Here is a 108,911-nt window from a genome sequence, read left to right as displayed (position 1 = left end):
AGGATGAGAATGTGGTTTTTTTTTTTTTTTTTTTTTTGCTTTTTAATGGACATGGTGAAGGGAAGGTCGTTAACAAAAGATATACATAAATTTCTGCACTACTAGCTAGTAAGACCCGTTTCATCATTTAGCAAAATGACAATGTGAAAACAATGTAACAATGAGGTGAAAATGCAGCTTGTAGTGATGAGCTTAGCGAGAGTTAGTAGAGACCAAAAACAAAGCAAAAAGAGACTAAATATTGTACTTGCATTCAGCAGGTTGCCAAAAAAAAAAAAAACTATATAAAATAACATAATGTTGCCCTGTGAGGCCAGTATTAAGAACTGATTACACTTGCATGCTATTTTTGGTTATTGATTATTGGTTATAAACAGTGCACCATTTAAAGAATATTTTCATTATGAATTTCAAACATACATCCCTTTCTATCCCATTATGTATTTCTCAAGGAAATATGGACAGGAGGAATGTTTACAACTTAAACTATTCCACTTCTTCAGAGCTCTGAAGAAGACTGCAGTTGCAGTTAAAACATGTCAGCTAAGGTAAAACCATCTTTTCTTTGATTTGTCGGTGTAAAAAAATAACTTTATCCTGTGATAGTTAACGACAAAATGAACATCATCCAAATACTCTAATACAGGTTTGCTAATCAGTTCATCATTTTTTGCAAGCCTTTGTTTTGATAAGGTTAAAATAACCGTTCTCTTTATGCTTTTATTTTGAAGGCACATTTTATTTTAATGTTGCATGATTTTATTTTGGCACCATTCCAGCGGCACAGGAAGGTGCTTCTCTAAGAAGAGGTTACTTGACATAAGGGAGATGCTGCTGAATAGTAGAAAAGTAACCTAAAGATGGAAGAAAAACTTTTCCACGCAGTTGTTGTTCAACACAAAGCATATGTAAAGGCTTATAAGCACCCAGCTGGAATGGGAACAGCCCTTACTGTGTTTTTTGAAGTAAGAGTGACGGACAGAAAAGGTGAATTTTATGTTCAAAATAATGTTGATGACTGTACGTCAATAAACCCTTTAAGAAACATTAGTACGCTTCACCATTGTTTGGCTGGGGTTTGCTACAGTAAGGGCTCGAACCACACCAATCTGAAGACTTGTTGCTTCCAATGAAGGCCATGTGAACTGTTAGCCTGGTGCTGCTACTTCATCACCACATCCTGTCAGTATGGATTAATGGAGCAGCACTAGTTTCAGAAAATCAGTGCATGATCCACCAAGGCAACCTGAGCAGCAGTCTCATGAACTCGGTGCAGTGATTAAGTACAGTTACACTCACTGATATTCACACAGAACTATGGAAACTGAGTCAATAATGTCAAAGTCAGGTCACACTAGGGAAACAGAGGAGCAGATGGACAGTTCCCAGAATGAAGTTAAAGATCTTCAGAGTGAACACCATGCAGCGGCAGCTTCATCTGAGAGACCATATCTGAAAGAAACAACAGAAACAAGACAAGAAAGTCAGACTGATCACCAAAGTAAACCTGATGAACCACCTACATGTCCTCGATGCTGTGAATGTGCACGGAACCCTACAGAGAAGATGTGTTTACTACAAATGGACGAAGCCGAGAAAAGGGGGGAAAGGCTGCTCTCCATGTATGAGCAAAGTAAGATCAGTGTACGCAAAGCAAGAAATCAACTTAAGTTATACATAGCAGAAAATGACTTCTGGCCTCTCATTGAGGATCTTAAGAAGGCTAAGGATGATATAATGAACATGTATTTTGAAATCAGAGATCTCACCACACCCTCCACTGATGTGAGAAGATGAGTTGATACTTGTGAATCAGTCACCAGAGAAATCATTACCATTGCTCACAGTAGAGCAATAGATGATGAAGGTGAGTTCAGTGAGGACCATGCACTTGGGATACAATGGGATGTGGATTCTGACCATTTCCAGTTTTGTGCCAGCCTCAAGGATCAGCCTGCAACACGTCGTGACATTCTATCTACAGTTGCCTCCTTGTTTGATCCCCTTGGGTTTGTGGTGCCAGCTCTGCTCAAGGCAAAGACTATTCTTCAGGAGATATGTAATCAAGGCACAGGCTGGGATGATCCACTCCGTGAAGACCTTCGACCAAACTGGGAACAGTGGAGAAGTAATCTAGCCTAATTAAATAATATCACCATACCCCGCACATACTCACCTGTTGGATTCAGCAAGGTCTTGAAGACAGAGCTGCATCATTTTTCAGATGCTAGCTTGAAGGGCTATGGTCAGTGTGAGGCTTCAAAATGAAAATGGAAATGTTCATTGTGCCCTAGTTTTGGAAAATCACACGTCTCTCCATCAAAGGTCACAACTGTCCCAAGGTTGGAGTTGGCAGCTGCAGTTGTTTCTGTCAAGATGAGCAACATGCTCAAGGAGGAACTTGGAGCTGTTGTAACTGATGAGTTTTTCTGGACCGACTCTAAGGTGGTCTTTGGGTACATTAAAAATGAAGCATGGTGATTCCACACCTTTGTGGCCAACCATGTTCAGAAGATTCACCTCAGCTCAGCCCCTCAACAATGGAGACACATTTCAACCCATGAAAATCCTGCTGACCATGCTTCCAGGGGCTTGAGTCCAAATGAGCTCCTGTCATCCACCTGGCTCACTGGACCCAAGTTCTTGTGGAACAAGGAAATTAAGCTGGAGCAGATGAAATCCCAGAGTTGACAATTGGAGATCCAGAGGTCAGAAGTGCTCTAGCCCTCAGCACAAGAACTACAGAACGAGTGAGTCTGGTTGTCTAAGTTCTCATCCTGGTCACTGGTTACTCGAGCAGTTGCACACATTTTAAGGTGCATCAGCAACAACAAATCAAAATACCTCAACACTGTAACAGAATGAGAAGATGCAGAATGCTGCAAAATCAAAGACCTTTAGAAAAATGTGTATCAAGAAGAGTTGAAACTGTTGAGCAAAGGGAACACCTTACCATCTCACAATCCACTACACTCTCATGATGCCTTTCTCGATAAAGATGGTATCCTCAGGGTGGGAGGAAGACTGTGTAACTCCTCTCTTCCCAACTCTATCAAGCACCCTGCAATCATTCCTAAAAATCATCACATTACACAAATGATCATAGCTCATCATCACCACGGGATAAAACATCAAGGAAAAGGTCTCGCCATTAATGAAATCAAGTCCCATGGGTACTGGATTCCAGGAATCAACCGGGCAGTAGCATCATGTATTCATCAATGCGTCATCTGCAGACGGCACCGAAAACCAACGGAAGAGCAAAGGATGGCAGATCTACCACCTGAACGCGTAGAACCATCACCCCCCTTCACCTTCTATGGAATGGACTGCTTTGGCCCATTCCTCAAGAAGCATGGAAGAAAGGAGAACAAGAGGTATGGTCTTCTCTTCACTTGCCTTAGTTCCCGTGCTGTTCATATTGAGATGCTAGACGATATGTCTACTGATGCCCTCATCAATGGCCTTCGATGTTTCATTGCCATACAAGGTGCTGTTGGCCAGATCAAGTCTGATCAAGGAACTAACATCGTTGGAGCCAAAAACGAGCTCAAGGAAGCTCTTAAAGAAGTCAGTACAGACTGGCTGGCTACATTTCTTTCTGATAAACAGTGTGACTTTTGCATGAACGCACCCCATTCAAGCCATGCTGGAGGGGTTCTGGAAAGACAAATTAGGACAATGAGAAGCGCCTTAACGTCCATGCTTGCTCTTTCCACTGGCAGGCTAAATGATGCTTCGCTGCGGGCCTTCCTCTATGAAGCTATGGCAATTGTCAACAGCCGACCACTGACTGTTAACAACCTCAGTGACCCCCATAGCCTGGAGCCACTCCCCCCTAATCATCTTTTGACTATGAAAACTGTCAAGGCCTTACCTCCCCCTGGTGAGCTCGTCAGAGAGGACATTTATGGCAAGAGGAGGTGGCAACATGTTCAATACCTGGCCGAACTGTTTTGGAGTTGATGGCGAAAAGAATACCTTGCCAACATTGCACTCAGACAGCGTTGGCATACACCAAGGAGGAATATGCAAGTTGGAGATGTTGTCATGATGAAAGGAGGATGCATACAGGAATGAGTGGAGATTGGGCAGAGTATCAGAAGCCACTACTGACAAAGACGGACTAGAAAAGAGAGTTAAGGTCTGCCTTGGTGACAGGGACCTTGGCAAGAAAAGGGAGTGTCTCCACAAGATGTCTGAAGTCAAGCACCCAGTTCAGAAGCTAGTCTTGCTATTAGAGACTGATTAAACTTGCTTATCCCTCTATATTTCAGAATACTCTCTTCTCATAACTTGTAAGCTTGCAAGGTTTATAATGGTTATTTGTTCTTTGCATAGGTTGTTCCAGCTCTTATAAAGGGAATGCTATTTTCAGTTAGAAATCATTCGTGCTTAATGTAAACTGTAAGCCATTTCATTAATTACTCATGATTTGGTGGGAGTGTAAATTACTTAGTTACAGACATATTTCATGTTAAGAACATACTGTAAATTACTCTAATACAGGTTTGTTAATCAGTTCATCATTTTTTGCAAGCCTTTGTTTTGATAAGGTTAAAATAACCGTTCTTTTTATGCTTTTATTTTGAAGGCACATTTTATTTTAATGTTGCATGCTTTTATTTTGGCACCATTCCAGCGGCACAGGAAGTGCTTCTCTAAGAAGAGGTTGCTTGACATGAGGGAGATGCTGCCGAATAGTAGAAAAGTAACCTAAGGACGGAACAAAAATAACGTTGATGACTTACGTCAATAAACCCTTTAAGAAACATCAGTACCCTTCACCATTGTCTGGCTGGGGGTTTGCTACACTGAGAGTTGACAGGATTGGCTCTTAACTTTGCTACAAATGAAACCCTGGAAATCTGAATCTGTGTTAATGAGATTGTCATCAGTATACTGCAGTTCCAAGGTAGAAATGCTTAGCCATGTAACGTACTACCAAGGCAAAAAAAAAAAACCTTAATTCTGTCTGAATTTTAATCTGCATAGTAACTGTAGTGCAATATCTACGTGTGAAATGTGGTGCAATACAAGTATAACGTGACAAGGAAACATTTAAATAAGGTACCTCAATACTGTACTTAAAGACAGTACTTGAGTAAACGTACTTTGCTACTTTCTACCACCCCTGCAACACAGCAGTGCCTCCTAATGAATACTACAGGTCAGACCGAAGGAAGAAATACAGGAGCTCAGGAACAACCTATCAAATTGGAACTCATGAGAAGTTTCTAGACTCTAATCTCAGTTTTATAGGATTATGGTCCCCATGAGAGATAAGGTTTCCTGTTGGAGTTTTTTCACATTCATTTCTTGTGTAAAGAATAAAGTACTGTCAGTAACATTCATTTCTGACATGTCTGTGAGGTAACTCTGATTTCACTACTTCATGTTACCAGGACAGACAAGCACTCTTGCCTGTGTGTGCTCTTGATTAAATTACCTGGGTCTGGCTTCAGTTTCAGAGGAAGCTTGACCAATCTGCAGTCAATTTCACACGCAACGCTCCATGTGCTGTAGGGTAAAAGACAGACTTGATACCATAAGCTTCTCCCACAGGTTATATAGGCTACAGATTTCTTCTGCTGGATGGTTACATGAGGGGCATCTAATCGTCTAATCCTAACTGTTCTCTGTGTCTCATCCTCCCACTTAACCTCTTATAGATTCAGAATTGTAGCTATTCACAACTGCACATCTTCAGATATGCAGGCCCACTCCATTAGGTTTTAAAAAACTACCTTTAATAGCTTATCTCAAGTCTTCCATGCTCTGCAAGCTCAAACAATATGAGGAGAGACAGGAGGAATTATCATAGACACAATCAAATGAGCAAGCTTCAGTTGATTTATTGTTAAGAGTCTTTAGGAACAAACAGTGTTGCTGTTATTTGTTTTTCTGAAAACTTAGGGCTTCCTGACACACTAACTGTTGGAAATCATCTGTCTTCGACATTCAGTAAAATTCATCACTTATTTTGTGTCGTGCTGTAATTTACTTTTCAAGTGCAGTTATTTTCCTTATTGGTCTACCTTCAGTAGAGTTATTTACTGTCAGAAGCCCATTTGACAACATAGATGGATGAACGGGAATTGTTGCTTTCAGTGAAAGATTAGTCCATGATAATATTGTTAAAGGTTTCAGCATGATTAGGATTTTGGAAGTACCACATTATGGAATTTATTGTGGTGCTCTTCTGGAATTTCAAATCCTTCTCCTCACATACAAAGACCAAGCCTCACTGTATCTTAAAGACTTACTTGTGGATCCTTGACTTTCCAGAAGCTGATGAAGGTAGATCCTTCAGCTCTAAGATTTGGCTTAAAACTTTCCTTTTGATAAAGCTAGTTTTTACATGCCCAGCTGACCCTGAACTCTCCAGTAATTATGCTGCTGCAGACTCAGGTTGCTTGGGACTTCCCATGATGCACTGAGTGCCTCTTTTGGACTGTGCTCTCCTTTCTCTCTCTCTCTCGCTCCCCCCCCCCCCCTCTCTCTCTCTCTCTCTCTCTCTATATATATATATATATATATATATATATATATATATATAGAGAGAGAGAGAGAGAGAGAGAGATAGATAGATAGATAGATAGATAGATAGATAGATAGATAGATAGATAGATAGATAGATAGATAGATAGATAGATAGATAGATAGATAGATAGATAGATAGATAGACTGATCGATCAATGCACCAAGTCATGTTTTTAACTTTGTGTCTCCACCTCTCCTGTAGTTTTTGTCTTCTCTGTATGTATCTGTGAATTCCCACTTTTACCAAAGAGCTGCTCAATGAGAATCTTTTAGATTCTCTCACCTTACTATGTCAAGAGACCCACTTCCAATGCAAAAAAACTACGGCACATGCTCCAAAAGGACGTGTTATATCAAGGGAAAGCACCTTCCAGTGTATAACGCTTTATAGAACTACTTAGACAACATAGAGAGAAGGTTGGGGTGGGTGGATGGGTTGGTTAAACACTGTGCATGGGAGGCTTCTGCTTGTTTCCTGTTTCAAACTGAAAATGAAAGTTATTTCTTTTCTTTATTGTAACAATGATGACTAAGGCTCTCTAACCTTAACAAATTAGTTATTTTAAACCAAACCATGATCTTGAACTAAGCTGCTGTTGTGCCTAAACCTTACCAGACCTTAACAATAGCGTTGTCACATAAAATTATCTTTCCAGGCGTGATTTTAACAGTTAATCTGTGTCATGAATTGAACACCGATCAGGCATAATATTTTGACCACCTGCCTAATATTGTGCTGGTTCCCCTTTTGCTTGCAAAACAGCCCTGACCCATTGAACCATGGACTCCACTAGACCTCTGAAGGTGTGCTGTGGTATCTGGCACCAAGATGTTAGCAGCAGATCCTTTAAGTCCTGTAAGTTGCGAGGTGGGGCCTCCATAGATCAGACTTGTTTGTCCAGCACATCCCACAGATGCTCGATTGGATTGAGATCTGGGGAAATTTGGAGGCCAAGTCAACACCTCAAACTCATTTTTGTGCTCCTCAAACCATTCCTGAACCATTTCTACTTTGTGGCATGGCACATCATCCTGCTGAAAGAGGCCACAGCTATCAGGGAATACCGTTTCTATAAAAGGGTGTACATTGTCTACAACAATGCTTAGGTAGGTGGTGCATGTCAAAGTAACATCCACATGAATGGCAGGACCCGAGGTTTCCCAGCAGAACATTATATAAAGCATCACACTGCCTCTACCGACTTGCGGTCTTCCCATAGTGTATCCTGGTGTCATGTGTTCCCCAGGTAAGCGACCCACCCGGCCATCCTCGTGATGTAAAAGAAGACGGAAGAAGGTGGCCTGGTCTGATGACCAGGCCACCGTCTTCCATTGCTCTGTGGTCCAGTTCACAATAATGAAGAGATAATCAGTGTTATTCACTTCACCTGTCAGTGGTTATAATGTTATGCCTGACTGGTGTATTAGAGAGAATAGGAGAGTCAGCTTACATTGTCATCTGGACTGGAGGTTGTATTGTTCTTAAATGCTCTATAGTATGGTTCATAGTCCATGAGGAAGGCAGTCAACTTCAAACTGTTTTAAGTCTTGAATTTGCAGAAACACAATTTTATATGCAAAATATAAATAAGAGAATAAAGAAATCTGCTCTAATATGCTTTGGGCTTCTACAACTTCAGGGTTGATGAATGGCTTCCCATTTAACAATCATTAAGCACACTGTGTGAATGACTTAGAAGTGAGAGTTTAGTCCTCTCTAGAGAAATCATTTAAGAATTGAACTGGAAAGCTCATTTCCACAAAGACATCTACTTTTTAAAATATGTTTAACAAGAGCTATAAAATGTTGAAGTTTGTAGGTTCCAAACAAAGAAGCCGACAGCTTGACACTCTGAACATACCTCTCTCCACATACCACGTTCCACAAAAAATCCACTGGACCACTCATAAAAGTTGCCCTGTTTACTGAAATCTTCAAACAACAAAAATACAGTGTACAAAATAATTTTTCCATTTCTTAAATCCAGAAAATATTTCAAGGCAATCCAAAAAATAAGAAAAACAGAGGTCAATACAGAGGTCAAAAAACTGTGAGTGTCAGGCTGGCTGCTGCCAGGCTGAGATAGTGCCCTCTCTCTCTTCCTCCGCCCTTTTTTCCTTTTTGGATTCAGCAGTGCAGTGGCTGCAGCAGGAGATCCTCATCATTAATCATCATCAGCCTGGAGCATGAGCAGGTAGTCTCTACCAATCAAGTCCCTCTCTCAACACAATATAGTCTGACGCCATCCACCTCGCTGTACATACCCTCATACCCAAGATCTTAGTTTACATTCTCAAATTGCTTTTAGTAATTCTGGTTGTCCTCCTCCGTTTTAGTTCTGGTTCCACCTGTTCCTGCTGGTTCCCACGGGCTCTGTAGTCAGCTCCAGTTCTGGTGCCACTCAGCATCCTGGAATTCACTCACCTGTGTTGTTTCCACCGCCTGGTGTCCCTCCACACCGTCCTGCTGCAGCATCTCGACAACCACCACCTGGACACCGGCCTGCCAGCCCAGAACAACGTACCTCCACAGTTAGTTACCTAGTCCGAGCATCTCATGGTAGTTTTTGTGAGTTAAATTCAAGTTTCGCAGTTTCGCATACTCGTTAGTTTCCTGGCTTAGTTCCTAGTTCTTGTAACCGAGTGAATTTGAGTTATCTTTCTTGCCTGGGTGTTACCCAACGTGGGTTAGAATATTGTAGTGAATCCTCCTCGCCAATAGTAGTCGCCATAGGTTGGCAATCTGTTTTCGTTGACGTACTTCCTGTTTTAGTTCTCCGTTACGATTTGTAATACCTCTAAGTTTTTGTAAATAAACCCTTTATTGCATTCAGAACTTGTCTGTTCATTTCCTGCACTTGAGCCATTCAGAACCTGTAACAGTGAGGCTCTCCTCTCTGTGTCTGACAGCTGACTACATAGCCACACCCACTTTTCCCATAATTGAAATTACCTCATTTTAACTGTTACACATTAACTTAAATGCATTTATGCTCCTAAAAAGTTCTTCTTCTCTGTAGAGAAATTTAAAAGAAGTAAAAACAGAGATTGACCAAGAATTATCACTTCAAAAATTCTATTTGTTTGGTGGTCTGTGTTGATTTGTAAGCTGACACCACTATTTCCCAGTTACCTTGTTATGGAGCAAAAGCCTGAAGTTCAATTGTGACGAGGTTGCTGTGTTAGTGCAAGACAACACCATGTGGCCACCAGTATGCACAGTAGTGCAAAACAGTAGTGATAAAAGTCTCACAGTGGTGGAAGGCTCTCAACAGGATCACTTTATCCAAATCAGAGAAAACAATATTTTCACCAACTTAACTTTTCTGGTACCCAGTAGATCTAAACAAGGTCTATTCTGTCCCTTCTGATTATCTTCAATAATCTGAGAAAGTTATCCAAGTGCACCGTCTAGTGGTCCTCTACTAGCATATTTATGTTCCCTGGTCCTTATGATTATTATAAACATTAGCCATCAGACATTGTGGCTCCCTGTGGAAGGCCAGCAGTGTTAATTTGTCTGAACATCCTTTTTTTATTGAATAAAGCTATCATACAGGATGTAGAGTAACATTCACATTATGAATATTAGTATACAGCCAACCTGCCTGAGACCTGTGGTGACAGTGTTGTCAGCATGGAGATAAAAGGAGTGGAACATGAACAGAACACACAGATGTGCAGTAATGAGAATGCAGACAGAAATAGCACCTAAGTGCAAGGATCTGAGAATAGCAATGTCATTCTCACTGACTTTCAATTCAATTGCCATGAAATTTTGTACTCCAGACATGTATGGTTCCCAAAACATGAGGCCTGTTGGCTTCTGTGATCACCTGGTTGTTCCACTAGTGCCACCCACTGATCAACACTTACACTCATCCCAGGTAATATATCCCAATGACATTTTCTGTGGCTACTATACCTGCTGCACCTCCCTTCCTCTTCCATGTGTCTCTGCTTTTTTTCCCCTCCTGCTTTATGTCTCTGGTTTCTCCCCTTTTCATCTGCTTCCTATTTTTGTGTGGGTGTTTGTCTGGGTTTGGCAATCTGATCCTCTGCGGCTGCAAACTACCCTGCACCTTAGATTCATCCACCAATCAACATATGGTATACCCCAGCTTTACATGCCATTCTTTGCCAGTTCCTTCAGTCTGCTCACAGTTCCACTGATTTTGTGACCTCTGCCATCCCGCAGTGAAAATCTATTATTTTCGTTTGTAGTACTAATAAAGAAATACAAAACTGGGAGTACTAACAGCAAAATTACAATTATGTTCATCAGAATTTGTTATTCGAGGGTAGTAACGACACATTACATATATTTGTGATAGTATCTTGTTGAATGTGTGCAGGAACAGGGAGCTTACTTTGACCAGGGAGTGCAGGTATTGCCTCACCCCAGAGGTGTCAGATTTGTGCTTGTTGTATAGCAATATTTAACACATTTATTGTAACAAAGTCAGGTGTACCAGGCCAGATTAACCCCCTGGCCAAAGTATACCCAGGTATACTCTGGCCTAGACCAGTTTATACCCCTCTAGGCCAAAATATAACCGGGTATACTTTGGCCTAGGCCAGTTTATACCTGTTGACACATAAAGATTAAGATTTTTAACAAAGAGGTATGCTCAGCAAGCAAATCATTATGAAAGAACATAACTAGAATATCCACGAGCTAATCAGATTTTAAAAAAAGTTCAAATCAAAGGAAAAACTTTGCATACTAAGATTAAATTATACTGTAAGCAAAACATTATCAAAGAAGATCAACATTGGCTGTTGTTAATTTCAATTGTTACTGTATAACTGATTTCAGTACAATATCTATTTATATTACCATTGTATTGTGCTTAAATTAAGATTGGCTTGACTTGTGCTCCATAAATAAGCTATTACATCAGCATAGTATCGCATAGTATAGTTTGCCTAAAATCCATCCAATATATACACACCTCTTAATTTTCATTAGGGTCACCAGTCTATCACAGGGCTACATATAGAGACAAACAAACACACTCACATCCACACCTATAGACAATTTAGAGTTACCAATTAACCTCAGCATGTCTATGGACTGTGAGAGGAAGCTGGAGAACACCAATGGTATGCACAGGGAGTACATGCAAACTCCATGTAGAAGGATCCCAGGCCCAGGCCAGGATGCGAACCGGGGATCTTCTAGCTGCAAGGCAACAGTGCTAACCACCAAGCCACTGTGCAGCCCTATTTTGCCTAAAATGTTTGATTTAATTTCATTGATTTGTGCTTAAATTAAGACAAAATTCATTTGATTGATGTAATCTCATATTACATGGGATGTATTTTAGCCTGGAAGGGTAAGTTCTGGGATAGGCTATCTCAGTCCCCAGGGTATAAATTGGACTAAGCCAAAGTCTACTTTGGCCAGGGGTTTAATCTGGCCTGTTACACACAGATGAAGTCAGTCTTAGTTTAAGCACAAACCAAAGACAATACAAAGAGATATTATACTGAAATCTTTTGTACAAAAAGAATTGAAAGCAACACCAGCCAATGTGGATGTTCTTTCACAATGTTTTGCTTAAATTTTTCTTGGTTTTCAATTCAGTTTTTCCTTTGATTTGAACTTTTTAAATTGTAAATAGCTCAAGGACATTCTAGTTATGTTCTTTCATAATGTTTTACTTGTTTGAGCATAGCCCTTTGTAAAAAAAACAAAAACAAAAACTAAATAACTTCACAATTAAGAGTTTAACATGCCTAATGTTTATGTGTCAACGGGTATAAACTGAAAGAGTATACCCCAGGGTATATTTTGTCCTAGGCCAGTTTACACCCGGATATACTTTGGCCAGGGGGTTAATCTGGCCTGTTACACTTATGTCAAAGATCTAGAACTGAATGAAATGAAAGCACAGGGGTTTAATAACAAGAAACAAACATAGTGGAGTGAAAGGTTTTTGCCTTTCTATATGCTGTTGATATTTTAACTGAGAAAAAATAACTTTAATCTTTACAAAACTGACTTAAAAGGCATGTAAACTATCTTTTTTGCTCTCTAACCAGTCCTTTAAATCCAATTCACTTGCAGTATCTTTGCATGTGTTGGATCTGGTAACTTCCTATACTTTATCACTTTTTCCACAAAGCTATATATATTGACGTGCTGGTACAGTATGTTGAGAGATTTTCTATCAGCGGCTGGTGTTAACCATATTCTGAAACCATGTCCTGCCTGGAGCTCTATGCTGAGTCCTAGTTTGTCAAATATTGACCCAATCATGAGAAAGAGAGAGAGAGAGAGAGAGAGAGAGAGAGAGAGGGAGAGGGAGAGAGAGAGAGAGAGAGAGAGAGATTCACACAGACAGAGACAAATAGGAAGGAGCTCCCCTCGTTGCAGAGTTTGTACCATTCAGTAGTTTGTTAGAGCTCCACTGGCATGTTTTTATTTCATGAGCAGCGAAGGCCTTTTCTCTTTTCTCTCATTCAAACCAACAACTGATTCAGGTAGGCTGTCTTCTTCTCTTGTCTTTCTGTCTGATCTGCTGATTGCTACTAGCTCTAAGATGAGCCATTTCATCTTCTCACCTTGCTGAGTCAGAGATGACATTAAGTTTTTTAGTGTTTCTCTTCTTTAGCTTCAGCCTGGTATGTGTAACCTAAAGCAGCACAGTGGATGATTTGAGACCTTTGGAAGAGTATGGCTTCTCGACTGATCTCTAGTCCAGTATGTTCAGTAACAGCAGCACTGAACAGCATGTATGCCTATTAAGTCCTTATGTTACAGAGGAATTTGATAGTCTGGAGTTTGTGAGGCAAGTTTAAGGCAGTAACCTTGTTCAGGGGTTTTGTTCCTCAGTTTATAAAAAATCATACAGGAGCATGTGATCATTGTATCTGTCTTCCTTTATTTCTGCAAAACATATATTTTCACAGACATCGCATCCTGAGGGGATATAAAGTTTTTTATATCAGACTTTGAAAAACTTTTTGAGAAGCTGATGAGATGTGAAGTAATTCCTTTAAACTTACTGAGGCACTAATGAGCCTCACTTATCCTGACAACTCTACTTGTACTTTATCTTCACGCATGCACAAATGCACTTAAACCATCTGCATATGTATCAGAAAGAACACTTTAAGTTTTAATTAGCTGTGCAAGACCTCAAACATCTAAGGGGTTAATGTGTACGTTTATGTGTGTGAGTGTGGGTGTGTGTGTGTGTGTGTCTGACTTCAGCATGACTGTGTGTGATTTTGGGGGGGCGGGGGACAAGAATCAAAAACAAAAAAAACATCCATGTGTAAATAACTGTCATACACCTCTGTTCAAAAGTCTGGGGTCACTTACTAATGTCCTTATTTTTGACAGAAAAGCAATTTCTTCAATGAAGATGACATTAAATGAATGATAAATCCAGTCTAGATGTTGTTAATGTAGTGACTATTCTAGCTGGAAACAGCTGATTTTTAATGGAATATCTACATAGGGGTACAGAGGAACACTTCCAACAACCATTACTCCTGTGTTCTAATGCTACATTGTGTTAGCTAATGGTGTTCAAAGGCTAATTGATGATTAGAAAACCCTTGTGTGATTATGTTAGCACATGAATAAAAGTGTGAGTTTTCATGGAAAATATGAAATTATCTGGGTGACCCCAAACTTTTGAACTATAGTGAGTCGGAATTGAATTGCAATGCCTACTTCCTTAAAAGAAAATAAACATTTATCATTGTAAGAGTGTTTAATAACCCTTTAGGCGCCACAGTTTTTTCAATAAAATATTCAGTTTTGATATCACTTTTTCAAAAGGTTGTAACTTGAAAAGTGATAAAGGCAAACTGTAAATGAGAAAAAATCATCAGTATGATCCAAAGCCAGGCAGCAGACATATGGATTACATAACTTTTACAGATGTTTATCGATCAAGATAGTATTGCTTGGCTCAGAATTTGTCAGATCCCTGTCTCCGCGATACGCAACAGGCTCATCAGAATGTCTGATCCACTTGTGGTACTGTTCCTCATCTCTCAAGCAAACCCAGCCATCATGATAGTCATTCACAGCGGGGCCGTGAATGCCACTGCGGCCTCCGCCGCAATTATCAGTGCATTTTCTCCCGCGGTTTCTACCGTGTCTGCTGCTATTTCCACACTTTTGTGCATCCCCATTACCCACTCACTCTCCATTAGCGGTGTTTTGACCACCCCTACTACACCCACCATGTCCCCTCCTGCCACCCCAGACACGTGAAGCAAAGCATCGGCTCCAGTATGTGCTGCTTGTGGACTGTCATGGCGCATGGACTCGCTGCCTTACGCACAGACGCAGCGTCACTTTCTGTCTCACTGGAAAACTGAACATCTTCATCAGAAGGTGAATACCCCTCTTCAGAATCTGAGTCAGCCATTACTTGACGAAGTACTTTGTCAACGGTGAACAGACCTCTTGGCATGGTAAGTTTTCTCTCGCTTTCTCGCGCTGTCTTGCGCTCTGTTACGCTTCAACTGCAACCCTTGTCTCCTCGACCGGGGGGCGGTTTTCAAACTCTATAAACTCCAAAACTTTGAATGAAAACACGCCCACAAATGTTGCTCAGATTGAAGTCCCAGATGTCCGCCATCTCCTGGTGTAAAGTAGTAATTACATGAGGCACCATATTTGCAGCTATGGCTTGTTATGTTCAGCAATGTTGCTTGTCGTAATATTGCAACTTTGGCGCTTAAAGGGTTAAGGCAAACTGAGCCTCATATGTTGGTAAATTTCAACATGAAAGCAACAAAGCATGTAAATTTGCATAAATAATTACACATCACCATTTTGGCACTTTGAAAAAACTAAAATTGGTAACCTTGTCTTGCCTCATGTCAATCTCTACTGATGTGTATATATGGATATGGACTTTTTTCCATATTCTAGGGTCACTATCTAAAAATTATTTGTTTGCTGGAGCCATTCAATCATTTGAATCTGCTCAGAGGTGTCAAACATATGGCCCGTTTGCCAATACTGGCCCATTAGAGGGTCCAGCCCAGCCCACGGAATGTCAGGGCCCCCACCCCAGTCCCTGCATCAGCCCCCACCTGACCTCCCTTATTCTCCCTCTCTCCCTCCTTTCTGTTTTATTCCCTCTGTTTTCCTCTCTTTGGTTCCTCTCTCTCTGTCCCCTCAGCCGATTCTCGCCGCGCTGCTCTCCACAGCAGCTGCACATCATAACTAATCAGTCTCAGCAGTCTCAAGCCAGTCTCACGCTCCACACCCTGCCATATAGTAACTTCTGCTATTGCATTCCGCTGGCCCCGCATCCCAGTTCTGCCACCCTGCCAACTCGGTCCAACCTCTGGATTCCCTACCAAAACCTCTGGATTCCCACCAACCTCTGGATTCCCGGTCTGCCTCTGAATTTCCTGCCAATCGTGTCACCCTCACCTCGGAAACTCCTGCCTGCCTCTCTGGAGCAAGACACTCCGGTCCTCTCTCCGCTGCTGTCCCACGCTACAGGGAGCACCTCCCGGGCCGCCGGTTCCCAGAACGGACACCCCTCTACCCACCCATTAGTGAGTTCTAGTTTCATTAATTTCCCCAACTGTTATTAATTTAGTTACGTAGTTATCAGCCTGCCTCCTTTAGTTGGTCTTGTAGTTTCGTTCAATAAATCAGCTCTTTTCTTCATTCCAACCACTCGTGTCTGTGTACTCTCTGCTCAGGTTCACCCCCTCGCCATAACAGTACTATCTGGCCACAATGAACCCGGAGAGTACACAGCGCAGTCCCGAACCTTCCCTGCCCCTCAACTGCTCCAGGCTGCAACCAGCCAGGGGGCACTTCTCGGGCAACATAGTCAAGCTCTGAAGGGCTTAGCGGAGTCTAACCAAGATATGTTCACACAGATGGGCTCATTATCAGGTGGCTGAGATGGCCGCACTGATTGCACAACTATTCTCCACTACCCCTCCTATTGCTGCCCCCCAACCTGCCTCAGCTTCAGACCCCATAGGGGGTAATCTGGCCCCACCAGATGCTCGAGAACCATATGTACCCACACCGGAACATTATGGAGGGGACTCGGGAACCTGCCAAGCCTTTCTAATGCAAACATCTTTAGTTTTTGAGTTACAGCCACTCACCTACAGTACAGATAGAGCCCGCATAATGTATATCCTTAGACTGCTCATGGGGGTGGCTCGTGACTGGGGATTGGTGGTCTGGGCTACGCAGACCCCCATCTGTCACTCCTATCCAGCGTTCGTCCACAAGATGACAAACGTATTTGACCACCCCGTCCGGGGGCAAAACGCTGGAAGACGAATATACTCCCTCTGCCAAGGAGCCCGTAACACGGCGGAGTATGCGGTCGGATTAAGGACTCCCGCAGCGGAGAGCGGCTGGAATGACGCGGCTCTCCAAGAGGTGTTCCAAGAGGTCTTAGCGAGGCAGTTAAGGATGAACTGGCGATGCGAGATGATTCCTCCTGTCTGGATGACCTCATCGATCTTTCTATCCGCCTCGATAACCGCATTCAGGAGCGCTGCCGGGAGAGAGGCAAGCAGATCCTACAGTCCTCCCAGTCACGCCCCTATTCCCAGCCACGTCCCTGCCAGCATGGCCCCAGTCCCTGTCCCAGTCCCAATCCCAAGCCCTGCTCATCTCGGAGGAGGAACCTATGCAGCTTGGTCGAGCCCGTCTGACTGAGGAGGAGAAGCTGCAGCACCACAGGAGAAATGGTTGCCTGTACTGCAGAGAGGTGGAACATTATGCGGCCGGATGCCTGGCCAAGCAGGTAAAAGACCTGGCTCGCCAGTGACTGGGAGAATCCTGGTGAGCCAGACATCAGTTTCCTCCCCCCTTCAGCAGTTCCGAGTCCTTTCCACCTTAACCTGATGAGGCCAAGACCTCACCATCTCCTCCCTTGTGAACTCTGGTGCGGAAGGGATCTGGTGCGGAATTTCATAGACGAGTCCCTAGTCTTCGAACTCGGGGTCCCCACCGAGCCGTTCCCAACCCCGTTGTATGCTCGAGCCCTGAATGGATGGCGCTTGGCCCAGGTCCGACTCAGGACCGTTCCAGTCACCATCCTCCTGTTTGGGAACCATCAGGAGCAGCTGTCCTTCTGCGTCTTCCAGACTCTACGTACCCCTTTAGTCCTTGGCTTCCCCTGGCTCAAACTCCACAACCCCCATATTGACTGGGTCCAGGGGAAAATTTTGATGTGGGGCACTGAATGTCATGCCACCTGCCTGCACTCCGCTCCAGCTCCCGCTAACCCGGCTCCTGCAGCCCCACCTAAGCCTGTGTACCTGTCGAGAGTTCCCCCCAAGTACCGTGATTTAGCACAGGTCATTGACAAGGACCAGGCCCTGTCCCTCCCCCCGCACTGTCCCTACGACTGCACCATTGAGCTGCTGCACGGAGTCTCCCTACCCAGTGGACGACTGTATAATCTGTCAAAACCGGAGCACGCAGCAATGGAAGCGTATATTTGTGACTCACTGGCGGTGTCCGTCTTCTTCCCCTGTCGGAGCTGGATGTTTTTTCGTGAGGAAGAAAGACAAGACCCTTCGCCCTTGCATTGACTACTGGGGACTCAACAACATCACTGTTAAGACAAGTACCCGTTACCCCTGATCAACTCGGCCTTCGCCCCTCTTCACAGAGTCACAATTTTCACCAAACTCAATCTACTGAACACTTACCACCTGGTCCGCATCAGAGAGGGGGGATGAGTGGAAGACGGCGTTTAACACACCCCTAGGTACTCATAATGCCCTTTGGCCTCACTAATGCCCCCGCCATCTTCTAGCATCTAGTGAATGATGTTCTCCAAGACTTCCTAAATTGGACTGTATTTGTCTGCATGGACAACATCCTGGTCTTCTCCCGCAACCTAAAGGAACACTGTCAGCATGTCCGGCAGGTTCTGGAGTGCCTACTACAGAATCACCTATTCGTCAAGGCCAAGAAGTGTGAATTCCACGTCCTGACAGTCTCCTTCCTGGGCTACATCATCTCAGCGGGAGAGATCAGGATGGACCCTGCTAAGGTAGTGGTGGTGGAGGAGTGGCTGCGACCTGAGGACCGTAAACAGCTGCAGCGGTTCCTCGGATTCGCCAACTTTCACCGCTGCTTTATCAAAGACTACAGCCGCATTGCTGCCCCCCTCACTGCACTCACCTCCACAACTCGAAAGTTGTGGAGGTGAAGTTGCCCCCTTCCAATGGACCATTTTTCCAAAGTGGTGTACTTCCTGCTCCTGCCCAAGCTTCCCACTGCCAGAGAAACAGCCGACCTCCTAGTGACCCATGTTTTTCATGCCTATGGCATCCCTGTACACATTGCGTCGGATCGTGGACCCCAGTTTACCTCCAAAGTTTGGAGGGCCTTCTGCTCAGCACTCGGGGCCTCGGTCAGCCACATATCAGGTTTCCACCCCCAGAGCAACAGAAAGGTCTGGTGGCTAAACCAGGAGATGGAGGCAGTCCTCCAATGCATTTCATCTGAGAACCCTAGTTCCTAGAGCTCCCAACTCCCCTGGGTGGAATGCGGGCACAATACAATCCCCAATGCCTCCACAGGGTTGTCTCCTTTCCACTGTGTGCTTGGGTATCAGCCCCCCCTGTTCCCAGAACTCGAAGAAGAGATAGCAGTACCCACTGTAGACACCCATCTCTGCCAATGCCCAAGTCCGACTTGGCGCCAAGCCCATGCCGCCCTGCTCCGGTCTTCTAGGAGAACCCAGGACCAGGCCAACCACCATCACTCCACCGCTCCAGTATACACCCCTTCAATACTTAGTGGACTGGGAGGGCTACGGACCTGAGAAAAGAACCTGGATCCCCCGGCGGCAGATATTGGACCCCAGCCTGATCAAGGACTTCCACCGTGAACACCCAGGATGCCTCCTACATGCGCCAGGAGGCGCATGTAGGAGCCATTCTATCATTTGAATCTGCTCTAACCCAGAGGTGTCAAACATATGGCCCATGGGCCAAAACTGGCCCACTAGAGGGTCCAGCCCAGCCCACGGAATGTCAGGACCCCCACCCCGGTCCCTGCATCAGCCCCCACCTGACCTCCCTTATTCTCCCTCTCTCCTGCCTTTCTGTTTAGTCCCTCTGTTTTCCTCTCTTAGGTTCCTCTCTCTCTCTCTCTGTCCCCTCAGCTGATTCTCGCCGCAGTGCTCTCCACAGCAGCTGCACATCATAACTAATCAGTCTCAGCATTCTCATCTGCAGAACTCCGTGCAGCTGTGGTACAGCACACCTGTCATTCATCAACTGCCACAAAAGCCAGTCTCCCGCTCCACACCCTGACCCTGCCAGATAGTAACTTCTGCTACTGCATTCCGCTGGCCCTGCTGCCCAGTTCTGCCACCCTGCCAACCTGGTCCAACCTCTGGATTACCTACCAAAACCTCTGGATTCCCAGTCTGCCTCTGGATTCCCGCCAACCTGGCTTACTTGTTGTTCTTAGAATCTCTAAAAGTAGAATGGGAGGCAGAGCCTTCAGTTATCAGGCACCTCTCCTGTGGAACCAGCTCCCAGTTTGGGTTTGGGAGGCGGACACCCTCTCTATTTTTAAGACCAGGCTTAAAACCTTCCTTTTTGACAAAGCTTATAGTTAGGGCTCCATGGGGGACCCTGAGGGGGTCAGCTGGTCTCTTTATTTGCACAACTGACTTCCCCTCTCAACGTCCTTTAGTTTGCCCCTAGTTATGCTGCTATAGGCCTAGGCTGCTGGGGAACCTCTCTTGATGCACTGAGCCCTTCTCTAACTACTTATTACTATATATACCATTATTGCATTACACTCACTCTGTTTCTCCCTGTGTCCTTTCTCCGAGTGTCCCTGGTCCCAGAGCTGGATGCGTCAGATCTTTGGTTGTTCTCCCACCAACTGGCCTAGTCTCCATCATGTCCACTGTGGGATGCTGCTGCTGACCTTCCTCCAGCCCACTGCTTCCAGCTGCCCATTTCCACCAATCTACTCTGCATTGCCCTTACTATACTTGATTTGCTCATCTACATATTTTTGAATTTACCACCAGCTATTTATGTATTTTATTTAGTGCCAGAGCCGTACACCATAGCAGTAAACTATAATCAGTTTCCATGTTAGTTGTACTTTGCATGTATCATCTATCTTATCATGCATGTATCAAATTGTGTGTTTTATGGTCCTTGTTCGCCCCCCACCCTCTACCTCCACCTCTACCTCTAACCCTCTACCTCTAACCCTCTACCTCTACCTCTCTACCTCTTCTGTCCCTCTCAACCCGCCCGGCAAGCAGGCAGATGGTTCCCCCCACATAAAGAGCTGGGTTCTGCTTGAGGTTTTTTTCCCTGTTAAAAGGGTGTTTTCCTTGCCACTGTTGCCTTTTGACTTGCTCTGGGGGTCAGGCATATGGGTTCTGTAAAGCGTCTTGAGACAATTTGACTGTAATTGGCACTATATAAATAAAATTGAATTGAATTGAATTCAGCCGTGCCACCCTCACCTCGGGAACTCCTGCCTGCCACTCTGGAGCGAGACTCTCCGGTACTATCTCCGCTGCCATCCCACGCTACGGGGAGCGCCTCCCAGGCCGCCGGTTCCCGGAACAGACACCCCCCTACCCACCCCGTTAGTGAGTTCTAGTTTCGTTAATTTCCCCGACTGTTATTAATTTAGTTACGTAGTTAGTTACCAGCCTGCCTCCTTTAGTTGGTCTTGTAGTTTCGTTCAATAAATCAGCTCTTTTCTTTATTCCAACCACTCATGTCTGTGTACTCTCTGCTTGGGTTCACTCCCTTGCCATAACATGGGATGACTTTGCAAAGTGTAAAAATTACAGAGATGACAGTAAATGCAATTTTTCACCGAAAGTGATTTTTTATATATATAAGTTCAATGTATTTACAAGGCATCGAGAGAACTTAACTTTCTTTCGTTATAGTTCCTACTTTAATTTCCATGGTGTGGTGATCAGGATTACTACACAGATGTGTAAATGAATGTAAACTTAAAATAATTTCTAGATCTTGACAAATTCTTTGATCCTAAAATAAAAAAACGAGATTGTTCAGTTCCAGAAACCTGTGACTAAATGTTTTGTGCCTTTTGTAGACACACTGTGATCAGTAAGTTGTAATGTATAAATGGTGAACTGAGGCATAATATTGTTGAAATTGAGTTTATTTTTCTTAAGAAATTTCAGTGTTCATAATGTTTTGCAAAAAAGATAGTCCATTAACTGTGAACATTTTCAGAATGTACTTTTTTGAGCAAAACAAAGGCAAGTATTTGAAAGGTCATCATTTATAGGCTATTATACCATGATTTTACTGGTCTGGCCCATTTGAGATGAAATTGGGCTATATTTGGCCCCTGAACTAAAATTAGTTTGACATCCCTGCTGTAGCCAGTTTTGTCTGCATCCTCATCAAATTTCTTGGCTATATTTCTGAAGATATTTAATCCTTAAAATGGCCAGGTGCGAGGTTGGCTGAGTGTGAAAATGAAAAATTCCCAGGTCTGAAAACATATGAAATTCTCACACTTTAGCCAAAATATTTAACAGACATTACTTTTAGTTCACAAATACATAACTATGTGCATCAACATTTCTCCTGAATTCTGTTTGAACTGATGCAGACTGACCCTTATGGATTTTTAACGCAATTTCATTTATGTTAAATGAGGCTGAAACTTCTACCAGCATGTTGAATCATCTCAGCACAGTAGCAAATGTTTTCAGCGTTACTTAGGTAACCAGTGACAATGGCCTGTTTTGTTTTTTGATCAGAGAACCACATCCACTTTGGGGGAGTTGTGTATATTTACATGCTGGCCAGAGCACATGAGCACAGCACCCTCAATGCATGTTTCTGTGTGAGTGTGTTTTATGACTCTATCAGGCAGGGTTGGCTGTTTGGAGTCAGGGCGAGCCCATCGATCGGCACATGAGGGGGGCCCGCCTAGAGCTCTCGCTCCAGCTGCCCACCGGGTGTGAAGGACACTGATGTGACAGCACTAATTACAGAGGCAGGAAGCCAGCACTACAAACATTCACAGCAGCAGCTCCAGCAGTCTCTCCTGGGCTAAACCCACCTTCCACCCCTACTTTACACCTCTCATCCCTGGGGGGTGGATTGTATTTCCTATCATCCCAAATTGAGGTTATATGCACAAAAAGTCAAGTCAACAGAGGCTCTGTGAGGAACATCAAATAAATAACACATGAACTTTATTCTGTTAAAAACATTGCAAATGAGCTGTCTTGGAATTTTGAACAGATGAAACAACAGTGGAAAGAAACAGACAACTGATCTAATTTCTAACACTGGACACATTTTTTTAGTATTAAGGTCCAGCCTTAAATCCAAATCCAGTGGTTCATTTTACAAGACTAAGATTATGTTTTATCTTAATTGCAAGCAATAGAAAAAGGCATTTTATGCGAATATGTGAAGATGGTTATGTGCCGTAAGTATTGTCTAGTTCAGTAACAGACCAAGATTGACCATTTCATTTCTTTCTTCATTGCTCTTTTAAAGCTTGGCACAGATTTCTGTAAGAGCAAACTAACAACTTCATAGCTTTCTTTTACAATAAAGTCATAGCTAATTGTTTGATTGATTCTTCTTATTTAAAGCTGTATTCATAGTTATTCATGTCCAACTAGATGCAAGGCAACAAACCGTGAACAAAACACTGATATATTGTCATCTTATAGACCAATATGTTGTTTCCTAGCAAACATGGGAATATTTACACACTGAAGTGTTTTTGGGCCACCTGACACTTCTTTTAGCTCTATGTTGGTCTCTCCAACTAAATGTCTCTTGTCTTTACAAGCTAGTGTCTTATAAACTAGTGCAAACTGGGTTTATTCAAGCTTTGATGATAACAGCAGCTGCCTCTGGTTCCTTTGGTTTGATTCAATGAAACTGAACCAGATCAGTACAAAGTTGTGGGTTGCAAACACAGAACAATGAACTGAGAGAGGCTCAAAAGCTACATCATGGTGGAGGAAGTCACAGAGTTTATGACCACACTTTTCATATTAAATTCAGATTATATCATGTTATTATAAGAATTTTATCCTTTGTTAAGATCAAAATAATTTTAAGTGCTACTTTACCCTGAAACCTAACCAGTTGGGGCAGATGTCTGCCCTCCCTGAGAATGGTTCTGCTGGAAGTCTCTTCTCTCACTAAACTGGAGTTTTTTTCCTCCACTGTTGTCAGTATGCTTGCTCATATGAAATCTTTGGATTTGTTGGGTTTTCTATGTTGAGTTTAGTGTAATTTGAATTTTAAAAATAGTCAATTAAATTTTTTAGAGCATGTAATATTGTAGGTAATTAACCCTAACATTTAAGGTTGTCAGGTTAATCTCCAGGGTAAATAACACTGTAGAGTACTTAACCTTAATATTCAGATCTGTAAAGTAAATTTAACACTCATCTTATTCGCTACTAGGAAGTACTTCAGTTCATCTGTTGTTGTTTTAAATGTCATATATGAATAATAGTGATTTGATTTGAGCAAAGTTTGTGAATATATACTCCTTCAGCGTATTTACTGTCTACCTTTACTGTCTACCTTGCTATTGTGTCTCGTTCTTTTACTGTTTGTTTGCATTCATGGCTTTCAATTTGCATTTATTGTTGTATGTTCTTATCTGTCATTCTGTATGGAGCACCTACTAAATTTGTTTCAAAAACTGCTCTATAAATGTAGGCTAACCCATATTCTATGAATATTTCAGTAAATGCCATCAAAGTGAAAGGGGTTTGGATTTACAGCTGCATGTTTGGTTCCATCTCATCGCTCTCACCCTTCCCATTGCCAGCAGCAGGTAAAGAGACAAAGCTATGAGGCACAAAGAGAAGAAAGTTGAAAATATAAGTGGAATATTTAAATTTCAAACTGTTAATAGTGAATGTATATACACTCTCTCTAATCAAAAACCAGCAGGAACAGGGTGGCCTTAAACTCTGCTGGTGGCATTCAGTGTGTGGATCGGTGCCACGTGAGATGAGTTATCCTCACTGGTTTAATTTTGCACATTCCTATTGACTTGACCATCATTTTAATTATTTTCTCATCGATCTGCACTGTGACCCAACATGCAGATCAGTGAACAAGAGCTGCTGCTGGAGATTTACATCCTAGATATAGAGCAATGTCACATATACAAATACACACACACGCTCATACCTCACACCACAACACATGTGCACAAAACCGGTGACGACACTAATACACATGTACAATTACATAAAAACAGACACACTAGAGGTATGCAACCATTCAAAAGTTGGGGTCATCCAGACAATTTCATGATTTCCATGAAAACTCACACTTTTATTCATGTGCTAACATTATTGCACAAAGGTTTTAGAATTATCAGTTAGCCTTTCAACACCATTAGCTAACACAATGTAGCATTAGAACACAGGAGTGATGGTTGCTGGAAATGTTCCTCTGTACCCCTATGTAGATATTCCATTAAAAATCAGTTGTTTCCAGCTAAAATAGTCATTTACCACATTAACAATGTCTAGACTGGATTTATCATTCACTTAATGTTATCTTCATGGGAAAAAAAATGCTTTTCATGTTCCTATGTGACCCCAGACTTTTGAACGGAGATGTAAATATACACGCATGTATAGATGGATGGATGGATGGATGGATGGATATTTAAATTGTGGGGTATACAGCATACACACATGGAAGTAACCACAACATGACCATACCACGACACACACAGTCTACAGGGAGTACCTTATCACTTTGACATCTGACATCTGTTCTTCTTTACCAGGATGGACCATGGAGACCGACGGATGGGCGTTTCTCACCTTCGCTATGAGGATGAGGAGGGTGAGTGTGTGTCATTCATGTCGATGGTAGATCTATTACTGACTGGCCTACTGTTGATGGAAATACGAAATTAAGTCATTACACCTACTCTGTCTTTATTATTTCCATGAGACTGACCGATTGCACTAACATAATTTCTAGATCTTTTCATTGTTTCTCATTTCTTCTAAAAGTTTATGTGGGTGACTGTTAATAGGCTGCAGACAGGTAGTGAAGATGAGTGTCGGGGTTTATTTGGGGGTATTGGGAAGTTGTATATGGATGTTTGCTTGCCTTCATGTTGAGCATCAGGTTGTGTTCTTTCTCTAAACATTCAATATTGCGTTGCATCTCCCTGCTGTCTAGTTAATCAATCTGGTCTGTGTAAAGAGTTTTACAGCAATATCTTAGTTGCCAGCAGATGATCAAACTCACATCATCTATCTTTGGCAAAATAATGTTTATTTGAGCTGAGCAATGGGACTGAATTACTCTGAATAAACTTGATTTGCTTTTATTTCTGACTGTGCCAACAGAGAATGCTGCTGTTGTTAATAAACAGACATAAGCTCCATCCATCCATCCATCCATCCATCTATCTATCCTCTACCGCTGGTCCGAGTCGGGCATCAGCTTTAGGAGGGAAGCCCAGACCTCCCTCTCCCCAGCCACATCATCTAGCTCCTCCCGGGGGACCCCAAGGCGTTCCCAGGCCAGCTGAGAGACATAGTCTCTCCAGCGTGTCCTGGGTCTTCCCCGGGGTCTCCTCCCGGTGGGACATGCCCTAAACACCTCACCGGGGAGGCGTCCGGGGGGCATCCTAATTAGATGCCTGAGCCACCTCATCTGGCTCCTCTCTACGTGGAGGAGCAGCGGCTCTACTCTGAGATCCTCCCAGATGGCCGAGCTTCTCACCCTATCTCTAAGGGAGAGCCCAGCCACCCTGCGGAGGAAACTCATTTCAGCCGCTTGTACCCACAATCTTGTTCTTTCGGTCACTACCCAAAGCTCGTGACCATAGGTGAGGGCAGGAACGTAGATCGACCGGTAAATTGAGAGCTTCGCCTTTCGGCTCAGCTCCCTCTTTACCACGATGGACCTGTACAGCGCCCGCATTACGGCGGACGCCGCAGCAATCCGCCGGTCGATCTCTCACTCCATCCTTCCCTCACTCGTGAACAAGACCTCGAGGTACTTAAACTCCTCCACTTGGGGCAGGACCTCATCCCTGACCCGGAGAGTGCACTCCACCCTTTTCTGGCTGAGGACCATGGACTTGGATTTGGAGGTGCTGATCCTCATCCCAACCGCTTCACTCTCGGCTGCGAACCAATCCAGTGAGAGTTGGAGGTCCTGGCATGATGAAGCCAACAGGACCACATCATCCGCGAAAAGCAGTCCGGACTCCCTAAACACCCTGGCTGCGCCTAGATATTCTGTCCATAAAAATTATGAACAGAATCGGTGACAAAGGGCAGCCCTGGCGGCGTCCAACTCTCACTGGAAACAAGTTCGACTTATTGCCGGACATGCGGACCAAGCTCTGGCACCGGTCATACAGGGAACGGACAGCCTGTATTAGGTGGTCCGTTACCCCATACTCCCGAAGCACTCCCCAGAGGATTCCCCGAGGGACACGGTCGAAAGCCTTCTCCAGATCCACAAAACACATGTGGACTGGTTGGGCAAACTCCCATGCACCCTCAAGGACCCTACTGAGGGTGTAGAGCTGGTCCACAGTTCCACAGCCGGGATGAAAACCACATTGCTCCTCCTGAATCCGAGGTTCGACTATCCGGCGGACCCTCCTCTCCAGTACCCCTGAATAGACCTTCCCGGGGAGGCTGAGGAGGGTGATCCCCCTATAGTTGGAACACACCCTCCGGTCCCCCTTTTTGAAAAGAGGGACCACCACCCCGGACTGCCAATCCAGAGGCACTGCCCCCGATGTCCACGCGATGTTGCAGAGACGTGTCAACCAGGACAGCCCCAAAACATCCAGGGCCTTGAGGAACTCCGGGCGGATCTCATCCACCCCCAGGGCCCTGCCACCGAGGAGCTTTTTGACTACCTCGGCGACTTCGACCCCAGAGATGGGAGAATCTACGCCCGAGACCCCAGGCCCTGCTTCTGAATCAGAAGACGTGTCGGTGGGATTGAGGAGGTCTTCGAAGTATTCCTTCCACCAATTCACAACGTCCCGAGTTGAGGTCAGCAGTGCACCATCCCCACTATACACAGTGTTGACACTGCACCGCTTTCCCCCCCGAGACGCCGGATGGTGGACCAGAATCTCTTCGAAGCCGTCCGGAAGTCATTTTCCATGGCCTCGCCAAACTCCTCCCATTCCCGAGTTTTTGCTTCGGTGACAGCCGCAGCCGCAGCCCGCTTGGCCAGCCGATACCTGTCAGCTGCCTCCGGAGTCCCACAGGCCAAAAAGGCCCGGTAGGACTCCTTCTTCAGCTTGACGGCATCCCTTACCACCGGTGTCCACCAACGGGTTCGGGGATTGCCGCCGCGACAGGCACCGACCACCTTATGGCCACAGCAACAATCAGCCGCCTCAGCAATGGAGGCACGGAACATGGTCCACTCGGACTCAATGTCCCCCACCTCCCTCGGGACATGGTTGAAGTTTGACCGGAGGTGGGAGTTGAAACTCCTTCTGACAGGGGACTCCGCCAGACGTTCCCAGTACACCCTCACGATCTGTTTGGGTCTGCCAGGTCTGACTGGCATCCTCCCCCACCATCGGAGACAACTCACCACCAGGTGGTGATCGGTTGACAGCTCTGCCCCTCTCTTCACCTGAGGGTCCAGGACATGCAGCCACAAGTCCGACGATATGACAACAAAGTCGATCATTGAACTGCGGCCTAGGGTGTCCTGGTGCCAAGTGCACATATGGACACCCTTATGCCTGAACATGGTGTTCGTTATGGACAATCTGTGACGAGCACAGAAGTCCAATAACAGAACACCGCTCGGGTTCGATCAGGGGGGCCGTTCCTCCCAATCACGCCTCTCCAGGTCTCACTGTCATTGCCAACGTGAGCGTTGAAGTCCCCCAGCAGAACTATGGAATCCCCAGAAGGGGCGCTCTCCAGCACCCCCTCCAAGGATTCCAGAAAGGGCGGATACTCCAAACTGCTGTTCGGCCCGTAGGCGCAAACAACAGTAAGGAACCGTCCCCCCACCCGAAGGCGAAGGGAGGCCACCCTCTCGTCCACCGGGGTAAACTTCAACACACAGTCACCGAGCCGAGGCGCAATAAGTATTGACACCCCTGCTCAGCGCCTCTCACCATTGGCAACTCCAGAGTGGAAGAGAGTCCAACCCCTCTCGAGAGGACTGGTTCCAGAGCCCCTGCTGTGTGTCGAGGTGAGGCTGACTATATCAAGTCAGAACTTCTCAACCTCGCACACCAGCTCAGGCTCCTTCCCCGCCAGAGAGGTGACATTCCACGTCCCTAGAGCCAGCTTGTGTAGCCGGGGGTCGGTACGCCAGGCTCCCCGCCCCTGGCCGCCGCCCAACACACATAGCACCGGACCCCTATGGCCCCTCCTGTGGGTGGTGAGCCTGCTGGAGGGGGGTCCCACGTCTCTTTTTCGGGCTGTGCCCGGCCGGGCCCCGTGGGAAAAAGCCCGGCCACCAGACGCTCGCCATCGAGCCCCACCCCCGGGCCTGGCTCCAGGGGGGGACCCCGGTGACCCACGTCCGGGCAAGGGACTCGTGGTTACAAAGTTGTTGCTCATCATTGGGGTCTTCTGGGCTGCTGTTTGTCTGGTCCCTCACCCAGGACCTGTTTGTCTTGGGAGACCCTACCAGGGGCATAAAGCCCCCGACAACATAGCTCCTGGGATCATTGGGGCACGCAAACCCCTCCACCACGATAAGGTCGCAGCCCAGGGAGGGGTTAGGTGCAGACATAAGCTGTGAAACAGAATTTAGTGGTTTAACATTCATGAAAACACTCCTCCGAGTTTAGGGGATTAATGGAAGATCTGATCTCATAATCTGCCTGTTACTGACTATCAATCAGCTATTTTGGGTTTATGAAATATTAATTTAAGTCACTTGTTTTAGAAAAAAAATGTGGTGTTACAAAAGATTGCTCTTAAAGTAAATTTCCACAACGATCTTCAACAAAAATCTACATAAGCACATCAGTTTTGCACATCAGTGCAACCATTTGTGCAGTGTGATATCCATAAGGTATGTTCATGTGACCATGACGGAACTGTACATATTTGTCCACAGACCATCAATCTATCTACATTGGAGTCCCAGTACCTCGAGGATATCGACGTAAACGCAGGCGAAGGCGCTCCAGTCGAGAGGCTGCTGACATGGACAGGGACAGATGTTACAGCCACCAAAGACACCATGAGCATGACCGCTACAGAGACACAGACATTGAGGAAGGACTCATGGATTCAGCTGAACAGAGTCTCCAAGACATCAGCCACACAAGTAAGTCAATGATCTGAAACCTTCTCAAACCTGTTGCTTTGATCAGCTGTACTGTCTGTGGGTCACCAACCTCTGCCAGACTGCTTCTGGTCCCTAATTTCTCCACTAATTTTACATGTCAAGGTGCTTTAGTTTCCCTGGTTACACATATCAGCCTATGGAGACAGCTATCTAATATCTACTGTATTTCTGATATTTTCATGGAGGAATGTAAACATAAAACCTGAGGCATGTGGAGTTTAAAGGTGTGAAGGAGCCACTACTCAGTTGCATTATGGGAAATTAAATGTGTACTCTGTGTCCTCCAAGTCCAACACTTTGGTCACAACAGTATACTCTTATCTGTCTCAGCTGCACATTTTGTCCTGTGTGATTTTGTGTATTTGTTCTGAAATAGCCTCACTAAAGTCTGGTGTATATAACACATTTTCTACACAGAGCTTCCAAGGTGGTGTTTACTTCAAATGTTTAAAATGGAAAAAAAAGCTTTTTGTTATGCTTTTGATTGGATTTTGCTTTCTTCCAGCAGTTTCAACAGTAAACAGCAGGAGTGTGAGACACAGCCTGAGAGTATGCAGCTTATGTTACAGGTTAAGTAATGAGCAGCCTGGCAGAATGCTGCTGCTTTGACTTTCAAAGGCTTCAGCTGGGAAGGTTGACCACGTTGCTAAATTAGTGTAGTGCAATCTGCGACAAGGCAGCAGAGGTGTCTGCCCTGCTTGGACCGTATTCACATATTGATACAGTCTGTATAAGTGTGTGGCCTGCAGTATATAGGGCCATATGGTGCCAACAGGAGGATACAGCAGGGACAAAGGTGTACAAGACGACATCAAGAGAAAATGATGCCCAGTGATGGTAAATAACTTTTAGAAGGAACTGATGAATAGCAACTGAACTCAATATCAAGCAACAAATATTAGATTTCAGTGACCAAAAATAGTTTTTTCTGTAAAATCATATTTGCATCCATTCAGGAAGAAAAAAAAAACAAGTGCATCACATGAGAGTGAAACTGTTAGCAGCCATCAGTAAAGGATTCAATATTATCAATCACTGGTGGGTTAAAAGAACCCCCTCATGTACATTAATTACAGTCCATAGATTAACGGCACTATGGCCAGTTGGCAGCTCATTGCAATGCAATGTCACTCCTGAACATGGGATCCATTTCAATCTATATACAAATAGCATACGAATGAAATGGATAGTAAGTGCAGTAGGGTAATGACTGAATAATAATAATTAAGTACTTACTGTGTGATCAGGATGTAGGCTTCAATTATTACGGCTGGTACAGCACAGGAAGTACACAGAGTGAAGCAGTATACAGCAGCCAATAGCTGGTTTATCACGGAAACATCATGTCACTTAAAATATTGATAGAGAACAATTAGATAACACTTTATAATTATAATAAGCTTGTGTTTACAGAATAATTTCATTGTGTGAATGAGGTACAAGAAAAATATATGAATACTGATGCAGTTGATGTCTATATAGAACAAGCCATAGCTGTTGGGACAAAGATACTAGGTACTGTACTAGAAGATAAAGCTGAAATTGGTGAAAAGGTCACACAATAGCCATGATCCTCCTGTATAATTCAAGCATAAAAATACAAGAAACATACAAGACTTGATATCTCAGCAGATACACCTTAATATTCAGTGGCTTTTTAAAATCTTCTTTCCTCTAAAATGGCCCATTGTCACTCCCTTGTACAGCATAGTTCCATTTTCTTACACTGTGCCTGCATTTGAGTACCAGAAGAAGCCAGTATTTCATTTCATTGTTACCTGATTCCTGTGAGTAGCTTACACTGTAAATTGCAAGTTGTTGAATAAATGTCACCTAAAATTTAATGTCCACATTGAGGATCACTTTCAACCTTCATAGATGCTGCTGTATGTTTGTGTGAAAGGTCATTTTATGGTGTATAGTAAAAGGGACAAGCTGACTGTGTGGCAGATAAACACCATGCAAATAACAAATCTGTTATGTTTTATGTAACTTCTACAATTGTTGGCCACTTTGAAGGATGTTGAAACAGTATTTTAAAATGGTATTACAAATCCTAAAAATGTCATTCTGTCAAGTGTCTCCAGCAGCAGAGCGGCTACGTTACATCCTGAGTGAAGATGATGACATGCCCACTCCGACGCTCTTCACTGAGATGGACACTTTACAGCGAGAAGGAGACGAGCTGGAGTGGAAGGAGTCCGCCAGGTAGACTCAAACACATGCACAATTCAGGCATAGTCATGTTTTCTCCACTCAGAACTCCAACTGCTCTGGAACTATGTTGCTTTACTTTAGTTTCAAGAATGAAATCTTGAAAGGATCCACTTGACAAATGATAAAGACTGCTCATATAATCATACAGTCCAGTATCTACTGTTCAGATTATAATGTGACTCAACACAGCCTTAAAGGATTTTTTGGAGTTGGAGTTTGGGATTTTCATTTCCTCAAGCATAATAGACATTTTTGTTTATCAAATGGTCAGAAATACCACAAAAATGCATAGATTTCTGTCAAATGATGTAATGATTCATTGCCTTTACTGTAAGTGAATGGATCATACTTGCTGTTGCACCTAGTCACCCTGCAAAGGCCCATTCTGTACCAGAATGCATTGTAGTAAGGATGATTCATAGACATTTTCATGGGCAACATTGTGACTTGAACACAGCTGCTTAACATTTCCCAATATTGTGTTGGTTAAGTGGGAAAAATTAGTCTCTGGGGCAAATAAATGCATTGGGGCCATCAATGTTTGTTGGAGTCCAAATGTCTGCTGTGAAAAAGGTCAATTCCATAAAATGAGACACAATTTCCCAGCTGCACAGCTAATATCTCTCATCCCAAATGTATTCAGAAAGGTCCAGTTTTTGAACTGAAAACATGACATCTCCGCTGAATGCATGCTGTTTCATCCTAACAGTATTCGGAGATGTCATGTTTTCAGTTCAAAAACTGGAGGTTAAAACCAAGTACAACTGAAAAAAACACTTTGTTCAATTAGATTCAATTGTTCAATTGACAAACTGTCAGTCTGAAATCAGGCTCAAGACAATTCACCTTCAGATCATGAAGCAATTTGTGAAATGCTCTTGTCAAACCCTAAATTGCTAGAGCGGATCGAACTGAGTTCAAAATGGAAGGGTGGCAAAAAAAAAAACAAAAAACAACACAACACGACACAAGCACCCTGCCAGGTGTTATTGGTTTCACTGACATCTCCTGAGCAGCGTGCACCACCAACAGGGTTGAAAAGGTCAAACAAATGTCATCTGTTGGGTATTCCTCACCTGTTCTTCCTCTGTGTGTTTTTCTGCCTTCAGGTGGGTGAAGTTCGAGGAGAAGGTGGAGGAGGGAGGAGAGAGGTGGAGTAAACCCCACGTGTCCACGCTGTCCCTGCATAGTCTGTTCGAGCTCAGAACGTGTCTCCAGACGGGGACGGTTCTGCTGGATCTGGAAGGCTACTCACTGCCACAAATAGTTGGTGAGATGCTCAGAACTTTTCTGGACACTACACTTCATTTTAGTCTGTGTATTCTACAATTCTACAATTTCACTGATGTGAGAGTAGATACAACACAAGCAAGGATCTAGTCAGGAGAAAACAACCTGGATAAGATCCATTAAACAAGTTCAAGTGTGAACTGTGTCTGTGTATAATGACAATAAAGCTTTCTTATCTTATCTTATCTTATCTTATCTTATCTTATCTTATCTTATCTTATCTTATCTTATCTTATCTTATCTTATCCTATCTTATCTTATCTTATCTTATCTTATATCCTTACAGTGTGAGTCAACCAATCAGCATTCAGGTGTCACTGGTAAAGCATTTTATATGTAGCTACTGATACTATGTCAGCTTGTAAAGTACATTCACTATTATCTTGTGGCAAGCAATGTTTTAACATTTAAAGGCTGAGATTGTCTGTCCAGCATTTGACAAGTCAAAATGACAGATCCATTTTATTTAGTTTGGACCAGTCAAAGCAATAGTTGCAGATGCCTCAAACGTCATTATGACTAGTCCAGACTGTTGTGCATGACGCTGCTCATACAAGGCTTCTCAGTGGACACTGGTCCAGTAAAAGTATTTGAACAGTGTTGGTAGAAACAGTGACGGATAACAAATACAATAATAAGGATGCAGTTAAACAAAAAGAGCTTATCAGCAAGGAGTTTGTGGAGAGCAAGGGTTTTGCTCATTAGAGCCTTGTGGTTGAAATTTATTAGAGGACTGCTCTGACATGAAAAACAGCTTGTCATTGGTGGTTGCAGCACTGTAGTTGAAAGACAAGCCACCGCTGTCTCTTTCTCCTGCCTGCTATAGCTTCTGAAGTGACTACAGGTCTCTGCAAGGTCATTTTGCACAGACTAAACTCTAATTTCAGATATCCGAAATTATGTATTGACAAGGCAGAACTCCATTTTGCGGTATATACAATGTTCTTCTGCCCAGTTCAAACCTTAGTCAAGCAAGATCTCTGAAAAACACAATGCAGATATCATGAACTGACGGGAATTAAAGATATCTTGAACTAGAATTAGGATATGAAATATGATATACAATTAAAGTATAGATATAACACCGGAGTTACAACTGTTTATCTGAAAATATTCACCGTTCACACTGTAGTTATCTGTAATGGCAAATGTAATACACAGGAATGGTATAAGTGACGTCATTTGTCCTGAAAGAACGAAGATGCGAATATCTGAAATGTTCTTCTTTACATAGAAGAATGAAATCACGGATATCTGATCTATATATCTAGCTAAATGTTGAAGTTACACATGGGCTGTATCCAAAATCACCCACTCGTTTCCTGCTCCGTAATCATCAGTTAACCTTTTAACACCATTAGCTAACACAATGTAGCATTAGAACACAGGAGTGATGGTTGCTGGAAATGTCCCTCTGTACCCCTATGTAGATATTCCATTAAAAATCATTTTTTTTCCAGCTAGAATAGTCATTTACCACATTAATAATGTCTAGACTGGATTTATCATTCATTTAATGTTATCTTCATAAAAAAAATTCTTTTCTTTCAAAAATGAGGACATTTCTAAGTGACCCCAAACTTTTGAGTGGTAGAGTGTAGATGAGATGTATTCTATAGATAATACATCTTAGCACTGTAAAATACGTCTTAATCTGTAAAATAGCATCAGAATTCTATGCCACCGGTCCTTAGTTGGCTCTCTGTCCATTTTCCCGCATGTCTTCCTTTCTAGTTTGACAATGCATGGTTCATATTTCTTGGTTAGTGACTATGGCTGTACACTACATTTCACAGTGCATTGTGGGATACTTTGAGTGCAATATAGGGTGTAACAGTTACAACTTAACTTCCAAACAACACTACAAAATGGCGAACCTACTGTGTAGGGTGTAGTAACTGATTTTGGACACAGCCAAGGAGTCTGCTGTTTTCTAGGTTGTCCTAAAGCCAAATTATTGGTACTTGATATTCAGTGTGAACCTGCCAGACTGGAAGTGACACCAGCAAATTTCACATCATTTTCGCTGAGCTGTGACAAACCTGTGGCTCCTAAAGTGAATTAGTTTGATTTGACCTGAGTTCACTGACTGACAGATAATTATTTACTAGCTGCAGCTGTCTTTGTGTGAGATGCGAGTGCAAACCTGGGAAATGAAAAAACAACTTTGTTAAAAATGTAAGTGTTGTCAAAACTTCACGTTAAAGAAGTTCTTATTTCTCATGAAATTTAAGAGGCTAGCATGAACATAACTAGCTAGCTAGTTAGCTCCCCAGCTAAGCTATATTGAATAAGGCATTGTAGCTACTGTGCCACAGTAAATTAACCTACATTTTTAAACTACTGTATCATTTTACTACTTTGTGAATGCATCTATACATAACAACCTTTTTCAAGGTCCCTTATTGCTGCATATTGACATTTATCACTTTCCCCATACTACTCACACTAAAGTCGAGCTGCATATGCATTAGAAAAGAGGGGTCAATAAATCAGACAACGGTCAGTGGTAAAGAAAAAATCCAATAATACAATTACAGTGCTTTCCAGTTTGCAGGAAAAATAAGCAATTGCTGGTAACTGAAGCTCCATAAGTTATACTGCAGTTTTTATAATGACGTAATAAAGAGAGGGATAAACATATACAGTGGGAATCGAAAGTTTGGGCACCCCAGGTAAAAACTTGTATTAATGTGCATAAAGAAGCCAAGGAAAGATGGAAAAATCTCCAAAAGGCATCAAATTATAGATGAGACATTCTTATAACATGTCAAAAAAAGTTAGATTTTATTTCCATCATTTACACTTTCAAAATAACAGAAAACACAATAATGGCGTCTGCAAAAGTTTGGGCACCCTGCAGAGTTAATACCTTGTACTGCCCCCTTTGGCAAGTATCACAGCTTGTAAACGCTTTTTGTAGCCAGCTAAGAGTCTTTCAATTCTTGTTTGAGGTATCTTCGCCCATTCTTCCTTACAAAAGTCTTCTAGTTCTTTGAGATTTCTGGGCTGTCTGTCACGCACTGCTCTTTTAAGGTCTATCCATAGATTTTCGATGATGTTGAGGTCAGGAGATTGTGAAGGCCATGGCAAAACCTTCAGTTTACGCCTCTTGATGTAATCCACCGTGGATTTTGAAGTGTGTTTAGGATCATTATCCATTTGTAGAACCTCTCTTTAACTTCAGCTTTTTCACAGATGGCATCAAGTTAGCGTCCAAAATTTTCTGAAATTTTATTGAATCCATTTTTCCTTCTACTCGTGAAATGTTCCCTGTGCCACTGGCTGCAATACAACCCCAAAGCATGATTGATCCACCCCCATGCCTAACAGTTGGACAGAGGTTCTTTTCATTAAATTCTGTGCCCTTTCTTCTCCAAACGTACCTTTGCTCATTGCGGCCAAAAAGTTCTATTTTAACCTCATCGGTCCACAGAACTTGTTTCCAAAGTGCATCAGGCTTGTCTATATGTTCATTTGCAAACTTCAAACGCTGATTTTTGTGGTGAGGATGCAGAAGAGGTTTTCTTCTGATGACTCTTCCATGAAGACCATATTTGTACAAGCATCTTTTTATAGTGGAATAGTGTACCACAACTCCAGTGTCTGCCAGATCTTTCTGGAGGGATCGTGCAGTCAAACGTGGGTTTTGACTTGCTTTTCTCACAATCCTCCGAGCTGTTCTGTCTGATATTTTTCTTGGTCTTCCAGATCTTGCTTTAACTTCCACTGTTCCTGATGACTGCCATTTCTTAATTACATTCCGAACAGAGGATATTGGCATCTGAAAATGCTTTGCTATCTTCTTATAGCCTTCTCCTGCTTTGTGAGTGTCAACTATTTTCAGTTTCAGTGTTCTAGACAACTGCTTAGAAGAACCCATGGTGCTGATTGTTGGGGTAAGGTCAGATGAATCTGGGCATTTAAAACCTTTGAGATTGACATCACCTGGTCTTTCCAGACGATGATTGTGAACAATCCATGACACTGTCAGGTCTCAGCTTTCCAAAGGAGGCAGTGCATGCTATAAACTCTGCAGGGTGCCCAAACTTTTGCACGCCATGATTGTGTTTTCCGTTATTTTGAAAGTGTAAATGATGGAAATAAAATCTAACTTTTTTTGACATGTTATAAGAATGTCTCATCTGTAATTTGATGCCTTTTGGAGATGTTTCCATCTTTCCTTGGCTTCTTTATGCACATTAATACAAATTTATACCTGGGGTGCCCAAACTTTCAATCCCCACTGTATACAAATCTAGCAAGTAATATAAGAATAAAAATAAAAAAGAGAGAAATAAGACAAAAAAAACACAGGTTAGTAAAATATTAGTGCAAATATGTCATACATAGTGCAAATACGAATGAAAAGTAGGTGCAATATGGCAATGAGGTAGATACAAGAATATATTACGGTAGATATAAATTGCAGAGTGCAAAATGGCAGAGTTCACAGAGGTCCATGTTAAAGTCCGTGTGTGGTGGTGGTGGTGGTTGGGGGGGTTATGGTTCATGAGTTGAGGAGTTGGACTGCCCTGGGTACAAAGGTAGCCCTTCTCCTCTGTGTCCTGCATGCACGGCAGCTAACCGTGACCAGAAGGAAGCCACTCAAATGCAGAGAAGAGAACATGTGAGGGGTCACGAATGATCCGGTTTGCCAGTCTACATCTTAAATGTAGACAGACAGAGTTCTGCAGACAGAGTTCTGAGAGGCAGTCCTATGATTTTTGAGCAGACAGTGATAGTCCTCTACAGGTGGTTTCTGTTCTGGAGGCTGGTGTAGTAGAACCAGCAGGTGATGGAGAAGGTGATGGTGCTCTCTATGAAGGAGTAATAGAATGTCTGGAGAATGTTCTTATTTACTCCAAAAGAGTTGAGCTTCCTTAGGAGATACTGCCTCTGGTGACATTTTCTGATAATCTCCTCTGTGTTAGAGGAGAATTTCAGCTGGCTGTCAAAGATGGTACTCAGATATTTGTACTCCTCCACAAGCTCAACAGGCATCCCATGGATGGTGGTGATGACAGCTGTAGCCAGTGCCATCTGCTTGTTGGAAAAGGTTACCACCATCTCCTTGGTTTTTTTTTTAACATTCAGCTCCAGACAAGAGTCATCACACCAGTCCACAAACTCCTGGAGGACTGAGCTGTGGGACTGAGAAGGTCCTGACAGCAGAGACAGGAGGACTGTGTCGTCTGCATATTTGACCAGATGAGAATTGGGCTGTGTGGATCTGCAGTCATCCGTGTAGAGGATGACGAGTAGTGGAGAGAGGACACAGCCCTGAGGAGAACCAAAAGAGGAGAACTAAAAGTTCAGTTTCATTTGTAGCCCCTGGGAAGAGACTACTAAAGATGCACAAATTCTAAAGGTAAAAGATTATTAGCTGTAGTAAATCAAAATCTTAAGCTGACAATAAGACAACATATGGAAAACTAAGAGGCACAACCAAAGAAAAGCAACATCCTCAAGATGAACAACAGAAAAAATAAATTCTAGTTCCTAACTAGAGAGCACATCAACAACCCCAACACTATTACAAACAGTACAAGTATTTCCAACCAGACAACCAGCACCACTGGTGGCCACATTCAGTGTCTCTTAGTTCAGTGTCTGCAGACCTGAGTATCCTTCAGCCATGTGTTCAAATTAAATTTAATATATTTAGAGTTACTGCACCAAGGATCTTCAGTGATAAAGAAATCCACATCCCAAGAGCTTTACCTGAAGATCAGTTTTACCCAAATGTTCTAGACCACAAAGCCCCCCCTTTGTAGAAAATCGTGTTTTTTTGTTAGTTGTTTTAGTTCTTTTTTAGTTTACTTGTTAACCTGTTCTTATTGTGTTTTTTTATATGCTGGAAGATTTATCACAAACACAATAAACAGTCAATAGTATGGCTGAGCATTTCCTCCTTGAAACTGCAGTGTACCAAGGACAGTTTCAAAAACAGGGTCTGAGACCTCTGGGGTTTCACATGCAACATTTCTAAGGAACCAATGCTGACACCATGCAGGGTGGAGCTTTCTGTATCATTATTCTTCTTCAGAATCATATTCCATGTTTGGCTGAATTACTCTAACTCTAAGGTTACAAGGACAACTCCCTCGGGAGGATAGTAAAAGTAGCTTCTAAAATAGCTGGGGTGTGTTTTAACAGTCTTACACACAAGTTAAAAGAAAAGCAGAGTCTAATCTTATGGATGCTACTCAGCCTCTTAACCAGGAGTATAAGTTGCTCCCCTCTGGCCATCGTCTGGCAGTACTCCAGGCCACAAAAAACAGGTACAAGTTCTCCTTCATGCTTACCTCCATCCAAGTTATAAATGCTGAGAAGAGGAGGTAATAAACTGTGGTTTTTTGCTGCAGTACTTCATCATGTACTGCGATGCACTTTATCCTGTTTTTACTTGACTTTATTCTGTCTTGCTGCTGCCGACTGTTGGCACTGAATTATATTTGACTACATGAATGACCAAGATTGGTGCTAGTTTTCCATGTCAATTTTATGTTTCGTGTGATATTATCGAGGTCATTTTAAAGCAAGAAGTGTTATTTCAGGGGAAAAAAAACTTCTAAATACAGTGCCGTGAAAAAGTATTTGCCCCCTTAGCTATCAATCTACCAAATGATGAAATTCATTTGACAATTGGGTTCAATTTCAGTTGAGTTCATCTACACTCATATATGGCTACTGCCAGGCTCATTGACTCTAACCATTACTAAATAGAACCAGTCTGGAAGCGTCGTGGCCAGTCAGCTTTCTCTTCAGGGGATAACGCACGGATCATGCCACCGAAGGTCCGATTGAATTGCTCCACACTCCCATTTCCCATTGGATGGTAGGGGGTTGTGTGTGATTTTCTGACACCTGAGCCCCAAAGGAGCTCACTTATCAGCTGACTCTCGAACTTAATGCCTTGATCACTATGAATCCTTTCCGGAAATCCAACTACACAGAAATACCAGTCCCAGAGAACCCTCGCCACCTGCTTAGCTGTCTGGTCTTTACATGGAAACGCTTGAGCCATTCTTGTGAAATGGTCTGTTATCACCAAGACATCAACAGACCTTTTTGTGGAGTCTTCAGCAGACCAAAAGTCAATACACACCAGTTCTAACGGTCTAGCTGATATTATGGACTCCAAGGGAGCCCTTCCCAAAGGCTTGATGGTCTTGCTGACGATGCATCACTGACAATGCCAAACATAGTCTCTCACATCCCTGTCAAGGTGTAGCCAGAAAAACCTCTGTCTTGCCAAGCTGAGGCTCCTGAACTGAGCTTGATGTCCTGCTCCATCGTGCACACCATGCAGAACCCCAGTCTTCAGTGAATCAGGGACAACATATTGGAAGCACTTTGCTTTAGTTTTCTGGTCCCTTGAAGTTCTGTAGAGCACACCGTTGCACACAGTTAGCCTGTCCCAATGTTTCAAATACTTTGTCACAGAGACAGACTCCTTAAACCTTTCTCTCCTGGAGGGCCTCCGACGTCTCTCAACATAGTGCAAAACACAAGAAAGAGTTCTGCCCTCCGCCTGCTTGTCATGGAGGTCCTTTTCAGTGTAGGCAGGCAAGGTGTCCTGTCCGGGTGGACTCAATTGAGGTAGATGCTGCAACACTTCAATAGCATGGGCTCTCGGACCAGCATCCCACTCAATGTGTGACAGTAATACAGCAGACACATCTTCCCTTGCAACAGACTGAGTGTGCATTCGTAGTGAGCTGCATGCCTGCACATTGACACTCACTGAAGAGGGTTTCTTGTGACCACTAGATGACCAGAAGGCATTTTGGACAGATGAGTTTGATATGTCTCTGACCTCAGTGAGAAGACCTGCATAGGGTTCAGCAAGCAGCCTGTGGCCAACACTCTCCTTAACAAATGGCACAGGGTCAGGGCATCAGCTACAGTATTTTGCTGACCAGGGACATACTTGATATCAAAATCGCAACTCGCCAACCTGGCTACCCAGTATTGCCCACAACAGTGTAGTTTTGGTTTAGTCAGGATATGAGTCAATGGGTCGTTATCAGTCCAGACTGTGAATTTGTGGCCTTTCAACCAGTGACTGAACTTGTCATAAATGGACCATTTCAAGGCCAGAAACTCTAACCGGTGAGCTGGGTAATTCTTTTGGGACTGACACAGAGACTTGCTGGCAAAGGCAAAAGGTCTGGCTTGAGTCTCACCCTCTTGAACCTGAGAGAGAACAGCACCTATGCCATCCAGGGATGCATCAGTTGACAACATGAAGGGAAGGGTGAAATTCGGATGAGCTAGGACGATGCTGTGAATCAGTGAAGACTTAGGTGTTCAAAAGCCTGTCCCTGCTCCAGTGTCCAGTCAGAGGCATGCAATTTCCTGCCTGGCAGTTTATTCTTATGGTGTTTGCCCTTCCTTCTTTCACCCTTCAGCAGATCAAAGAGTGGTTTAGCGATCGCAGAACACCTGGGCATGAAATGCTGATAGTAATTTACCATCCCCAAAAAGGAAGAAACACTTTTGGGGGCCAGCTTCAAGTTATGGCCACGCAGTCTCCCAAACACCATCTCCAGATGCTGCAAAGCAGTCTCCTCATCAGGTGCAAACACCAACAGATCATCCAAATAGCACAGCAGTCTCAGATAGTTCTGGTTTATGCTGGTCATCATGTGCATGAAGCTCCCGGGACTGTTGCAGAGACTTTGCGGCAGACGGTTGTACTCATACAGGCCCATGGGAGTGGTGAAGGCCGAGTACTTCCTGTCATCCTCATGGAGGGGCATATTGTAGAACCCGGACGTCAAATCCATTGTACTGAACAGACAGTTCCCCCCCAGTGCTGCCAAACAGTCTGCCTGGTGAGGAAGTGGATGGGCATCCTTCAGGGTTCTCTTGTTCAACCAGCAAAAGTCTGTACAGATATGGAGATCTCCATTTTTTTTCCACAATAGCACCAAAGGTGATACATATTCACTCGTCGATTTTCTGATGCTCTCCCTTTCCTCCATTTCACTCAGCACTTGGCGCAGCTTCTGGTACTGGCTGGGGGGCAGTTGCCTGTACGGGAGCCTGAATGATCTGTTGTCTGACAGGTGCATGCAGTGTAAAAATCCCTTCGCCTCTCCACAGTCAAGATGATGCCATGAAAAGACATCCTCATACTCCAAAACAAGGTTAGCCATTCTCCTCCTGCAGACCTCAGACACCTCACAAGACTCACTATCGACACCACTTAGCCCGACTGACCTGAGCTTGTCGATGGCTGAACTGCCGTCTGCAGCAGGTGACATGGCTGATTGAGTGCAGTTCACAAGGGGAACCTCTGAGTGCTCTGCACCATCTCTGTCCTCAAGTGCTACGGAGTATACATCAGCCAGATTTGCATTGCGCCTCAATAATACAGGCTTATGTGACGTATTGATGAGTTTTAGTGGGACCAATCTATCTCCCCACAATGTAGTCATGATCTTTGCAACCAAAACACCTCTGGGAGCTGAGCGGGATGACATGGGTTCTGTCATGATTGTGCTACCTGGAGAAACAGCAACATTTTTGGGCAGTTTCCCCCACATGAGATATCCGCGCCCAGGTTCGAGGTAGGCAACAGAGTTACACCGTACAGTACCAACCTTGTCGGGAACATCTTCGCCTTTCCATGGGTTCAGACCAGACAGCATGGACAGAAAATGTTCAGTTTCTGGGTCCCCAGATGGGCAGGGGCTGGACACTGTCTTCCAGTAGGACTCACATAGCTTGGACTGATGCAGGATGCATTGTATGAAATTGGTTCCCAGTATCGTAACAACAAGCGTGGGAACTAACATTTTGCAGCAGTATACTTCCATCTCCACATCATAAGTACATTTAGGCTTAATACGAAGCTGGCCACATCCAACAAGAATCACATTCAGATCAATCAGTTTTTGGTGTGTTATCACTCCAGCCTCTGTCAGTCTCATTTCGGCTGTCTCACTGATGCTGCAGGCCATTGAACCACTGTCTAACACCCCACCCACTTTCACTGTCCCACCCATGTCCACAGATGTGTAGAAGAGGGCGTCACTGCTATCGACTCTGTGAACACTCACTACATGAGTCTGATGTGTAAACATTCTCAGCATCTGACATGTGATCAGTTTGGGAGTTTGTGGTATGACCTGTACTGCCTCCCTCCAAATACAGGTTGGCTAGTTTCCCCCTGACTGGGGCTAGGAAGATTTATTTGCAGGGCAATTCAGTCTGGTGTAGACAGGTGCAATGGAGGCAAAACACTGTCTCTCAGACATGCAGTGTGAAGTACACACGTGGACAAAATAGTTGGTACCCCTCAGTTAATGAAAGAAAAACCCACAATGGTCACAGAAATAATTTGAATCTGACAAAAGTAATAATAAATTAAAAAAAAATTAGCCATTGAAAATCAGACATTGCTTTTGAACCGTGGTTCAACAGAATTATTTTAAAAAATAAACTCATGAAACAGGCCTGAACAAAAATGATGGTACCCCTAGAAAAGACTGAAAATAATGTGACCATAGGGACATGTTCAATCAAGGTGTGTACTCTAATTAGCATCACAGGTGTCTACAAACTTGTAATCAGTCAGTCGGCCTATTTATAGGGTTACAAGTAGTCACTGTGCTGTTTGGTGACATGGTATAAACCACACTAAACATGGACCAGAGGAAGCGAAGGAGAGAATTGTCTCAGGAGAGTAGAAAGAAAATGATAGACAAGCATGTTAAAGGTAAAGGCTATAAGACCATCTCCAAGCAGCTTGATGTTCCTGTGACTACAGTTGCACATATTATTCAGAAATTTAAGATCCATGGGACTGTAGCCAACCTCCCTGGACGTGGCCGCAGGAGGAAAATTGATGACAAATGGAAGAGACGGATAGTACGAATGGTAACAAAAGAGCCCAGAACAACCTGTAAAGACATTAAAGGTGAACTCCAAGGTCAAGGTACATCAATGTCAGATCGCACCATCCGTCGTTGTTTGAGCCAAAGTGGACTTCATGGGAGATGACCAGGGTGTCTTGAATCTGTGCAGGTACAATGAAATCTCATGACTATCAAGGTATTCTAGAGAGAAATGTGCTGCCCAGTGTCATAAAGCTTGGTCTCAGTCGCAGGTCATGGGTCTTGCAACAGGATAATGACCCAAAACACACACAGCTAAAAACAGCCAAGAATGGCTAAGAGGAAAACATTGGACTATTCTGAAGTGGCCTTCTATGAGCCCTGATCTAAATCGTATTGTACATCTGTGGAAGGAGCTGAAACATGCCATCCGGAAAAGGCACCCTTCAAACCTGAGACAACTGGAGCAGTCTGTTCATGAGGAGTGGACCAGAATACCTGCTGAGAGGTGCAGAAGTCTCATTGACAGTTACAGAATTGGTTTGATTGCAGTGATTGCCTGAAAAGGTTGTGCAACAAAATATTAAGTTAAGGGTACCATCATTTTTGTCCAGGCCTGTTTTATGAGTTTATTTTTCTAAATAATTCTGTTGAACCAAGGTTCGAAAGCAATGTCTGATTTTCATTGGTTATTTTCATAGAATTTTTATTTATTATTATTTTTTTCAGATTCAAATTATTTCTGTGACCGTTGTGGGGTTTTCTTTCATTAACTGAGGGGTATCAACAATTTTGTCCTTGTGTGTAGTAGTGTGGCTTGAGTCATTGCAGACTTTACAACCTGCCTCTCTGGTATGTCGTTCACGAGGAGCACGCTGGAACCTCCCACCCCGACTTGGATGAGAAGTGTTATGCTGCTGCATTTTCTCCATCATCTCCTGTCAAGATGATGTCGACCATACGAGCGAGAAGCCTTGCCTCTGACTGTTAGAGATTTTGTGCCACAACTGGTACAGAGGCTCGGCTTTGAGCATGCTGGGGACCACCCTGAAATGACACAGATGGTGGAGCAGGGCATGGTGGGTGATGCACATGATGTTGAGCTTGGAGAGAGGAGGGTGAGAGTAATAGACTTGGAGTGTGACACTGCTCATGTGCTGCCAGGCTGGACGACGTTGGGCTGGGCTGCTCAGAGGTGATGGTGGTGACTTGGCTCTTCAGTTGCAGAGCACCTGTGGTTCTGCCAGTTGCCATCAACTCACTCTGATAATCATCAATCCTCAGCTGAACATCACGTGAAGTCCATTCGTGAATCGGCTTACACTTTAAGGTACAAGGATAATTCTGGGGCAGGGCAGTGCTTCACAAACATGAGAGCCACTTCATCATTCATGTTCTCTGTCTGTTTCCCTCGTCTATGCAGGCCCTCAAGAGCTAGGTCTGGTGCCTTATTCAGTCTTATCCAGTAGTCAACAGGGTTTTCTCCGTGTTTGGGCAGAGTAGCATAAAAATCAACAAGAGGGAGACATGAGGGAGCTTCACTGAAGTAGTGAAGAAGAATATCATATTTCAGTTCAGGTTTCTTTGTAACATCAAGTGTAGGATCACTACACAAGGCAATCTTAACAACATCTCTGGCCTTGCCCATTTCACCTCATGATCTCTTCTGCTTTTTCACATGAAGGTATGTCTTGTTTTCTAAGGTGAGTTTTAGTCATGTCAATCCAGTCCTGGACTATATATTCGTCAGTGTTGTCACCTCTGGAGTACCTTATCAGGTTTAACATGGACTGTCACGTGTGGGACATCATGTCTGATCATGTCACATTGTGAGTTCTGGCTGGCAGAGGTAGTCTGGTTGTCACTATTCATGTTAACACCAGCTGACATTAGCTTAGAAACAATGGACTCACCTATTTCAGCACCTAACTGCCCTACCATGTCTGTAAAGTGATGAATAGCATCAACATCCCTGCGGAGTGTGGAAGTAAGAGGACTCTCCCTCATTAACTCACCAACAGGAGTACAACCTGGGCTCTGACCCAACCCTGTATCTGCACAACCATCAGGTGTGAGCTTTGAATGTCCTACAGCCCTACTGTCAGCAAGATCACTAAACCAAACACCCCTGATTGGTTATTCAAGCAGCTGCTTGAATAACCAATCAAATGTACTTGCATTGTGTGCTAAATTAGAAAAAAAAATGAAGTAGAAAAACAAGTTAAATGGGAGCACAATAGTCACATATATCAATAAACAAAAGTTGTTAGCTCACTGAGGGCTAAACCTGAGCCTAAACCGTAGTCTCTCATAAACATGACCACTCAAGGATCTAGAAATGTAGATCAGGAAGGCTGCGCAGCATCCACGGCGACAAGTATTAAGCTGATCTGCAGATCCTAAGGGTCACGGCACCAGTGTAACAGACGTATAGATGTGCGGTCAGGATGTCAAACAAGACAGCCCAATTGAATTTTTCCTCAGCCTTTACTCTGCAGAAGCAATGAACACATGTAAATTGTCTTCTTCTGCTGAATTTTCTCTCTGGACTCTGCTCCCACAGTAAGTAAACTATTACTGTGTAGGGTATATGGGAGAATCTACGGAAGCCCAGGAGGAGCTACAGAAGCCCAGCAGGCACAAACATAGCAGAGAGCAAAAAGGCAATCTCTAAAATCAATAAAATGATGGCGAATAAGAACTGAGAATTGAGATTGAGATAAAATTCAAAAATACTCAACATAAGAACATAACATCAAACATAAATTGAAAATAATTAATAAAATACATTTTTAACTTCATTACAATATGTTGTTTTTAAGTAAGTGACGGGCTAATCCTTGGTTATTTACAGTTCCTGGACAATGCCTCTACTGTGGTGGCTTCTGCAGCAAATCAAAATAATGATGATGCACTGTCACTCTTTTCATACATATGAGTGGTACAAACACGATCTAGTGCTTTTCAGCAGCATTAGCCACTCTCAACACCTTCAGTGCTACTTGAACTTATAAGTTTTGCCTTTAACATTGTTCTTTGACAACTGTCATGTCTAAAGTACCAACAAACTAGAGTATTACAATAAAGGAATGCTTCTGACAAGGAATACCAGATTCACATTGCAAAATTCCTCATCTGTTTTTCCAGATGACATCATTGAGAGACAGATAGAGGAAGGCATGACATCTCCTGACCTGCGAGAGAAGATCAGCTTTGTCCTGTTGAGAAGACATCGACACCAGACCAAGAAGCCAATCCACCGCTCGTTAGCTGACATCGGCAAGTCCAGCTCCTCTACCAGTGAGTATCCCTGCCTGTGCTGTGTACGGTCATCTAGATCTAGATGGACCAGGACCAGTGTTCCCTCTAGGATGATAGATAAATGACCGATAGATTTCACAAAATAATAACTGTCATGTCAGTTATCAGACACTGCTTTGTTTCTTTCCTTTGTTCTAAATTAGTTCCATGTTTAAATTACTACACACATTGGTGCACAGCATGCATTATATGCCATCACATCAAATATCACTGTGCGTCCCTGAGATGTAGCCATTTCTTTTCTTCGTCAATGATTGGTCTGCTCTGTTCCAACATATATTTTGATGTCTGAGAAATTTACTATGCATATATTTAACTCTTGGTAAATGAATGAACGGTCTCCTGCAGTCAACGAGGCTCATATCCTCCACAGGGGATGTATTAATGTTTGATGAGTTAATTACCACTGTAACATTTCCACATCTCATCAGGGCAGGGCACATACTGCTCAATAAATCATAAAGCATCACCTCCAACCACTCTGTTGCTGTTTGTATTTGTTTCTGCTTCAATTTCCTTGCCAGATCGGAATGCAGGGACCCGAGGTGGACCGGGGTCAGGGCCGGGGCCAGGACCAGGGCCAGGGCCAGGGTCAGGGTCAGGGTCAGGGCCAGGTATGGGGCCGGTGACCAACTTTAACCGATCCACAGAGGACCTCAGAATGAAACAGCAGCCAACAAACTATGGCCGTCTGCGTGAGTTATAGGTTTAGATTCATGCGGAACCGTGTTTGTTTTGTTTTGTTTTCTAGGCAGTTCATGATTTTTGTGGTCACATATTCAATATGAAAATCATGAAGATGGATTTGACAAGCTGCCAGAAACCAGCCACTCTCTTGTCAGAGTTAGATGGCATTTACATCTATATTTATTTGCTCAAAATCCAGTATCAGGCAGATTGATTTGTTAAAGCCATCTGTCATTAGAATGCTGAACACTGAATCCAGCACATAAAAGAGGTTTTTCTTACTGCTCACAGCTTGTAAGAATTATGGCTGCTGAAGTCTTCAGAATTTAAATACTGGTAGAAGGTAAAATTCATGAAAACGCTCTCACTTAAGCAAGATTTCAATCTCGACAAATTAGCATGACAGAACCATTATCTTTTTCTCTCGGTTCTCCTATCTTCAACCAGCATCTTAAAACCAACCATACGATTTGGGCAGCAAGAAGATAAAGTTTACCATTTTCGCTTTTGTCCTTGATTTTTCCTTCTGAAAGCATTACTCCCTAACTACTAAGTCGACTCATGTATTACACTCAGTGTGGTCAAAATTAAAAGGGGGACAAAAAAGGACTTTACGTTTTGTATTTTTTGCTTTACCACACTCACAGTGTCATTGTACTTGTATCTCTTCAAATCATATCTTTATTTGAAATGGTAAATATTATCTTATTTTATTGTTACATTACACTCTGACCACATTTTTAGGTACATAACTCAATACAACAGCTTTACTACAATGTCTAAAACATGAGCTCAGGTTGTTGTTTACACTGCTAGAAATACATACACTGGAGGGTTTATTATTAAGGTCACATGTTTTAATGGACACATACTTTCATAATAATATACATAAAATACAGGCAAAATGATGGAAACACCTCTATGTATAATATAGCTCAGTACAACAGCATCACTAACTATGACCTCAATGTTAAAGTCTGATTCAAAGGATTTTCTAATTTTCAAAAGCCTGACCAATGCAGCCATCATAAAAGTACATGTAAATTTTATTACATTACATTTTGCAGATAAGCCAAATAAAGTGGCCACAGAATGTAGATGACAATGTTAGAGCTTAAATGATGTAAAGTATGTAGATGTAAGGTGTTATAACTGCTTTACTTTCCAGGTCACGCTCAGAGCAGGAGTATGAATGATATTGCAGATACTCCCAGCACAGACCAGGTGAGTTATTTCTGTGACTTAACAGACTAGCCATTCATTCTTTACATCAAGTGTTTTACAGCTTTTCATGTTTTATACAAAAATATGCTTTATAGTTGTATTGCTTTCGGTTTATCCTGTCAAGTGCCTATGATGATCTAATTACTTTTTATGTATTTTACAAACGGCACATTTTCTATTTACATGCATGATGGCCATCTCTGGAGTGTATATTCATGTTCCACTTTATTGCTTTCCATTATTGGAGAGATGACCTATCTCATGTCTCAGTAAGGTGTTGGGCTGTGTTGAATTGACGATTCTGTGGTTTTGTGAGAGCCTCTGTCACAAGTGTCATCAATCTTTCATTGCGGTTGCTGGAGAAGGTGACAGCAAGTGTTAGAGGAAATGTGCAAACACATAACTCACTCATTAGTGAAACCTATGCCATAATATGGTTTAAACCCGGCGATACATGCTTGGCCCACTGCAAGGGCGTGTTGTTATTGCTCGGATTAGGTTACTGGGGTTTGAAATAGACAGGTCAGGATTAAGTGTAATTCACTGGGCACACAGATGTACAAAAATGAATAAATGAGAATTTGTTTGAGAGTCTATGATGTGGACAATGAACTTTATTTATTTGTAACTGTGAGAACGAGTTGTCCAGCTTCTGGAACTCCAGTGATGAGTGGATAGCTGCATGTTCAGACTGTATTTACAGACCTTCAGTAGGTCACATGTGACAAGGGACAAGTGATAGTTTGTTACTGTGTGTATTTGTGCTTGTATCTGTGTCAGTATTGAGCTGGCACTGGGGAAAACATGGATCTCATTGTCCTGTCCACGTGCTTTGTGCTCACATGTAGCCACATATTCAGGCTAGGGGTTATTGACAAGGCTCTCCATTGAGTGTTGTTGTGTTTCTGTTCAATTTCCTGCCACACCTTAACATGCAATTAGACAGGTCAGGTTGGTTTGCCATGATTATTCTTTCAGTCACAGCTGTGTCAGCGGATATCTGTTTTTAGGTTTCATGCTTGGGAAACAGCAGGCTTGTTGCCTTGCAAACATCTGCTGATTTAACAATGCCCTCCCAGACTGATCTTCCAGGTTTAGAGAAGCTGTTAGCAACAGATGATGAGGGATTAAAACTTTAATGATCCCTGTAGGGAGCTCTGGTCAGGGCACATATTGATAGAACAAACACATCCAGGGTTGTCAGTAACAGTCATTTCTTTCGTACAATATCAAATAATGTGGAAAAACTACTCCCAAGAGCCTAAGGTGATATATTTAAAGAACTGACTTTGTTTTACTGCTGCAGCATTTTCACGTTATTATCACGACAGCAACAAATCCTCAAATTTTCCTAAAATGACAGATGATTACCCATTTAGTCTCTGTGCAATTGTTTCAGCTTTAAAAACATGTAAATTATATACATGATTCCAAGTAATAAATATGAGATGAAAGAAAACCACAAAAAGAAAAAAGCAAAAAACATGAAATATGGCAACACCAAAAGGTTTGAATTATCCCATAGGAATGGTACATTCTCTACTCCAGCAACAAGATGAAATTCTCACCATGTCCCTGACTTTATTCCTCCATTTTCTGTAGCTGAAAAACAAATTCATGAAGAAGATCCCTAGAGATGCAGAGGCATCCAATGTCTTAGTCGGTGAAGTAGATTTCCTCAACAAACCTTTTGTAGCTTTTGTCCGACTGGCCCAAGCTACAACACTAGGAGGTCTGACAGAGGTCCCTGTTCCCACCAGGTGAGATGATCTGAAATATCTTACCCCTCTTCACTGTTTCTTTGCAACAGACATCTGCCATCCCAACACATATTTCTAATGTGTTTCTGCTCTGTACAGATTCCTGTTCATTCTCTTGGGACCCCAAGGAAGGGCCAAATCATACAATGAGATTGGCCGAGCCATAGCGACCCTAATGGTGGATGATGTAAGTGTCATTGTGCATTAAAATGCGTCCACAACATCCCCCCCTTATTGATATGCACATGCTAATATTTATGTGATACATGTCATTTCCTGCAAAGGCTATGATTAGCAGTTGAAACTGAAATGTAAATGGTGTGCTGCATGTGCTTAATCCTTTCAGTCCAGTGGGAAATGTGGTGTAGTGTTTTATTTACATCTGGGTGGGATCCACATTGTTAAGCATGGTTTAAGAGCAGGGTTTCTATTGGGATAATTAGCAGCCAATGAGAGTATTATTCTCTCTCTTGAATGCAGCTTAGATGTTGTTTCTAATACCATTAGGCTCTGAACTAAATGTGCTACTTTATTAGCAGACACAAGCAGTAAAGAAATAATAGAATGCTACTGTAAATGGAACTTGTTTAAGTTCAGGCACAAAAATGGCATATTCATCAACCACAGTCAAACAGTGACTGGAAGGTTGTGGTTGGTAATTTAACCTTCATTATAATTCAACTGAAAAGGAATTGCAGTGAATGTTCCACAGCAATAACTGGCCCGGGATACTGTAGGTCAGATTCAAGAGCGGAACATTTTGACAATTTGATGCAATTTGTATTGTTTAAGTCACATTTTTTGTCTTGTTAACATACATCCATCATCTATACATGCTTAATCCTCACTAGGATCGGAATGGGGCTGGAGTCTATCCCAGCTGACTTAGGGTGAAGGCAGGGGACACCTGGACAGGTCACCAGTTTATCACAGTTCTACATTGCACATAGAGACAAACAAGCACTCTCACATTCACACCTACGGACAATTTAGAATCACCAATTACCCTCAGCATGTTTTTGGACTGTGGGAGGAAGCTGGAGTACCCATAGCATTTTTATTTTGAAACTGCAGTGTACTGATTACAGTTCCGCTAATATGGATCTAGACAGCCAGGGTTTCATACCTAACAAACCTAGAGGAAGCAATCCTTTAACTTTAGCTTGCAGGGTGGAACTTTCTGTATTATTGTTCCTCTTCAGAATTGGTTTTCAGTTTCAACATATATGGTCGAATTATTCCAGTATTGCCATTGTGTAGTGTGGAGTAGTTTTACAGTGTTTAAGCAAAGTTGCATGTGAACTGGTGTGCCTAGCTGCAGTGATTGGAGAAAGAGTTGGAGACTTCATAGACCTGAACATTATAGAGGAAGCAACAGTGTTACATCTAAGCCATTGCAACTTACATTCAACCATGTCGGTAACTATAGATGACTACAAATTGAATTTTGCAGTAATACTGATTTTGCCACAATAGTGCCATGGTTCTATGGATGGCTGTGTCAATTAGAGCATTTGTTTGGGTTTCAGTAAACGGTCTCCACTATTACCATCAAATATATCACCATCTCCTTCAATATTAATTTAGATAGCTTTGGTCAGTCCTTAACTTTACATATGTCAATATCATCAGGTCAAATTTGCAACTTATCAAAAACATTGGTTTATAATCAAATGTCTACAAAAATAATGACACAGCCATGACCCCCAACCATACTTTGTGCTAAATGCTACCGCTAACATTCTGAACTACAATGCTGAGTGTAGTAAACAACTAAATTTAGGTACGTTAGCATTGCCACTGTGATCATGGCAACACATTAACTTAAATGGACCCTCATTGAGTCGCTGGCACACCTAGAGACTCTTTGTTCTGTTTTTTGCCAGGACTTTATGCTGATGTTTCCAATTCAATCAATGGCAAAATGGTCACTCTGTTTTTTCTTGTGTTCACTGTATCTGAATATACCCTTAAAAAACTGTCTGGCTTCAATTATAAAACATGTGTCTTAATCAGTAATTCAATTTAAGTGTGAATCATTTCTATATTTTATTCAGCAACATAAAATGGGCTCAGGTATGCAATGAAATCCATCATGCAGCTGGATTAAAGACAATCTAGAAATTGGGCAGCATGGTGGAAAAATCTCTAATACATTCAGTGACTGTTCTACAGACCACTGGCTGTTTGTAGTATGGTGGGAGCGAGAAAATCAAAAAAGGTGCCGCATACCACTCATAAGAAAGTATATGTGTCATCCCCAGGCTTCAGATGCCTGCTGCTTTGAATTTTGAAAAGTTTCACTTGGTCCATACTTGTTTTTAGTTTACCGCCCTAATGACCTTTGCAGTGTGTTTGTCTTTGCAGTGGGCAGCGACCATTTATAAAACTACAATTTAACAAGCAACTAGTCATTGCCAACTAGAATGAGCCCTTTGACTTTTTTTCTATCATGGTTCTGTGCACTTGGCTTATTGTCTTTCTAGGACATGATTAGCTGCTGAATGGCATTTGTTTTTGAATGTAATCCAACAGTCAGATGTCAATATGGCTTCAGCAGTTTATGTTCAGTGTATCTCTAGAGGTCATCGAAGAAGATGGTTAGATCCCAGTTGTTAGAGCAGCACATATTGATTACTATCACCCTGATATACTGAAACGCTTTTCTAGGTCTGGGACTTTAATGCGTTAATTTCGATTAATTATTACAGCACCAATAACGCGTTAAAATAATAACTCGATTAATTGCACCCTCCTCAGTTCCCTCATTTCTGGCACACCGGTAACTCTGATGAACACTCCAGCCCAGTAGGTGGCGGTAATGAACCTGAAGTCTGTTTGTAGCCATGAAGAAGAAGCACAGGAAGCACTGAGTAAAGTCAGGCACTGGTGAACAGTGAAGGAACACGAGATTGAGCTTGTTGGGCAGAAGTTTTCCTTTTAAAAATCTTCCCGATGGCAACTTGGATAAAAGCCTGGTTGTGTGCAAATTTTACAACAAAGAGTTTTCTGATCACTGTGTCACTTCAATCCGACGGTATCACCTCAATGTAAAACATGTTGCTGTTAGCACCAGAGCTAACGTTAGCTACGAGTCATGCTAACGGCTAATGGTGTAGCCATCCCATAATAGACCACTTTTATAGACAGTGCTTGAGTTTACAGAAAGTCTTAAAATGTTGAATAAAATCGCTATAATTGCACTTAGATTTGCAGTAATCTGTGAATGTAGCAGACAGATGAAAAATACAGATAAATAGAAATGAAACATTTTTGTGGTTTAAGTTTTTACTCCGTCGAGGCTCTGCCTCCTTGGAGGAGGAATAACCTAAACAACAAAAATATCTCTTTCAATAACTTAATTATAAAATTTTTGTTTATAAAAAAATTACATAAATAAAAATTGATATTCCTGTAAAAAGAACCATCAAAATTATACCATTTATCAGACTCAGAAAAGATGAAAACAGAATGAATCTCTGGATTTTCAACTTTCTGAAGCTTCTTGAACTACTTATGCTGATTTTATCTGCCATACAGTAGAAAAAACTACTAAATCCAGGCTTTAAGTTATCAAAATCACTTTTTTCTATATGTCCCATTTTCCTTTTTTTAATATAAATTTTAAATTATAAACACATATATGTCTATTCATTGATTCAACTGTCAACCACAATTTTATTTGAATTGAAAAACTTCACTTATTGTGTCAAATATTGCTATTTGACAAAACTGCAATTAATTGCAATTAATTACAAAGCCTGTAATTAATTAGATTAAGTTTTTTAATCGCGTCCCACCACTACTCTCTTCCTTTCTTTCTCTCTGTCTCTCTCCCTCCCAGTTGTTCAGTGATGTAGCCTACAAGGCCAGAGATCGAGAGGACCTCATCGCAGGCATAGATGAGTTTTTAGATGAAGTGATTGTGCTTCCACCTGGAGAATGGGATCCCAAAATCCGCATTGAGCCACCCAAGAAAGTCACCTCAGCTGACAAAAGGTTAAAGTCTGACTAACTACCTCAGTAATGCTTAATCAGAATATTATTTGGTCAAAGTAGTGGAATTACAGCAAAACATATTGTTCCATGAAGCAATGCAACAGTTTAGAGTTTAATACAGGGTTCACTCGTGTCTCCATGTCGGCAAGCACCAGGCACAGTTTGAAACATGAAAAGCTTATGAAACATTTCCTACATCACTATGCAGCAGTCCTTTAATGAGTGTATATGACTGAAGTGATATGCCTCTTATTTACTTACATCTTTGGCATGTGCATAATTTCTGCAGGAAGTCAGTGTTTTCTTTAAATGAGCTGGGACAGATGAACGGCACAGCTGGAGGAGCAGGAGGACTGACTGAGGACGAGGAGATGCCAGCTCAACATGAGCTCGGAGAGGAGCTGGCATTCACTGGACGGTATGATGTCAAGGCCACTTGGCAAAACTGCTGAAAGGCTTGGGTCAAATGCTACCGGCCTGGCATATGGAAAGGAAATTTTATATAAAACAATCAAAATCTGGCAAAGTAGGCAAATTATTTGGGTGCCAACTCAACTCCCCACAAGACACATATGCTCCCTAAAGAGCACTTTAGCTACAACAACAAACATTAGTGTTCAGTCAAATGAGCAGTGTTGCACTGACAGTTACAGCTTTGCCTAAAATAACTAAAGTAATAACAGCAAATGTTCCTCCTCTTGTTTTGTCTTGTTCTCTGAATCTATATTGAAATTTTGATTTTATTCAGGTCAAATGCAGTGATCTTTTTCCAAAGATTGGTTACTACAAATCACATTGAGTACCAAATCTCCTCAAGTAGTGACTGGAACCCTCAAGTGTGGAGGGTTACACGCCTTTATTTGAAGCTTCCTTGTATTAGAACAGGCCTTTATCTCTATTTCCCTGATTGTGGTCACTATAATTGGTCACATTTTATTATAAAGGCTCGTTTTGATCCGCCTCAGTTTAACCTGTTAAAGTTACTACATTACTCTGTTAATACAAAATATTTCCTGTCACAATATCAAATCTAAAGTTGTGTCACCTTTCAGGGGACAGAAAGCCTTAATTTCTTAACAAGGTTTTTCTGGTGAAACAGTTTCAGACATACCATAAGCAACATCAGAAACAAGGAATCAAATGCTAGCATTGTACAAATACTTCTCTTTAGTTATCCAGAACAACAAATTGCGGGACATTGTTCTTTATTCGACAGGCAATAGAAGTTTATCCTCCCCTGTTTTTTTCCCAACTTGTATTTAGGGACTGACCTTTTTCTATGTCACCACATCCCAGGCTATTATCAGAGAACCAGCTTTTCTATAATTAAGTAAATTTTTATCTGAGGAAATACAGTAAATTTAGAAAGTCCTTTTTTAAAAAAAACAAAACAAAACAGGTAAGCTTAAACAGTGAGACAAAACTCAATACAGCTTTGAAATGTTATAGAAAATACACTTAGACTCTGACCTCTCTTGTCTACACATGTGTCTAGATATCACTTTAAGTCATTTTGTAAGTATCCCATCCACTCATGGGGAATGACAGGCTCTGTACTATCCTGCCTTAGAGAAAATCGTATGTGTCATACTGAGAAGTGGACTGTGTAAAGCATCCTAACCACTGTCAACATGTCAATATGCAACAGCTTCTGTGGTGGCCTGTACCTGGACATAAAGCGGAAATTGCCGTGGATACCAAGTGATTTCTACGAGGGATTTCACATTCAGTCCATCTCTGCTGTGCTGTTCATCTACTTGGGTTGCATCACCAACGCCATCACTTTCGGTGGTCTCCTGGGAGACGCTACCGACAATTACCAGGTAAGACAGAGGCCCAAACATAACAATTATAACAAGAATGTTTATTTTAGTTTATATAAACTAGATTTATTAATATGGTAAGTAGTTTTCACAGAGAAATACTATCAGAATTTGTTTCTAGCTTTGCACTACACAATATGTTACCTTACATGATTAGGTGGTTTAATAGAAAACAAGGAACAGTTAGTTTCTGCAGCGGTGGTTTGCAATTGTTATGTTATTGTGCCTGAAAGTTACAGAACAATGCATATGTATTTTGTAGTCCCTCTACTACACAAGATAGGTGTACATGACACACAGAGGAGTCCAGTGCCGAAACATACCTAGATTATCTACTGAGGCAAAGTGGTATTCATGTTTAACTTCACTGGAAAGGCTTTCACAGAGAACCAAATATAAATACAGGCAAGTAGCAGCACTAGATTAAAATCAAGTGATGTCAGCTCAGGAAGTTCAAGTGTAATTTGTGTGTCATATTTATGAAGTTAGGTCAGATATATAATCAGTCTTAAGCTGCACACAGCTATTTTCTGACACAAGTAACAGTGTTTTCCTCTGTGTAATTTAGTTTGTCCAGATGCAGATAACCTTCATCAGTGTGTCAGTCTTCTTTATGTGTGAGGAAAAACTACAGGATACCATCATTAATTTACTTGACTGCTCAGTCAGAAAACAGTGATGATCGATTAATATGAAGAGTGTCTGACAAATAAGTCTTACAGTCTACTGGACTGAGATCTGAGTATTTTTAGGTTTTTATAATTAGATCAGGTCTTCCTTTTTTTCTGTGTGTCCATGAATACCTTTGCACCAACTGATACATGATCAGCCACAACATTAGGACCACTGACAAGTGACGTGAATAACATTGGTCATACTGGTACTATAATAATAATAATGCATTTTGTTTATAAGGGCCTTTCTTGATACCATAGGTTTCTTTACAGGAAAATGTGGTGTTCTGCTGGAAAACCTTAGATTTTGGCATATATGTTGATGAGACTTAGACACCTAAATAAACGTTGTCCCAGAGCAAGCACACTCCTTCATGTGAATAACAGTCCCAAATGTCACTGGCCTACCCAGCAGGAAAATGCACCCCACCACATCACAAAAACGTCAATCAGGAACATCTTGGGGAACATGACAGTCGCCCAAGATGTTGGTTTGACCTCCAAACTTCCTAGACCCCATTCTGATCAGGCATCAACATTATGTAGTGGAACAAGTTTTATTCCCAGAGGCCCCACTGCACAACCCAGAGTACCCAAAGGATCCACTGCCAACGACCTGGTTCCAGACCCCATAGGACACCCTGAGAGGTCCTCTGGTCCAGACCCAATGGTTCAGAGCATTGCTGATGGCATAAGGGGGACCAACACAATATTAGACAGGTGGTCATAATGTTATACCTGATCGGTGTGTAAACACACATGCACACAAACACAGCTCCATGCAGGAATAATTTCAAAGACGTGCTTGGTCTTGCACTCATTCAAGCTGAAATACGACATCTTGACCCTGTGTTTAATGTCTGATGAATCCAAACAAAGCTGTCGCTATCTCCTCACACCCATTAATACACTGCTTTGTTTTTATCATCATTCTTCTTTTCCTCTCATCTGAAGTTGAATTTGCTGACTTAATTAGCAACATCACACAACACTTCTTTCTCAACTGTCATAGCTGTTTTCAACTTGCTTTGTGAATCTGAACTATTCCTGTCTTTCTCTTCTTCTTCTAATAGGGTGTCATGGAGAGTTTCTTGGGTACAGCCTTGGCTGGTTCTGTCTTCTGCCTCTTCAGCGGGCAGCCCCTCATCATCCTCAGCTCCACTGGACCCATCCTCATCTTTGAGAAGCTCCTTTTTGAATTCAGCAAGTAAGCTTCTTTCAAGCCAACTGAACCTACAGAAGACCATCATAGTGCTGTGTGCACCCTCCTTAATGTCAAAGCAACACAAACATTTTTATGACCCCACTGCATTATTAAATGTGTGATTACATTGCTCAGAATGAAGAGTTCCAATCAAAATGCTACTTACAGTGTATCTAGCTTTGATTTCCTTCAGGTTTGAATTTAAAGCATATTCACTGAAAACTTGTTTTGGTAGATGAACAGAGATGAATGTTTTTTACCTTTACCCCAATTTGCAGGCTGCTGTATCCAGATGACAGTTTTAGTAGGTCTTATTGGACTTTGATCTTTAATCTCAAGGCAATAACTTTTAAATTTAAACATGTCAATTAAATACACTCCTATACACAATGACTCAAATTACCTCTCAAATTTTGACCATCTAATGTAATATGCATACACAATGATCCAGTAAAATAAATTACGTATATAGCAAAGGAACTTCAAAAGGCTTACTAGAAAACATGACAGGAGAAAGACTGTTTGTAGATTATTTTTCAGGATAGTCTCCTTTCAAGTTCAAGTTTCACGATCCCTTTGCTGAAGAAGGTCACATCTTGAATTTCCAGATACTCCTTAACAGCATGCAAGATTCATAATCTCTCTGAAATTGGTCACTACACAAGTGGGATTTCAGTTTGGGGGTGACAGTTCAAAGCCACATTTGGCTGCTTCTGCCATCTTTACTGTGTGGGTGGATGGAGCATTGTCCTGGGGCAATAGCAGCCAGCTCCAAGCTTTTTTTCTCCTTTTTTTCTTTGATTTCTTCTTTTACTTGTCACAATTCTGATGCATAGTAGTCCCCATTGATGGTTTGATCCTTTTACAAGAAGCCAGTCAACCAATCATGAGCGTTCCTTTACTGCCCCAAAACACCTTGCCAACAGATGCCACTTGCTTGAACTTTTTGGGAGCCGGAGAACCGCTGTGTTGTCATCGTTTGGTTGGAATCATAGAATCAAAGCAAATGAAGTCTCATCCTGGATCAGAAATGTTCTGAGGAATTAAGTTGGATCAGCCTGAAAACAAGCCAAAAGTATCCTCGAAATTTCAATTCTCTTTCATTTCTGATCTGGTGTCAACATATGGGGCTCCCATCTTGCAAACAGTTTTATATCCACCAGACGTCAAAACAGCGTGAACTGGGCCAGCACTGATGTCCATGGTTTCCGCTATGTGTTGGACAGTCACATGTTTATCATCATGATTAGTGGTGAATGGCCTGTGGTGTTTGATTTTGGGTGTCCCGACAGTGGGTCATCTTCAGTGCTCTCCCAGCCCCGCTTGAAATTAGCAATCCACTTCTTTACGACTGAATCAAGAAGTGTCTTCAACAATACTAGATACTTTATCCCACTTCTGGCTTCTTTCTTTTGTTTCCCTCTCACCTACTACCTGTTTTCAAAGAACGTCACCTGCAAAGAAATGACGACTAACATTTGAGTTTTTGTGGACAGTGATATAAGGCTTTTCAGTATACAGTTATGTCTCACAATGGGAGTTATGCCGTTTATTCCCAGGTGAGGCTGAGAATTTTTTAAAGTACCCTCATATTGACAAATGTCAAAGGGTTCAATGATCATCAAAAATACACCCAGTAGACAGGCCAGCCCGATACCTACTGAGGAGCTCAGTGACATTCAAACATTATTTAACACTGGGGTGCTTGTCAAATTTTCACATATTTTACTGTGTATTACTAATGTTCATTTATTAGGTTAAACCTAAATTTCAAAGGGAGGGTCCACTGTATACAAATAATAGAACAGAAAATTTTGAGATGTATTACTAAAGAGTAAAGTTTAGTTGTCCACATTTCATTGTGAAAAGAAAAGAAAAAGCTTTAATTATCACAGCAGCAAAGAGGCTGGTTGATGGGGGAAAACTTCTTTCTGTGAACTTTTGTTCTAAAAGTTTTTATGTTTCAAATGTTTTTAATTTGTGATGCATAATTTTCAAAGGTAGCAAGCTATAAATCCTGAAGGTTTCCTTTCTAATGAAGGAAGGTATTAACTACGATTGTATGTACTTTATTTTTGAGCATTTGCACACTATTCTTTTTTCAATTCAGTATAAGGTCTAGTTTTTTAATTGGAAAAGTTTATTGACCTGGATGGATTATACTAAAACCCTTTGTCTATGTGAACTTTGCTATTTTTTTAATTAACTTTTTTTTTGTTTGTTTGTTTTTTTTTGCCATATTTAAATTGTGGATGTACGTCTGAGTACCAAAACATACTCAGATCTCTGTGTTGGATTTAATGCTTTCACAGACGAGGTTTCTAATCTGACACAAATGAGGCCTTCTGGTGTGAATTTCTGTCCTTTTCTGTAATGAAACTCGTCTTTTTAAACACATTACCAATATTTATGTATACTGCAGCTGCACTATTAATAATATAGAAAGAATGGCTGTTCTAAGATAAAACATATACGAGAGTTATGACTGGTCACTTGTAAGAAGCTTTGTTTCCAAGAAATTTTTACACTATTAATATCTTCACATTCTAGCCACATAGAAAATGTGCTAAAGTGCACCCATTATATAATGTTTATATATAAATATGTTTGTGTTTGCTGTATATTGACTTCTCTTCGTCCGTGCATTCACTGTGCTTCTCTCACCTCTTACTTCCAAAGGAACAACAGCATAGATTACATGGAGCTGCGTCTGTGGATCGGCATCCATTCCTGCCTGCAGTGTTTCGTTCTTGTAGCTACAGATGCCAGTTACATCATCAAATACATGACGCGCTTCACAGAGGAGGGCTTTTCCAGTCTCATCTCCTTCATTTTCATCTCTGATGCCATCAAGAAGATGGTGGGCTCCTTCAAATATTATCCCATCAACACCGACTTCAAGCCTGACTACGTGACCACGTACAAGTGCGAGTGCCTGGCTCCAGACCCGAGTGAGTTCACCCCTTGGCTCAGGGAGACAGAGGGGAATTGTCCAGCAGAAGGCAGTGTGGCCACAAGTGGCCTTTGGGGCTCATTAAGTCAACATCTCAGGCAGATTGTAGAAGAGAGCAGACCCACCTGCAGAGAGTTTATCTCACCCTTTATTTATGAACACTGTAAAAGTTCTTCTTTCATGTTTCACTCCATTTTCATAACATAACTACCTAACTTTTTCCAAACAGAAATCAGTTTACAGTTCAAAACAAACTATGAACTGGTTCACAGCACAGGCCCTGCTGTTGGGCTTGCCTCATTTTCAATATCTAACTATACAGAAATAAATGGATGTTTGAGACTTAATGCATTAGTTAAATGTCCAGACAGCATTTTCTAAATGGTTTAAAGTGGTTGAAAAAATAAAACACTATAATAAATAACTATAGTGGGGACTCAGCCACATCTAAGTCAAAATCCATTGACAGTTGTCTGTTTGTATTTTCATGGTATGGTCACTCAAATATGATTTAACATCACCCACAGAGTCCTGATATTACAGATTATTTTAGACATTAGAGTATTTGAGTTAAACAATAGCAATCATAATAACATTTCATAATTTTCCCAAATTCAGAGGCCTACACTGTAGGCAATAATGTGCATGTTTGGCAGGAGTGTGTATGAGTAGAATACACAGATACAACCTACTGCACATGTATTGACCTCAAAGTGGAGTTGTATAGTAATACCAACTACGTGTCTGTTGGTGTCCACAGCTGTGCATGTGCTAATAATACTATCTCACATGCTCTGTGATTGGCAAAGTACCAAATATATATTTCAGATAATTAATTGATGGTGTCAGTATTACAGTTTGTCTACCACAGAGGATTGACAAATTGATTTTCCAACTATAAAAGCTCAATGCATATGTTAGCCCAAGTTCTTTTATAACCCAGTATTAAGGATCAAATTGTACTCTACCAAATATATGCACCTTGTATCAGCTGTTGTCTGTTATGATAACCAGGATGATGAAACTGTTCATGGAGTTCAAGGGTTTAAAGATATTCACTCCATCATTGTAAAGTTCCCACATCCTTAGTATCTAACTAATCTGTTTTGGAAATGTCAGAAATTTGCAGTAATTTATGTAAACAGTGATTTCTGTAACTGATTTGCCTCATGTTTGCTTTCACCATGCACAAACAATGTGGCTGCCATCCTTTACAAGTGAGTTTTTTTTGTTTGTTTGTTTATGTGCATGTCAGTGTCTGTGAATCAGTCTCCAAAGCCCAGCAGCTGGATTCTCATCATGTTTTGCATTTCTTTTTCTTCCTTCTTTATCCTCTTCATTTTCTGTCTCATTACCTTCCTGTCCTTCACTGTCTCTCCCCCATTCATACACAGTGGCTGCAATGATCTTCAATGGGTTAGTTCCTATGCCAGATAACAGCTCTACTGTCTCTGGGGTAAGTGGTTGTTTCCATTCATTTGACTTTTTTTTTTTTTTTTTTTTTTTTTTTTTTTACTCTATTTTGGCGCATTGTATTTCAAGCTGAATGTTTACTGGGCTGGTGACATTTCAGCTGTAAAATGAATTACAAGAGTTGTTTTGAAGCCCACATGACAAAGCGAAATAAGCAAAATGGTTTGTTTACAGCTAACCAGGTATGAGTTCTGTCTGACAAAGAAGTCGCTTTGCTTTCCTCTTTTTCTCCTTTGTTTGTTTCTCACTGTCTCTCCCATTAACCTCTCGCTCCCCTGTGTGGATAATAACTTTACATCTGTGCTGACAATTTTCAATCTGCCCGGGCCTTTGTCAAAACACTTCACTCTTTTTCATCCTCTCCTGTCTCCCCACCACTGCCACCACCATCCCAGTTGAATGTGACAGCTCTGGACTGGAGCCAGCTAAGCAAGAAGGAGTGTCTGAAGTACGGAGGCTCTCTGGTGGGAAAGTCCTGCAAGTTTGTCCCAGATCTGGCCCTCATGTCCTTCATCCTCTTCTTCGGCACCTACTCCATGACCGTCTCCCTCAAGAAGTTCAAGTTCAGCCGCTACTTCCCCACGAAGGTGACAGAATCAATTTGTAAATATATCTTTCTGTGTCTATATCTTTTTGTGTCTTTTTAAATGAAAAAAACAAACACTGCAGAAAAAGTGAAAATCCAATTAAAATGAAATTTATCTTGAGAAGTTTTCTGGTAGGCAAACAAAAGTTGTGTTTACATTCAGTGTTTCTTACCTAATTAAATTATGCTTCATGCAAAAAGGTTTTCAATATTCTCATCCTAAATCCCTACTTTTTTATTAACACTTTTAATAACACTTTTGTTCTGTGACAACAAAAACAGTGATCAGAAAACTCACAGGATACCTTTAAGATTATTTTAAATGCAAGAAATCAACACCTGTAGGAATGCAAAAGTACATAATAATTACAACAATGATATTATTTGTAGCAAAAGGAATTCAACCCTCTGAACCCCTAGGCCTACTTGAGGGTTTGAAAGGCACGCTATGTTATTTTTTTAAAAAAATCACCAAAAATACATAGTCTCCATCAGATCCAGTAAAAAAAAAATTAAATCTGCACTTCTTAGCGCAACTGAGAAGCCTTGAGGAATGTCAAAACTGTAGGGATTATTTGACTGAACTGTAGGCTGTGTTTACACAGAATAGAAAAGACACAACAAGAAAGAGTAAGATGGAATGAAAATGTATTTGATCAATAAAATAAATGTAGCATGTCACAAAAATGCACTAGTCCAGAGGAGCAAGTTGCTGGATCATACATCATTCCATCCATCATCAATACACCACTATCCTCCAGAGTCTATCCCAGCTGACTTATGGTGATGGCAGGGGACACCTGGACAGGTAACAGTCTATCACAGGGCTACACACAGAGACAAAAAATCACACTCACATTCACACCTACGGACAATTTAGAATCACCAATTAACCTGAGCATGTTTTTGGACTGTGGGAGGAAACCTTTTTCAGAAATCCTTTGGTTTTTTTTATTTGTTTCTTTTGTTTATTTTGTGTGTGTGTGTGTGTGTGTGTGTGTGTGTGTGTGTGTGTGTGTGTGTGTGTGTGTGTGTGTGTGTGTGTGTGTGTGTGTGTGTGTGTGTGTGTTTGGTATAATTTATGGCATTATAACTTTGTTATAATGCACAGATAACATTTTGAGTTCTCTCTACTTCTGTCCATGGTTGTGCTGTTTCCATGGAGGTGCAGAACTTTGTATAGCTGTGAAAAATGAGTCCACAGTCAGTAAAAATGTCACAGGAACAAAAAATCTGCAGAAACTCCTCAGGGTCCAAAGGGTTCAAGTATTCTGAGAACCAGGAAACAAATTAATGTTTACTAAATCAATTTTCACTACAATTGCAACACTTTTTCAGACAGAAGGCCTGTTTCCTGTCATTTTTGATGCATAATATATCTTTTAGCAGCATATAATGACCATAGTGTTGATTTTCTGTTGGTTCAGTCTCCTCAGTTCCTACACAATTCTGCTGCACGCCTGTCCGGTGTCTCATTTGTAGCAGGAAGAGTAAAGTCAAACAGACAACAAACAGCTGATCCCTTTGTTTTCAAGACACAAGGATTATCTTTGACACAAGGGAACTTGGCCATGGCTCCATTTTTTTAATATTTATCACTTGCTTCCCTTTAGACATCATCTCTGTTTGCATTTCTGCAAAGAAATTGTTGTTTTTCTCATTTAGACTCTTTTATGTCTCTTTCTCTGGCAACAGCTGAGGAAACTTATCAGTGACTTCTCTATCTTCATGTCCATCATGACGTTTGTTGGACTCGATATGTTGATGGGACTCAAGACCCCCAAGCTGATTGTCCCAACAGAATTTAAGGTAATACACATTATTATCAAATTGTACTTATTTAGAAATAAAACAACTATCTCAAAACAGTTTCAAAAATTAGCTGCTCTAAAGCGAATCAGGTATTTTAAAGTGTGGATGCCTAGTCTCCTAGACTGGATGGTAGCAGATTAAACAAACTCCAGTCATTTTCAGACACGGGATATGTAATGTTGTTGCTTCATCAGTTTATTACTGTCATTCAGACATAAGTACTTTTATGTCAATGTTCCTCATGGTTTCAATCAGACATACCCACCACAGTAAACTACAGAACCACAACATATGCACAAGACTTGACAGTACATCAAAGGATGAATTATGCATTATAATGCATAACAAATAAAGGCTAATAGCAGCTTATCAAGCTAATTTATTTATCTTTTCCTAAACACTAAAAGATTCTGTTGTGCAATGATAATCTAACCACCACTTTCCCAGCAGTAAAGATCCTGTCTCCATGTCTGAGATCATTTATGATTATAACAAATGAAAATACTGCTGTTGCTCCTTGTGTAAATGCACGCAGCTCCTCAATTTTGGAGACACTCGTGGATTCTCCGGCTGTTTAATGTTGCAATTGCTTAATAAACTCAGATTAAACACTCCTAACAACAGCTGGAAGCAACAAACTAAACTGTGACTGACTGTGTGACAGCTCACTGGTCTGATGTGAAGAAAAGTACGTGGTGTGAACGGCTGTTAGATAATTTATAATTACAAGCAATCAATGTATTCTAGTGCTGTGGTGCAGGGATTTAATAAACTCAGAGGAATGTGGGGATTTTGGATGAATATTATTTTTGAAATGTGGAAAAACCTTTCCTTAATCATTTCACACAAGTTCAAGCACCATTGCCTGTGCATGCTCATCCGTTAATGTGATTGGGTGTTGTGTTCAAAGTGAACTTTTGGATTTGCAAACAAAACCTTTGGACAATTGAACAATTCAAATATCCATCCATCCATCATTTATACACCGCTCAGTCCTCATTAGGTTCGTGGGGGTGCTGGAGCGCATCCCAGTAGACTTGGGGCGAAGGCAGGGGACACCCTGGAGAGTTCGCCAGTCTGTTGCAGGGCCACATATACAAACAATCACACTCACATTCACACCTGTGGGCAATTTAAAGTTACCAATTAACCTCAGCATGTTTTTAGACTGTGGGAGGAAGCTGGAGAACCTGGAGAAAACCCACATATGCACAGGGAGAAAATGCAAACTCCGTACAGAAAGAGCCCAGGAAAGCTGGGACGCGAACCGGGGATCTTCTAGCTGCAAGACAAAAATGCTAACCACCACGCCACTGTGCAGCCCACACAATTCTAATATAATGATTAAAAATGTCTTGTAATGATCTTTTTGGGTCTACAATGTTCCGCTGTGTCAATAAACTATTGTTCAAAAGTTTGGGGTCACCCAGGCAATTTCATGTTTTCCATTTTCCACTTTTATTCATGTGCTAACATAATTGCACAAGGGTTTTCTAATCATCAATTAGCCTTTAAACACCATTAGCTAACACAATGTAGTATTAGAACACAGGAGTGATGGTTGCTGGAAATGTTCGTCTGTACCCCTATGGAGATATTCCATTAAAAATCAGCTGTTTCTAACTGGTCATTTACCACATTAACAATGTCTACACTGTATTTCTGATCATTTTAATTTGATCTTCATTGAAAAAACTGCGATCTCTTCTCTTCTTTCTTCTTTCTTCTCTTCTTTCACCAGCCAACTCGGCCGGACCGTGGCTGGCTGGTGATGCCTTTCGGTAAAAACCCATGGTGGATATATCTGGCCAGCTTCGTTCCTGCTCTCCTCGTCACTATCCTCATCTTCATGGACCAGCAGATCAGCGCAGTCATTGTTAACCGCAAGGAGAACAAGCTTAAGGTAAGTGTGCTACTCCTATATGCTGCTTATTGGTAAAAAAAAGATTTTTAAAAAACGAAACTTTTTGAAAGATCAAATTAAGTTCGATTATGTTTGATTCAAATTCCTTTTTACCACATTTAATGATGATACTGTTCTTTTGTTATAATTCAAAATGGTATTATTGCATGTTGCCACTATTTTGAACTTCAATTTAATTCATTTGTCAATCAGATGTATTTCTTCAAGACCTGAACATCAAAGTCAGAATAATACTCAGAAGATGGCAAAAACAGCTTTGAAACCTATAATGAGGTCTTTATAATATGATCTGTGTCTGGTTTCCCTTGCAGAAAGGCTGTGGCTACCACCTGGATCTGTTTTGGGTGGGCGTCCTGATGGCCGCCTGCTCCTTCATGGGCCTACCCTGGTACGTAGCTGCCACCGTCATCTCCATTGCCCACATCGACTCTCTCAAGATGGAGAGCGAGTCCAGCGCTCCAGGAGAGCAGCCACAGTTTCTCGGGGTCAGGTTGGTCCACAGTAAAAAAATACAAAGACCATAGAAGTAAAAAGAGAACTGTCAGCTGTGGAAATAGGCCCTTCAGGCTGCCGCTGGTAATATCACAGTATGAGAGAAACCCTGTTCTGAATCCTTTGTAGTTGAAATAGAAAAGCCTTGTGAAACTGACTTGACACTCTCTTGTGTATATTTCATTAATGTCAAATATACAGAGAACAAAGGGTGACAGGAATTTTGGTGTTTGCTCTTACTGGAGTCTCCATCTTCCTCGCTCCAGTACTTAAGGTATGAAGCACATGACAGATGAATCACGTTTCCAATATGTGAACAGTACATGGCTTTGTACAGTGTGCTGTCTGCTGTTGCTAGTGTTTAATGGGGAGCAAAACCATGTGATGACTGACAGGACTGAAATTGAAGTGGCGGTGTCTTCTTCACCTTTCAACCAAGCATATGCTCCCTGCTTCTTAACCAAATAATCCCAACCATTGATACCCAATTTAGCAGGTTAGCTTCTCTTAGCTAGGCCTTGAGGAACTGTTAAATCAAGTCACTTATTATTGTTATTCATATAGCTTAAAACAACAGTCACTGAGCCAAAGTGCATTCCAGTAGAGAAAAATTATCAGCATAACAGATTTTTCTAACAAGTTTGAATCTCAAGATAAAAGACCCTACAGTGTTATTTATTGTGTAAATTAACCCCACTCAAGTTTAAGACCCTACAATACCATATACTCAATATTATATTATTTAGTGAATTTTCTGCTGCCCTCTTGGCGAGGTCTCCCTTGTAAAGGGAGACCTCTGATCTCAATGGGACTAACCTGGTTAAATAAATATACTCTAGAAAGTGTACCTCTACTACTTTCACTAATAATTAAATAAAATCGAACTCCAGTAAGTTAAGTTTTGCTAACTAATTAAAGAATTTGATAATTTAATGGGTCATTTATATTCTGTATGTTCCGTGGTGTATTAATTCAATGATTTATTTCACAATTGTTTATTTATCTAACATAGATTACTTTGGTTCTCCATTCTACTTCTCATGTTAGCAGTCTATTAGCATATTCATATTCTGAGTGTAGTTTCTTACATGTTATCTGTCCTGACTGTTGCTTGTAGTTCATTCCCATGCCTGTGCTGTATGGTGTCTTCCTCTACATGGGCGTAGCTTCTCTCAGTGGAATTCAGGTACGATGCGTGCCATACGTTTTTGGTATTTATCATAATAAATTGAGTTATTGTTGCTTGGCATCTCAATTATTGCTTTTCCCATAGAAAACAGAAGGTGTCTTATTTAAAACTATCAAACAAAGTGAAGAAACAGGTAGTTAGGCTGGGTTTTTCTGTAGTGTACATGCAGACTGTATAGACCAAAAAAAATCACATGAAAAAAATACATAGGATTTGCTATAAACGTCAGAATTTTGTATATTGCATGGAAGGAAAGAACAAGTGATATGTATCTGTGGGTTAAATATGTCAACTACATCTGTAGAGTACATATGTGTCAGTATACGCCTCTGGTGCCCAGGTGTCTCAATCCATAACCCACATGTTGGACTAACAATGCTACATATTTGAAATCACCTACAAGAGCAGATGCTCCTCAGTAACTATCCTCCAAAAAACTGCACAGGCAAGCAGAGCTGTTACGCATACACAGATCTCTCCTAAAAACTTTGGGACTAGTCATTCATACCATAGGTATCCATCTAATTAACCTGTGCCACTTAGACCTTATGCTCTTTTGTCCCCTCTGCCCCCTTGTCTCATTGTCCTCCCCAGTTCTGGGACAGGATTAAGTTGTACATGATGCCGTCCAAGCATCAACCAGACTACTCTTACCTCCGTCATGTTCCTCTGAGGAGGGTACACCTGTTCACGCTGATCCAGATTATGTGTCTGGCTGTGCTCTGGATCCTCAAATCCACCTTCCTGGCCATCATATTCCCTGTCATGGTAAATGTGCTAAAATACTCACTTCTGTAACACAGATTTTTATGAATCCTTGTGTCATTGGTGGAGAAATGAGGCAGCCGTTTTGAACCATTTCACACAAGATTTTAGTCCACATCTTGTTGGATCAGATAATTTGAAACAATTTGGCAGACAAATGCATGAAATAAAGGTTTCAGAATGCTTCAAACATGCCCCAGAGGGGGTCAGAGATATGCTTCCTCTTTAACAGTGCTTACAAGTCAAATGAAATATCCATATCAAAATAAATTTTTACTGAATGTACAGAACCATGATGAGTGAATGTAAATATTAGAAGAGGAAGTCACTTGATATCACTATGCATAGCAGTGATTCATGCTAATGTCATTTCCAAATGCCATCCAGTTAAATCATATGCAGAACATAGGTCAGATATGAGATGAATGTTCATGGAGTTAAAACAAGGCTGCGTGTCTGAACATCTGCATATCAAACACCAGATCCTGGGTCTGATGGTGGTCAGGAAGATGCTGGACATGGTCTTCTCCCGACACGACTTGGCCTGGCTGGACGACCTCCTGCCTGAGAAAGAGAAGAAGAAGAAGGATGACGACAAAAAGAAAGGGAAGGGGAAGGAGAAGGAAAAGAAGAAGTCCAAAGCAGACGACAGTGAGGAGGAGGTGAGAAACTCAATCTTCTGCTGCCCTCTGTAGGACAACTGGGTTAAGACATGAAGATCTGATGGTTTGTGTCTACGCTGTATGTGTGTTTGTGTTTCCTCGCAGGACAAGTACCACGCCTACTCCAACCACTCACCCAGCTCAGAGTCGGACTTGGATCGCAGGTACTGTGTTCTAAAACTGCACATCCCCTACCAAGATCTCGTCTATCCTGATGTTGCACAGTCTCAGTGGGGAGCGTACTGCCAGCGAGCTGCTGCACACATGTAGAAATGTACACAAAGAAACTATGCAGGGGTCAGTTCACACAAATTACAAAAACAGCATTGGCACTTCACCACTGACATAGCTTTATGATTTATCTCAATCAGCAATCTCATGTGGTACGAAACAGTGGATTCTATCAGAACATTAAGTTAAATATTAAGTCCTATATTGCACTGTACTGTATTAAACTTCAGTTTTGAAGAACTTGTACCTAATCTAAGTATTTGCTTTCTATGAAACTTTATAGTTCCACTCCACTGCATCTCAGAGATAATTATCGTCTTTTTTATTCCACTACATTTATGTGACTGCTGTATTTGGTTGTTGATTTGCAGGTTCAGATTAACATTGAATATAGTCAACAAATAAATTCTAATATAATGTAATAGATTACGACATCTAGTGGTATATAATATAGTTACAATTAGCCCCCCATCCCAAGTCAAAAACATTAAGGTATCCACAGTTACAACCCAATGATATAATTAATATAGTATGTTTGCAGATAGAAGTTTTCTTCTTCTTCTTCTTCTTCTTCTTCTTATTATTATTATTATTATCATTATTATCATTGGTATTACAGACACATTTACTCGGCACTTACAGGCTTAATCAGCATTGGCAAGAGCTTGAATGGACCAGACATCAATTTATATGTAAAAGTCTCCCATTCCCATTGCAATATATTTAGCTGCTAATACTGTGGTATTTCTACTACACTAAAACAGACTATTTCTACATTGTTGCACTGGTACTTTTATAATGGTGAGTGTGCAGGGTTTACTGGGGCCTACTGGCAGAAATAGAGCATAGTATTTACAATAATGTTCTCAGTGTCTAATCACATGCCATTATGTTTTAATTATCTTAAAATGAGCCCTTTATATCCACCAAGTCCACCAAGTGGCACCATCACGTTTCTCGAGTAACCCAAATAGACAAACCCAATACTGGATCTTCTGGCCTTTTGCATTTTGTTGCATTTTTAGTACATGTTAGGAAGGAGATGGTAAAGTATGGGGTAGTCAGATGGTTGCAACACGCAACCCCACTGCTAGATGCTACTAAATCCTACAAAGTAAAACTTTAATCACTCCTTTTTCCCGCTGGAATTTAATGTACATTGCATATAGACTTCATTCTCACCGAGAAATTCCAAGCAGAGTGAGGAGCAGCGACAGCAACCTTCCCCTCAGGGGTTCATAGACTCAGAGCCTACAAGTATGGCAGCAAGCATAGAAATAAAAACTGAGTAGGATTTTAATGGCTCAAGTACAATGAAATGATTTCAAAATACTTCTAATATATGCTACATTATAATAGCAGACAAGCTGCATTTCATTACTGAAAAAATATGAGGATGGGGTGAAAACAAATCGGGAAAGAACTGTGTGAGAAAACACCAGAAAGAGATTCACAGTCAGAATTGACACTCAGCAGAACTTCTGGTTTTCCAAGCACTTATGACAGTTTGACCAGGGCTAGTTCTCTCTCTGAACCGGCCCTGGTCTAAGTGCTCCTTAAATTATCTTTGCATGAAACCATCTTATCATTTGGGTGTTGTATGTAATGTCGGTGTTTCAACAGCCTTGTGTTGACAGTCAAAACTGGCTTGTAAGCACAGCTTCTGAAATGTCTGCTTCTCAAATTTCTGCCTCCTCTGCAATGCAGTGGATTTGATTTTATTTATTTATTTATTTTTTTTGTGGTGTTATCAGCAATGGAAAACCATTAAACTGAGTTGCAGCATCTCTCTCTCTCTCTCTTACTCTGCATAATCCATTCTTTCTTGGATAGAAAGTAGTTCCACTAAAAACTGTTCACAGTGAGTTCTGTAGACTCTCCAAACTAACTGGTATAGGGTTTCTGTACTTTTTGGTGATTTTAATACAAGAAAAAGTGTAATTCTCTATGCTGCAAGCACCCTAAATTCCATTTGTCTCCATTATAATGCAGAAATCTATGAGACAGTTATCTCAAACTGTGGCCAAACATTTTTTTTTGCATGGCTAAATAGCAGTATAAGCAGTGTAAGCTATGGTACTACACTTGTAAAAAGTATTCACCCCACTTAGAAGTGTTCCCCTTTAATTGCATTTCAACATTAAATCATAATCCATCTGTTTTTGCTCTTTTGAAAATATTTTGAAAAAAAAAGACTCATTAATGTCAAAGTTGAAACAGATTTCTATCAATTTATGTCAGTTAATAAAAAATACAGAATGCAAATATGTGATTGCATAATTGTCACCCCATTCAAGTCAGTGTTTAGTAGATATACCTCTGACTACAATTAGCCTGTGTGGATAGGTCTCAGTCAGCCTTATACATCTGGAAACTAAATTAAACCCCATTCATGCTTGCAATAACTGCCGGTTGCATGAGAATCGTGAGTTAACAGCCGGTTTCAAGTTCAGTCACACACTCTTAATTGAAGTCTGGGCTCTGACTTGGCCACTCCAGCGTTCACCTTGTTGTCTTGAAACCTTTTCTGTGTAGCTTTGGCTGTATGCTTCCGGTCATTGTCTTGCTGGAAAACAAATATTCTCTGAAGTCACAGTTCTCTCGCAGACTACATCAGGTTGTCCTTCAGAATTTCCTTATACCTTGCTGCATTCATTCCCTCTACCTTTACAAGCCTTCTAGGGCCTGCTGCTGAGATGCATCCCCACGTCATGATGCTGCCACCACCATGCTTCATGGTGGGGATGGTGGGTTTGTGATAATGTGCAATGTTTGGTGTTCACCAAATATAGTGCCTAGTCTGATCGCTAAAAGTATCAATTTTGGTCCCATCAAACCTTCTTCCAGTTGACTTGAGAGTCTTCCACATGTCGTTTGGTGAAGTCTAGTCTGGATTGTATCTATTAAATATAAGCCGCTCTCCAATAAAACCTGGCAACAGTTATTGTATGAATAGTCTCCCATCACAACTGCTGAAGCTTGTAACTCCTTCGAAGGAGTCATAGGTGTGTTTAAGTTTTGAGGACAGCCCTGATCTAAGCAGATTTACAGGTGCCATGATTCTTCCACTTCTAAATGATGGATTTAATAATAGATACAGATGTGTGTATACTACAATCACTCGAGACATTTACTGCAGTCATATGATTTACTAACTGTGTGACTTCTAGCACCAATTGGCTACTCATGTGAATTAGGTAAGGTAAGGTGAGTTCATTTAAAGGGGGTGAATACATATGCAATCCTTTATTTTACATTTTAGATTTTTAATTAAGTTTTCACTTTAACATAAAAATAAAATTGTAAACTTATATTAAAAAAATACATTGAGTACGTTTTAATGTCTAAAAGCAATAAAGTGGAAAACAAGGGGGTGAATACTGTTTTTTTTTTTTTGGCACTGTGTGTTTTTGTAATTTGGTTGAACTGAACCTTTAAAAATACAAACAAAACAGTACATTATTCTTAAATGTTTTATCAAAATGACCACAGCAAACACTAATTTGGACATCTGTCAAATACTAAGGCCAACTGAGATGCAAAAAAATAATTCATGGAATCTTTTTTGTCACGATGTTGTGCTATATTAACCTTCACTGCCATGAACAAAAAAATATTAGCACTAATGAGCTGTGTATTTCCAGATAAATATACTGTTTTAGAATCCCCTCAAACAAGATTATCCCCATAGTTATTTCTATAATATTCCTTCCTGTGTTCTTTTTTTAAAATTTTCTTAATACGTGTAAATTATACAAATAATCATTTTTATATGGGAACATGTGCATCCACGGTTGCAGACTGATTATTTACGTGCAACATCATCCTCATAGTCCAGATTTCCATTGTTATTTGGGCTCAGTCTCCTCTCCATGCACTTTAAGGCAATGCAGATCATTGTAATGTGATTAACAGTGCACTCCTGCTGCTACTCTTCCTGTGTAATGTGCTAAGTGTCAATATGACATCATGTGCACTGTGCTGCCCTTTGTACACACAACTCCGATTCTTCATTGATGTGTGTGTGTGTGTGAAGGGTGATGAATAGATTAAGATTCTTTGTGTAGATTAACGTGATATTTAGATAGACTAATAAATGAATGTGTGGTCTTTTTAGTGTGGTATATATCTAGTGCATATAGAGGAGCTATTGCAGGTCACTTCAGATTCAACTGTACAATCATCCATATGTAGCAAAAATGGTTTTGGTTGTTTCTTTTTACTCCGTGTGTTGAATATGGTTAGCACATCATCCACACCTGCATGTGAAATGTAGTCTGACCCCAGCTCTCTGAATCACCCTCACCTGGAGCCACAGCAGTTTCAGGGCAAATATATTGCCGCGAAAGTGCAGCCTTTGCTTGTTTTGAATTTACACCTAGACATGAAAACTTTTTTTAGCTTAATAATTGTAATACTGCATTTTTTGTCCTTTGTGGGAGATTTTGATTTTGAAAATTTCCCATCATGTCTGCATTGCTTTGAAAGAGGCATGGTTTGGAATTAAAACTGATTAATATGAACTTGTTTTGATAGATGCTGTCAGCTGTGAATTTAGATAAAGAAAAAAATAGTATGTGCTTGTCCTTTATTGTCAATTTGTGGCATTCTTTTTCAAAAAGATACAGCTTTCAACAAAGCTCTGCATTCAGTCGCTTGTTGAACAAATTATTTTACAACAGGCACATTCAAAATTCTAAATCTTGGAAGAAGTAAATTTGCAAACTATTAAAAATTAATATTTCAAAAAGCACGGACTGTTGTTTAATAAAATGCAGTCAATATAAAGTCATGATATATTGTATAAACGTTCTTACTATTACTGGTTCCATTACATTTTAGTGATTATATGTGTATTTATTACATTATATTTAGAGGTTTTTGGTTTAGTCAACCCCAGACTCTTTCTTTCTATGTTTGGGGGAAAAAAGTTCATTTGAGATTGATATAGAGTAACAACGCTTAAATATTTTTTAGAAAAGGAAATTAGGTTTGATCTTTATCTCTCCACTGGATTCCCTTGTATATTGTGTAAACCCTCTCATAGCCTCAAAGTATCTCCGTCACCATTCCCAGTCTGAACCATGAGACATTGCGACTGCAGACAAAATCTACAGCATCATGTCGCTCTTTAGTTCCTCCTCTGTCACTCATCAGTGACATGAGCTGCTGGAGTTTTTTGCTGGAGTCCTGATGCTCCATGGCTGAGAGCCTCCGCCCTCCCTGGTAGCCCATTGTTGTCTTTGTCTGTGGGTGTATATGGTAACTGGAGCTTGCCCTTCCTTAGCATCACCCTCCACTTGAAGATCTCCTGCCCATCATCTCCGGCCATCCCTATGGGCCGAGGAATAGCCTGTTCCGTGCCCCAGGTCAAGATCGAGATGGAGTCGGACTATGATTCTGACATCGACCACCACCATCCCCGGGACATGAGCAGCGAGACCACATTGTGAAGCTGAGACACAAAATCTTGCTGACAGAACAATACACAACACAGTGTGGGCGGACTACTGAGTGCAGCCAGTGCTGACCCACAGACACTACGAGGTGGTACAGACTGACAGCTATGAGCAAACTGAACAGACACCTGAACAGACTGGGATGGGGCTAATGCAATCACTGCATTTGGAAAAGCATTTGCTTTTTAACACGGGAATAAATAGTATATTGAAAACTAAATTTATTTTCTTGTATGATGTAAAGAGAAAATATTTATCTGTATATGGCAATATATTTGTTGTGAAAAGTGTATCTTTATTATTACTAGCTATATATTTGTATTGTACTATCACTGTAATTACACTAAATAGAAGTATCATGCCCAAACTTGTACATTCATTTCACATATGCCTGTGTGTACAATTTGATTTTGAGGCAGGAAACATGAAAACAAGCACTATTTACCACAAGCTTTTAAAGTTTGCCGTACAAAGCCATGCCTTTTGTTATACGTTAGACCTTGTATGTGTGTGTTGATGCTTGTATTTGTATTTTGGTGTGTGTTTGAATATGGTATAGTGTGCATCAGCCCAGCTCTCCTTTCCTCTGTTTCTTCAAGTACAACACTCCATATTGGCACAAAAGCAGGAACAAAAAGAAACAACCAAAAGGCCCTGATGTTTTAATGTCTCTGAAAAACATCCATGTATTTTGTAGGATGTAGCTGACAGACTCATATTGTGTTTCTACCTCCAAAGACTCTGTATGAAAACATGATTAACCACAGCACTACATATAAGACAATAACGAGAACTGCACACAGAAAGGATATTCATGAACTGGCAGAATTTGTTTCATTAAACTTCCATTATTACAAACTATGAGTGAATTTTTTTCTGTACATGTATGGCAACTTAGAAATCGATAGTTTGGCAAATTCATTTCATGCTAAATAAGCGATCACATTCATTCTTCCTGATCCAAAGCACTGATAAATCACATTTTGCAAAAATAGTCAACACAGTAGTCAATAGCAAAACACTACAGTACTGGTTGAATATCGGCAGTGTCAGTTTCTAGATTCATGGGCAAAGACAGATGCCAACAACCACTGACAGATAAACTGCTGTGGGAAAAGATGATGTACTGCAGTTTTTATAGAGATGCATTGATCTGACACGTTGGATGAATACTATGGATTCTGACCTTATTGTGTGGAGTTATTGTGTTAAAATGGGACATTTATTTGAATGTCTAAAACCTAGAACTGTAAATCCTTTATAATCATTTATTGTACAAATAAATATTAAACATTCCAATTTGGAATAGTCAAAATGTGCCATTCGATGAAATTCAGTCTAATTCCTACAATCACCCAGTCCAGTCGTTAAGGAGAACATAACAGCTAGATTCATCACGTCAACACACATGAAGTGTTTATATCTTTGGACTGTTTGGTGAAGCCGTCAGCGAAGCCCTCTCCTTCCTCCAGCGACGGCTTCCTGTTGCACATGGGGCACAGCTTGTTGCGTTCTTGAGAGGCTCTCATCCAAATTATGAGGTTCCAGCGCACCCCGGAGGAGATGGGCAGGGCCCCGTGCATGTGTTGGCCCCGGTGGAGGAGGCCCTCAGTCACCCGGTGTTCAACCTCTGAGCACTCTGTCTCACTTACTGGTACCTGCAGGAGGCAACAAAACCCCTGTGTTTAAATATGAATCACTACTTTTGTACATCACTGACATCCAAGTACTCTCAATATTCCAAACAGTATTAGTGAATTGTAAACAATTACATGGAAAAGAATAGTATTTGTAGGAATGGTCATTTTACCGTCAATAATAAACATTTATTAGAAATTATCTTTTACAAAAAATATTTATCCCTCCAACAAGTGAAATTGTACATAGTTCATTTTATATTGTACACTAGATTTTTTATTATCACTTATTTGCTTCTATACACCCATCAGCCACAACATGAAAACACTAACAAATGAAGCGAGTAACACTGATTATGTTTTTATAATGGCACTAGTCAAGAGGTAAGATATATTAGGCAGAAAATAAACATTTAGCAAGGAAAAGTGGGCACCGTGAGGATCTGAGTGACTTTAATGAGGGTCAAACTGCTGCTAATGTCTTGATGCCTGATATCACAGCACAACTTCACACAACTTTAGAGGTTTATAGAGTCCAGGCATGATGTGGGACCTACACAATGTTTGCAACTGGTTTCAATGTTGTGGCCGATTGGTGTAGACCTAAACTGCTATTTTGTTACCTGTACAACAGTAATAACAGGAGTAAGAGCTTTTTTCAGTATTGTATCACCTGTCTCATATCACCAAAATAGAGGTTCCCCTCAGTGAAGTCCTTTCCCAGTGAAACATTTAGAGTGACCTCTGCATTGTCGTAGTGGTAGCTCAAGTCCAGGTCTTCATTCATGTCATATTTAACAACGAAGGCCTTGTGGCTGTCCAGACAGCGCCCCCCACAGTCCGGGTACAGCAGGGAGGTGAGCGGCTGCAGGTACTGCTCACGGAGAGGTGTGATGAAACCCTCGTCAAAGCCCAGCTCATTGAGGAGAATCTGGGGAGAGGGAAAATGAGAAAAATATCATGAATAAAGCAACTTGTAGATAATATATCCACAACCTTTCTACCACTACATTTTTAAGTCAGAAGGTTTTGTGACTTTTATATAGTCCTTATTTAAGATTTTGGTAAGAGGGCTATTTCACAGCTAACAGCCACATATTGCAATTCATTGTTAAAGTGGTCCACTATAAATGTTACTGTGAAATGACCCTTGACATCCCCTTACTTTCCTGGAAAATTCATCTTTCTGTGCACGTGGCTGCCTGCACCGCACTTTTCATACTTCAAGGAGTTCCGACAATTTATATGAGCAATGTTACCACAGTGGGCCAAGGCTCCACAGCATCATAAAAATTAAATATGATAAATATGAATGACTAAGCAGCCATTAAACGGTGTTTCAGCCAGTAGAATTGGATTCATTACCCCATAGTGGTTCATGGTATTGGGTCTTCCTTTAGGGGCTGAAGACTGCTCAAAGTGCTCCATCTCCTCCACCAGCTCCTCACAGAAGCTTTTCTCAAACACAGGGAAGTGATACACCCTTGGGGCTTCAACGGAAAGAGGAGAATAAATGAAAGATGCTCAATGTATAACTGTTATGCCAGGGTATAATCAACATGAACACCTTGAGACTATGGTGGAAATGACTGGAAATTTTCATTTTAGATCCAGTGTGATTTACACTGAGGATACCATCATCTCTGATGTCCATGATGACAAAGTCCAAAAAGCTGCTTAAATGTGACACAAAAAGACTCTTTACAACTCGAGAACTTGCCTGTCATGTTTTTAAGTGTTCTTCAGAATCAAAATGATCCAGTGCCACTACATCTGTAGCTGCAATCAAACAGGAGCTGTTAATATCTATTTTAGCATTCTGTTCAATGACAATCTGTTCCCAAACAATGTAGGAGAGCTACAGAGGTCTCTCAATACATTTAAAATATAAAAACGATTACTTTAAAAGGCGTGCATTTTTAAAATAAATATCCCAAATGTAACATATTCATACTGTCAACATATTGTAAATGTGTGAACTCCTCATGTCTATTATGCAAAAGTTAAAAAATCGATGCCTAAAAATAGCAAAAATCCTTTAAATTTGGCTCCAATCCCCTTTGAAACAGTTTTCTTGTGCAGCAATACACTGCTCCCAGTGCTTCTGCCACATTTGGAGGGTTCCTTGAAGCTCTGGTTTGTAAGCATTTCAAGCACCATGGGTCTCCTTCACTACTCTGCTCTCAGCAGCTACTCTCCAGCTTGAATTTTATTTTGGAGAACAAAGAGGAAGTTGCAAGGAGCTACATCTGGCAAGTTGGGAGAGTGGAGGGTGAAAATGTCTTGGCATGTCCAAAAACTCACGTGTTTTCAACTCACCATCTGCAGATGCACGCTGGCCTGTACCAGAGTTCAGGTCATTTGTGGCAAATATTCTCCCTCAGGACATGACAGTTTAACTCAGTGTTGACAGTCCAGCTCTGCCAGATGACTTGACAGTGCACAACCACATTAATGTTGAACAAAACGATGAGCTTGCTCTTGTTTATGCTGCTGGCCTGGTGTGCCCTCGTCTGTGAGCCTGCAGTCTCCAAAGACTGCAGGCTCTTTCACTGAAAACAGTTGTTTGTTTTCTTGGTTGTAGCCATGGACCCAACTCTTGTCACAAATGATGATCATCGACATGAAAGCCAGGTCAATTTGACATCGAACGTGATGTTTGCTCTCTGTGCAAGACTGAGGTGCACATGTGCAAGTGAGGGGTTGCACAGTGGCTCAGTGGTTAGCAGGGGCTGATATAGAGAAAGATTAATAGGGTGGCATACCCGTGTATGTATATATATGTGAAAATGTATACATAGGTGTGTGTCTGTGTCTATATATTGTGACGTCCCCTGTGTATATATTTAATAGAGGATGTAATGATATCTGTTCTCTCCGAGGTGCCGGGATTGGCTATGCGAAATCATTTAGATGTGGAGCACCTGGGCCACTGCTCCACTTCCGCTATATATGCTGGCTTCCAGTGACCTGTTGTCACTCTCTGTTCCCTGCTCCCGTCGCCTGATCCACCCGCACAATTTATTTCGTTTTCTTTGTTAGTGCACCCTTCAACACCTCGCACCACATCATTTTCACACACCCACATACACACTACTGACATTACAGACAAGACACACTCCATACCTGTAGTTATACTTTGTTTGTCTTACTTTGATTTGTAAGAAATTATTTGGTTATTTTGGAAAACGGACCCCTTCCGTCCTTTTGTCGTGGCCATTGAGCCGGATTATGAAACTATATATATATATATATATATATATATATATATTAGTGGTGGGACGCGATTACAAAAATTAATCTAATTAATTACAGGCTTTGTAATTAATTAATCACAATTTGCAGTTTTGTCAAATAGCAATGTTTGACACAGTGAGTGAAGTTTTTCAATTCAAATAAAATTGTGGTTGACAGTTGAATTAATGAATAAACATGTACATGTTTATAATTTAAAATTTATTTTAAAAAAAGGAAAATGGGACATATAGAAAAAAGTGATTTTGATGACTTAAAGCCTGAATTTAGTTGTTTTTTCCACTATGGCACATAAAATCAGCATAAGTAGTTCAAGGAGCTTCAGAAAGTTGAAAATCCACAGATTCGTTCTGTTTTCATCTTTTCTGGGTCTGATAAATGGTGTCATTTTGATGGTTCTTTTTTTTAGGAATATAAATTTTTATTTGTGTAATTTTTTATAAACAAAAAGTTTATAATGAAGTTATTAAAAGAGATATTTTTTGTTGTTTAGGTTATTCCTCCTCCAAGGAGGCAGAGCCTCGACGGAGTAAAAGCTTAGACCACAAAAATGTTTCATCTCTATTTATCTGCATTTTTCATCTGTCTCCTATATTCACAGATTACTGCAAATCTAAGTGCAATTATAGCGATTTTATTCAACATTTTAAGACTTTCTGTAAACTCAAGCACTGTCTAGAAAAGTGGTCTATTTTGGGATGGCTACACCATTAGCAGTTAGCATGTGTTAACAGCAACATGTTTTACATTGAGGTGATACCGTCGGCTTGAAGTGACGCAGTGATCAGAAAACTCTTTGTTGTACAATTTGTACACAACCAGGCTTTTATCCAAGCTGCCGTCGGGAAGATTTTTAAAAGAAAACTTTCTGCCTAACAAGCTCAATCTCATCTTCCTTCACTGTTCGCCAGTGCCTGACTTCACTCGGTGCTTCCTGTGCTTCTTCTTTATGGCTACAAACAGACTTTAGGTTCATTACCGCCACCTACTGGGCTGGAGTGTTCACCAGAGTTACAGGTGTGCCAGAAATGAGGGAAGTGAGGAGGGTGCAACTAATTGCGTTATTATTTTTAACGCGTTATTTTCACTGAAATTAATTAATCGAAATTAACGCGTTAAGTCCCAGCCCTAATATATATATATATATATATATATATGTGTGTGTGTGTGTGTGTGTGTGTGTGTGTGTTAGTGCTGTCAAACGATTAAAATTTTAAAATCAAATTAATCACAGGGTTGCTGTGGATTAATTTTGATTAATCGGAATTTTAAATATCATTCATTTTTTATCTATATTAATCGCGTTGCATTTTGCATGAGTAAACAGCTTCAAGAAAGAATATATATGCACTTAACATGTTTATTAAACATCTGTGCTTCGGTGAAAAAAAACTCTTTCCTGCAGAGTGTGCCTATTACTGTGAGTTGGTGGACTGTTCCATCTTTGGGGCTTTTTTGTATTCAAAAAGAGGGCCAACATGCTGTTTAGCGCAGGGGGATTCAACTAAAATTCAAAGAGGTCCAGTCAGAAAATGTATTAAAGCAAAGGTCCAGAAAATCTTAAATTAGTGTGATATATGTTGATGTAACCTAGTAGTTTTATTAGTGTCTGCTTGTAATCAATAACTGACTGTCAAATGAAATAGATTCAGTACGGTTCAGAACCATTTTGACAACATTTATTAATAAATAACTTTTAATATAACTGTACATCTGAAAACAAAGTGAATAATAATGACTGAACAACCTGAACCAACTTATATACATCTTTAACAATACCTAAATCTCAAAAAATGTAAACAGTTGAACACTTTTACATATTTTTCGGTCTTATATCACTTCCCTTATACCCCTGCTGCTTAATGGGAGAACTGAGCTGCCAGTATTCTGAATCGTGGTCTGAATGGTGTCAGGTGGCAGGATGCTCTCCATGGTGCCTCTATAGAAGGTGGACATGATGGGGGCCGGGGCACTGGCTCCTCTCAGCTTACGCAGGAAGTAGATACGTGGTTGTGCTTTCCTGACCAGTGATGTTGTGTTTCTGGTCCAGGAGAGATTTTCTGAGACGTACACACCCAGGAACTTGGTGCTGCTCACCCTCTCCACAGCCGCACCGTTGATGTTGAGAGGAGCATGCTGGGTGTGTCCTCTCCTGAAGTCAACAATGATCTCCTTTGTCTTCTCCACATTCAGAGAGAGGTTGTTGGTGCTGCACCACCTGGCCAGGTTGCTCACCTCACTCCTGTATTGTGTCTCATCGCTGTTACTGATGAGACCCACCACAGTTGTGTCATCTGCAAACTTTATAAAAAGATTGGAGCTGTGAGCTGGAGTGCAGTCATGGGTCAGCAGGGTGAAGAGTAGGGAGCTCAGCACACATCCTTGGGGGCCCCCCGTGTTCAGGATGATGGTGCTCGATGTCTTGCTGCCGACCTGTACTGCCTGTGGTCTCCCTGTCAGGAAGTCCAGTAGCCAGTTACCCAGTGAGGTGTTGAGTCCAAGCTGGTCTAGTTTGTGGATGAGCTGCTGGGGGATGATGGGGTTGAATGCTGAACTAAAGTCTATGGACACAACTCTAACATAAGAGTCCTTGTTTTCCAGGTGTGTGAGGGCTGAGTGGAGTGCAGTGGAGATTGCATCATCGGTTGAGCGGTTGGTCCGATATGCAAACTGGTAAGGATCCAGGGTGGGTGGGAGGAGGGATTTGATGTGGTGCATGACTAAGCCGTTCAAAGCACTTCATCAGGATGGGAGTGAGTGCAAATGGGCGGTAGTCATTGAAGGAGGAGGAGGATGACTTCTTCGGTACCGGGACGATGGTGGCTGTTTTGAGGCACGTGGGGACAACAGCCTGCCTCAGAGAGATGTTAAAAATGTCTGTGAAGACATCCGTTAGTTCCCCAGCACAGTCTCTCAATACACGACCAGGAATGTTGTCAGGACCCGGAGCTTTACGTGCGTTGATCCTGCTGAGGGCTGTCCGCACACTCTCCGGGGACAGTGACAGCACCTGGTCACTGGGAGGACTGTGGTCTTCTGTGCAGGGGTGCTGTTGTTTGCTTCAAAACGGCCGAAGAAGTCATTCATCTCATTCAGCAAACAAATGGTGCAGTCAGGGGTCTGCTGTGGGGGCTTGTAGTCCGTTATGGACTGTATCCCCCGCCACAGGCTCTGAGTGTCTTTGCTGTCACTAAAGTGATGAGCTACTCTCCTGGAGTACTGCCTCTTGGCCTCTCTGATGCCGCGAGACAGGTTGGCCCTAGCTATCCTCAGGCCCGCCTTGTCTCCAGCTCTGAAGGCATTGTTTTGTACCTTCAGGAGCCTGTAAACCTCCCCTGTCAGCCATGGCTTCTGATTAGCCCGAACAGTGACGGTCTTGGTGGCTGTCACATCATCAATGCACTTGGTGATGTAGGCAGTGACAGTCTCTGTGTACTCCTGGAGGTCTGTAGTGTTATTGTACGTGGCAGCTTGTTTAAATACATCCCAGACTGTGGTGTTGAAACAGTCCTGAAGTGTCTCTGAAGACCCTTCTGGCCACACACGTACCCGTTTCCGAACTGGTTTGATGGTTTTAACCAGTGGTCTGTATGCTGGAATTAGCATAACAGTAATGTGCTCTGAGGCACCAAGGTGTAGGGCAGGGGAAAGGCCTTGTAGGCTCTTGTCTGGGTAGTATAAACAAGATCCAGTATATTGTCTCCCCGGGTAGGAAAGTCTATGTGCTGGTGCATGTTGGGAAACACGGCCTTTGGATCCGCATGGTTAAAGTCCCCAGCCAGGATCAGAAAAGCATCCGGATGGGCCGTCTGCTGCTCACTGATGTGGTGGTACAGTTCATTCAGTGCTTCCCCCCTGCTGTTGCCGTTGGGAGTAGGGGGGACGTACACAGCAACAAGCAGTATGGCTGTGAGTTCCCTGGGTTGGTAAAATGGACGGCACTTCATGATCATAAACTCCACAAGGCTCGAGCAGTGACTGTAGACTACAACAGCGTCACAGCACCAGGCGTTGTTAATGTAAACACAGAGCCCGCCACCGCGGGTCTTACCTCCCTCGACGAGAGCTCTGTCTGCTCTGTAGCATGTTAGCCCGTCGAGCTGAATGGCACAGTCTGGGACGCTGTTGTTAAGCCATGTTTCAGTAAACACAAACACACAGCACTCTCTCACTGTTCTCGTGGTCGAGCAAAGCAGTTGGATGTAGTCCAGCTTGTTGTCCAAAGAGCGTACGTTGGCCAGCACGATGCTGGGGATCGCCGGCTTGTTGGGGTTAGCCGCTAGCCTAGCCCGGATACCTCCGTGCTTGCCCCACTTCTGCTTCCTCTCACGCCGCTTGTAGCGCCTCCACTGTGGGCGAGTTGCAGTAGTGCGGGTCGGTGATGGAGTAGGTCTCCGGAGCAGACCGTGGCGCCGTAGCTCTTCTGGGCCTTCCGGTTCCGGCTGAGTGAACGCTGGCACGTTTGGCTGCTGCTACTCACCGGCAATTTTTAAGTGTTTTTAGCGGTTCTCCGGCCCATTCCAATCTACTCGACTGGGAATCTTAAACCTCCTCTACCGCCTGATGTTCCTCATTACTGCTGTCATAGCCCTACAGTGCTGTGATTGCTGGCTAACTATTGCCTACCTGCTCGGTTCACCTCCCAGCTCCACGTCATTGGCATTCTCTACCGTTTCGCTATGTGGACTGGCGGAGCTTTTGTGTGGTCCCTACTGGTCTGGACTGTCCTGGTTCTCCTCCATCTACCGGTTGAGGGACTACTCCAATATTCGCCAGCGGAGCTTCTCAGGCTCCGCTTCCAGCGGTCCAGATCTCCTCCGGCAGCCCTGCATCTCCACCCGGACATCGGCGTCCAGCAACGCCCGAGGTGCGTCCAACAACGCCCGAGGTACATCCACCGTGGTTCTCGGCGGGGTTTCCATTTCTCCGGCTCCAAAGGGATTTCCTCCTTCTGGTCCTCCACTCGCCGACCACCCAGAAACACCGGCCGGTCTGTCAACCACAGTGTGTTAGCCCGCCTGGCTAGGTCGGCTAATGCTCCTCTCTCCAGCGACAACACCGGCGTCAACTTCGGTCTGCTGAACATCCGCTCCCTCACGGGCAAAGGACATCTCGTCCAGGATCTCCTTACCGACCGTAAGCTTGACTTTCTTTGTTTAAATGAGACTTGGCAAGTACCTGGTGACTTCTGTCAGCTTAACAACTCCACTCCCCCTGGGTTTGTTTACATTTGCAAACCTCGCGGCTCTGGTCGCGGAGGGGGTCTCGCGATACTGTATCGCGAGAAGTGGAAGGTCGTTCCAGTTTCTCTGCCTCCTTTCTCTTCAATAGAATGCCTCGCCTGTCAAATCTCCGGCCCCACTCCCACAATCATCGCCACAGTCTATCGTCCCCCCAAGCCTCACACTGACTTTTTAAATGAATTCTCTGGCCTTCTCACCCACCTTTCCGCTCTCTCCCCAAATGTAATCCTGCTGGGAGATTTCAACATTCACATGGACAATACTGCTCTCCCCCTCACCAAAGACTTCTCCTCATCATCACCACTCGACAGTTTCGCCTTTCAGCAGTTCTCTGACTTCCCCACACACATAAAAGGACACACCCTGGACTTAATTTGCTGTTCCGGTCTCACCCCTTCCAACTGTACTGCTGATAAACTCCTCATTACGGACCACTTCCTCCTCACATTCGATGTCACCCTCCATCTCTCCATCTCTAAGACCCCCCGTACCATCTCATTCCGCAACATCAAGGACATTAACATCGACTCCCTCTCCTCCTCCATCGCCACCTTGACATTAGACTCTTCCTCCACCCCTGACGACCTGGTCAACCTTTACAATAACGGCCTCACGAACATTCTCAACTCACTCGCTCCTGTCAAAACGCGCTCTGTCTATTTCACTCGGTCTGCTCCCTGGTTCACTCCCGATCTCCGTGCCATCAAATCAAAAAATCGCCAGCTTGAAAGACTTTACAGGAAATCTGGTCTCACCATCCACAAAGACATGTATACTGCTCAGTTATCGCATTACAAGGACTCCATCTCTCAAGCTAAAGCACAATACTATTCTGGACTCATCTGTTCAAATGCGGGCAACACAAGGACTCTCTTTTCCATTTTCAATAGCCTCACCCAACCCCCTGACTCCCTACCCCCCCATTTCTACTCCCACGACACCTGTAATTCTCTCCTGCAGTTCTTCAATGAAAAGGTTATAAAAATCCACCAACATCTTGGCTCCACAACCTCACCCCTCCCCTCCTCTGAACTTTCTCCCCCCGTCATCTATTTTCCACTTTTGAACTCCCGGGTCCCTCAATAATTTCTGAGTTTATTACCAAGTCCAAGCCTTCCACATGCCACCTGGACCCCCTTCCCACAGCCTTGGTCAAATCCTGCCTCCCCTCTCTGCTCCCTCTCATTTTAGCCATCATCCATTCCTCTCTGTCTTCTGGTTTTGTTCCCACTCCCTTCAAATCTGCAGTGGTCAGCCCCATCCTTAAGAAGCCTGGTTCAGATCCCAATAATTTTAATAACCTCCGTCCCATTTCCCACCTTCCCTTCATCTCCAAAATCCTAGAAAAAATTGTTGCCTCTCAGCTCCACACTCATCTCACACGAAACTCCCTCTATGAACAATTCCAGTCCGGTTTCCGTCCCCGCCACAGCACTGAAACAGCCCTGATTAAGATCACAGATGACCTCCTTATGGCAGCTGACTCCGGTTTACTCTCCATACTCATCCTCCTTGATCTGAGTGCGGCCTTCGACACTGTTTCTCATCCCATCCTCCTCAGTAGACTTTCCTCCATCGGCATCACTCACACCCCCCTTCACTGGTTTCACTCCTACCTCACTGGCCGCACTCAGTTCATTCAGCTCAAGTCCTTCACTTCACAGCCCTCCCCCGTCACTTCTGGTGTGCCCCAGGGCTCCATCCTGGGGCCTCTCCTCTTTATCATATACCTCCTCCCCCTCGGCAATATCTTCCGTAAATATGGTATCCATTTTCACTGCTTCGCGGATGACACCCAGCTCTATCTCTCCAGTAAACCCAACTCCACCCTCCCACCCTCCTCCCTCACCCACTGCCTTTCTGACATCAAAGTTTGGCTCACTGCAAACTTCCTCAAATTAAACAGCGATAAGACAGAACTTCTTCTTGTAGGTACTAAATCCACCCTATCCAAAGCTGACAGTTTCTTTCTCACCATTGACAGCTCCACAGTGTCCCCCTCCCCTCAGGTAAAGAGTCTGGGTGCCATCCTCGACAGCTCCCTTTCTTTTCACTCCCACATTAATAACATTACTCGGTCTGCTTATTTCCATTTACGTAACATTAATCGTCTCCGCACCTCCCTCACCCCTCATACCACAGCCATTCTAGTTCATAGCCTCGTCACCTCCCGTATTGATTATTGTAACTCACTCCTCTATGGTGTCCCCCACAAATCCCTCCATAAACTCCAACTGGTTCAGAATTCTGCAGCCCGCATCATCACCCGTACTCCCTCCTTTCACCACATCACCCCCGTCCTCCAGCAGCTTCACTGGCTCCCGGTCCAATTCCGCATCATTTTCAAAATCCTGTTGTATACATTTAAATCCATCCACAACCTCGCTCCCCCCTATCTGTCTGATCTCCTCCACATTGCCACTCCGTCTCGTTCCCTCAGGTCCTCCTCCTCCCTTCACCTCTCTTTACCTTCTGCCCGCCTCAGCACCATGGGGAGCAGAGCTTTCAGCCGCTCTGCTCCCCAACTCTGGAATTCTCTCCCACCAGACATCCGTAACATTGTTTCTTTACCCCAGTTCAAGTCAAGACTCAAAACTCATCTGTTTAAATCCGCATATTCGTTGTAATTTCATTGTTTCTTTTAACTGTTGTTACCTTTGTCTGCTGTTTTGTTTTATTTATTTATTGTGTTTTATCCTCTGTAAAGTGACCTTGGGTGTTTTGAAAGGCGCTGCTAAATAAAATGTATTATTATTATTATTATTATTATTATTATTATTATTATTCGGTGTCGGCAGAGTTTAACCCTGTAAGTGCTGCTCTGTTAGCTTCAAGTAGAAACTCACGGCAGTATGTTCGCTTTGCTGTTGAAGGACGCGACGGAGACATACAAGAGCACTGAGGCTCACAAAAACACACGAAAACACTGTTTTTGTCGGGAGAGAGAGAAGCCGCTGCGTCTGCATGCGCCGCGATCTTGAAGTCATTGAAGAATGTGATTTCTTTTGATTTACAGTCTCTTTTCAGAACCACAGGTAACTACCAAAAAAAATATTTTGTGGCTGTTCTCCAACATTAGCTAGCTACATAAATGAAAATTAGCAAAGCCCACTTAGACACTATTAGCATTTAATACATTGTGTACGGTTATATTACTGTGTGGTCCAACCCAGTCTAACTGGTGTCTTCCTTTCACATTTTGAAGGCCACGCCGAAGTCCAACTGTCGTCCACGAGTGAGGTCGAAGGGCAGCCCCCTCAGGGGGGTCTTGTCACCTCATATCTGTAGCAGCATAGACTGCAGAGTAGAACACTTACATCTTCATGGTGCATTCAAAAGCACTCAGACATCGGAGTTTTGCTTGTTATTCGTCCGTTCTGGACTGTCGCTCTTTCCAGACGGCCACAAACTTTTATATACATATTTTTGAATGAGATCGTTCAGAACTGGGGTGGCAGCTGGGGTGGCAAGACATCTTCTAGGAGTGGCAGTTGCCACCCTATGCCACCTCAGTAGATCCACCCCTGGTGGTTAGTGCCGTTGCCTTTCAGTTAGAAGATCCCTGGGATCTTTCTGTATAGAGTTTGCATGTTCTACCTGTGCATGTGTGGGTTTTCTCCAGGTTCTCCAGCTTCCTCCCACAGTCCAAAAACATGCTGACGTTAATTGGTGTTTCTAAATTGTCTGAGCGTGTGAATGTGAGAGTTCTTGTTTGTCTCTCTGTGTAACCCCGTGACCTGTCCAGGGAGCCCCCTGCCTTCACCCTAAGTCAACTGGGATAGACTCCAGCGCCCCTGCGACCCTAATGAGGATTAAGCAGTGTGTAGATAGTGGATGGATGTGCAAGTGGTCAGAACGGAACTTCCAGAGAATGTAGCTGGAACACTGGGAGCTGTGTATTGCTGCACAAGATCAGTAGGAGGGGCATAGTGGCCAAACTGACAGTTCAGGTATGGGTTTTAGCTTTTTACAGGTACAAACTTTTTGATTATACTTTGTGTATAAGCCCTAAGGTCAGAATGCATACATATATGACATAATTTAGCATTTTAATTCATATTAACACAGCAGTTTGTGTTTACAGGTACAAATTTAGTAGGGCAGCTTAACTTTTTGTATCAAGAGTTTTATACACTGACACTGTATCTGAAATCTGTCTGCTTCTATTTGATGTTTTTGCCATCTGCTATGAGTCAGATTTTGTAGTACCAACAATGAAAAAATCGTCATTGGTTGTACTTCAAAGTCAGTATTCAGCCTTTGTATTTGAATCTTTGTTCCTGGCAAGAATTGAAATCATATTCCAGCTCACCTGCCTCTTCCTCCAACAAGTCTGAGAGACCATCTTCAGTGGCACCACTGCTTCGACAGTACTCAACAATCTGCTTGAGCTTGGTAGAGAGGTAGGACTCCTGAGGAGAGGTGGAATACAGATGTGTCTCAGTAAGGTGTCAATGACACATCATTAATAGGTATTAGCAGTGACTGATGCACTACCTACCTGCAGATAGTACACATGAGGATGGAGAGGCTGGTACATGTCTTTTATAGCAGCAGCCCTCTCAGCAGATGTCACACTGAGTCGCCTTCGCCTGTCCACTTCCTGCAAAATCTAAACAGAGCAGTCACAGTTCAGTTACAGTCTGACAGTTACATTACAGATTATGCAACTAATTCTTTTTTTTTTTTTTTACATAGATTCCTTAAAGATTTGATCTAAACGGATTAAAACAGAGAAGAAATGTCCAACGTGTTCACACTTTAGCCTGACAGATTCTGGATTTTTGAGGTTAAATGATGTTGACTTGAAGGTTTTAACAGTGTATCAGCCAACAGAAATATTTAGCATACACTTTTGACATGAGCAACACATTTTACGATATAAAAACTAACCTTTCAGTGCTCTCTTGTAGACAGTAATTATAGAATAGATAGAGTGTTTTAAAAATACCTACAATTCGGAATGTCACAGGAAATGATACTTTGGCGCCAAGCCAATGCCAAAGTGACAGTAGTACTTGTTTTTCTATAGTACTGTAGAAAAGTACTGCTTTTCTACAGCACTATACTTTTCTAGAGTATTAGAAAAGCAGTACTACTGTTTTCAAATTAGAGATTGTAGGTTGAAGTATATTTGGCTGATTGAATCTTCCAAAAAATGAATAAATCTGGTATTGAGGATCATGGACTTTAGTGTTGGTACCAAATTTCAAGTACTGTGAAATCTCTGTCATTACTTACCTTGTCTTACCTTGCAATGCAGTACACTAATACTGATATACAGTGACTGCAGTAAGTTTATATCAATATATCAGCATAACCAATTTATTGGCCTACTGTAACTCTACTGTCATCTCTGTCTCTGACCTTTGACCTGAATCAAAACCCAATATACTCGGTGTACAATCACAGAAGGTTGACAAACCAAGAACAAATACTTTCGAAAAACTGAAATTCTGAATTTGGGCCATTTTATTTTAAAAAATATGATCATTACAACAGTTACTTAAATAGTTTCAGCCTGATTATTATTAATTTTTCATCAAATTGTTCAAGCTCCAGAGGAGGGTGTGATCCAGGGGTATAAGTGGATGAAACTAGTATCCAGAGAGATACACACATACTTGTGCTCTGTCATGAGAGAGGACATTACATTAGCGATGTACAATATTATGACTTGTATTGGCTGCTAAAGGTTGTTAAACAAAATATAGATATAAAATACAGTCATGTATCATAGCGCACTAATAAAGAAAAGACTAAATCTAAGCTAATAGCAGCTAATCAACCTAGTCAAATAACTAATTGATTATTTATGATTTCATAAACACCGAAAATTATGTCCATATGTGATGACAATCTAACTACTACTTTACCATTAGTAAAATATCCAGACAGCTGTGCTGGAGCTCAGGACTCAACAGGAGGACGATCGTTACGTAATAAATGATTTACGTGCATTTATAAATTGCTGCTCCTGGTTTGACCGCTCACCTGTCTGAGTTGAAGAAAAGTAAACAGTGTGATATGTTGTTAGATTCTGACTGATCTTGTCTTCATATTAGAGATAATTTATGATTCTAAGTAAATAATTAAGTCCCTGTTGTCGTTGAGAGTGAGCACTCTCACTTTGCTGCTGCCGCAGTTTGATGCTGCAAATATTCAATAAACTCAAAGGAAAGATTCGTAAAACCAACTGGAAGCAACAAACTAAACTGCAGCTAATGTTAAGATTTTGTCAAAACCTGGATTATTTTTTTTGCATTTGTTATTGGTGAGTCTCATTAATCTGACCTGTTTAGTCTCTTCCTTCACTGCAGTAAAGTTTTATTTTCATGGACATTTTGGTTCATAATGGATGTAAAATTGTAAAGCCAAGTGAATGACAAAAGCATGATTACTTGGTCTGTCGGTCTCTATGATCCCTTTGTACCAATATTGTTGCTGCAATGTGAAAAAAAAATTAAATGAGTGCATGTCTGTAATGGGTTTATGTCTGCAACTGTCAGGGCACCATCAAGATTAAAAATAGACATAATAATATAGTAATTCCAGTACAGGAGAGACCTGATGGTTTCTACAGTTTGGTGGAAAATAATATGTAAATAAATTGTCAATCAACCAAAACGAGTTGTATTGAAAAATATCAGCATGTCAGTTATTGGTAAAAATCCCTTACCATGCGTCCTTACATTCCATTGGCTTGCAGCAATTTCCAAGACCCACACATTACCCATAACCATAACCTTAACTTATACACAACCTGACCCTTAAACTTCAAGCCAAGTCCTCACCTAAAATTTGCATGTTGTAGCTAAGTTATGGGGATTTGTTTTTGGGCCCTAACAAGAAGTAGAGGCCAAAAATGTGACAGAGTAAACACACTCCTACAAGTACCTTGGTGGGTGTTCACCTGAACAATAAACTGGACTGTTCAGACCACACTACAGCACTTCACAGGAATAGTCAAAGCAGACTATCTACTAACAAGACTGCAGTCTTTTGGGGTGCAGGGGGCACTGCTGAAGACTTTTTATGACTCTGTGGTGGCATCAGCCATCTTTTAGGGAGTGGTCTCCTGCTGAAAAAAGGAAATGTGATCGACTGATCAAGAGGCCAGCTCTGTCCTGAGGCGCCCCCTGGTCTCAGTGCAGGTATTGGGAGAAAGGAGGATGTTAGCCAAGCTAACATTCATGTTGGACAGTGTCCCCACGTATGACACTCTGAGGGCACTGGACAGCTCCTTTAGTAACAGACTGCGTCACCCCATGTTTGTGAAGGAGCGTTACCACAGGTCCTTCCTTCCTGCTGGTATCAGACTCCATAATCAGCACAGCTCCCAACAGACCACACACATTCACTTAATGACAGTTAGCAAACTGTGATGTGCAAATACACCCATTTGTGTATTGTTGTGAACAATATTTCAGTAATAGTTTTAATGCTATAAATATTGGATGTTGCATGTGAAATTAACTATGTGATAAATTAATATAACTGACTGCATAACAGAAGCTGAATAACTGAGCATTTAAGCGCTAGTAATGCACAACAGCTACAAATTAATAGACAGAACATTACAAAGGCTAAAGCTTCTACTTCCCTGCAAGGCTCCACAACAACCTTGACAGGAAAAACATGCTTTCAATTCTCCAATGCATATTAAATATTCTTAACCCTCATCAGTACATGTGGCAAAATCTACTTGATCCATACACTTGGGGTCCAGCTGGACCTCAGTTCCAGCTGAAGAAAAACAGCCCCCAATACATGATGCTGCCACCACCATGCTTCACTGTAGGTGTGATGTTCTTTTGGTGATGAGCAGTGTTGTTTTTATGCCAAATATACTTTTTGGAATTATGGCCAAAAAGTTCAACTTTGGTTTCATCGGACCATAAAACATTTGCCCACATGCGTTTGGGAGATTTCAAATGTGTTTTTGCCAAATGAAGCTGGGCTTGGATGTTTTTCTTCGTAAGATAAGGCTTCCGTCTTGCCACCCTACCCCATAGCCCAGACATATGAAGAAGACAGGAGATTGTTGTCACATGTACTACAGCCAGTACTTGCCAGAAATTCCTGCAGCTCCTTCAATGTTGCTGTCGGCCTCTTGGCAGCCTCCCTGACCAGTTTTCTTCTCGTCTTATCAATTTTGGACGGATGTCCTGTTCTTGGTAATGTCACTGTTGTGCCATATTTTCGCCACTTAATGGTGACTGTCTTCACTGTGTTCCATGGTATATTTAATTCCTTGGAAATTCTTTTGTACCCTTCACCTGACAGATATCTTTGAACAATGAGATCCCTCTGATGCTTTGGAAGCTCTCTGCGGATCATGGCTTGTGCTGGAAGATGTGGCTACAAAAATGTCAGGAAAAGCCTACTAGAACAGCTGAACTTTATTTGGGGTTAATCAGAGTCACTTTAAATGGTGACAGGTGTGTGTTGACTCCAGTTTAACATGAGTTTGAATGTAATTGGTTAAATCTGAACACAGTCACATCCCCAGTTATAAGAGGGTGTGCACACTTATGCAACCTCATTATCTCAGTTGTTTATTTTTACTTCACCTCCCTGTAAAGTTTTAGTTTGGTTTTCAGTTGCGTTGTACAGGTTATAGGTCACATTAAAGGTGGAAAAAGTTGTGAAATTATTTATCTTGGTGTCATTTTTTTATGTCACAAAAACCTGGCATTTGAACAGGGGTGTGTAGACTTATTATATCCACTGTATACACCACAAACCTGGCTGGAATCAAATAAGCTTTGGTTTATGTGATGGCAACTATGTGGGTGACAACTACCTAAAGGGACTAAAAAATCCAACTTGCAATTAAAAAAATATGACACCTTATATAAGCCTGGGGTCCCCAGGTGTACTGATGAGGGTTAAAGGATAACTGAGACTCAGGATTCCTCATTATAGCAAATAAAGAACGCACTGACAGTATTATATTCTTAAATTTGTGTTGTTAGTATCCTTGTGTTCTTCTGTTTTTCTTATTTGTATTGTATATATAGTGTATATAGCTCACACCTTTAATTTATAGTTGTGTTTTCTGGATTTTTCTTACTGTCACTTTGCTGCTGTGACATTTCAAATTTCCCCTTGTGGCACTTACAAAGGATACTCTATTCTACATTTGTGCTGTCCCCCTTAACTTGAACAACACACACACACACACACACACACACACACACACACACACACACACACACACACACACACACACACACACACACACACACACACACACACACACAGTTCACATACTCTCTCACCTTGTTGAGAACATCCTCAAACTGCTCCTCTGTGTCGCAGCCGAGCTTCTTCAGCAGCTGCATCAACAATTCACACACAGTACACAGCCGTTAGCCGGCTAGCCGCCATGACAGCGGATAGTTAGAGAGGAAACACTAGTACTACTGACTCACTATGTGGTAGTCCAGTCTGAGCTGCTGCTCCGACACGAAACGGACATGGAGCCGGTAGTCCTCCAGGAAAATATTATCAGTGGTGAAGCACTTACACACATAAAACTGACACCTTCTGTCCGCCTCGTTTGCCATTACTGACAGTTTAGAAGGAGATACCTGAGTAAAACACAGAAACTGTCAGCTGGGGTCAGTCAGATACGAACACCGCCGGGTCACCGTCCTTCAAATTAAGAGCGTCAGGAAGACCCACAAAAATAAAACACACCAGACCTTGCAAGTAATTAGCTAGATAGCTAGCTAGATAGCCAGCTAGCTAGCTAGCTAGCTAGCTAGCTAGATAGATAGATAGACAGATGCTTTATTAATCCCGAGGGAAATTCAAGAATCTTCAGAAACAGTCTAAAATGTTTTGTTTATGCAAATATAGCATACCACATTGAACCGAACTGAACTGAATTGCTACTACAACGCACCCACTCAATTAAAGAGAAAAGTGATGAGAGTCTGGCCAGGATTACTATACAATGCTTTCCTTAAGTTTTTCCATTTTGTTTGTTAGGATTCATTTTTTTTTTAAAGGCACTGCTAGTTTAACAGTGAAACTGATATCAGACATGGGTACTACAGTATTGATATCAATAACTATTTATTGTGCAATTAATGCATGAGTTGTGCTTGGCCTTTTAAAGGAGAGATGTGGATTCAAGGAATAACCCTAGCTGCACACACACACACACACATACACACACACACACACACACACACACACACACACAAGAACATGGAGTGATTCTACGCATGCACATTCCAAAGAGATAGAGTTTTTTGCTATGCCTCACAGTATATTCCTATTTCTTTATAAGGTAACAACAAGAAGTTGCACTGAAACTTTTTATATAAGGTGAGAAACCATAATAATCCTTCCTATGGGTTACCACCAGTGGCTGCATCACATCACAGCTAAGAAAGGAGAAAAAATGACAGGTAGGATTTTTTATGCAGGACTTTTACTTGTAATGGAGTATTTTTACATAACTGCATTGGTACCATTACTAAAGTAAAATATCTGAATAGTTCTTTACATCAGTGGGGTGCAAGCAAGTGCACAATATCTATTTGCAATGATAAACAGAGAATGTCAGTTATATTCCTGATGTAATGACTGTACTGAGCAGTTGTAGTAACACATTGTGACCACTAGATGGTGGAAACACTGATTACACTCAGGAAGCGCTTAAAGGCGCTGTGAGATTGTGGATTGCGCTGCTAAAACTTTCATCAGCTTATGTTTATGATATGTTAATGAATCAAATTTATGGTGTAGATTGTGTTTTATTTGTTTCATTTCAGCCACTTTTCCCTGTCACGCTTTAGGAAATATCACAGAAAACAATAAATCTGGCCTCATGTTCCTGACATAGAAGTGTTTATTTGTAGTAGAATCTAAGCTGAGAGAACAGCCTCCTCAAACTTGCTGTCATCACACTTCATTGCAACCAACTGCAACAGCCATGTTTCTCTTTTTTTCTTTTATGCTTCTTTTCTCTTCCTCTGTCTTTCCTGCCATCTGTCTTCTGAAGAAACCAAAGAATCCCTTGTTTTTCTTGCTTTTGACAGGGAGCTCTTGGCTGTCCACCTTCGGTGTTTCCTGTTCCTCCTCAATTTCTTTTATCTCCTCCTCAAAGACTTTGTCCGCTTCCTGCAGTTTGTCTTCTTCCTGCACTTTTTCCTCTTCCAGCAGTTTTTCCCCTTCCTGCAGGTTTTCACACAACCACTTTATTTTGCAGTTCAGTATTGTCCTCCTGCAGGTCTTTTGGGTCTTGCACTGCCTCCACTTTCTCTTGGTTCTGTAGTCTCACCATCTGTTGTTCTTTCTTTCTGAGCTGCTCCTTCAGCCGATTCAGCTCTTGATCCTTGGCCTTGCTGGACTTGGTGAATCTTTGCCTCTCAGCCTTCGGCAGGTCTTTCGGGTCTTTAACCAAAACCTCCCTGTTTGCCACAAGAGCATCCCTAATGCTGACCAGGGTGTTGCTCAGTTTTAGCTTCTCGCTGATCTTCTGGTTATCACCCACAAGTATGTTGATGTACTCTTCCAGGTGTTGATTCTGCTCCATCAGCTGCTGGTTTTCAGCCTGGGATGCCTCCAAGGCTTTTCGCAGCTCAGTCAGTTCCTGGGCTTGGTTTTGGCGACCACCACATTGAGAAATGGTGGCACATCCTTGTTGCCGTTTTTGATTGAATCTTTGAGCCATGATGCACACAGAAAGACACTCTGAAGATCGTTGGTAATGTCACATCTGTAGAAGACTATAGTTAGTGTAGAGGTTTGTTGTCCTTCGTTGTCGTATTTGACTGGGACTCTGTGGTGTAGTTTGTGTGTCTCGTGGAGATACTGGTTACTAACTGGATGCCTGAGTTGGCTGAATCTGCCCTATTTATGCTATTGGCTGATGAGTTTCACTGATTTCAGAATGTGACGTCACCATTGTACCTGGTTGTGAAATCATGAGGATTTTAGAATGTCACATGGCCCTTTTGCCAAGTAACACAGCTGTTTTTAAAAATATATATATACTTCTGCTTCCATGTCTTTCACACAGCACACTTGTTAGCTTTTCCAGCTATCAAGTGTATCAAAAAGTCTGTTATGAAAAGTGGCGAGTATACTGCTCTGCAAAACTCAAAATCAGAAAAATAAATGGAAAATACTATGAAGCATTTTCTAAAATCACTTAGGGCTGTTGTGAGTGTGGTTCTTATATCTTCAAAACCTCCTCTAACCATATGGGCAAAAAATATTCTTTCTACCGAATGAAAAAAAACTATTTGAAACTGTTTCAGGAATCAATACAAAAAGAAAACAGGAAAGAGTCAAAAAGGTTAAAACTCAGATTTTTCAAACACTATTGTTACTTTAACATTAACACAAACCGATAGATAGAATTAAAACATGAATACATTCGAATACATGAGCTACACCGTCTTGAAACTCGTAACAACTGGTAACAAGTCAACTGCACTAGGAAGCAGTTCTGGGGGAACATTTTTGCAAAAAAATGTCTCTGTATGTCTTATACTACACAAACTGATTTTACTATAATGAAAGAAACATTTGTCATCATCATGATTGTTTCCTATTAAGGCAAATAAAGCACCACATAAAAACATTGTTAAGTGAAATACGTGAAATCTGACACAATTTGGCACAAAGACCACTTTTATTCTTGACATCCTTCTGCGATATCTGAACTAGAAAGCATCTTGGGTTGTCAGAATGGAAGTAGATGAGGATATAAAATAATGGTTTCATGCTGAAATATACTGCTGAAATGTCAAACGCAGAACATCCCATCACATCTAATCTAATACATTCACAAATTGTGTTTGCATGTAGGCTATAGGTGGAAAAACGCTTGAATGTGTGTTTACTGCTGCTGTATTTCATTCTTATTAATGTTCCACATTTGTAAGAATTATATTATTAACCCTTTAGAACTCAGCATAGCACAGGTGCTACGATTTGCATATTGACTTTTGATTGGCGATAAATCTGAAACCAGATAAAATAGATCAATCCTTCTTTTTGCATATAAAATCAGGGGAGTTAGACTAACATTTCACACATTCACCAGGTCTCAGAGCGCTTTTTCATTGTGATGTGTTTTTGAAAATAAACAACAAAAACAAAAGCATAATAAAAATCTTTCAGATTCTCAAATTTTGCACTGTTATTTATTTTTATTTATTTTTGTTTTGTTTTTGTTTTTTTGTTTTTACAGGTTACAAAATTGACCGTATCTCAACAAGCAAGTTATGTTCAGACTCCAAACAAATTTCCTGTGGTTCCGAAGGATATTGTGCAACGTTTTTACATTTACAAATTTGAGGGATACAGCTATGCAATTTCTATATTTTGAAATATATGTGAAAAAAACAAGAATGATTTTCATTTTTTAATGGTTTATTGCACTTTTAGGCAATCTATTGTAGTAGTTAAGACACAAGTCAATACATATTATTGAAACTTGGGATATAAGGGTTATATTGATGGAAAGCAAATAAAAAATACTCCAAAAAATGACACTACAGCATGTAAAAATATATCCTGGCAGACTTGCACAATGGTAGGTCTTGAAGAGTTAATAGTGTATTGCCATTGTAAAGTTTTTGGTTGTAGAAATTACCATATTTAGGAGCCCTGGTATATACAATGTTTGCCTACAGCCACAGAATAGTGTACTGTTCCTTCTGGGAAGGACGGTCATCATCAAACTCTCAGTCTGGACATTGACAACCTCATGTCGAAATATCCACTTTATTTCCTGTATTTTTTGAAGGAGGATTGCAGTAGCACCTGTTGTCCAGAAGGAGCCGCTAATGCGGAAAAAGCCCAGGACACCAACCGCCTACAGGCAAAAGTAGAAGAAGATAAGGAAGCCAGGCACGGGCTTTGTAGGTTCATCCTGTTATTGTTGTGATTTTTGTTCTGTCTTTGTCAGCAGGAGCCAGCACTGCTGCTAATTATGCCGATTGGTAAACAGTATATTAGAGCTGATTGAGATTCACAGTCTCTGTGTCGTCATAAAGTGTGAGATGTTGAGCGTGGAGTCGTTGCAAGTGGCTGAGGAGGAGGTGGTTGAATCCAGCTCCAACAAACTCGGGGATATTTACACTTTTGTGACCAAAGGCTGTTTTCCTCAGACCATGAATCCTCTACGAAAGAAGAATCTCAAAAGATACGCCCAGAAATTTATCACTGACGGTAAGGCTTCTTTTAAAACCTTGACTTGCCAGTGTGTTGCTTTTCTGAAGCTCCGGCTAACCGTCTGTCAGCAGCACGAATTTCACTTCCCAAAACCTGCCAATTTAAGATCGCCTTGCTTTATTTCAAATCTGTACCATGTACGACATAGTGTAAGGTTTTAGATGAATCTATAGGAACCTGCGAAAAAATCGGCTCATCAATTTCGAGGTTTAATCTGACCTGCTTTTTTATTAATCCCCTTTAACTTCTAAAACTCACTTCAGTCAGCTTGTACTTGGGTGGAAAAGGATTATGAGCATTCTGTGAGTGGTGTTTGATAATTAGTTTATATGCCAAATTAAAGAACGAACCTCACTTGTTCTCGGAAAATCCAGATCAAATTCTACTTACTAGACAACAATAAATGCCTATACTTTTGAATGCAGTATGGTGTGATTTGTCTGCATTCTATAACAGTTATCTGTATAGCAATATATTGGCCAATGTTCTTGATATAATCATTTGCATACAGTATGATAAAAGTTATATTGCAACTGGAAGGTGGTGGGGTGATTAACTTTCCAGGAATATATATCACAAACTAATCTGCAGCTTACAGTAAAACCATAGCTTGACTCTGCACTGCCATCTGGTCCGCTGTTACACATGCTCTACTACATGTGCTGCAGCCGGTCTTACAGCTTGTTCCCTTCATTCATATCTGTGCATCCTATCAAGAGGGCAAGCTGTATTATGTGGGACCCAAGAAAGAAGAAAAGAGGGAGGTGGTGATTGAGGCTGAGAGGAAGAGGCAGATTTTTCTCGACTGCCACTTCAACGACATTGGCCATCACCTGGGCCAAAAGAAGACCGTCCACAGGATCCAGAGCAAGTACTACTGGCTGGGGATCATCAAGGATGTGGTGGACTGGGTACATATGTCTTTACTCGTCTGTTATTGTGCTAACATCCGTAGAACATAATGATAACAGTGTGTGACCTTTGTGACAACTTTTTCAGATCAAAGTGTGTGAGACCTGTCAGCATACAGAGAGGAATAAAAATCTGGCAAGGACAGTTCGGCCCATAAAAGTGGATGCACCTTGGGATGTTGTTGGGATTGACATTATAGGTTTTTGCCAAAGTTCATTTCATAAAGTAATATTTAATTAATTCTGAATGGTGAATTCTTTCCACACATCTGACAGCTGTTTCAGATGTTTTTCTTTCTCTTCCACAGGTCCTTTCCCTGAGACTCAGCAAGGCAACAAGAGTATTACAATTGTCATTGATTACTTTAGTAAATGGCCAGAGGCTTTTCCACTGCAGAAGACAGATGCTCTCTCAGTTGCGAGATGCATCTCAAAATGTATATACAGGTAAAACACCTCACAGTATGCAAGTTCACACAACCCAGTTAATAAAAACTAAATACTTACAGTGGTTATTAGTAAAGACAATCTTTGAAATATTTTTCGCCTAAAGGTAAACTTTGTTTTCTGTTAAATCAGGTTCGGTGCCCCTAAAACGATCGTGTGCACACAGAACGCTGAATTCTGTGATGAGGTGAGACATGAGCAACACAGTTCCATCCATCCATCCATCCATCCATCCATCCATCCATCCATCCATCCACCTCTTAATCCTCATTAGGGTCGTGGGGGGCTGGAGTCTATCCCAGCTGACTTAGTTTACCCTTAGGGGACCCTAGTCTATCACAGGGCTACACAGAGAGACAAACAGTCACACTCACATTCGCACGTACGAACAATTTAGAATCACCTTTTCACCTCAGCATGTTTTTGGACTGTGGGAGGAAGCTGGAGAACCCAGAGAAAGCCCACACATGCACAGGGAGAACATGGAAACTCCATGCAGAAAGCTCCCAGGAAGGCCGGGACATGAACTGGGGGTCTTCTTGCTACAAGGCAAAAGTGCTAACCACCAAGCCACTGTGCAGTCCAGCAGCACAGTTATTACTCTGTCAAGGAATGTGGCGGAGTAATGTGACGATCACCATACGTTTGTCTGTTTATCTGTGTGCAGCATCACTCAAAAACGGAATAATGGATTTGGATGAACTTTTCATTGAAGGCCAGAAATGACACAAGGACCAAGTGATTAAATTTTGGGACTGATGCGGCTTATAGTCTGGATACATGGATTTGTTAAAGATTTCTGTATCATTGCGAGATAGCGGCATGGTGTCTCTGTAACTATGACAACAAGTAAACACTACATCAGCTGCCTGCTGACGATCTCATGATTGCAATCCGACTAAAAATCGGCCGCTGCAGACTTATCGGGACTTAGCCGTCGGAACTGATACAAGGAACATTTGATTAAATTGTGGGGGTGTTTTCTGAGTCCCATCAATTCCTGCCACCCACGACGTTGGGTTAGGTCATGCGATCCGGTATCCGTACATAACATACACATGCATAGCACTCGCCTGCGCTCAGTGCAGTGTCATTTGTTATGAAAAATTTCATCCATCGAAAATGATACACTGACTGAGGGGCATTGGCGGAGTATTGCGCTCTCTGAGTTTGTTTATTGTTGATAATAAAGTTGTTTTATTGTCAGTTTTGTCAGTGCTAATGATGGTGTCTTCTAGGTGACAAAGCTGCTGTGTGAAAGGTGGAGCATCGTGCAGAAGGTTTCTCCTCTAGATCAGCCTCAGCTCAACCCGCTCCATGACTGCACGAGTCCGTTGCTAAAGGAAGCCATAATGCAGATGATAACGGAGAAGCAGGCAGAGTGGGACGACTTTCTAGACCCTGTGCTGTTTCTCTTCAGGACATCCACAAACCCTACGACTAAGTTCACTCCTCACTCCCTCATGTTTAACAGGAAAGCCAATTTACCAAATGAGGTAAGACAGCAACAATAAGCTAATTCTGGAAGTGTGGGTTGCTCTTTGCTCATTATATGTCCTTTTTCATCATCTAGACCACACTGAACCTGTTGAATTATGATGAACCAGAGCAGGATATGTATTCCACAAAGGAGAAGGCCTCTACTTATATGACCATAATACAGGAGCAACAGAACTCTGTTAAGCAGCTGGTAATTCACATTTCTTTATATTTCATAAATGGAAATAGATTCTGGTATAGAAACATGCATTCTTGAATGCAGATGGAATGGGGGTTCTCTCACCATCTTTAAATGGTATTAGTCTCTTAAAGTATTAGTTGGTATTATTTTAAGTCTCTCATAAAACAGTACTCGTGCTCTCAGGTATGTTGAAAGAAATTCCCTTTTAAAGCATTTTAAAATTATACAGACAAAAACATAGTTAGTCCTCAGACCTCAGCAGCATGAGTTACGCTTGATTTTTGGGTCTGTGTTGGTGACTGTTTGTGTAGTTCTCCATGTACACAGAATGAAAGATTACCAGAAGTCTGTCAAGCAGAGGCTACAGAGATGCGCTTGTGTGCAGTCGTCCGACAAGCCAAGAACAGGTCGCCCATGGGAAATAATGAATGGATCGAATGCTGATTGGTTTTAAGAATTTCTTTTACAGATAGTTTGCCATGTTCATGGTTAATAATCAATCGTGAAAAACAAAGAAATTCAATTTAGCTTTTTCCATATGCTGATATAGCTATTTTTAATCACGTGTACTTGCTGTTTGTCACAAAATCAGTTTGGTTACCCTGGAAATCTCAGAAAAATGAGAAAATAAACACACTTCTTACAGTTCTTATTATATAACAACCAACCTCTTTATTTAACTGAAAAGCTGCTAAATGATTGCTACAATATAGCACCTGAGTAAGTTTGGCAAGCATGCCCTATACACACCTGATGTGCCATTGGATATAGGAATGCAGCCCGAGGCTTTAGTTTAGCTTTAGCTTAGAATCATTTTCCGGTCCGACGCAAGCGGCAGCGTCTTCAGTAGCGTTGTCTGTGTCTGAGTTTTTTGCTTGAATTTCCCTCAGGATTAATAACGTATCTAGCTAGCTAGCTGAAAGCATTCACTGCTACAGAATTCATGGTGCCTGTTGCTAAGCTAAGAATTTCCCTCAGGATTAATAACGTATCTAGCTAGCTAACTGAAAGCATTAACTGCTACAGAATTCATGGTGCCTGCTGCTAAGCTAGACACCCATAATACTCTATGCTTGTTAGCACAGAATTGCCTGTAGTAGGAGCAAAAGCCTCCTCAGGTTGCTACAGTCATAAATCTGGTGAACAAGCTGCAGACTTCCATCTCATGAAGTAGCAAGACTCTCCACCTGGTGGTGCCATCAGGTACTTCCGAAAATGCAGAGTATGTTTTCTGAAATGCACACACATTCTTTATCTTCTGCTTTATCTGTTAGTATCATTTTAATTAGTTAAATTATTAGCCAGTTGACAATGAATCAGAATCCAAAAAGGGGAACGTGTCTGTTTAGTATGAACAATGCAAGCGTTTATAAATACAGCATGTTACTCCTGATACAACAGGCCCACCAGTCATGCTCTCTGACACTGATCCAGTTTCACTCCACAACCTTTCAGTATTACATGTCGTCTCTGTGATGAAGCTGTTTTTATCCACTGTTTTAATAGTACATACAATTAACAATGTGTACTTACTTTGCTTGGAAAACTGATCAGAATATTTAGAATAAGGCATATCGACTAACATGGGAACATCTGAGCGAAAGCAATTACAGGCATTAAAAATGTAGCTTTGCCTGTTCTAATAATAACTTAACCATAGATGCATCCCTATACATTGCAGCCCTACACATCATCAACCATACTAAGAAGTACACAGCAGACCATGGGTTCTGAAACCTGAAAACAGACACAAGAAAGAGAGCGATAACAGATTCCATCGTCCCCAAAAAACACAGTGTTTTACACAACCTTTCACTGTGATCAGGGAGACACAATTTTAGCTCTCAGTGGAGTCTGGAGACTGGACTGAGTCTGTTGCATTTTTTCTAATACTCCCAATACGCCACAATTAACAGTAGACCCACTCAAGTGCTACTAAAGTTGAGAATATATAGCTACCTCTAGTTAGGGGCTTGCCCAAGTGGTTCCTGCCTTTTTTTGTTGCATTGTGTATGTCCCCCAGGCCTACTGTCTGACATGTGCTATGGTGTGTTGGCAATGACATGGCATAACAGGGTTTTACAGAAACTCCTTCTCAATTATTTGAGATACAAAATTAACACTAGTATCACCTACAGTGTGTGTCATGTGGCAGCAAACTATCCATCCATCCATTATCTGTACACTGCTTGATCCTCATTGGGGTCACTGGAGTCTATCCCAGCTGACTTAGGGTGAAGGCAGGGGACACCTGGACAGGTCACCAGTCTGTCACAGGGCTACATATACAGACAATCACACTCACATTCACACCTACAGACAATGTAGAATTACCAGTTAACCTCGGCATGTTTTTGAACTGTGGGAGGAAGCCAGAGAACCTGGAGAAAACCCATACATGTACAGGAAGAACATGGAGACTCGATGCAGAAAGATCCTGGGAAGGCTGGGATGCGAACTGGGGATCTTCTAGCTGCAAGGCAAAAGTGCTAACCACTGATCGACTGTGCCGGCAAACTAAATGACTAATCATAATGTTAACAAATATGTACATTTAAAGTCTTAAATTTATAAAGTAGCTATGTATAGCACATTGTGTATGTACAGATTAACTGTTATTTTTACACTTTTGTTTAACATTGTCTCTGTTGTGTGTGTTGTGGTTGCAGGTGATAGCCAATATGAATGCTGCCTACAAACAAGAGAAGAAGAAGAATGCCAAACGCAGAGCACACAACGTCCCCTCTATCACCTTTAAAATTGCAGAACCCCTGTTTGCTACAGTAGACTTGCCCTCCCCGAAAAAAGCGAAAGAGAGTTTATATTTGTCGTTTCCTGTTGAGACGGTCCTGGCCACTGAGCAAAACAGCTCAGAAGACACAAAGACAGAGTTAGCGTATCACTTGGCTGAGTCTGGTGTCCACTGAGGACTTAGGTAATGAAGATATGTTGGTGAAGTGCGACTGCATGTCATCATGAGCTGTCTGAAGTGTTGGACAAAGACTGAAATCCAGATGATGGTGAAATGAGTGTGACGATCAGTGCTTGTATTGCCCTCATCAACTGAAGGCACTAGTGTGGGTTGATGCTTAGCTTGTCGATAAATCTCTTTAGAAAGGAATCCAGTAGCAAAAGAAGCTGCAGTAATCATTGGCCCACATGTGCTGTTTTCCCCCGATGTCCCCACAGAAAAGTGTCGCTTCTAATGAAAATAATGTTAACTTATTGTTTTCACTTTGTCATACAACAGATTTTTAAACTATGTTATTTTAAAATAAATTTATTATTTGTGTAGCTTTGATGCGTTGTTATTATAATATGGGAAAAGAGATATTCCTTTTAATATTCCTGTCTTAATTCAGTCGAATTAATTGCAAATTAATTAATTATTATTGCCTGGTGATTTGTAGACAGATCTTTGTTCTGCTGCCGCCACTGCAGAATATTGAAACTAAACGTGTAAAGACCAAACACCTTAATAAGTTAATATGTTAAAAATATGCACATCATTAATTAAATGAGTCAGAGGCATATGCCATAATCAAATTTTGGTTATTTGACTTTGATTTTCCATCTGTGTCGGTGTCAAAAAAAGCTAAAGCTTTGTGGGCCACCTGAGAGCAGCTGAATGTGCTAAAAACTAAAAATGTGACATAACCGCATAAAGTTGTTTTCAAAAACAGTTATCACATCAACAGATGACAATATGTCTGACCACTTGAAAAATGTAGGTCCTAGATTCACTATTTACTCCACTATTAGTGTTTTTTCTAATTTTGTCTGGGGGTGATTCTGTCAACAGCTGCTTGCTGCTGCCATGATAATGACAAACGAGGGAGTGCACAAATACAATAAAGCTCTGGGCCCTGAGACCAAATCAATAGCCTAAAGATGTTGAATACATAAGAGAGAAACTGCAGAGTTGAGAATTAAATGTCCACATGTCACAATGATGGATCGCTTTCACATTTAACATAGTCATTTGATCCATTTACACCAATCAGGCATAATATTATGACCACCTGCCTAATGTGTTGGTCTCCTTTATTCTGCTAAAACTCCTCTGACCCAGTGGTTCATGGACTCAGGACCTCTGGGGATGTCCTGTGGATTCTGTGGGTCCTGTGGGTTGCAGGATGGGACCTACTTAGATCAGGCTGATCCTTGACCATCCCACAGACGCTCAATAAGATCTGGATTTGGGGAGTGTGGAGCCTGGGTGAACAGTTTTGCTCTGTTGTGTTCCCTGGGTTATCCTGAGCAGTTTTTGCTGTGTGTCGGGGTACATTGTCCTGCTGAGAGTGGCAAGTGGCATCAAGGACTGCTGTTGCCATGTGGGGCGGGGAGTTGGGGCTTGCTTGACCTGCCACGTTTAGATGGGTGGTACATGTCAAACATCCACATGAATGTCAGGACTTAAGGTTTCCCAGCAGAACATTGCATAATAACAAAATGATCGATGTTATAATACAATGTTCTGCTGGGAAACCTTTCATTTCACCAGTCAGTGGTCATAATATTGTGACTGATCGGTGTAAAATATACCAATTATTTCAGTTTTTTAAAAAAATCCTAGTGTTGTTATTGATAGATATTCTAAATTCATATTACATATACAAATCAGAAAACAAGATCATCAGTTATATGCCTTACACTTTTACATATCTGTACTATTTAGTACCAACATTATTCATCACTGTTACTCCTGTAAAAGTGAACAGAGCTCCTCTAATGAAAATTAACATTTTTACCTTATTAGTATTCTTTGTCATTATTCGTCATCAGAACCGATTTCCAGTTTAAACATTTAAAGCTCTAATATACCAACTTGCAACTGTGTAGCATAGTTGTAGATGAGCTGGTGTGCTTGAGGTGCAGTGTGTGTGAAAACTTCATAGATCTGCACGTTGTTGAAGAAGCAACACTATAGAGTTACATTTCAGTCATTTTAGAGCATAAAGTGACAATTTCATGAAAAAATGTAAATATTTAACCTTCATACACAGAGAACAAATTTTAGGTTAGATCAAAAACAGCTACTGACTTTGAAATTTTTACTTCTCCAT

The 108,911-nt window shown here is 41.6% G+C and overlaps 3 protein-coding genes across 10 annotated transcripts; 2 read left to right on the top strand and 1 right to left on the bottom strand.

Annotated features, from left to right (window-relative positions):
- The first annotated feature begins 12,897 nt into the window (after positions 1-12,897).
- On the top strand, positions 12,898-77,324 carry slc4a5a (solute carrier family 4 member 5a). Of its 6 annotated transcripts, none has more exons than XM_055011423.1 (27): positions 12,909-13,032; positions 14,775-24,367; positions 25,340-25,398; positions 29,638-29,850; positions 31,950-32,079; positions 33,198-33,358; positions 47,376-47,528; positions 48,074-48,244; positions 49,405-49,460; positions 51,063-51,220; positions 51,320-51,407; positions 55,065-55,219; positions 55,509-55,637; positions 56,868-57,042; positions 58,790-58,923; positions 61,600-61,871; positions 63,268-63,329; positions 63,742-63,933; positions 65,628-65,741; positions 67,486-67,647; positions 67,980-68,158; positions 68,362-68,434; positions 69,278-69,346; positions 69,944-70,117; positions 70,597-70,776; positions 70,882-70,940; positions 76,295-77,324. In XM_055011423.1, the coding sequence occupies exons 3-27, from the start codon at positions 25,341-25,343 to the stop codon at positions 76,458-76,460; spliced, it is 3,483 nt and encodes a 1,160-aa protein (XP_054867398.1). In that variant the 5' UTR covers positions 12,909-13,032; positions 14,775-24,367; position 25,340; the 3' UTR covers positions 76,461-77,324. The 6 variants fall into 6 exon arrangements, with proteins under 6 accessions (XP_054867402.1, XP_054867398.1, XP_054867399.1 ...); XM_055011424.1 differs by lacking the exon at positions 12,909-13,032 and having other exon boundaries at positions 13,063-21,152; positions 22,423-24,367; XM_055011427.1 differs by lacking the exon at positions 14,775-24,367 and having other exon boundaries at positions 12,898-13,032.
- ogfod2 (2-oxoglutarate and iron-dependent oxygenase domain containing 2) lies at positions 77,106-96,245 on the bottom strand. Of its 3 annotated transcripts, none has more exons than XM_055011430.1 (7): positions 96,039-96,245; positions 95,886-95,942; positions 91,103-91,213; positions 90,914-91,013; positions 79,469-79,593; positions 78,777-79,034; positions 77,106-78,124 (listed from the first exon to the last, which is right to left on the bottom strand). In XM_055011430.1, the coding sequence occupies exons 1-7, from the start codon at positions 96,171-96,173 to the stop codon at positions 77,861-77,863; spliced, it is 1,050 nt and encodes a 349-aa protein (XP_054867405.1). In that variant the 5' UTR covers positions 96,174-96,245; the 3' UTR covers positions 77,106-77,860. The 3 variants fall into 3 exon arrangements, with proteins under 3 accessions (XP_054867405.1, XP_054867407.1, XP_054867406.1); XM_055011432.1 differs by having other exon boundaries at positions 78,846-79,034; XM_055011431.1 differs by lacking the exon at positions 95,886-95,942.
- A 4,209-nt stretch (positions 96,246-100,454) lies between these two features.
- On the top strand, positions 100,455-107,139 carry zgc:113436 (uncharacterized protein LOC503528 homolog). Its single transcript, XM_035956304.2, has 8 exons — positions 100,455-100,803; positions 101,524-101,717; positions 101,806-101,917; positions 102,026-102,164; positions 102,297-102,351; positions 103,403-103,660; positions 103,738-103,854; positions 106,515-107,139. The coding sequence occupies exons 1-8, from the start codon at positions 100,635-100,637 to the stop codon at positions 106,770-106,772; spliced, it is 1,302 nt and encodes a 433-aa protein (XP_035812197.1). The 5' UTR covers positions 100,455-100,634; the 3' UTR covers positions 106,773-107,139.
- Positions 107,140-108,911: the final 1,772 nt, after the last annotated feature.

This window comes from Amphiprion ocellaris, chromosome 6, assembly GCF_022539595.1.
Source record: "Amphiprion ocellaris isolate individual 3 ecotype Okinawa chromosome 6, ASM2253959v1, whole genome shotgun sequence".
In the NCBI taxonomy this organism is placed as follows: Eukaryota; Metazoa; Chordata; class Actinopteri; family Pomacentridae; genus Amphiprion; species Amphiprion ocellaris.
Note: the sequence above shows the minus strand (reverse complement) of the source record. Positions and strands in the feature narration are given on the sequence as shown.

Coding starts and splice junctions, on each gene's coding strand:
- slc4a5a (XM_055011427.1), top strand. CDS start 25,341: ATGGACCATGGAGACCGACGGATGGGCGTTTCTCACCTTCGCTATGAG. Junction 29,851..31,949: donor CCAAGACATCAGCCACACAA/GTAAGTCAATGA, acceptor CATTCTGTCAAG/TGTCTCCAGCAGCAGAGCGG. Junction 61,872..63,267: donor GTGCCTGGCTCCAGACCCGA/GTGAGTTCACCC, acceptor ATTCATACACAG/TGGCTGCAATGATCTTCAAT.
- ogfod2 (XM_055011430.1), bottom strand. CDS start 96,173: ATGGCAAACGAGGCGGACAGAAGGTGTCAGTTTTATGTGTGTAAGTGC. Junction 95,943..96,038: donor TCAGACTGGACTACCACATA/GTGAGTCAGTAG, acceptor TTGTTGATGCAG/CTGCTGAAGAAGCTCGGCTG. Junction 91,014..91,102: donor CTCATGTGTACTATCTGCAG/GTAGGTAGTGCA, acceptor ACCTCTCCTCAG/GAGTCCTACCTCTCTACCAA.
- zgc:113436 (XM_035956304.2), top strand. CDS start 100,635: ATGTTGAGCGTGGAGTCGTTGCAAGTGGCTGAGGAGGAGGTGGTTGAA. Junction 102,352..103,402: donor ACGCTGAATTCTGTGATGAG/GTGAGACATGAG, acceptor GGTGTCTTCTAG/GTGACAAAGCTGCTGTGTGA. Junction 103,661..103,737: donor AAGCCAATTTACCAAATGAG/GTAAGACAGCAA, acceptor TTCATCATCTAG/ACCACACTGAACCTGTTGAA.